General features: G+C 42.0%; 9 protein-coding genes across 14 annotated transcripts; 6 read left to right on the forward strand and 3 right to left on the reverse strand.

The window, feature by feature from the left end:
- Positions 1-1,787: 1,787 nt before the first annotated feature.
- rwdd3 (RWD domain containing 3) lies at positions 1,788-5,321 on the reverse strand. Of its 2 annotated transcripts, XM_084008551.1 has the most exons (6): positions 4,984-5,125; positions 4,757-4,786; positions 4,554-4,721; positions 2,616-2,840; positions 2,036-2,154; positions 1,788-1,926 (listed from the first exon to the last, which is right to left on the reverse strand). In XM_084008551.1, exons 1-6 carry the CDS (start codon positions 4,984-4,986, stop codon positions 1,812-1,814), a joined length of 660 nt encoding a protein of 219 aa, XP_083864677.1. In that variant the 5' UTR covers positions 4,987-5,125; the 3' UTR covers positions 1,788-1,811. The 2 variants fall into 2 exon arrangements, with proteins under 2 accessions (XP_083864677.1, XP_083864676.1); XM_084008550.1 differs by having other exon boundaries at positions 4,554-4,786; positions 5,069-5,321.
- A 3,299-nt stretch (positions 5,322-8,620) lies between these two features.
- On the forward strand, positions 8,621-31,938 carry plekho2 (pleckstrin homology domain containing, family O member 2). The gene is made up of 7 exons (XM_084009759.1): positions 8,621-9,283; positions 21,182-21,331; positions 21,547-21,669; positions 26,550-26,654; positions 26,735-26,833; positions 27,132-27,401; positions 27,509-31,938. Exons 1-7 carry the CDS (start codon positions 9,275-9,277, stop codon positions 28,856-28,858), a joined length of 2,106 nt encoding a protein of 701 aa, XP_083865885.1. The 5' UTR covers positions 8,621-9,274; the 3' UTR covers positions 28,859-31,938.
- Positions 31,939-32,805: 867 nt separating this feature from the next.
- On the forward strand, positions 32,806-46,405 carry ankdd1a (ankyrin repeat and death domain containing 1A). Of its 5 annotated transcripts, XM_084015361.1 has the most exons (16): positions 32,806-32,908; positions 33,487-33,590; positions 34,335-34,433; positions 34,593-34,691; positions 34,779-34,883; positions 35,146-35,244; positions 37,074-37,172; positions 38,073-38,171; positions 38,296-38,394; positions 39,460-39,558; positions 39,688-39,786; positions 42,025-42,120; positions 42,934-43,135; positions 43,938-44,069; positions 44,960-45,029; positions 45,140-46,405. In XM_084015361.1, exons 1-15 carry the CDS (start codon positions 32,872-32,874, stop codon positions 45,019-45,021), a joined length of 1,530 nt encoding a protein of 509 aa, XP_083871487.1. In that variant the 5' UTR covers positions 32,806-32,871; the 3' UTR covers positions 45,022-45,029; positions 45,140-46,405. The 5 variants fall into 5 exon arrangements, with proteins under 5 accessions (XP_083871487.1, XP_083871486.1, XP_083871489.1 ...); XM_084015360.1 differs by having other exon boundaries at positions 44,960-46,405; XM_084015363.1 differs by having other exon boundaries at positions 42,028-42,120; positions 44,960-46,405.
- A 2,250-nt stretch (positions 46,406-48,655) lies between these two features.
- znf414 (zinc finger protein 414) lies at positions 48,656-52,472 on the forward strand. Its single transcript, XM_084015264.1, has 5 exons — positions 48,656-48,792; positions 48,988-49,098; positions 49,186-49,291; positions 49,398-49,915; positions 51,468-52,472. The coding sequence occupies exons 1-5, from the start codon at positions 48,741-48,743 to the stop codon at positions 51,635-51,637; spliced, it is 957 nt and encodes a 318-aa protein (XP_083871390.1). The 5' UTR covers positions 48,656-48,740; the 3' UTR covers positions 51,638-52,472.
- On the reverse strand, positions 52,170-61,466 carry mtch2 (mitochondrial carrier homolog 2). Its single transcript, XM_084015272.1, has 13 exons — positions 61,317-61,466; positions 58,518-58,602; positions 57,467-57,573; positions 56,942-56,968; positions 56,793-56,849; positions 55,950-56,007; positions 55,726-55,777; positions 55,580-55,639; positions 54,956-55,049; positions 53,495-53,542; positions 53,343-53,410; positions 53,184-53,259; positions 52,170-52,990 (listed from the first exon to the last, which is right to left on the reverse strand). The coding sequence occupies exons 1-13, from the start codon at positions 61,401-61,403 to the stop codon at positions 52,904-52,906; spliced, it is 906 nt and encodes a 301-aa protein (XP_083871398.1). The 5' UTR covers positions 61,404-61,466; the 3' UTR covers positions 52,170-52,903.
- Positions 61,467-63,095: 1,629 nt separating this feature from the next.
- On the reverse strand, positions 63,096-66,228 carry LOC311010980 (hatching enzyme 1.2-like; the record flags this gene model as incomplete). The annotated part of the gene is made up of 9 exons (XM_084005658.1): positions 63,096-63,161; positions 63,272-63,396; positions 63,493-63,574; positions 64,485-64,663; positions 64,750-64,870; positions 65,701-65,856; positions 65,956-66,027; positions 66,122-66,125; positions 66,220-66,228. Coding segments are annotated over 9 exons (750 nt in total). The 3' UTR covers positions 63,096-63,159.
- An 8,002-nt stretch (positions 66,229-74,230) lies between these two features.
- LOC311011428 (low choriolytic enzyme-like) lies at positions 74,231-79,550 on the forward strand. The gene is made up of 10 exons (XM_084006368.1): positions 74,231-74,338; positions 74,854-74,884; positions 75,004-75,069; positions 75,298-75,450; positions 76,441-76,558; positions 76,666-76,844; positions 77,238-77,319; positions 77,457-77,581; positions 77,797-77,891; positions 79,391-79,550. Exons 1-9 carry the CDS (start codon positions 74,285-74,287, stop codon positions 77,847-77,849), a joined length of 861 nt encoding a protein of 286 aa, XP_083862494.1. The 5' UTR covers positions 74,231-74,284; the 3' UTR covers positions 77,850-77,891; positions 79,391-79,550.
- Positions 79,551-97,596: 18,046 nt separating this feature from the next.
- LOC311010990 (hatching enzyme 1.2-like) lies at positions 97,597-130,360 on the forward strand (the record flags this gene model as incomplete). Its single annotated transcript, XM_084005670.1, has 8 exons — positions 97,597-97,706; positions 98,221-98,251; positions 98,369-98,434; positions 98,657-98,809; positions 99,853-99,970; positions 129,109-129,287; positions 130,026-130,107; positions 130,204-130,360. Exons 1-8 carry the CDS (start codon positions 97,653-97,655, stop codon positions 130,358-130,360), a joined length of 840 nt encoding a protein of 279 aa, XP_083861796.1. The 5' UTR covers positions 97,597-97,652.
- On the forward strand, positions 117,652-124,921 carry LOC311013306 (high choriolytic enzyme 1-like). Its single transcript, XM_084009353.1, has 10 exons — positions 117,652-117,727; positions 118,193-118,223; positions 118,323-118,388; positions 121,562-121,714; positions 122,713-122,830; positions 122,996-123,174; positions 123,569-123,650; positions 123,790-123,914; positions 124,086-124,177; positions 124,720-124,921. The coding sequence occupies exons 1-9, from the start codon at positions 117,674-117,676 to the stop codon at positions 124,133-124,135; spliced, it is 858 nt and encodes a 285-aa protein (XP_083865479.1). The 5' UTR covers positions 117,652-117,673; the 3' UTR covers positions 124,136-124,177; positions 124,720-124,921.
- Positions 130,361-144,179: the final 13,819 nt, after the last annotated feature.

The raw sequence follows: 144,179 nt of genomic DNA on the forward strand, positions 1-144,179 counted from the left end.
ATAAACTATCATCCGTTTTGAGCAAGTGAATGAGAAAGAACTCTGCATGAGGCATGGGCGGTGGATTATCCTGACCAAAATAATTACAATTTATAATATTATCAGCTGGGATCGGCTCCAGCCCCCCGCGACCCTGAATACAGGATAAGCGGTAGACGATGGATGTAAAATATTATCCCGATAATCATCAGAATTAGCTTTAAACTCTTAAAATGGCACTTAAACACACCGGAATCACTAAACATGTAGAAGAAAGAAATATTTATCCTTTATCTACTGAAAACCAATCAAATAATCTTTAAGTTGGGCAGCACTGTCGCCTCACAGCGAGAGGGTCTCAGGTTCGGTTTGCATGTTCTTCGTGGGTTCTCTCCGGGTCCTCCGTCTTCCTCCCACAAAGACATGCATGGATGGGGACCTGTCTGTCTCTACATGTAGTCCAGGGTGAACCCTGCCTTCACTCAATGTCAGTTGGATATATAGCTTATGGCTTTATGGCTGCATAAATAAATGATCTATATAAATTTGTGTCCTAATGCTAGATAAATACTGTGAAATAATTGAAACCCTCAGTCCATGGAGAAATAGGCTAGGTTTCAGAAACAGTGTCTTGAAACAAGCTTCATTGTGATGTCACAACTATTCAATAAATAGACCATGTTGGGAAAAAAAAGTCTCACAACTGTGCAATCACAGAGGGACAAGTGAGGACAGTTAACAGACACATTTGTCCTGGGCAGTGCATATACAGTATGTCAACAAGGACAACCGATTCAAATAACATGAGATTAAAGATGTGCCTGTGATGTAATTCAGACGGATGGTTGATTTAATAGCTACATGTTGAGCTGTAAATGTTACAAAATATCACTGTTTACATGAACATAATTCTAAATTCAGACAGAACTGCTCGATTATTTAATAAGGGGGAAATATCATTTTTAGAGTTGTTGACCCACATTTCTGATAATGGTGCATCCTAGTCAGTGTTAAAAGGTCAAGAAAGTGTTGAGCTCTGTAGGCTACTATGAGTCAAATACTGCAAGAAACACCACTGCCCTCTGCAGGCACACTTAGGAAGTGTATTTACACCTCTGCACAGCATTTTTGAACTTGATAACCACTCACAGAGGTGTCTGATTTAATCCACCTCAGTACAAACATGGTGGGAAAGCTCAAAGACACACAAGTTGCAATCTGTCAGTCATTCATCTCCCTGTTCAGGGACCAGCTAGTTAACCAGCTAGTGTCACGCCAGGAGCATGAGAGTTGGCAACCCTGGTTAACTGGGCTAGTAGGCAGGCTAATGTGGCTAGCTATAGAGCTAACTGAGTATGCGCTAGTTAGCTCTGATCGAGGGGTCCGACCGAGTGTCCAGCCCAGATGGCTTCAGTAGATGGTTCCTGTTTTGTTGTATCATTAGTGGATGGGTCAAAATGAACCACAGAGCTGGAGGTTCAGTTCTCAGAGAAGCGGCTCCAATGTCGGGTCCCTCACACTCGTGTTGATCAGCACCAAATTGCTCGCTGCTTCCCAGAAGCCTCGATTTAATGGATTAGCCCCGCCCACTACCAGTCACCTTGACGGTCCAAATAGTGTCCACATAGGCTACAGACAAAACAGCCAGTCCACCACTCAGAATCGAATAAAGCATCAAAATACACATAATGAAACTGTGTTTCTTCTGCGTTATGACCATCAGTCCCTCTGTGTGTGTTGTTGAGCCGAGGCCACAGCACAGTTGTAGCATTGTGTTGGAGGAGGCTTAAGCCCTTCCTGCGTTCCTACAGCGAAGCTCAACCAGTGTGCCGTCAGTCACTTAATGATGGCAGGATCTGCTCATAAACCTCAGTCATGTTGATTTCCTGAAAGGCCGCGGTCAGCTCTGGTAACGATTCATAGTTCTTCACCACGAAACCCTGGAGACTGACAGAAAGACAGGAGAGAAACCATATGAGAGCTGCAAGAATAGTGCAGTGTGATCCAACACTGATCACGTGGCCCCAGAAGTCTTGCCCTTATTAGTGATCCATACCCTTGTCCGCAGGAGGAAGACAAGGGGCTTTCACTGAGAACCTTCATCATCCTCTCTTTGCATTTCTTGCCTGAAGAATCCACATCCACCTTCACCGTCTTCAGGAGGCGACAGAACTCCTGAAGAGACATGATTAGAGAGAGGCATGTCAAGTCACTGTAGCAGTAGAACGTTATTGGAAGTCACGATGTAACACACAAACTGTCTACATCTTCCAGCTATTTGATTTATAGTTTTCTTTACATTCATAGCATTTAATTTTTCGGTTTTTCAATCAATCGGTTGTTAAAATTATCTTTAAATACAGTGCAATTTTTAACTGTGTTTATATTGAGGAAGATGGCACCGTTCATCAAATTTAGCGCAAATGTCTTGATGATTCTGGTGTGAGCCAGAGGATACTAATCAATCATACCATAATTAATTTTTTCTCCAGTGTAAATGTACCTCAGTACCACAGTATCACCATCAGTTTGTCCAGTGTGAACTGTATGAACAGGCTGTGTCCAAGACATGGACGGACAGAAAGTACCGTCTCGAAGACTCAGTGTGTTGGTGTGCTGATCATGCAGGGCGGTACCTTGATGTTGGGTCTGGCTCCCTGCAGAATGACCAGTATACTCCGTCCCAGTAACAACCTCCCAGTGAGCTGCAGCTGCCGTGTCCAGCGCTCCAGCAGACTGATGTAACGATTTCGAGATCGGATGTGGTCCAACGACAGCACAGCCATCCACTCTTCCTCTTTTTCTCCCTCTTCCACCCCCTCCTCACCACCTCTGCAGTTCTCTGTCACCTCCACACACTCCTGTTTATGAACACAGATCAGATTATTATTTGGGGAGTGTTCCTTAACCCTGTGAGCAGGCTCGCTCTTTAAGCCTAAAACCTAAGGAGCCGCTTGGTAAGAACAACCATGTCATGCCAGCTTGTTAGGAAGAGGGCGGAAGAGTTAGACTGAATTTGAGCGAGGGAAACTAACTGGCATGTGGGTGGTCATAGGGCTCCCTTGACCTCTGACCTCAACATATGTGAATGAAGATGGGTCTTTAGGGGTTGGCATGTCTGTAAAGAGGAGACTCTTGGGTGCCAATAAAAGCCATTTTCCTGCAGTTTTGTGCAAAAACTAGAAGATTGAATAGGCTGATATTAGCAGATATATCAGTATGATGCACTGGCAAATAAGCACAGATATAAAACATACATGTTTAAAGCCTCTTCTATGGAATATGCTGCGTGAATAACTCAGAAGTGGTGTCGTTACATAGTTTGCTCAGCAGAGTATGCTAATGTTCATCTGCCATACAAACCTCATAAAAACAGAGCAGCTAACACTGATGTCAACAAGTTAGAGGAGTGCCAATTGGTTGAATGAATCTCAAAGCTCCGCCCTCAGTGAAACAAAGGAGGAGAGAAACTAGTAAACGGAGAAGACTCCTCACAACAAGCTGAAATAAAACAAGTACACATAAATTGGGGAAAAAACAATACTTAGCTTCTTTTGGGCAATAGATGGGGAAACACAGAAGTTCATCGTGTAAACTTTAAAACATCGGGCCTCATTATATATCTTAGTTACAAGGTTGTATTTGAATACGATGTAGGAGAGATCATCATGTATATCGACTAATAGAAGAGGGGGAACCATCAGGGAAGGACAAGCCCCTGCATGTACCACAGACAGATGAAAGGGGTGGCTGATATGAAGAAATCGTACCAGTGTCTAGAGAAGGCTGGTCTGAAGGACAGCATAGACGCACTTATCATGGCAGCACAAGAACAGGTGCTGAGGGTTGAAGATGCAGAAGGTACGGCATACATGGAGCACTAGGCGGCTGGCATAGTGGACAGGAACATCTGTGCTGAGTTTGGGCCCCGAGGTTAAGATGGCAGACACCTCTTAAGGTGGTTTAGAATGACCAAGCTAAGATCCCTCGGGACTTCCAAATCCAGACTGATAAACTGGTGATGGCTAACCAATGTAGATATAACCAGAGACAGCAACATCAGGAAGAAGGAACATGAGAACCTTGAAGAATACCAAGGGCTGAAAAGAAGATGGAAAAGATGTGGAGAGTAAAAGCATCAGTGTTGCCGCTGGTAATAAGAGCACTCGGTGCTGCAACCCCCAAGTCCATGGACTTGGGGGTTCTGCAGAATCAAGATCCCACTCTAGAGATTGACAATAAGAGGGTTTCTGAGCAGTTCACAGAAATGATTGCCATCCATTCGCAAAAAAAAAAGCAATTATTGTGTCAAAATCTCTAAATGTCAAAATGTTTACACCAAATCACAATCTGACTTCTTCTATGGTGTTCCTCAAGGTCTTCGTGTCTCAATGTGGGATTTTGTAACATTTTGATAAATTTTCGAGTTTTTAAATTTAGCACTAAATCTGTGTATTAAATTGCATCAACCCCAACAAATGCTGCAACAACTAATGAGACATGGGGATGGCATCATATACTTCTCGTGGGCTATGTGTTCGTTGTTCATCGATGGAGTCAGTGAGTCCATTTACCTGCAGCGACTCCACCAGCTGATGGACCATCGGTTCTGGAGGCAACGCTGCAGCTCGATCCAGCAGCTTCTGTCTGATGCTGTGACAGCGAGTCCTAGTAAGACCAGTGGAGGAGACGGAGATGGCGGGGGGACAGGAAGGGTAGCCGGGGTGCAGATGGAAGACCAGTCTCACGTCCGGCCCTCTTTCTCCTCCAACCGTGCTGTTGATTTGGACCGTGAGCCCGTCCTGAGCTAGAAGGGGTGATCAAGTAAAATATTAATATCATAGACAAGTCAGCGAACGACACGTGTTGTTGTCAATGCCAGTTTAATACAAGCTGACAATGTTTGTTAAGTCTGTAACAGTCTTGCTCCTCTTCCATTAGGTATGAAAGATTTTTGACACTTGTATTAAGGAAATGCAACAATTATATCTGTGTCATTATTACCATATATTTAGCAATGCTCGCATAGCAGCGGAGATGTTGGCCACTGAGGTTAGACGGGACAACCGCTGTCTGCAGACGAACCTACCGGACCGCTGCAGCAGCCGGAACTCTCCTTCTCCGCAGTAAATAGACGACAACACGGACACTTCCTCCTCGGCGGCGGCGGCGTCACACATCACGTCTCCTCCACAACAGCGTCACACAGGCGACATGTTAGTTACACAACCTTTATGTGTCATGTACTGTCATATTTCAGGGAATCAGCAGAGCGGAAGCGATCGTCCTAAACACGTCCGCATCTCTTCGTCGTCCGGGTAGTTTCGCTGCCACGTCCAACAGTTCCGCGTTCCGCGGAGAATCTCCGGCGGAGATCACTGTTCACTTTCACAAGCTGGAGCACCAGAAAACAGACATGCAGGATGGGGATAGGTTCATTGATTACTCTAAATTGCCCGTAGGTGTGAATGTGAGCGTGAATGGTTGTTTGTCTCTACATGTCAGCCCTGCGATAGACTGGCGACCTGTCCAGGTGAACCCTGCCTTCGCCCAATGACAGCTGGGATCGGCTCCAGCCCCCCCCCGCGACCCTGAATACAGGATAAGCGGTAGACGATGGATGGATGGATGGATTTTTAGCAAAATATTTCATACTAAATGGTAGTTTCATGACACAAACGAGATTATATTACACAAATGATGTGTAAAATGATGTAAAGCTCAAAACTCTTGTTTTCTTTATGAATATACTTTAATTCCTGATTGGCCACTTGTGTTTGGTTTTGTTTTGTTATTTTTCTGGCCCTGTAATTTCCTTTTCCTGTTTTGTTGTTGTTTGGTCAGTTGTTCTGTATTTATCACCCTGGTGTTCGCAGACATGGTAGTCTACTTGGAGTTCTGCCTGAAGAGTAAAATTTTTGTCTCATCAGACCAGATCATATTTGTCCTGATGCTCTCAGATTCCTTTAAATGCTGTTTGGCAAACTCCAAGCCGGCTGTCACATGCCTTTTACTCTCTAAAGGCCTGATCTGTCCTCACATCTCTGCAGAGGATTTCCAAAGGTCTCTTCCAGTGACCGCTGGGTTCTGGAAACGTGACATTAAACCAAATCACTAATCAGATCAACAACAACAAATAATGCAATTGTGTAGTGGGGCAGATTTTAACTTAAAAAGGCCCTTGAACAATGCCTAAAAATTCTATTGATATATTTCTAAAATATCAACGCATAGCCACCGCTGCACGTCAATAGACCAGGCCAGGAGCGACTATATCGTCATATAGCGACTTTATGAGATTTAAAAAACTCACAAGAAGAAGTTTCAAGTTATGATGCGCAATAGCTTCACTTGCGCTTGAATGGTCGCGTTGTGCACAACGACGAGCAAAAGAAACTCAACTCTGAGTTCACCTTCCATTGTTGTGTTGGTGTGCTCGTATTTATGATGCTCATTTAATACGTCACGCTACCTCCAACGCCGTTGTGTTACACGTCACTCTCTCTCTCTGATCATGCTTGTGTAAAAGGAGACACAATCAGTTCACGCTAAACAGTGCGGCATATTGCGTTGTCTTCTTCCTGTGATTTTGGTGAGATTTCTCTGTAAAAACGCCTACAGATTGCTGTGCACTTAGGTGGTTGCTCGGAAATGTATTCATAATTATTCTGCTTTACACAGCGGCTCAAGGACACTTCATCTATTAGAGAAATGGAAATATTGTGTTTGCATGAACCCAAAAGAGTAGAAATACTTTCAGAGAATAGAATGGATTTAAGAGAATGGGTCACATTACCCTGCACCCTGTCTGACTGAGATGTTACAATATTATTGAAAGACCATTTATGTAATCTTGTAAACTGCTCCCTTCCCCCCGTTTCATGGACTTTAACACATAGGAGAATTGTTTATGGCCAACCGTGTCTCACCAGTTTGATCCAAGTCCTATATAAACTGAGGTTTGTCATGTAGGCATATGTCATGTCTTGTATTTTCATATAATTCAGAGAATGTTTGTAATGCCTCGGGTGTTGCCACATGGCCCCTTGCCTGACGATGACATCATCATCCCCCGCCCTCACTGTGGTGGTTGATTCCACTCAATGGGAGATGGAAATACTGATAATTCTTCCCCTTTCCTCTGCAGGTACCGCGGCCTTGTGGGAGACCCCTCAGTGGAGAAGACGGTGTGAAGTGTGCACCTATTTCTAAAGTCAAAGCAGAGGAAAAGAATGATGCTCCTCCTCCTCCTATTCCTCTCTCTGACGGGGTAGAAACACAAACCAGAGATTCATCATTAGATTTGGGTGATAAAGCCATCCAGCCATCTTGGGCTGGGACGGGTAATTAACTATTTCCCCCATGGGAGATTACGCAGAGAGGCAGGGCAGGGTGCACTTTGCCAGTTGGATGTGAGTTGGATGATGAGCTTGTAAAGATCAGGCACCGCCTTCCAGTCATTCACCTCAACTGAGAAAGAGAAACAATGCCAACCCCTCCCATGACACACACTGCTGAGTACCTGAGCGGCCTGCTGCATCTAGAGAATGGCTGTATATTAATACGTCAGCTGGTTTCTCACCATGTCACAAGATCAGGGGGAGAGAGAGAGATAGAGTTTAAAGTCTGCAGCTCCAGTTGAAAGTTATTGTTAGAACTATAATGGTATTATTAAGTATCAGTAAGTACTGTATTTGTACTCAGTCTGTTAAATAGTGGTATCGTTGTAGAGGCATTCTGGTGCATATTATCTTTCCATTCCCACAACAATATATAGAGAAAATGGGAATTTTCCATATATATTTATGGTGATTAATCATGATTAATGCACAGCTACCTTGTGATTAATCTGATTAAAAGTTTTAATCGATTGACAGCCCTATAGTATACTTTCAGTATATTTCCAGATAGTACACGTATTTGTAGGTATATAATACTCTATTGAAAATATAAATATAATTGAAATACACTAAAGTATAAATATTTTTTACCTGGGAATTAAGCCATCAGTATGGAGGGCTATTTACGCCACTGTCGAGAAAAAACTGAAACTTTCTCAAAATAATGACGTAGAATCTCAAAATAATGACGCAGAATCTCAAAATAATGACTTAGAGTCTCAAAATAATGACTTAGCATCTCAAAATAATGACTTAGCATCTCAAAATAATGACTTAGAATCTCAAAATAATGACTAAGAGTCTCAAAATAATGACTTAGAGTCTCAAATAAATGACTTTGAATATCAAAATAATGACTTTGAATCTCAAAATAATGACTTAGAGTCTCAAAATAATGACTTAAAATCTCATTTAATGACTTAGAATCTCAAAATAATGACGTAGAATCTCAAAATAATGACGCAGAATCTCAAAATAATGACTTAGCATCTCAAAATAATGACTTTGAATCTCAAAATAATGACTGAGTCTCAAAATAATGACTTAGAATCTCATTTAATGACTTAGAATCTCAAAATAATGACGTAGCCTTTCAAAAATAATGACTTGGAATCTCAAAAAATGTCGTAGCATCTCAAAATAAGGACTTAGAAATGGGCTTCTTCCACAGTTATAAACTCGTTATAATCCGCACCTTGTTAGAGAGTGTTGCCATCACTTTCCCTGATTTCGTTCTTTATTTGAGAAAAGGCCCAGAGACAGCCACACCTACCAGGAAGTGTGGAGTTTAATGTTCACTATCCAGCATGTCCTGACAAAAGGAAGCTCAAAGCAGCATAAAAGTATCTCGTCACACAACAAGCCAGAAAAACGCCTCCTCCTGAAGTTTGGACACCGCTGGGAGTGTCGTCTCCCTCCGCGGGGAGCGTTTCGATCAGAGGATTTCGGAGGATGCTGCAGCTGCACAAGTTTGGGGTTTCTGCGTGTATGTGATCATCCAGCTGCGACAGGCGACGCTGCGATGCACGAGTTTGAGTCGGGATGCCGCAGATGATGCACAGATGATCCGCAGATGATGCACAGACGCCGCTGGTCGCGTTGCTCCTCCTCGACAGACCTTTCGATTCAAGAGTGTCAAGAGACAGACTTCAACCGGAAACCAAACTTTTTCTCCGCGAACTTTCTCTACCCTCTGAAGCAAAAGAGGAAAAGCAGACGAGCCTCGGTGTCATAAAGCGCTGGGTTCCGTGTTTTCTCCACTTCACGGTGCGGGACATGTGTCAGCTGCCGATCGACAGGGGAGAAGAAGTAAACGCTTTCTGGCGAGGGTAAGGGGCGACGTCGAGGGATTTCAGACGAGTCGACACTCACATAACGGATCTCGTTCCTCTATCATGGAAGATGTGAGTAGTCCCGCCGCCACTGCCTCTTCTCCGGACCACTTTAAACACCGTGTCCGCGGCGTCGGCCTGGGACTTTCGGGGTACTTAGTGAGAGGGATCACTTTGTTGTTGCGATGCGAGGGCGCGACCAACTTATCACAGCGGAGTTGGGGCCCGCGGAAGAGGTGGCGGTGCGAAGACGAGCCGCTGTTCCCGTGATACACGCGGTGTTCACCGGCGAAAGACGCTCCGCTGCGTCCGCTGCAGTCAGAAGAAGTCAGCGGTATTTGGCACTTGAAGCACCTGCACACCTGTCAATCTGTTTCAACGGCTTGGTTGGACAGAGTCCATTAGAAACTCGAGGGACGACAATTGGAAACATACTCGACTTTATTGTAGCGCTATCAAATGTAGAAACGTGGAGTTTAACCTTTAAAACACAACTTGTCTGGTTAAGATGTGTGCTTCGGTCAATTCGGCGTTATGACCATCTCCGTTTAATCACACGTGAATTACATTTGGACATTTAGTGTCCGGTAACGGTTCATTCCGGCATCTAAAAGTTGATATTTCACTAATGAGATGTAACTGGTCGATTGTACCTTTGCCGAATCCCCCGTGATAGGCAAATATGTCAGAAAAAGTGTTAGTATACGCTTAATAACGTTTCCTGTTTTTATAATAGGCAAGTGAATTGTGATTAGCCATATTTATGAACAACGCTTGGCTTCCACTTTTCAACAGATAAAAAAAAAAAACAGGCACAAAACATAACATTAAGATTTTGATCATTTATACAAGTTTATCCTCAATCATAGCCTACTTTAATGTAGCATTTGATTTGCTGCATGCCTCAATGCAAATGTGGCTTTTTGAGGAAGCCAGCTCTCTAGAAAAAGGAAGTCAAATAGAGATAGGCTACAGTGTTATACACTATGCAGTGAACTTGTTGCAAACGTTTTCATGCATGCTTGAGCCCGCCCTGTGATTGTAACACAGAAAAACAGTTACTCTCTGCTGCCTTCCCTTCACCATCCACAATCCGATAATTGAATGCAGATTGCGTTTTACTTTTAATTGCCTACTTTCCTAGAATCACTCTCCAGTGCAGGCTGTAAAGCAGCTACAACCCACATTCAAACTAGATGCAACATTCTTCCTTATTCTTATTCTTGTTGTGTGTTGGCAACAAGTAGCCTTGTGGACACTAATATTCAAATGAAATGTTGAAGTCAAATTGAGGCTACAGGTTACAAATAGAGCACACGTTGGAATTGTTTCTACGAGGAATGCAAATGAGTATACCTGTCATATTTGATTTGTAAGTGATTCACCAGAATTTCTCCATTGTCATGGCGACTGACAGCTTTTTATCAGTTCAGTGTGGTTTGTGTGGATGTCATCAGAATGGAAACGTGAGTAGATGTTGAGCTGTGCAGCAGATGGCGACGGCACTTGAGTCCTGCAGTGCTTTTGCCTCTCAGTCAACATCCGTAGTGAGCCGTCAGATCAAATGAACACTCGATGACATTTGAAATAAACTTTGAACGTCATTAGAACATTATATCGTCAACAATATGTAGGAATTCTTCTGATGTAGCTCTGAAACATTTACATCATACAAAACTGCTTAGTTAGAGAATGTAACTTGCAGTTGATTTGTGCATGCAGGAAATTACATTATGAAAAAATGTTTTATGGCAGTAATTGGGATACCTGAAGGAGAGATTCATTCATTTGCTTTATAACATAGCCAAAATAATTTATGGACATTGTATGATGTCAGAATATGACGTCCAGTGTGGCTGGAGATTCCCAGTGTGCAGATGGGCAAAGGCCAGTAGGACTTAAGCCTGACAAGGATCCAGACATGTATTCTGTTAATTGGAGTCTGCAGAGCTACATGTATATTTCACATGTAGGCCATGTGCTTAACGTCTGAAATTAAATTCTGGTATTAGTCCCAAATTGAAATCTACTGATTCGTGTACAGGGACATGACATTGATCTAACAGCACCCCCAGCTTTAGCAAAAACGTCATGGTTGGGCTTTAAATAAATATAGTTAGGTTCAGGCAACTAAAACAATGTTAGGTTCAGGTAACTTAAACAAGGTTCAGGCAACTAAAACAATGTTAGGTTCAGGTAACTTAAACAATGTTAGGTTCAGGTAACTTAAACCATGTTAGGTTCAGGCAATTAAAACAATGTTAGGTTCAGGTACCTAAAACAATATTAGGTTTAGGCTAGGGCTGCCGCTATCAAATCTTTTTGTAATCGAGAAATCTACCGATTATTCCATCGATTAATCGAGTAATCGGATACAAAATTAACATTGTATATCGTTCCCACACTGATCATTTCTTAACACATTCGGTCAATGACTATAAACAGGAATAAAGAGAAGGAAAAAAGAAAGGAAAAAAAAGATACATGTTTTTTCTTTATTTAAATCTCAACACAAACAAGAAATCAAAATAACCTAAATTGGTTCAAAATAGAGACAGTGAGACAGGACCAGTATCGTACGGTGCGAGGGGAGACAGGTGTTACGGGCACAGCAACTTTCTGTACAAAAATAATGATCAACAGTTGTCTTCATTTTTGACGCTCAAGTCACTCTGCCTGATTACTTTTGCTCACAAACATTCCAATCAGAGACCTAGGCCCGCCCCTACTCAGCCTCTGATTGGCTCAGACAGTGGTGATTCATCTCTGTATGCTATGGGGGAAATAAAACATTACACTACACACATAAACACAACAGATACGGAACATATTTAGCCGCACTTCACTGATTTTTGGTTGCATGTGCGCTCAAAATGGTCGCACTCTGGCATCCTGGCTTTCTCAAAAACGGTCCGTGTGTAACAATGATCCATGCGCTGAGGCAGATTATTTGCCTCGAGCATTTTTTGTAATCGAGTTACTCGAGTAACTCGAGTAACTCGAGTAACTCGAGTAATCATTTCAGCCATAGTTCAGGCAACTAAAACAATATTAGGTTGAGGCAACTAAAACAATATTAGCTTCAGGCAACCAAAACTATATTAGGTTCAGGCCACTAAAACATGAACGTTATCCCATTTTTTTGCATTTCTTTGGGTCAATATTTAATACGGCATCTGATGGTTGCTTGGTCATGTGAATGCGTTTAATTTGTGTGTCCACGACCGAAATTACTTTCCACAGGTGATGTTTTTGTTCTGAGCGAATAATAGTAATAATAGTATTTCGGGCTATTTCATGACCTGCCAACCCAAAGTTTAAATGTTTTTTTGTGAAGAAATTTGGTCAAAAGAAAAAAAAGAGGAAATTAGAGTGTTATTTATTCTGTAGTGAGGATGTTTCCAGCTGAGGATATATCCGTGCTGAAATTTGTTTTGTGCAATAATTGTTAGGAGACGCACAAAAAAGGCTTCACCTCAACCGACAAATGACTACTTTGCAGACAGGCAGTGTAATGAAGGGCACAGAGGTCTTAAATCGCTAACTGTTTATAACTAACACTGCGTGGGCTTGGGAGCCTCTATCCATAATTATTATACAGGTTATACAGAAGTACGACGTGCTACAGTCAATAATGTACTGTGCTGGGATGTTAATGTGTCCTAAAATCGTTTTTTGTCAATATTGAGGTGTATAAAACATATAGTTGAACTGAAACTATGGGTTGTTTATGACTGGAAAGGTTGTTAGTATGAACAACACCCACTGCTTGGCTGGCTGCCCTCTGACAGCTGTTTGGCTCTCATCTGTTTCTTTATATCTCATTTGCCGTTTCCCTCCTCTCTACTGCACATTCAGCCCTTTCTTCTTTATCTTTCACCCCTAAACCGCGGTGTCCCTTCCATGGAGGTCATTTGCCTGAGCTCCGTGAGTCATCCTCTTCTTGCCATCCCACTGACCTGGATTGCATAGTGTGACGTGTCTGCCTGACCCATTCAGCAGAGAGGAAACAGACTGCCACATTATGTGTCAGGCAGAAAACAATTAACCCTCTCTCATGATCGTCCCGCTATCCAGGCCTCCGCCGCACAATGGATGTGTGTGTGCGCATCGTCTTACTGGGGCGCTGCTGAATATTTCTGGGAAAGTGCCTTTATGAAAAAGAAAGTCCTCAATAGTGAATGCATGTGTGTGTTGTTGAATTTGTGGGACAAAAAGTCCTCAAAAGATGGAAAGATGAGGAAAACGTTCTTTTGGGCTAAGCCACGCCCCTTCTAGAGTCCCCCGGAGGACCTTATTTCAGAATTTATGTTTAAATGTACCATGAATTACATGTGATGTTTGTCGATCTCAAAGATAATTTTGCATGTCAAGACAATTTGTCGTAGTATAATTTAGTTTTGTGTACGGAACCGCGTCGCGACCTCTCATCTTGCACAATGTGCATCACCAACACGCTGTTAGCTTGACTTGCTAGCTAGCTAACTTAGCTATTCCATGATATCCAGCAACTCTTTTTTTATCAGCAGGAGGAAAAAGAAGGAGACCTGTTGTTAGTGTGAGTAACGTTACATCCTGGTACCGAACCTACAGAGAGACCTGAAATAATTAACCTGAAATACAACAGTGAATGTGTTCACCGCGCTGTACACCTGCATGGATGTGATTGGACGTGACACGTCTGCTGACCGCGACACCACTGGTGTCGGAGCCAGTGACGAATTGGTCAACCTGTATTTACTGGTATCTATTTATAAATGTTTGCATTCTCAGAGAATTTGGTGCTCAAGTCCTAAAAGAAGAAGTGAGTCATCATGGTCATGATCGGGTTTTGTGTTGTCAGTCTACTGTTGGTGAGTTGCCTTCATGTTGCAGTCGGTTCACAAGGCTGCTTCTTCAAATGCTCTCCTCTTCACCGACTATAGAAAATAGAACTTACACAACTGGGCAATTCATTGGTTGAGTAACAGAAAATGAATCGGAAAGCATTTTGATTCATCTCTTTATAATTCATGTGTCGTAAAAAGAATTGATTACTGTTAGGTTCCAGCTTCTCCATTGTGTGGATTTGCTCCTTTTCTCTTTCCATATTGTTGTTGACTGCAGAGGAAGGTTAAAGCTGTTGAACTTCTCGCTGAAGGACTGTAAATATATCACTTTATAGTTTGTTAAAAACCGTTTTCTCAATATAACGTCTGTTTCAAAATGTTCTCATGTTTATAGAGATAGTTTAATCTAGTGAGAAATGAACACAAATATTTTTCTCAAAAATAAACACTTACTAGTAAATAACATGACAAGGATTACAAACAATAGTGGTGTTTTTTTGTTTGAAACAGGATGTATATGTAGTTCCTCTGTTCAGCTGACTTTTAATGTTTGGTAACTTGACTCAGCCAGTTAAGAAAGTGCATTATTTTGTCACTATTCCTGCAGTGTTTCATTGATAAATAACACAACTTTCTCACATAACCTTTCGATCATCATCGTGAAGTCGTTAATGGATGCTAGACTCATCGTTCTATGTGCAACATCTCACAAATTAGCAAAAAGGCAACAAGGTGTTAATTCTTGAGGCCAGAAAGGGGTGAAGTGGGTCAGGGAAAATGTCCAGCCCCTGGTCCCTTAGCTTTCTGAATATGTGGCCCCCTGAACGATACGTTTGAATAGCCCTGACTTGATCGTGGCAAAAATGTGGTGTGTTCAACGATATGGGATTTTATTGGGATTTGCAATAAAAAAAAAAAACACTCACAAGAAGTTGCTGTGAATTTCCATTATAGGGATAATCGTAAATATCTGCTGTCTAGCTCACTATTATGAGAGAGCAATCAAAAACAGAGATATTTTTACATTTATGCGTTATTTTTACATTCGTCCCACCCATAAAACAGAGTTCGGCCTTTTTAAGAGTTTTAAGCATATTTTGATGATTGGAAGAAAGTATCGTTACGCAATTATTTTGGCAGGATAATACTGACACGAAATTTTCATATCGTCTGATGCTTTTGCTGATATTTGTGTAGTGTGTAGTAGGGCTGGGTATTGTTTAGAATCTCACGATTCGATTCGATTTCGATTCGTTGGGTCACGATTCGATTCAATATCGATTCGATTCGATATTGATTGAAATGCTTCGATATCGATTCAGTATCAAGTAGAAATACACAAGTAAGAGTACCAAATCATTTTTTCAAATAATTTATTTAGTTTCATGCCTTATGAACAGCCGTGGTTTAACTCATAGCATGATAAAACAGGACACTGCTTAAACACTGAACTACAGTGCATGTAACGGGTTCACACCGGCCACGGAAGCTATGGTAGTAGACAGTAGTAGTGCAGATATACCGTTGAAATGCACATATTTGTTTATCTACGCTTCACATTTATTAAATGTATTTTCTCTTCCTGTTTCCCAGTGCGAGTTGAGATACACAACAATGATCGCATTTGTCAATCGCGGTATTTTATTTTGAAAATTGCTTTTATTTTGAAAATTGGCCAGATTGTCTCGTGTTTCTTTAGCTGTGGCTGCAGATCCTGAATTGGGACACAGCTACTGTGTGATTTACTGCCAGAACTGACGCGTTCGCTCGCGGGACGCGCAAAAAATAGAGCAGACGCCGAAACGATCGCTTCACGGCACGGGACGGCCGCGCCTATTCGCGGCGCTCCATGTCTGGTGTGAACGACACTATCGCTTAACAAGGGCGCCGAAAGGAAGCGGGCTCCGCTACGCGCCTATTCGCGGCGCTTCCACGGCCGGTGTGTACTCACTCCAGTCGCCATATTGTAATGGTTTGGTCTAGTGCGGCCCGCGTCCGTACAGCGCGAATCACACGAGGGTGTCGGTCACAGCGCCCCCACTGGCCAGGGGCTTGAATCGATTCAGAAGATTGCTGAATCGATATTGAATTGCGGGGAAAAGAATCGCAATGCATTGCTGAATCGATATTTTTACCCATCCCTAGTAGTTATTTTCACATTATTTGCATGTGCCACCTCAGAATAATTTGATTGTATCATATGTGAAACCATTAGAGTTCAGTGACAACAGACTGTGTTTTTGTAATCGGAAGAACGTGGGTGTTATGTGTGTATAAATGTTCATATTTGGCCATGACACCATTCTAAAAATAGATTTCCTCCCTGCATGAGTAGTTAATGTGTGGAAAAAAAAACCCTGAGCAACACTGCAGCTCCATTCTTGCACCATCATCAGATGAGGTTCCTGTTAAGGCCTGTAAGGTGAACACTTTGACACAATGAGCTGTTTGTCCGGGTCAAGATGAGTCCAAATATTTTAATCTGGCCAGTTTTAGTCAATAACTTCAGTCCGGCAGAAAGTTGATCTATTCTCCACCGTGTAAGTGAAAGGAAGCTTAGGAGTGTCTTTTTAATGACTATTTATAAATATTCACATACTAACAGTAAAATTTCATTTGTGAGATTATCCTGTCAAAATAAATGTGATTCACAGTATTATCCAGAGAATCATGAAAATATCCTTAAAGAGACAGTGTGTAGGAATTACTCCCATCTAATGGTGAAATTGTTTTTTTGCATTCAGAGGAATAGTGCTCTCTAGCGCATCGCTTTGTTGCAACTACGGTAGCTGTTAGGTACCAAGAAGCTATGACAACATGTCATCCAATACCACTTCACCAGTATTCTGTCAGGTGATGTGTGAGCATGTATAAGTAATTACTCCTTGAGCAAGGTTTTTATTGGTTTATTTTTGTTAGCCTTCCGTTACTATGTCGTAGCCTATAGCATAAACTAACAACTAGACACACAACGAACACAAACGAATGTGACTAAAGTGCTTATATTGCTCTACAACACTGACTATAAAAGCAAGAAGTCGTGTCCGGGACATCCATCACGGGTGGATAACAAAGCTCAGTAAAAGTCGCTCCCCGGGAGCTCCAGGGGGAACAGCATGACGTGGGCGCACCGTTGTCCGGGAATGGCTGCATAATGGGTGGATGAAAAAGTCGGTAAAAGTCGCTGTCCGCCCTGGGGGAGAGTCGGTCCTTTGCGCACCCTGCGTGTCCAGAAGCGCCTCTAGCTGATGTGATCTCCTTTCATTCACGCTGGATCTGAACAAAATCAAGTTAATGTCCCACCTCGGTGGTTATAGTCTTCAAAATGGCGGAACGATATGGAAGCCTCCTGAGGACTTACCCATCCAATTTAAATACAAATAATAAATTCTTTGCTTACGAGGATAAATCAGATTATTGGCAGGTAATTATACACTTATGAGGACCTGTTTATGAATGAGGGTATTGATTTTAGGTAATAAATTACTTAAAATGTTACACACTGTCCCTTTGAAACTCTGAAAATGGCGCCAAAACATACTGAAATCACTTTGCATTTTGTTAAGGATCAAATACTTTTTTTAGTGAACATCTTTTTCAGTAAAAAACAATCAAATAATCTTGAATAAGATGATCGTGAATCATAAGGTCTCCCTGCATAAACTTAGTAAATACATTTATTTTTGTGTCCTGCATGTTTTAAATGAGGCGTACTCTCGACGATATTTGTGATTATCTCGATAATGGATATTAACCACCATCAATTTACTGTGAGACTGCCTTTGTGATCCGTTATAAAATCCCATATCGTCCCATTCCTAGAACACAATTAATATGTCAGTGCATTTATCCTATCGTCAACCAAGTTTCAATGTGAACCTTGCTAGAATGCATAGATTGTGTACAGTGATGGGCTTGAATCTCAATGGCTCATTAAGGCTAATAGGGGGTTTATCATACCACCAAAACAGCAGGTCTGTCCAGCTCCACTGTCTCTTCCCAGCTCCAGCAGTAAAGGGTTAGTGGGGGTGAAGTGTGAGCTCCAGTGAGGCTTGTGGTGACTTCATGCTGGTCAGCATGAAAATCAATGAATGCCAGATGCTCCCTGACCTAAAACTTCATCAGAAACACATGTCTGCTAAGGTGCGCCTCTTCCACCAAACCCATGGCTCTGTTTTCTCTTCCTCCTTTCAGACCCAGCCCATGTGAGATACCTAACCTTTCGCATATTGTAATGCTATAACTGTCTGCGTATTACTTACCAACATTTCAATGTTCAGTTCACACCACTGCAAATAGGACAGCTAATACACAAACAGTGTGGGCAGTTTTGGGTAGGTCTGTGTTTTAGTGCAGAGCACACTTCCTGTGTGAGTCCAAAATTGGAGCCTGCTTAACCTACTGTCATATATTGCAGCGCTGTCGCAGTCAGCTGAGCCCTGAGTAATGGAAACCTCACACTGCTGTTCTGCCCCCCCCCCCCCCTCCACATGTTCACCCCTGTCAGGCATGCCAAGGCCACTCTGCTCTTCTGGATTTTACAGTGAGGCTGCTTTGTCTTTATGTTTGTGGTGAACGCTGCACCATCAATCTATCTAAGTGGTTTTACAAAGTAGCGTTTTCTATTTTGCCTCTCTCTCTCTCTCTCTCTCTCTCTCTCTCTCTCTCTCTCTCTCTCTCTCTCTCTCTCTCTCTCTCTCTCTCTCTCTCTGGCACTTCTTTCCTCACTGCTTGGCGGTCCTTTTCGTGCAGCTGCACTGCAGTTGAGACACACTTGCAGTTACAGTGAAAGTGGAAAAACAGTTTGATGACCTCCCACCTAATCCCCCACCCACTCCAAAAAAAAGAAGAAGATATCCTGTGGAAGTTCCTCCAACAAAAACAAAGGCTGGGAATTTTGCAGACACCTGCATGAAAAGGGACCTCTGTGGTTTACACAGTGCTTACTCCACAAGTATATATGTAGACACAAGTCTATATTTGATGGAGGCTGGCAGCCACAGTGCAGTCTGCTTGGATTCACAGCACTTACAATAGGTAACAATAGTGACAAACGTTCACCGATCCAAAGGTTCATAGAAACAGCTCAAGCCACCACTTCTCATATACACACGCGTTTTACATCTAGAGTGCCTTCAATCAATTACTTCAAATTCAGCACAAAAGTCCATTTGGACCCAAGAATAAAGACTTTGGTGGTCAAAGGTCACGGTCACTGTGACCTCACATTCATCTCATTCTTGTGAACGCGATATCTCGGGAATGCCTGGAGGACACTTCTTCAGATTTGGCAGGATAGGATGATCAGAATTTAGTGATCTCACAACACAAAACACAATTCTGGCCAACTCAAAATGTATATGCTAATTGTTTAAGTATTTAAATTGTTAAATTATTTCACGTAGGTGTCCAATAGGGTGAAATGATCAAGTGAAGACATTTTGGACAGACATGGACACATGTCTGTCCAGACATGGACAAATAGCAGCAGATTCAGTGCTGAAATGTTCTCCTGTAGGGTCGGGATAATTAAACATCCCAAAACAAAATTTGGAATAACAGCAATACTGTTTGCCAGCTGGTTTTGCTGGAGAGAAGTGATTGATTGTTTAGATTATTGAACTGTAGTTATATAATTGGCTAAGCATACGGAGGACAGTGTAGAAGTGGTTATGCTTCTTTTCTTTTAAATGTCCTTCCTTCATTCCCAAAAGACGCTGGCATTGTTTTCCAAGTATGCAGCATGTACTGATTGAACTCAGCAGTCCGTGCCATTTCCATTATGAATCTAAAGTTCCCTTACATTTCACTCACAGTTTAATTGAGTGTGCTTTCGTGTCGCTTGGCATCTGCTGCTGTCATGCTCTTTATTTTCACCCAACTGGTTTTGCAATAACACCACATTGTTAGCAGAACTTTTCCTCACCCGCTGCACAACCACACTCTGAGCTTGGAGTGATCGCACAGGCACATTTCCTCACCATGTCTTACATCATAGAAGTGGGAGTGATTGGAAAAGTAGGAGCAGATCTTATTTCATGTGAAACATGTAAATACTTTCCTGATTCTTTTGTGGATATCACTTCAACTCAAGTGCAAACAGGAAGAAGAACATATTATCGTCTGATGTCCTTCTAATAAGTCATTTCGACTGCATCACACATCTTCACTCACCTGTTACACTTTTCACTGCTGTCAGCATGAAGTGCAACACACTGGTGGATATAACACCCATTGTGTTCAGGTGATGCATATTCCTCAATACATTTTAGGAAGTCAGTCGTATGGGACCTAAAAGAAAATGTTTTGGTCCAACGTGTCCACACACGGATCCTTGTGTCAGGATACACTTCTATTTCTCTTGCAATAATGGTCATTCATTCATTTCATTCACTTACTTACTTACTTACTTACTAGAGGTGTAACGATTCATTCGATTAATCGATGAATCGATTGTCAGTCCTATAGATTCTACTAAATCGATCTGCTAAAATAAATAAATAGAATGAATCGTTCTGGCTTCACCAATAATCGATATAAATGCATTTAATCGGATGAATCGTGATTCTTACTTATGATTAATGTTTTAATACATTTAAGACACACTCTCCCCTACCAGCATGTAGTCTACTGAAAATGTTAAAAATAACTGAGCAATGTTTAATTACATTTTTCTATTCAGCATAAAATATTATGCAGGACTACTTTTTTCTAGAATAAATATGTTATTTTCTCACCTTTCAGTAGAATACCGATAGTCTCACTTGCATTATTGCATGTTTATTTCATGGATATAGAATTTTGGTTACAAGTTACTGAATCGAATCGTGGTTTACAGAATCGAATCGAATCGAATCGAATCGTTACAACAACAACAACAAAAATCGTCCTTGAATCAAAATCGCCAACTACTGTATCGTTAATCGAATCGAATCGCTGTGAAGCCAAAGATTCACACTCCTATTACTTACCCTTATTTAATAATGAATATCATGGCATTCCATACTTTTCTAGTACAGGTATACTATGTAATGCCAATTACAACCAAAGACAAACTGAAAGTGATAATGTATGAGGGTCTGCACTGTGCTTCTACTGAAGTGTGTGTTTGGAGTGTGACTTCCTTCCTCTATCATTGCAGGGTACAAAGGAGGATCCTGCCCAGAGTAAAGAGCCAAAGTTCCTGGGTAAGGCCGGCTGGGTGAAGAAGGCTCCCGGCAGACTGCTGGCAAGCTATAAGGACCGCTACATCCACGTGGAGAAGACGGAGATCCTGGTGTATGAAACTGAGGTACACTACCATTTTATGTCTCACTACTCAGCATTTCACTCATTTGCACCATATTACCAAACAGTGTAACTGTTGGAATCTCATATTCTAACCTGCTTTCATAAATCACAGAAAGCTCTCAGGGTAATACAGTTGCAGACACAGTACTTGTTAATGGGTTGTTGTAATGGTTGTATGGCACATTGCAGATTATTTCCCGTGATCTTGTGTTGCAGGACCTGCAGAACTGCTTAGAGAGGCTTGACCTGGAAAACTATGATCAATGCCATGAATTAAGGAGCCCCTTCAAGAAGAAGCACAGACTGATACTGATTCGATCAAACAAGCCTGGAAATAAGGTGAGATGAGAGATGCTTTGGCTGGGAATACAACTTGCCCTGGGAAGAGAGTACTTTCAACAGAACCAGCTATCAGGTTTAAAGGATTGGACAAAAGGGTGGACCCAAATGCAGACACCGACAAACTCGGTCAGTAAAAGCAGGAAGAGGTTTATTGGAATGAGGCACTGGGTTGTGGGGGTTCGGGGGTCCCTAGGTCTCCGAGATGGCAGCGGCAAGTGAGTGAGTCCCTGGCTGGTCTACTGGAGACAGGTGTATTTTGTTTCTCTTGCATGCCTCCACAGGGAACGAAGACTCAAACAACAAAGTAAAGACCAGTTTACAAACTTTCACACAGCTTGCGCAGGTTCAAGGGTGCATCTGTTATTAGAATAGACAGTTAATCAGGAAAAAATATATATAAAACTTAGTGGTTTTGTTGACTTTAATCAGTTATCTGTCTTTACAGTATGAAACTCTGTGTTGTTGAGACAAATCAGTCTGATCAGCTGCAGCGTCCAATCAATTACTGATATCCAATGAGGAGGCTGCATCTCCTGACAGAACACCACAGTTAAATTTCAGCCTGCATGTACATTTTTTCCGGCTAACAGCAGCTAATATCGGTAGCCACAAACACAAGGTGAAACACAGGAGAGAAATAGAGTAATAAACTGTAAAGACTCCTCACAATGTGCTGAAACAAACGGAGTGCATGTAAATTAGGTCAATAAAATATTAAAATTTGTTCAGGAAAACACACTGAAGTTTATGGCTAAACTGTAAAATATCCTGCCCCTATTACATTGCAGCATATGTATGTGTGTATATATATATATGTTGGGGTTGTAGCAGGAGCAGATTTGGTTATCAACAGTTAATTATTAATATCAATATGATTATCGGTATTAATAATTATATTTAATATATTATCATGATATAATCATGAATAAACGGGGCACCACCCTGGGATCAGGGAAAAGATAACCTAAAACTGTATTCAGTCTCAATATAAAGGTTTTATACTCACATGCCAATCATCGTGATCTTTGGCATAGAAGCATAAAAACAATCTAACAATTAAAAAGGCGTGAAATTCAAGCACTAGCCTTCACAACCTGCTGTTATCCAGTGACATATACACAACAAGCACAAGAGACCGCTAGTTATAATATAATAAGATTGATTAAAATCAGTAATAATGATCACAATCAATAACACTGCAATTAACAAAGCCTTATTACCTAACTACCAAACACAAAACTAAGCTAAACAGAAGGAGAGACACACGTGGAGTGTGTGTGTGTGCGTATGTGTGTGTGTGTGTGCGTGCGTGCGTGTGTGTGTGTGTCGAGAGAGAGAGAGAGAGAGAGAGAGAGGGATGGCTATGTGCGGCCACCAGATGGAGTTATTCCTCGCAGCGTTCAGGGGCGGAGCCACTGACGTCCGATGGAGTAGCGAGAGAGAGAGAGAGAGAGAGAGAGAGAGAGATAGCCGTATGTAGCCACCAGATGTAGCTATGTCCCTAGCGTCCGCCGGGAACAGCTGGCTTAGGACTCGTGTGTGCGGCGTATGTGTGTGTGTGTTAGCGGGACACAAACAAAGAGAGGGAGAATGCGCGAGCGATATTCTGAGGCTCAGAAGGCGTGCCGCTATCACACGGTGGCAGGAAGACGACGGAATGTTTACAGGCTGGTTGCCATGCCAACCCGCGGAAAATCTCGCGTGACTTAGAAAACTCGCGCGAATTTGTAGTTTTCACCAAAGTCCGTTCTTTTGATGGAAACACACATGATTCGAATTTCTTTTAATGCGCATTTCCCAGTAATTCGAATCACTTTGGATGGAAACATGGCTACTGTTACAGAAATCAACCCAGCTGCGTGGGTACACGATCAGCATTTAAATACAGCAGCACATGAACAAACGGACTCGGCGGTCCGCGATCAGAACTTAAAACACATTAACAAGAATTACAAGCATGTCCTACACTATCGAATCTCTGCTTCTGCCCAGACAAATAGCCTCTTACTTTTGTCGATGTGAGATGCGTCGATGTGAGGGTTTCGTCCCGTGCGGTGATGGCGTTCCTTGACGCCGGCAACGGACAGTAGTTCGTGGGCGCTCGTTCAGCGCCGGATCCAATTGGTTGAAGAAAACCGTTAGTTATTCTTCCTTCTGCAGGGAACGAGGAACAATCGCTCGGCGATTTAGTCAGCTGATTTCAGACAAAGACGGGTCGAGTTATCCGTTCTGCTGGCAGCTGGGACGAAGAAAGTTTTTCTTCTTACCGCGGGGAACAGGAGAGTCGCGCTGTCGCGGCGGTCTCCTCAGGATCCAAAATGATAAACAAAAGAAAAATAAAACGAGTAGAGGAAAAGAGGGGTAAAACAGTCTGTTGCTCGTCCAGCGAGTTTGGGGGAAAGACTGCGGCCTAGGACAAAGGAAAACGCTGCAGACGTAATCTTCACCTCCTGTTGTAACGCGAGTTACGATGGAAAGAGAGCGTTCCTCCGGCGGCGCCGGATTATATAGCTTAGGCCGCTCCAGGGGACCCCCCGGGGTTCCCTGAAGATGGTCAGCCAATAGGGCACCAGTTGTGTGACGTCACATTTCTCACCTGGGTGAGATGTGAAACTAAAATGGCGGTGTAGTTTTTAATCCCCTTTGTCCCTTTGTCCTGGCCGCATGTGTAGGCTTTCATAGGCCGCATTGTGTAGTCCTTCTAGTGAGGTCCCAACATATATATATATATATATATATATATATATATATATATACTGTAAAATGTGCAATGAAAGAAGTGAAACTGACTAAGGAACACATGCAGAGCAACAAACAAATCCAAAACAGCGTGTTAAAAATAACCCTTAAATCCTTGTTTCAGTTTGAACACAGCCTCTTCACAAATTCAAGAAATGCACACTTAGTAACGGGATGTGTGATATCTGAAAACAGAAGTTGGAAATCATGCAGTTTAATCATGGTTTAACAAGCTTGTGGTGAAGAGTCATAATTATCATCTTGAGCCAGGAGAATCACACGATGGCTCATGTGTGAATGTGTCTGTCCACCACCTCTTGTGCTTATGTTCCACACTGACTCTCACTCACTACTAACACAGCCGAGTGCATCACTGTTGTGCCTGTTGTAGGTTGCATTCATTCAATCACACAACACAGCAGCGGTGGTCGTAGATCTACCTGGAGGAGATCTTCACCTCACTGAGTGCAACTTTCTAGTTTCTAGAAAACTGGAACAGCATTCGTCTCGAGGAAAAAGGAAGTGATCCCAGGAGTGTTAGAATCCATTTGTAGCGCAACTTGCTGCAACTTTCCAACAATTTGTCAATGCACACAAACCATTTTTTTAATCTTTTACACAATTAACACAAAGTCTGCCCAGCTCGCGTTCCCACCATGGATGTAGTATATTCTCATATAGCATTATATTACAGCTCGCAAGTAGCTGGCGTCTGCAGCACTTCCCCCCATATTGGATCAGTTTCAGAAATGGTTTTCGCTATTAGTCAGTTTGACACAAACACATGGGAAAGTGTTGCTAACCTTGAATCTCAATGCCCCTGGTCTGAGTTCAGGTGGGAATCTCTGTCCCCTGAAAATGGCACAAAATACCAACATGAAAAAATGTAACACCCAAGTAGTGAATGTGGTTGTAGTGGAGCAAAGCAGACTGATCTCATGAATTGGCGTATGTATGACACGCCAACTCGTATGCCATTATGGTGTGTTATCACTACGCACAATCGCCTTTTCGTGTGTTTATCAACGCCGAACCCTAACCCTAACCCTAACCTTAAAGGGCGTTTATATGCACGCGGATGTGATGGGTCGTTTCGCTAGAGGGCGCTGACAAACAAGCGGATGTGATGGGTCATTTCCCTCAGAACGTACACATACACGCGGATAGCTCGAATTGCGTACAGATAACACGCGACAGGCAGTGGCGTGTATATTTACGAAAAGTCATAATGCCACGTTGGGCAAAGAGACAACTCCAGGGATGGCTTACTATGCTACTATGCTACAGTGTGAACAGCTCATTTTGGTGAGAGACAGAGAGAGAGAGGTTCACTTTAAAAACACAGTATTGGCAAGCGGTTGGCGGAGTGGTTGGAGCGCATGCCATGTGGGAACGTGCATGCGCAGCGGACCCCGGTTCGGGTCCCGGCCTGGGGTCCTTTCCTGCATGTCACACCCCCCTCTCTCTCCTGTGTTTCCTATCTGTCCACTGCTAGTAAAGGCGTCTATGCCTAAATAAAAAAAATCTTAAAATAAAAAAAATAAAAACACAGTATTGCTCTCTTGTGCAAGTGTGTAACCCCACCACAAGTTGTGCTGTGGAGCTACTACTACTTTTTATGGCAGGCCTATTAGAAACCAAACCAAATGTTTTGGTATCAATTTTCATTATAATTTTCTGAATAAAGGGAAGAAGAAAAAAAAGGAAATATTGTTTTGCAAAGTGAAATCCCATCATTCAACATTTAGGGCATTTAAAACAATGCCCTACTTGTCAAACTACACCGGGTTCCTGAAGCTGTTGGTAGTCTACGATGGTGGTTCAGTGAATGAAGTGAGTGGGTCTGTCCAGGATGTGAACAGCTACTTGGCCACCACTTGGGTTCTCCGGGGTAACGCTCCACAGCTCTGGCTCTGCATGGCTCAATGATGTCGAAAAGGTTTTTTTTAAAGTAGGGCCACCAGCCAGAGGCCAATTTTCCATAGTAAGGGTACTTAAAGTTCCATTTTTATAGTTAAGGTAGTCAGAAATGTTTGAAAAGGAGTATGTGAAATGTTGTTCTTCTGACTGTGTATAATAGATGCTTCCTAACACCTAACTTTGATCATCAACCTGATTCTGAAATGGAAACACTACAGGTCCATGATGTGAAGTTTCAAGCTCAGACTGCCGAGGAGAAGGAGGCTTGGATTAAAGCTCTAATCGATGGCATCAATCGAGCGAAGAACAAAATCTTTGACGAGGTAAACATCTCTGAGTTTTTGGACGTGCTAAACGAATCAAATGGATTCAGGCGAAATTAATGAGCGTAATGATTTCACAGGTGATGGTTGATGAAGGGAGTAATTTAGAGCATGTTACTCGATCGAGGCCCAAAGGGAACCGTAACCGACGGCCACCAACCAGGATACACATGAAAGAGGTTTGTGTGTGTGTGTGTGTGTGTGTGTGTGTGAATGTGAGAATCCATACATGTGTGTGTGTAAGGATACACTGTGAGGTTAGCTCTGTCGCTATGTAAAGTAATTCTGCAGTTGAACACTAGGTATGAATGCGTGAAGTCAGTCAGAATAAGAGCGCCAGCTAAAGGGCTAAACTAAACTAAATCATTCCTGTTGAGCAACCAGACCCTCATGTTTGCTTTTATTTGATAATTTGTGAAATATTGGCCTTTAATTGAATTAAATGTCTTCCCTGCGTGATATCTTTTTGCCCTTTAGGTAGCTGTTGTGTCGTCGGATGGTATCCTGCGTTTGGATCTTGATCTTGAGAATGCCATGATGCCTAATGGGAACCATTATTGCAATGTTGATGGCACTGAAACCCCCAAAGAGGCTATCAAAGTCCCAAGTGCTGGGGAGGAGGAGGCTCAGACTGAGCCAGAGGTCAGTCCTCAGAAAAAGGTCATTAAGCCTCCCATGCCCCCTACGAAAGAGGCTAAACCCAGTCCACTGGATGAAACTGATAAGGAAGAAGGACCAGAGAAAAAGGTCTTTATAATGATATATAACTTTTATCATACAATACAGAAATATTTGTGTATGTATTGTATATGTATTGTGAAAATGGCCTGTAAAATATGATTTCATGCTTTAAGGTCCTGAAGCCACCTATGCCTCCGTCTAAAGAAGCCAAGCCCTGTGCTTCACCTGGTGAAGAAGCTACAGAAGAGGCCAAAGCTGAGAATATGTCTGAAAAGAGTCCTGACGTGAGCAAGAAGACAGGACCACCGCCAGCCCCTCCCAACAAACCCAACTCCAGCAACTCCATGAGCAACCTTGCAGAGGCCTCACAGTCAGAGCCAAACTCCCACCCTCCTACCCCTCCCACCCCTCCATCAAAAGAGAATAAACCCTCCCATCCTGCTGTGGAGCCAGACCAAGAGGCTCAAGGCACGACTGATGAGAATAAGGAGAAGGAAGAAAGCAATGACGAGGAGGCAGCAGGAACGACTGTGGAAACAGATGAGGAGCACCAGCCGATTTCTGAAGAAGCTCTACCTAGTGTCAGAGATGATAAAACCATGAGTCCCGGAGCAGGAGGACAGCTTTCCCAAGACGAATCAGAGGTGACAATAAGTAGTGGCAAAGAATCCAATAATGAGCCACAAGTAGCCACAGAGTCGCTCGACAGACAACACACAGGTGACGACACAATTACACTGCAGACTAATGAAGGACCAGACCCGACCGCATTACTGCAAACAGCCTCAGATACCTCAGCCAGTTCTCACCAAGAAGAAGAGGCCCTACCCAAGAGTGAAGCCCCCTCAGTAGTTGCCTCTTTGGATGAGCCGGTACCTGACAGCCTCAGCCTGAGTCCACTGCTCTGTCACTTGCCCGGGGAGAAGAAAAAGAAGGCGGAGGAGAAGTCTGTAGACAGCGGTCAGCACTCAGACGATGATAGCGAAGCCTCTGGGAATGAAGACACACTGGGGGCTTCCACGGCTGCGCTGAGAGGAAGTCACCCCGGTCTGGAAGTGTTCGACATCAGCAAGGAGGACATTAAAATCCCTGTTAGTTTAAACTTGATCCAGACCCGACCCAAACCTCAGGTAAGACCTAAGGGTTTACCCTGTCGGCGCTCAGAGCCCACTCCTCCTCTCAAGCCCTCAACCAAGGCAAAGTCAGCCTCCATTGGAGATCTACTCTCTAACTCTTCAGTCTGCATTGAGGTGAAAAAGCATGCCATTCCTGCTGGGGCTGGAGACGACAGGGCCCCACATGATGATGTCATGAAACTTGAGACTGAAGTGGCGCTGCAGATGGAAAAGACGAGGGAGCTTCTCAGCGAAGTGTCCCAGTCCCAGGCGGGGGGTAACAGGGACGGCAAGCCAGAGGATCTGTTGACCAAGGCCATGGAGAAGCTGAAGAAGGCTGACCACGTCCTGAGGGAAGTCAATAAATTGAAACTGGCAAAGAACTCCAGCAACAGGAAGAGCTGGTAAATATCAGTCATAGCAGATTGAATTTACCTTTCGCTTAACCCCTCTCCTGAACGGGGATTGTCCAATCATAGCTTAGCAACCTTAAATAGGCACAGGAAGCCTGTCGAGCTTTGGAGTTCTCCACTACTGTACGGTTTGCATGAGGCTGTAGGGAAAGTAATATTCGGTATAAAGAGACATTAGAGGGTAGTGTCTTTTTTTTGCCTTTCCAGAACTAAAAACATGAGCAAACAGGTAAGGAATAAATTAAACTGTGTGTTTGCAATCATTAGCATGTCTGGTTAACTAGCTTACTACCTACAGTTACTGCCAACGTCTTTCAAGAAAGCGATCATCAGCTAACGTTAGTTCCGTTAGTTTGAGAGGTTACAGGTTACAAAAGAAGCACAATTTACAACCAGCACATCCACCATGGACTATCTCATCACTGTGTGGAGGCTGGTCCAGGATGCTATCAGAGTGTAGACCAACGTCAGCGGCTCTGTCCGCCTCTTTACTGAATTTGGGTACGTTTACATTTCAGCAACCCCAACCAACATTTCATTATGAGATTGTGTTCCATTTGCCAAATATATCCTCAAAGCCATTTCCCTTGTAATGTTAAGAGCATACTGTTTAAAGCTAAAGCGAAGGACTTCTACATATAATGAATGTCCGTTACATTCGAGCCCTTGACGAATGGGTTCACACAATGCTGATCAAGCCTATCGCTGCCAAGGGAAAGCTCCCTGTATCTAGCAGTAAACCGCAGCTGTGGTGATTCACTTCATACTTAAATCTAAAGGGGGCAAGACGTTGGAGAGACCAACGCGACCAGCTCGGAGAATGGTGGAAACTATGAGAGGAAATCCTAAAACGCGTCCAAGAAAGGTTTCTGGAGAAGCATTCAGAGGAAAAGTTTAAGTCCCAGGGAAACGGAAGTTAGAGCGTCTTAAGCTCCTGTACTGTGATGAATTCCCAAGTGAAAAAGAAGATCGAGTGTTTACGAGAGATTTAAATCAAATCCTTCACATTTGATTGGACCACTGAATAGTGGGCTGGCTTAGAATGTAGCGTGATACGGAGCTATGGAGGACCGTGGCTCCACACACACCTCCCATGTCTCTGAAAGTTGCAATTTCATAGATGGATGAATGTCATATTATTGGTTGGTACTAGCTTGCGGAAGCACTCTTTATATGTTGTTTTACAGGAAGAAGAGATTTTCATAGAAATATGAAGAAATTTATTTTCTTGCATTGTTTTGCATATATTCTTTAAGGTGCACAATATGGGAAGGGTTGTGATCTAACAACATTTGAAAGGCATTTTTCATTTAATCTCAATTTAGAATTTAAAAAAAATGCAAACCTCATAAGCAGTGTTGACAGTGTTTGAGAAATTGATCTCACTGCTAGAGGGAGGAGACACAAATTCAAACAGCTTGTGGTGTTAATGTTAGCATGTCAACTAGCTGATCAAATCTGCCTGCGACAGTTGAAATTTCAGCGGGAGAAATCTACAGTTAGAAATGAGAAGCTGCTTTTGTCTTCCTCTGACTGAAATCAAAGATTACAGGTTCACTGTGACTAAATGATACCGAGTGAAGAGAATAGAAAGCCTGAGGTGCAACAGTGGCTAAGGGGGTGAGGCGGTCCAGGTTTGGTAAACATTCAATACAGGGCAGCAGGGATGACATATTTTTGTAAACCAACCCAGAAGTTGGCTTCGCCCTGGGTTCCTGCAACAAAATGAGATTTTCCATTGGATTGTTGCAGAAAATAAGCTCTGGGACAAACACAAGTTTGTGATACTGTTGTGCGCGTTTTGTTCAGCAGGATGTGAAAAGTCATGAGTGAAGACCAATTTTATGTTTTTGAAGCATGAATGCAATCTGCAGAAGTAAAAAGCTGACATTGGGCTATAAACAAACTGTTTACACAAGGCACAAAGATTGCAGAAGTGCAAGTGTACACAGCGAGACTGTGAAGGCGGACTCGTCACCATGGTTTTGTTTAGTCGTCACATTTTGCCACACGTGCCTTCAAAATTCACAAGAAGGGTATTACTGACACATCTTGTATTGTAGAACAAAATGTTAAATTCTCTTTAGCATTGGTTAACTACAGACCTTATTTCAGGCTTCAAACCAGAAACCCATTTAAAAAAATGACTTCTTGACGAGGGATAAGAAGTGCAAAACCACTGATAGGATTTATTCCTGCAGCACTCCAATGATTGAGACTTTGGCAGAATGATATAAATCTCTCCTTTTTGATAGGTATGCAGCTGCTTGCTCATAATTAACTAAGTGCAATTATTTCTAGTTTAACTTTCTCTGCAGCTGAAGGTAATGCTTAATGTTCTACTGTGTACTGTGTATTATACATGAAATATTGGACATTTTCAAGAACAATTACTTGAAAGTTAGAGAATTAATAATATAACGACAAAGCAGTACTGTCAACTCATTGAGAACATGCAACATTCACTAAAAAGTGTTAATACCAAATTATACAATTGTTTTATAGTGTACCTATTTTCAGATATCATGTTTTTGCTGGCAGTTTATGTGAGGGAATTTATATTGTACATACTTTATAGTGTTACTATAGCATATGCTGTTTATCGTTGATGAGGGAAGATGTGCCAACCTAGCTCAGGAGTTCTCTGAAATGACTCGTTTCAGACAAATTATGTGATGAATCAAAATGGAGAAGTGCTACTCCATGTAGAATAATTCCAGTTTTGTTATAGATGATTTTTTTTTTCATACTGATATTGTATGTAACACAAAACAAGGAGCTTGTAGCAGCCCCTTTGGCTCTCATTAATCCCTCTTACAGTCTAACCTTACATCCATACATTACTTTGATTACATGCGCTTCTCTGTTATGTTTCTCTCCATTTGAAACATAAACTCAGAATTTCCCCTATCTTTGCCCAATGCTTTGTTATTAAAAGATGGTAGTGTTTAAGACTTTTTTAAATGTCATGCCATGTAAAGTATGCAAAAATATTTTCTAACTTTAGAAATCATTTTGTACTCTTTTGATTACACATGCTATTGCCCAAATAAACAAAGGGAAACTACCTGTTTACGGGTTGTTGTTTTTTTGTCTTCAATGCAGTTGTACGTCAAGAAAGCATGGCCAAGATTTATCTGAGAAATGTATTTTCAATTCAAGTTAGAGAGAATATCGAGGTACCCTATGTCAAAATTGGATTAATGACCATTACTTGAGGTAAGGAAGGTGATGTTTAAACCTTATTGTTGTCACATGTAGTAAAACCATGTAAATGACATGCATCGATATTTCATCATCAAAGATGATTCAAATGGTCTGCTGTAGAAATACTGGAGTGTTTCCCTCTGGTGGGATCTCTTCACCCCCACCCTTTTGTGTTGTTCTTTGACCCAGAACAGCACAGAACCTTGCAGCAATTAAATGACCTCTGGTGACCTTTAACCGGCAGCTCTTTAAAGAAAGAGTGGACCGTCATGCTACTCATTTCTGCTGACATGATTTCTGAGACAACACAGTGCAGGATCACCAAACAACACGTTTCTTTCTTAACTTTCATCTTACATCTCAAGCTGTGCACACACACTGTTTTTTCATTTTTTGAATTTTATAATTCGTAACAGATTTCTTCGCTCAGACACAAGAGATTAATCTTTGCAGGATTTATTAAGCAAGTATTTCTTAAATGCGTTTGAAACAGAATACAAATTACAATTTTAGATAACAGCCAGATCTTCTTTTAAGTCTCGTATTATTATTATTATTATTATTATTATTATTATTATTATTATTATTATTATTATAAGTAGTGACGTTAACAAAGTTTCAACTTTAAAAAATATATATACTGGACTTATTTTGAAAGTCGTGGCCGGAAGTGATTATTACAGCTTTATTCCGAGTGGCTTGACAGAAATACATGTTAGACCAGCATCCGTTAATCTGCTGAGAATCGTACTTACAGCGCTACAACGAAGGAGATGACGGCGGCGCGTTAACGCGGGGGAGATGGAGGACAGTCTGGTGTCGGAGGAGGAGGACGTGTGTGAGTATGGACGCCCGGGACCGGATCCCAGCTGTGCGCCTCGGCAGCGAGCTGTCATCCGCCAGCAGCAGCCAGGAGCGTTATCAAGGCGCAGTATGGAGGCTGTAGCCCGGTGGGGGTTTACACCACGAGACCCCTATGCGTTTTCTCTTTTCAATGTGAATATAGATGGGGACATGGTTGTTCATCATCTTGAAGTAAAGACGACTTGTTGTTGTTATTGTTATAATTTTTCGGTGAATTACCAGGAAACGTCGTTGAGATGTTCAGCCTGTCCATGAACACATAGTGGAGCATTTTGTTAAGTCGCCCACTGGACTTCTTTTTTTTTTTTTTTAGGGTTTTCCAACAAAAACACAGACCAAAGACACACAAAAAAACAGACAACAACAGCAAAAAAAAAAAAAAGGACTGGACTTCTTTTTCTTATAATCAGGAGCTTGTAGTAGCCTTCATCTTTAGGCTAATAAATCCTTCTGTATCCATTTGTCCAGTGCTTCTTCATGCTACTATGTGTACAGGGTTAACACCATGAGATCTTAGTGTTGCTGCTTTGTGCTGTCCTTCATCCCTGACAGTGCTGGGGTTAGAAAAGGAGTTCCACGATGCTGCGAAGAGGAACGACCCAGAGAGGATGCAGGACCTGATCAGGAAGGGCGTGAACGTCAAGGCCAAAAACAAAGTAGGGCTTACTGAGGGACAAACGTGGACGCTATGGTGGGGGCGCACCAGTCACTGCTTTTTAAATGCACAGTTCTCACACACAGCAAGAGAAGCAGAGGTGAACCCAATAAGGTCATGCAAGGCTGCACACACATACACATGGGATGCAGACACATGCCTAACAGAAAGTGAGGCATGTTCATGTATGTTTTGCTATGTCTGACCCAGGTGGCAACCTCTGGTTCTGTAAAGTGAAGCCAACACCCAAGAGCCTTAAAGTTGCATTCTCTCTGCTGGTCATTAGGGGGCGAGCAGAGAGAAGGCATGCAAAAAGAAGTCTGATTGCATCAAAGTCTATGATAAAATTATCCTACTTCTTTCATGATTTATTATCTCAGTAAACATTGTAAATGTGAGTTTATGGTCTCGATGTCTAGTTTCAAGTCTTCTTCAATCCAGCATGATATTAATTTAGTAGATTATGGTCTATTTAGAGTCAAACAGACCTGGTTGCAAAATGATGGTGAATGTCTTCCAAATGACAGCTTCCAAACCATAGTCCACAAACCAAGGGGGGCTGTCACTTTGACGAAGTCCACTTCTTATACATGTTCTAATGATCTAACCACCATTTGTGTTACAAACTCGAGCCAAAGTGTTATTGATCAGCTGCCGATTAGTGCAATCTCCTCGTTGAATAGTCACTTAGAGACTGTCGCTGTGCGTAGCACTCGGTCACGTATCTGTCCGTCTCTCTGCACAGGCCGAGCGTAAAGCGCTGCACTGGGCAGCGGGAGCTGGGAACGAACAGGCCCTGCGTCTCCTACTGGACCACGACACTGACGTGGACGAGAGGGACGGTGTACGTACACGTGTTGGTAGTGAGATCCCAATGAACTGATTCATTCATTCAGTCATATTAGATCAAACAAGGCCAGTATGGAGCAAACTGCTGGACATACTTGAACTGTCAGAGCTTCACTGTTCACTTCTAAACGTTTGTCTGAATGTTTGTCTACAGTTTGGTATGAACGCTCTGCTTCTTGCTTCCTGGTTCGGTCACCTGAAAGTCCTGCAGATCCTGGTGTCCTGTGGGGCAAAGCTCAACTGTGAGAACAAAGTAAGAACTGCTTCATTTCATCATCAAAAGATCAGATCCTTGTCTGACTGATATATCTCTCTCTCTCTGTGTGTGTGTGTGTGTTAGGATGGTCTGAGAATGCTGCACTGTGCTGCCCAGCGAGGCCACATCAGAGTACTGGAGTTCATCATGGAGGACCTGGAAGACATCAGTCTCGACACAGTTGACAAGGTGACTCTTTGCTTGGCACTAATTTACACTTAAAAATAGATGAACAGATGGTGAGAAAAGATCTGTCTTTTTTTTCTGTCACATAAGTCCTATATCCTCCCTTTCCTTCCACATCTTTACTTTGACAAACGTTTTTCGGTTTGATATCAGAATATCAGAAATATGCCAATAAATGAGACTGAATGGAAGATGAGCTGTCAGGTAAACGCTGAATATGAACCGGCATCTCTTGTGTGTGACCTGCTGATGTCTCTCCCACCAGTCAGGGAAGACAGCACTTCACCTGGCAGCTGAACATGGACGCTCTGAGGTGGTGGAGTTTCTGATCGGAATGGGCTGCACACATGGTTTGAAAGACAAGGTAGTGACACACGCACACACACACACACATTCAGCTAATAAGCAGACACAATAGGCTGTTGTACATGACGAAAAGGAAATAGCTACAATTTAATACTTAAATATTTGATTAGTTGGGCTGCTATAACCACACCTCGGCCAAGCGGATGAAATTCATCCATCATTCCAGAATTTAAACAAGAAAACAAATAGCGTGAAACAGGATGTGTTCTGACTGTAAATCTTGTGCAGACTGAGTGGGGATGTAGTCCATGTAGTGCCACAGTTGGTGGGTATCTGTGTCCCACAGGAGCGTTCCATCACAGTTACAGCCTTCACACTCTGAGTCCATTTTTTTTTGGCCCAAATCATTGCTTGTTAAAAAAATACATATCAATAACGTTGTGTCAGTAACGCTACGTCCCGTCAAAAAGCGTTTCCAGAGTTGTTTGACCGCTCAGAGCCACCGCAGAGCTACAAACATCCAATATGTCTACAGATGAGCTCTGTACGCCAAACAGTCTGAAGATGATGAAGATGCAGAGATGAAGGACGGAGTGTAAACAAACAATGTATGGAAAAGTTTGCAGTAATTACATCTCCATAGCCACCGATACTAATCAGCAGGGGAAACTCTCCTTGTTCTTGACAAAGTGAATTGCTGGATTTGTTTCGTATTCTGAATTTTTCACAACTAATAGGATTTTTAGTGGATGATGGATCAAAAAAACATGCGAAAAAACGGACTCAGTGTGCATAGGCCTTTAGTTAGAGTCATATTTATATTGAACTCTTTTTTTTTTTGGTCATATTTTAACTTTTTAAGGTGACATGAAAGAAATTCAACTGACAATTGCGCAAGTCAGTCTATGTGTTAATTTATGTCTATATACCTAATTGAGCTATTCAGACAGCACTGCAGCAGTCTCCATGGCGACACATATAGACAGATGCTCCGTGGTGCTGAGCTCTGCGGTGGGCAGCTTCATCCACACTGGGCTCGACATCACGGAGCTCGCCACACTGTTGCTCTCAGAGCTGTGCAACTCCCAGAATAAATTAAAGAGCCTGCTTGAAAGCAGACAAATGAGAATTAAAAATATTCTGATACAACTTTACAGAGACCACCAATCAAATTATTTAGATGAATATCAGCTAATTGGCAACAACTATCAGCTGATCGCAGGCTGCATCTGCACCATTAACCAGATCAAAATGTGGCATTCAACTTCAGCAAAGTCAACAGAAAATAAAATAAAAAACATGTGCAAGCCTTCAAAATGGAAAGCCCATTGAGCCAGTCGAGCGCATCTTGTATGTCACATCAATTCAAATCAAATAAAAACCAAACTGGCATCCCTACTATAAACTATCAGCTCTTTTAAGGCAACAAAAGATGGCAACACTGAGTTTCCATCTTTCTGAGCTCAGCTGCCTGTTATAAAGACGACCTCTAGTGGTGTGCGCTGTGCATTACAACACATTGCATCAATACAGCATCATAAACAGTGCAGCGTCTGTAAGACGTTATTGAAAAATAAATACTGTGGTATACCATAATACCACTCAAGCCTACAGGATGCATATATAGTGTGTGTTAGCAAGTTATGTAAAGGTTGGTCTTAAAAGGTTTGGCATTATTGATTTATGTGACAATTTCAACCCCAGCCAACACCCTGACCAGACTGGTGTTTAATGAAACTGTTCACTCCTACACTTTGGGTCAAGACCACAACAGCAGGAAGGTGTTAACAGCTCCTCTTGACATATTTTGGTGGATATTTTGATTGTAGAGGAAGTTGTCTCAGAATTGGCTTCTGGCTCTTATGTGCTGTTATGTCTGGACGACAGGAAGAGAACACAGCCATGCATCTAGCAGCCAAGTGTGGGCACACCGAGGTCCTGCAGAAGGTGGTGGAGACGGGAGTGGATGTCGATGATAGAAATACAGTGAGTGGACTGCACTGGGCTGCACACTTCAAGGCCCAATTTTTGTTTCTTACTTAAAAGGACTGTGGTGTGTAATGGGCAGCCTTTCGACATTTTTCCATGTTCATTTTAATTGTACAGAAGCATTTTTTTTCCAGTTGTACTCAACATGTTTTCTTCCACTATCGAATACATACATTTTTGTCTTGGTGGAGAAATAAAATGCAGGTCAAAATCTACCTTCAGAGAAAATAGTCAAACCAAAATGTTTCACCTAAAGAAGGCAAGAATACAATGGGTGTTTTAGGAGTGTAATCCCCTGTGGGACTAAAATTAGCAGTAACAGGTTAGACTCTTTTAAAAACCTGTTGTAAACATACAACCTTAATAGAGATGACTTTAGTAAAGACATTAAGCCCTGTGTATCTCTTTAAAAAAAGTTGCTCTAATATCCTTAGAGGACAAAAATATCTGGGTCAAAAAACTGCCATTAAAATTTTATATTAACACTAACCATTCCACTTTCACCGAGTTAGATCTTCTGACTAACATCTGTCCTGAACATAACTACTAAATATTCATTCATGTTCAGAATGTTCATCCTTTAAATACCAGTTTGTTTACATGATGACACTGATTTTTTATGAAAAGATCATCTAACCTAAATGCTTGGGTGGATTTTTTCACAGTCTGTCTTAATTAAATAATTTGCATTGAATTTGATGCATTTTTTTTCAACAACAACCAAAAAAAACTCCCAATTGGTACCTTGTAGGGCAAAGTGTCTCCTTCCTAAAACATGAGAAATTAAATCGCTACTTCTGATGAAAAATAGCAAAACTACACTTTTGCAGCCAGGGCTCTAGATTGAAAGCCTGATATAAAATAATTAATTCATCATTTATACCCTGTTGTTTTCAGGAGGGTCTTACAGCGTTGCACCTGGCAGCTGATGGGGGTCACTATGAATGTGTCAAACTGCTGCTGGATACCGGCTGCAATGCCAACGCACAAACTAACGTACGGTTTGTTCATCCAATGTCACATATCATATGCAACAAACGATATTAGAAGAAAAAAAAAATTCAATCTTACGGCACTCTCAAGACCCCAAGTTTAAATTATTGTTTTCTTCTGTCTCCAGAAGAATATGAATGCTCTCCATTACGTGGCTCAGCGTGGCTTTGACAGAGAAGCCAGTTTGCTGCTGGAGGTGGGAATCAACAGAGATGCTGTAGACAATGTAAGTCAAGCTGCAACCTTGCTGCACACTGAGGGGCCCGGAGCAAATCAAGCAGGATAATTAACCTCCCGTGGTAATGTTATTAGCACATTTTGGAAGAAAGTACTGCATGCTGCTACCTCCTTCCCCTCCTCCCACACATATGACTGAGAAACAGTAGATGGATCATGGACGACCTTATGAGACACGCATTCATAGTATTTCAGTGGATGGCCATGGACAGCAAGACATATTTTAGAAAGCGGAAACAAAGAAAGAAAAGCAAAGAAGAAGAAAAAACAGTGTGTTCATCATGTGAGTTGGGTGAAACTAATGTACCCTTAAACATACCGATTGAGACAGCAGTAGACCAGCAACTCCCCAGGTCTTCGAGGGAGTTGGAGTCTGGTGTCTTTGAAGACATCATAGTAATACAGTGGCTCCAGACAGCAAGCTGGAGCAGTTAAAATATTCTAAATACAGCGTACAGTAAAACTGTTTTTTATTTTTTTGGCGTCTAAAATATATATTTCTGCAGCCTCCGTCCACATCAGTACACTGCTTTGCTCCAGAGCTGGTTCTCCTGTCTGTTTCTCCAACTCCATCTACTGTACACCGACTATTTATAAGGATCTCATACAATTCCACTTCAACAATCAATAATTCAGAAGTTCCCAAAACATTCAAACTGGATTTAAATGTATGAATTTAGATGAATAACTATTTGCCTCTGTAGACTGAAACAAAATGATTATCAGGCATTTCAAATGGGCCTCCAGATCTGAAAACTGTCTGCCATCGAACTCAAGGAAATGTTAGCATTTGAGTCCAACATCTCCAAATCAAAGTGTTTAGTTATAAGGTCTGCTTCTCAAATCTCCACATGACTGAAGAATTATTTGTACATCTGAAACTAAAAAGCCCCGATACATCTGAAAGTACGTTCAGCATAAACAGGAACACATTTTAGTAGGTAAAACAACAGAGAGCATCACATTAGATTTACTCACTAACTTGCTAACGTACTTTTATTATCAGGACCATTAACGTGTCACATGTTCTCCTCGTTGTTTGTGTTTGTTACAGCAACACAACACAGCGCTCCACCTAGCCGTGTTCAACAACCACGCGGAGGTTTTACGGCTGCTTATAGATGCCGACTGCGACCTGGACATCACTGACAGTGTGAGTCCAAACCTCGACAGCAGGTGGCGCTGCAGGGCCCTCGCCTCCATTGTAATCCATCTAAGAATGCGTATTGCACAATGGTGACAGTGCTGTGCAATAATCCGGTTTCTCTCCGGTGGTTCACAGAGACAGCAGACTGCTTTGCACATCGCAGCAGAGCATGGCGTGCAGGACATGGCCGAGATGATGCTGATCTCTGGCGTTAACCTCAATCTGACCGACAAGGTACCACACAGCACACAATACAGCTCCCTGCTTTCCTCTCATTAACAGACGTTGTCCTCTTTGTGTGCAACGGTGGAAGAAGTCAGATAATTTACTTTGGAAGCCAGGACAGTATTTTCAGGACCCTAGATTTTTGCAACAGCGCCACCTAGTGAAGGGATAACCGAGCACCGTATTTCATGGTCATCATGGATGCCAATCAGCCCTACAAACAATCACCTGTTAGCTTGTGATAGCTTGCTGCTAAACAAATTAGCCTTCATGTTATTTTTTTTAATTCACTAATGGCACGATAAAACGATTTTGGCAAGCCCGCTCATCCGGCGGATTTTCGCTGCTCCCAGACCTGCAAAAGGTCCCTGGCTGGATTGAATGTTTACCTTTCACGACTATAATAATGAATTCTCGCAGTTAATTTATTAAACTTCAAAGATGATAAAGGCATATAAATATGATCTGTGTCTGAAAGCTCCATTATCAGCAGTATATTAGCCTATCTTCAGTTTAAATACTCATTGAATACTCATTATTTGACCATTTTATTCAATTTAAATAGTAATAGATAATTAAACTGTATATGCCTGTTTACTCTGCAATATGTGGTAGTATATTGTGAACAGCAAGTGTCTTTATTTTCTCAGTGTTTTGTAATGTTGGAAGTCAGTTATGATATCCTTCAACACCACATGTACTGTAATTACTACATGTACTAAATATAGTGTAGCTTTTATGAAGTGATTTAAGAAGCCTGCTAGACATGGCATGTTATGTAAAACAATAAGTATTAAACAACCATTTACACTGAAGATTTTAAGAGTTGAAATGTGTTCTGGAAACTGCAGCTTCCTCATTGTGGTCATCCATGTTGCTCGGTGGCATGGATACAAAAACACAAACAAACTAGAGTCCTGAAACTTCAGCTTCCTCTATTACAGGAACACAATATTGCCAGATACCATTTTATATGCACATGTGCTAGTTTCCTGGTTTCCTCTAGCTGCTGTATGATGGAGCGCTGCAGTGTTTTATGCAATGCATCAAAATCAATGCTGTTACTCATCACTGACATATCAAGAAAACAAAAATCATTGGCTTTATGCAAAACATTTTTTTTACAAATGCGTCATAGTGAATATTGTTGCTAATCACTGACATATCCCAGACTGACCAAAGTATTTAGTATACAGAAGATTATAAAATGTTTGTTTTTTTTAGTAAAAGTGGAAATATAATCATAATTTAAAAATTTTAAGGACGTTTTCTTAACTTAAACATTTTTGTATTCTAAGGATATCAGATTTTTTTAAAGTAAACAATACAATGTATTAACTTCTTATACTGTACTGTAATTTATATTCCTTTGATATTCTTTTTTCTTTTATTTATGATTTTTTATTTCATTTCATTGGCTTGTTTTATGTTTTTTCTCCAATGCTTTAAATGTTTTATGTAAAGCAAATAGTTGCTTTGCCTTAAAGGGATCGACAAGCGTTAGGTAAAAGTACAGAAGTATAATCAGCAAAATATACTTTAAATCAAAAGTAAATGTAATCATGCAGAAAAAATTGCTCTCCGTGTCATAATAGCATCACCTTTTCTATTATTACTGATGCATTAACTTTAAGCAGCGTTTCATTTTGAGTTTGAGTAAGCTTTAAGTGTCAATATACTTAATATACTTACTACTTGCATAGTAGCATAAAATGGAAATACTTAAGTAAAGTGTGAGTAGCCCAAATGTTTAACTTTAATATAGTACTTGAGTAATTGTACTTAAATTCCATTAAAACAATTAAATGATGGGGAAAAAATGAAATTATTTATTGATAATGAAAATAATTATACACTACAGTAATGCTAGCCATAATTATGCTAGTAATAAATGAAAAAGAAACATTGCCTGATGTTTGTAAACTTCAAAAAAGGTCAACCTCATAACAGGACGTGCCGTGGAGGGCAAACTACTTTTTTCTTATCATGTTATATATCATAGTAGTGTACATGTACGAGTACGAGTGTAGAGTCAGGATGGGAGAATGAATGGATATTTGACTAAAGTGATGTATGGATATACAGAACAGCTGTATTATAATGGTTGACCTTTGTTTTTTTTTATCTTATTCTTTTTATTCTAATGTTGAATTGGTTATATTTACCTGCTAATACTGTTGTATTTATGTATCTAGCAGACTAAAGACAACCTATTCACTGCGTCGTACTGACTTATAATCCTCTCAGCAGGGGAAAACGTGTCTGGAGGTGGCAGCCAGAGGAAACCATGTCATCCTGGTCGACATGATCATCAAAGCGGATCGTTTCTACAAATGGGAAAAAGTGAGTTTATCCTGATAACTTCTGAAATCTGCAGCTGCTGGTTTCTCTTCTACAGATGGATTTGTTTGATGTTTTATTTTGGTTTAACTAGTCATCGTATGTAGAACACTGCTATAAGGTGAGGTCTTTGATTTATTTTTGTAATTTGCATTTTAAGGATCGCATTCTGAGTTTCAAATGAAAATGGAGGGATGTGCAGCTCGCTGTTCAGTTGGAAATTCACCACGATCAACTTCATTTTTTTTTGCGCAATCTGCAGTAAGATCCTATATCGTCCCATCCCATCCTACATTCCATTGTGATGTTTAAGTTTGTCGCTGAATGTGTCCTGATTCCTCTGTTGCCTTCACTGCTGTGGGATTCGTGCTTTGACAAAGCAACTATATGGGTTTGTTGTTGTCATGGAGTTGTTGACACTGTTGTATCTATCCTTGAGGCAACCTTTTGACCTTCGATGGACATTTCACTTGCACTTTATTTTCGCTTGATCTCAATAAGTGGAGAAACTTCACTAGTTTTTAACAAAATGTTTTTAATAACTATTCATCCGAGTTGTATGGTCTGTTCAAGAGATTTTAGGACATAGAATTCGGTTTTAATCATTGAGGTTAAATCATGGTGGTACGCTATAGGTTTTGTACCGGTGAAGCTTGGAAGCAGCCGGTCGATCCAGAGTTTTTAGTACTGCTACTGCTGCCATCTTGGCCATCTGCAAGAGAGTTGCTGCTTTTGATGGTTATTTCATGTTTTGTGTTGACGTCAGATGCTTTGCGAATGTATACCTATATGAACACTTTGTATGAAAAACTTCAGGATCAGATGGGCAGTGTGCAGGACTCGTGGCTGGGGAGACCTCTTAGCTTCAAGCAGGACCACCAGCCAGAGACACAGCACCTCCGGTCTGTCCTGTGGAGGCTGGCCACCAAGCACCTTTGCCGCGGGGAGTGGAAGATCCTGGCACAACACTGGGACTTCAGCGACGCACATGTACGAGCTCTAGAACAACAGTGGACTGGTGAGCTATGCTGACCTCTTGAAAATGGTTTTAAACCCAACTTAGATAGAGAAACGCGTTAAAACAACTCAAACTGGCTCCAGCAGGGAGATATGTTTGTATACATTACATTGGAACATAATATATATTGCAAAATGAAAACTACAGTCTGTCCCAGTTGACAGTCCATCTTCATTCACGCCTCAGATCATTAATGAGAAATACTGGATTAGTCATGAAAAAGACAATCATGGGAGTTTTCCTTTATATCAAGCAAGCGTGACGTGTTTGACTTCATTTGCCAGCATCACACTTGTGATGTGACTATTCTGCACACATCGCAGTGTTGATGCCAAAACAACATACCGTGCTGGCCTGGTGGAAGCCATTCTCACGTCTGGATACAGGTGGAGCTGCAATCTAATTCTCGTAACAAGTGAAAAACATAACCATATTCCCCAGATTTTGACCTTTACTCTTAATGATAAACCATGTCCTCACCTAAACAGATATTATTTTTATATGTATATTGATGAAAAAACATTTTAACATGCAGTTTACAGAAAGTAAGGATCATGATTTTTTAAATATTCATAACATTTTAAAACATCAAATAGTTGACTTTTAATCTTGTCTTGAAGCTTTTTCAGATAATGATCGAATAGTTCATTATTATTATTATATAAGCTACAGCAGTTTCCAGGCTAGGTACACTCAGGGACATTGTTAGATGGTTAGAGTTGTTTTACAATGGCACCTTGCACCTCAACTAGGACTTTACAAACATATTGATTTGTATTATAATTCTGAATTGAACCTCTAGGTATGAAAAGCTTCAAAGAGCATGGCCACCGGATGCTGTTAATCTGGCTCCATGGAGTCGTTATGGCGGGGGAGAACCCCATTAAAGGCCTCTACGAGGGGCTGGTGGCGATCTCACGGACAGACTTGGCGGGTGAGTCCATCACCATGTCAGTGTGATTATGGGATGGTGTTGTAGCTGTGATTGTCGTTAAACCAAATAACATCGGTCCTAATCAGTTTCCGACAAAATGTACCAGCTTTTGGTGCCAAATTCGGAACATTACAGTAGTTTGGTCATTGTCTTATATGTGAAGAAAACATGACATACATTCACCTGCAAGCAACATCTGAAAACGTTTCAACATGTATAGTTTCCCCTGTATTCATGCAGTGCTGCTCAGATATGCTCTGCTCTCATGTTCCAATGAGTGTGGTGGAGATTCTCACACACACACACACTCACACACACCAGTGAAGATGATGTAGCATTCACACACAGGCTCGGTAGTGAGCAACGGATAGGTAATTGATAAATATTGAAAGAAACTTTAAAGTGTTACATTTGAGAACAGTATCTGGTGGGGTGGTAGCTGATAGATAACTGTTTGATTGGGTCCTTGTCTTTTGATATTAACAGATGTTGGTTTTGCAGTGAACTAATAGTTCTTGTCATTCACAATGACATTAACATCATATCCCCCAATCTGGCAAAAAAATAACAAAAGTGAAAAAAATAAAAATAAATAAAAAATAATTTATAGAAACATAGTTGGTCTACTGATTCGGCTAGCAGGTTTTCATTCACACAAAAGGATCCAAAAAAGGATCGTTGTGGTATCCAATCCAATCAGAATGGGTATTTAAGATGGACTGGGGGGGTCAGGGGAAGGAAAAGATACTGTGAGGGAATGCACATTATTAAGTTGCTGAATAATGTTCTGACTGTTTGTGCTTGTCTGTTTCCTGTATGGTAGTCTATGATGTGGTGGGTGTGGAATGTGAAGGTTCCTGATGTCTCCTTGTTTTTTCTTAATCATCCAGAATGCATCCGGCAGAAGGCAAATGCAGAGACCAGCTCTCCCAAAATGTGCTCTGCAATGTGACGAACACTGTAAGTGCCTTGCGTAGTCAGAACCATCTACACAGTGCTGAGTCAGCGCTACAGACAGGTCTGGCTCCCACACATTATCATTCTATGATGTTTGTGTTTCTTTAAACCAGTCACAATCGTCTCAGGCGTCACCAAGCACATGATGCAGCCACAGAGCACTTGGATAATACAGCGGAAGGGGAGGAGAATGCAGCGTCAAATACGTGGCCAACAGCAGACTTATACACAGTCTACATCCGGTGAGTCAGACTGCTGCGAAGGCGACACAACAACTCCAAGGTTTCACTTCACTCGAGAACTCTAAATGCCCAGAACTGAGCCCACGAAAAGGCTTTGTATCGTGTCATGACCTGTCGTCACACATTAAATATACTGTGATAGTTCGCTGATAATTCATTTTGAGGTTAGGGAAAATGGCAGTTGTAAACCTGTGAAATATGAAAATGAAAATGATGAAAATGAAAATAAGCTTTCAACTGCAAGTTCCTCATACTCGGGGAGGAGGGGGGGTCAGTGACAATCATTTTGAACAAGCAGCTTAGGACCACTGTGTAGAGTTGCTTGATTTTACAACTCTTCTATTGTGTCTCTGACTGTTTTGTCTCTGACACCTTTGATTGTGAAGTACTCTGTATGTGTGCTGTCAGGTGGTGCTATATAGAATCAGCCTTAGCAGGGAGACTGGTGACACCAGCCACACACTGCAGCAGCTCTCACAGACATGAATACACTGTAGACCGCTACAATTGAATCATATAACCACAAAATCACGTGGAAATGTTCAGATAAACGTTACCAGCATCTTTATTCTTCTTGATGTCAAGGTTTAAGCTTTTGTGGCTCCACAGCAGCAATACTTTCTGTCTCCTTGGGGGGGCAGTCTTTGTGGCCTTAAAGGGGAAAAAAAGTGATTTTTATAACTTGAGTGTCATGTTTTGGCCATTATTTGCAGAGAAAACCACAACAACGTAATCACATTAGGACTAGCAACAGGAGCAGATTGGACGTAGTTTATTCCTAGTTTTAACCCAGGTATCTAGAGCACAATTAGGAGAACAGACAGCTCAATATTGGCATGACCGCTCAGATTGTCTGCTAACATCCATTTAATTGTGCTATGCTACGTCTGTCGTCAACCTTCTGTAATTTAAGGCCCCTTCTCATAGTTTTCTGAGGACCACCTTCCCAAATAAGTGAGGAAAAAGCAAAACATGACCAGACACAGGAGATGAGCAGCAACCATGTAGCTAAGTGGATTTACAATGAGTTGTTGATGTTGTGATGGCTTTCTGTTGTGCCTGAAACACAAAATATTATTTTGGCTTCCCCAACACACACACACACACACACACACACACACACACACACACACACACACACACACACACACACACACACACACACACACACACACACTCAAAGTGTGGAGTAACTGTGTAAGTGTCTCTGGGGCTTTAATGGTTTTAACGCCACATTTAACAGGATTTCACCCCATTTAACACAATGTTGTAGGCTCAGCATCACTGTTTGTCATTAAAATTAAAAATCAATATTTTCAGTCATATTTAGGCTACTCACCACATGTAATGGAGCTTTTTTTCGTTTCAAAAACTGTTCCATTTTGTGTCACCAGAGCCATGGAAAAGTTGGCTAACTTTAGCTAAATGGATTAATAGAACCAAAAACAATTTACATTTACATTAGAGTGTGAGTGTCTTAGATCAGTGGTTGTGACTTAAAGGAGTCACAAGATAAATGTGAGATTTTGTAAGACGATTAAAGCAGAACATTCATTGTATCCCACACCAAATTCTAGATATTTTTTCAGATGTTCATCTTCTTTCATTATTTTCTCTTGAATTCCTGGATGATTTTACTCATTAACAGCTGATGGGTCACATGTGGACACAAGTTTTATTTAGAGGGGTCACCAGCTAAAACATGGAAAGCACTGTTAGATAACTGGGTTAAACTGGAGTCAAATGCAAGAAATGGTAATGATAACCAGAAAATAAAAACCAGTTAATTATAAAACTTTTTACTTTGGGACACTCAAAAAGTAGTTTAATGCATTGTGTAAATAAAGTTAATGGTGTTTTACATTTTGCATGAAGTGATTAACTTCACAAGTACTTTGACAAAGTAATGGTCTCTGTTTTGTCATGATCTAACGGTATTGTGCTGGATTTCAACATGAATGCAGCTTTTCGAATGACCGTTCAAGAGGTGAGTTTGTTGAGAGTTTTGTTGTCAAGCAGCTGAGTTTTAAATCACATGTGGGCTATAAATATTAGTTTCACATCTTCTGTACAGACAGTCACCTTTATAAAAGCCTGACTGGTTCACAAACCCCTCGTGAGTAAATGGTTATTGTATTTTAGTCGTTTTTTTCTGCACCAATGTGAATTCCTTTTGTATGATGAATTGTGTTTATGCAACCATGTGACATGTTTGTAAGATCAATAAAACTCCTCTTTGAAAACACATATCCACATACAAATTTTTACCTCCAAATCTGGACCATCATTGACGAACGACAAACAGAAATAGTCTGATAGAAGAAGTCAAATATATACCAAACATATGAAGGTAGCTGGTCCAGTAATTCCAAGGTTGAGGGAAACATGTCATTGGTGTGTACAGTTTGAAGTTCCCTCTTGTACTCTTGTTTGACTGAAGTTGAAATAATTATGAATATCTGTACAACTCTGCGATGTCACCCATAACATAGCTAGGCATGGCTAAATTAATTTGCGATGAGGCTCCTGCTGTGTCCATATCGACCCAACTACTTGGCACCAGTCACTTGTGAATTCCCACCCAGTAGGCTACAGACACATGCACATGGCAGATTATTTGTTTAGAACCAACCAGTACTCCTGTTTAACCGTTAAGACCATTAATTTCCCTCTCCATTCACCAGTTTGATAATAAATAGTAATAATACATTTTATTTGTTGACGCCTGGTTTACTAATCTGATGCGTCGCTTAGGCTGTAAATACAAGATAGAGAAAATAATTAGATTGGAATCACCTCAACAAGCTTTTTTAGTTGTAAAGGCCAAAGTGTGATTGCTGTAAATATTAAAAGTATTATGGGTTCTTTAATATTATTTGTATAGGCCTACCTTGCTCAGTATTTCAGAGATATTGACCGAACTATATTTCCAATTAATATAACAAGGAAAGGTAAAATCAAAGCCTATTGTGGACAGTTTATAAAAGAACAAATGACAAATATAGTCAGTTTAAAATGTAAAAAAAAAAAGTTATATTGTCTACTAAATAAACGGAAATTGTGCTGCCTTCACGTGCTAGTCGGAATACCCATTTCCCACATGTGAAACCGGGGTTACATGACAAGTCGTGTTCTAGTGCTTTGTTGTCTGGGACTGTGGACAATTTAACGTCAGCTAATGTAATAACTGTGTACTCCATGTGCTATGGATAGAACGATACATTCGGGAACTCGGGTATCAAAATTATCTCTGCGTTTAAACTCTAAATGGTAATTTACCGGTGCAGTTCTAGGGTGCGTTCATGTGCAATTCCGTGCCGGGGACTCGTATTTACCATAATTCTGATATCACGTGAGGTTAGCATACGTTTCTACGTGTGCCGTGTTCGTCGCATTGCATTCTGGTTCCTGCTGTCCGTTTCGAATCTTCCTGTATTGTTGTCATCGCTGAGAGAGCTACTTCGGCGCCACTATGATGTCTCCGGGCGGTACAGTCATGGAGACGCCTGAAGCTGGAAGCGGAGGTTTGTCATTTAGCCCCAAACATCACAGGCAGATGCCAAACTCGCTACGTTGTTTTGTTATGCTTAAACGTGTGAGTAAGCTAGCCAGCCAGCTAGCATTAGCTAGCATGCTATCCCACTGGAGGTCTGTATCTACGTTACATACGTAATTAATACAATGAATGGAATTGTATGAAGTCTTGTTGTCCATTTCAGGAATCACAAGGACGCCGTGTCCGCTGTACGGCTGTAAGCGGGTCTACTCAGACCAGACCTCTCTGGAGAGCCACATAAAGGACCATGAGATCTCAGCTCAGTCACTACCAGGTGAGCTTGGTAAATGAGATCAGCTCTCTGCGGGTCGAAGACCTCGCAGCGAGTCGCAGCAGGTGAACTGTGTGTGTCCGTCCTCAGGAAAGGACCTGCTTTGCTCCACCGTGGGATGCAGCGGATCCTTCCCCAACATGCAGAAACTCATGGAGCACATGAGGCATCATCACAAACCCAACATCTTCTTCCTGTGAGTCGGTCTTTGCGTTATTCTGTTCACCAGTGAGAGTGTTGCATACAGTGTGTTCAGTGGTCCAAATGTTTTGAGTGATGTCAAGCTGCTTCTTCTGCCGAAGGTGTGAGAGCTGTCGCACAAAGTTGAGATCCTACCGTGGCCTCCTGACCCACCTGCACACCTGTTCCAAAGTGTCCCGGGGCAGACCGAAGCCGACGGAACCGATGGCCCCTCCGCCTGCTGCTGTGACCAGTCCAACCGTGACCCCCATGGACACGGACCAGAAGCCCCCACTGCTGGACTTTGTGTCTACACCCCAGCAACAGACCTCTCCGACCCCAAACCCAGAAGGTTCCTTCCTTGCTGCTGTTCTTAAGACAGAATCTGCTCCCCCCATTCTCATCAGCTCCTCCTACTCGATGAACCCAGAGTTATATGAGGCAGCACCCCAGTCTCAGATCAAGAGCGAACCCTCTGATTGGCCTTTAAACCTGGATGGCAAACCAGCAGTGCCTGACAACCCTGAGGCCCAGGGTCAGCACCTGACACTGACCAGGTCTCCTGAGCCCATCCATGCTGCTCCAGGAACAGCCCCATGCGCTCCTCCTGGGATCACAGCTGTCTGGAGGAAGAGTCAAGGTGAGCCCCTCTGCCTCGCACTGACATCTGTAAGCTGCCAGATGTGGCTTTTTGTGTATTTTTATTGATGCTTGTACACAGTATCCTGTTGTTTAAAAATAATAATAAATAAATAATTATATTTGAGTTAAGACAGTTAGAGGACCACCTAAACATGATTTAGTCAGACTGCTAATTTCAAGGTGACAAGTGAACTCTCGTACTTGGATATTCCATCATTGTACAATCCAGCTGTTATCAGCTACCAAGCAACAGAGCTTTAGGAAAGTGATGCCAGTCCATCATGCTTTGGTAACAATAATGAATGAATGCATTATCCTAAAATCTTTCATATAAAATGGTGAATTATTGGTGGCTTTAGTCTTATGTGCTCACACCCTTCACGTCACTTCATGGTGGATATTTAGGTAAAGGTAAATGTAACTTTATTTATACCCGAGGGTAGATTTGGTTGCGAGTAAAAAGAGTAAAAAGAGTGGGCTGCATACAGACATTACACAAAGGCAACATTGACGATTGACAGAAGACCGTGACATAGCAGAACATTGACAAAAGACAGTGACATAACAGCAAGGTGCTCCAGACATGAAGATATAGATAAAAATAATACAATATTAGTGTTAAAATACAGAATAAAAACCACCATGTAAAATTCAAGAAAGCTGGGTCAATAAATATATAAATAGATTAGGAAGGCTGTGCAGACCATAATTTAATATATTAGTCTGTAGTCTAAAAATAATTGTTGTTCAGGGTCTTAGTAACTGAAGGGACAAAACTGCCTCTATATCTTTTTGTTTTGCAGATAGGTATTTTGAACCTGCAGCCAGATGGGAGAGGCTGGAATTCACCATGTAGTGGGTGGATCCCACCCACTACATGGTGAATTCCAGCTGTAGCTGCCTATTGTAGAGGGTTTCTAGGTTGAGCTGTGGCTCTCCAATTAACCTACAGGCCCACCTCACAATCTCTTAAGCAATTTTTTTATTTCTTAGGGGTAGGTTGCTGAACCAGGACACTAGGCTAAAGGAAATTACAGACTCAGACTGAAACATCTGTAAAACATAATAAGCAGCTTTCTGTCAATATGGAAGGAGGACAGTTTCCTTAGACAGTGTAAACGCTGGTTTGCCTTTTTGTATGCAGTCTCACATGTTTGCCACAAAGCTTAGTTAATTGTCGATGGTGGTCCCGAGGTATTTATAGTTGTCTACACACTCCACTATCTGACCATTTATACTAATTGGTTCCTTAGCCCTGGGGAATCTCCTAAAGTCTATACACATATTTTCTATGTCACATTTCATAGGAAACGTGATGTTTGAGGAGTATTAAATTAGCTTATTATTTGCTATCAGGTGGAAATATTCTCCTACTTTATGATTGTCTATCTAGTGTACATATTTCTGAATAACTCTTGTTCTCTTCTTATCCAACTAAAGTGCCAGTCACAAAGTTTAGCTGCTAAACTGTCAAACCAAGTAAAACTCAATGATTATTTGTATTTCCAGTTCCTTTTGTGCAGACATTAATTTGGCCTTCCATCCACCAGGTATGACCTGCAGCAGGCGCATCCTCTGGGAGCACACTAAAGGACGCTACACGTGTGTGCAGTGTGGCCACACAGTGAGCAACCGTAAGGAAATGACTCAGCACATCAACTCTAAACACAGTGGAAACAAAGCTGCAGAAGACACGGGGAGCTCTACCACTAGTGCTTAGTGGAAGCAGGAGGACACGGCGACTCCTCGGCTGTTGATCGACGTCTCTCTGTATAATACAACTTGTATTCTGAGTGAAGAGCCTGCAGCTGTAAACCGATTATTTTGCCATCACAATTAATTTTCACAAAGCTGTTGCTTCCACACACATACTTAAATTATCATTAAATGTATTAAAACACGTGCAGACAGTTCAATACCAGTGTTACTGTTCCTTTAATGCCTTGGAGAGCAAATGCCATTGAATCCAGTTTCTCAAATCACTGTAAGCAACGAGTCGTTAAAATTAGATTCTTCCAGAAGTTTGAACTTTGGAATTTAGAAAACGATTTAATCTGTAAACACTGTTGTATATTCCAGGTGAAAACAGGGCACTTAATGCCGTTAGAGCCGTCCTATATATACACAAGTGGTTTTAGACGACACTACTTCTCTAGATGCATTCATTATTTGCTTTTGTGCTTGAGCCTCTCTCTCTTAGTTTTGATAGCATTTAGAAGTTCCGTCTACACCACACACCTCCACAAGAAAGACGAGGTCAAAAAAGTTATTTTTTATTGGGTCAGTCAGAACGAGTCGATACAAGCACTTGGCTGCTCAGAGAGCCAAGAGATATTAGTCAGCTACCCTCCATGCCTCTGTACATCCAAACATGCTCCTGAACAACCATCACCTGCGAGTCCTTTCCCTCCTTTTCACTAGCATTACACGCTCACCAAGCAGTGAGCTTTAGGATAATTAACACACCAAGACAATAGCACATGACAAGAGGTCCCACTTGATCATTAACGTGAATTATTAGACATTACCACATGCAGACTGAAGTGCTGTTTTTTTAACAAACAAATCCCATCACATACAAGAAGGGGAATCATCGTCCATAATTGAATAATAATAATAAAAAAGCAGTTGGGTGAGGGGGGCTTTCACATGGTCTGTCACAACATATTTCAGACAGGTTGGACACATCAGCTTTTATACATGTGGGTTTCAAAAGGAAGATTTATGTTCCATCTCATTATCTTACAGCCCTGCAGTTTCAATCTGTAAATTTCTGTTAACAAAACAAAACCTGCTGGAAATGAATGCGTTTTTATTTCACAAGATGGCAGATTGTCAAGAAAAAAAATATCTTCATTAGTAAACAAGTGCATACAAAAAAAAAAGATTAAGTGCCGACTGTCCATCCCTCAGGTCAGGCAATGTTTGTTTTTTTGTTGTTTTGTTTTATTATCACAACTATGTTCAGCTCAGTTCTCTTGAGGCTTTAAAAAAATCTCTTCTGATCAATTGCGTACATCTTTCCAGCCGGAAGCTTCCGGAAAAATAAACTGTTGCCTCTGCTCATGTTGCCCTGGAATGAAGAGAAGAACATGTTGTAATGGCTGCTGGAGCAGGTTTTTGTGTTCACACCGATTGAGCTACATGGACTCGTCATGTTGGACCCATGTGTATATTAATAAATGTATAAATCCTACCACTGAATGGGTCAGTATTTATCCAGGGTATGCAGTGTTATACAGGTGTTATATGTGTCATGTTTTTACCTCTCTGCTTAGATGCCTCCAGCAGTCCACCCAGGTGGGATATACTGATGCATAGGGAGGCAGGCCTCCAGCAAGCCTGTGAGGACAGTGGGAACGTTAAGTCTGCTTGATCTTTCACATATGAAGATTTAAAAAACACAAAATAATCTGCCAACTCACCCGCAGTTATTGACAGCCATGAGGTTTGACACCAAGACAAAAGGGTATGTAAGCATGCTGGCGAAGAACTGGAAGAACAAGAGCAAAGGATGAACGTGATCGAGCAACGAGCTGAAACAATATGTCCGTCTGCTGCTGTGTGTCACACTTACCCCGGTCACGGCCTGAGAGCAGTTCTTGATTTCTCCTGTGTGACTCATCTGTACAGAAGAACAGATATCACAACACTAGGTAAGGGCGAGGTAAGTAACATACTCATCACGTTATGTTTTCATTGTTGGATCATGTTATATGAGGTAATACAATTATGATTTAATTACAGCAAGTTTGGTCATTAAGCTTGTTGGGTGTTATCTCTAGGAGTCATTCAGGACATTTTATTAGCGTCGCCAAATTCATTTGTAAAATGTCTTCTATTGTATTTTATTTCACATTTCTATCTGAGCCTGAATGTTCAACTTCTTCTGATAATTGTAGCTACTGTACTTAGAACATTGAACGGCATTTATATAGCACTTCTCTAGCTTACTAGCTTCACTACACTACATTCAGTCACTTTTACCCAACCACACACTCACACACCGATGCACTAACTCATTCATACACATTCACACACCGATGCACTAACTCATTCATACACAGTCACACACCGATGCACAGCCTTCTGGGGCAGTTTGGGGATTCAGTATCTTGCCCATGGACACTTCAGCATGTAGGCTAGAGGAGCCGGGATTCAAACCGCCGATCTTCCGATTGGAGGACGACTCACTCTACTTCTGAGCTACAGCTGACGCGGAAATGGCTAATGCATCAAAACTGGTGCGGAAATGGCAGCAAAATTGTTCGGGCGCGTTCATTTACTCACACATTTGCGCTTAGGATTTATAGATTAGGCCTATTGTGAATTTTGTTGCAAATAAGATTACGGAAACTGATCTACAGTAATAATGTCTAAATGTAAAATTTCATACTTGTAGGTGAAAATATTGAATTTTGAGGGAGGAGTCATGAAGTTACCCCCAGAAACATGAAAAAGCCTTATACTGAGCACTGTGTGTGGTCCAGAGGTTGAATGCTTCCACCAGTTAAATAATTTAATAATAATTTTTTAATAGCAACAAAACTGCAGGGCAGCTTTAAGTGAAGGCATTACTTTCATTCATTACCATTCAAACTATCCCCATTTTATTTATTGCTCAAAAACCTACTTTACTTTTGGAGTGTGCTGTGATGAATGGGCAGTGCCAGTAATTTAAATATGCCGTTATTGTGGAAAACAATGTGCCTCAATTTTTAATGACTAACTGTCAACAAATAATTGTTGAAGGAAATAGCTTGAAATTTGCTTCCCAGCACTGAGCAGTTTAATCTGCATAGCACAGGAGTGTGTGGCAGGTTGGTCGTCTGTTTTGACAAGATACAAAAAGGTGCTGCCATGAGGATACGATGTTCCTGCTCAGAAACAACTTGCCATCCTAGAAGCTGCAGAAGGCCGTCAGTGTGAGCCCACTAACAGGTGTACAGTATGCATGCTGGATAAGTTAGCTCTTAAACCGAAGCCCTACACAGAAGACAGAAGCCATAACCGGACAAGGGTGTGAAAGACGGCTTACCGAGTCATCGATGGCGTACGTGTTGATGAGGTGAGCCAGCAGGTTACAAATCCACAGAGACAGGACGTCACCGAGCAGGCGAGGAATCAAACCACTGGAGAACAAAACGCAACATCACAGATTAATTCACACTGAATATGAGAAAAAATAATCAGCATGCTAGACATAAGACCACACCATTGTAAAAGAATAAGTCAAGGTTAGATTTGGTTTCCCGGACAAAAATTTAAAAAAATATTGCCATAAACGTATTGTATATTAATATGAATTCCCCACCGTCTCAGAGTTAACCTTTTCTTCTTTCAGTCCTGATCATAACCATCACCAAATATTTATTCATTTGTAGGATTTTAACCCCTTTAAATGTCAGCTTGTCGACATAATGCCACTTTTGTTGAGAATGAAAAAAATTAGAATAAAAAATAAATAAAAAAAATTTGGTCTACAAAATGCTTGGGGGATTTTCCCTCACAGTCAGGGATATGTGATTAGCATCAACTGTGATTTTGAATCATTGCATTGAACACTATACAACAATACAGCAGCAACAGCTGTCGTGGAAGCCAGGAAGAGCACACCTGGCACATTTCATAGAAAAAAGAAGAGGAGGAGAATGAAACTTACGCAAAGAAGCCCAGTAAGCCTTCTTCTCTGTACACCGTGACGATGGAGTCAAACACCCCACTGATAATAGAAAAAAATATATACTTTTAAGTTGAACTATTTTCTCTTCTTGCTGAAAGTTTGTGCTTAAAACATGAAAACTTTACCTGTATTTTGTTTCTCTCCCAATAAACTGGACCATACACCGCAAGGTAATCACTGAAATACAAGTGCACAGTAGGTTCTCATCACACACACATTTGCCAGAACCAGAACATTAAAATGTATGACAAGTGAAACCACTTCAGAGCTCTGACACAGCCTCTGGAGGCGTGACATGCATAATGCTGTAGTTATGCCAGTCGAAGCCTTCTGGAGGTGTGAGACGTACCATGAAAGGGATGTGTGACAATGGTGGCGCAGGAACGAGCTATCATCTCTTTGGTTGTCTGTGGAGACAGAGGAGGCATATACGTCAAACACGCATATCAAACATAATCAGACATTTGTTGGATACCATTACATACTGTACATAATTTGAAACTGCTTTCTACATATATGCCTAGTTTGATCCTCAAAAAACATGACAGTGCCTGTAGGCACTCCTGACAACATCTGGGCTTTCCTCCTTTCCTCCTCAACCTGGATCAGGGCATCGGTGAGCTCCTGGACACTGTGTGGCAGTACTTGGTGGCGTCTGATGCACCGATATCCCGTAGGTGCTCAATTGGATTAAGGTCATGGGAACGTGAAGGCCAGTCAATAGCATCAATCCTTTTTTTGGGGCTTGTCTTGATTTTGCCTCTCCATTGCTCCTGGTGTCACTTTCATTTGCACCAAAGCAGATGAAACCGATTCACAATCAGTTGTACTTCCTAAACGGACAGATTGATGCCCTTGAAGGCGAACTGACTAACTGACTCGTTGTTGTACTGTGATAAAAGCGTTTCCTTCATATTCTTTAAGGTTAAAGTTTATTTTTTCAGCATGAATAGAAATGAAGACTTCAAGCTAATTTTACATTTATTCACACATTTTATCTTGTTCGGTAAGGATACATTAGGTATAGAAATCCTCCATATTTTATCAATAATTATTTGATTGTGTGAAATTTTGGGAAGCTATCTAAGCTTCTAAGGTCAAAAAGGTGCCTGTGGAGTTTTCTTGTTTAAAACAAACAAACAAAAAAAAACATTTTAATTATTTTTCCAATACAAGTGTACATGTGTCTTACCTCATTAACAACGTGCTGTAGGGAGCCCTCCGCAGCCTTCTGCTGACCTCCCAGTACCTGGACACCAGAATCACACATCAGCATCATTCATCTTGAAACAATATATTTCTGTAATAGTTCAAATGATAAAGTCAGAAAAAAGCTCTTACCTGAAGTGGGCCGTGTTCCTGACATTTCTGTAAGAAACTAGAGGTTAACATGATATAACTGCATGTGTGAATCAATAATATGCACCCTGGTAAAGAAATTAGACAATTACACAACGTTTAACCAGGACCAGCTCCACATCCACAAAAACAGCATGAAAATGAAGAATATCCAAAACGTATTAGTAAAAAAAAGTGTTATAATACCAGCCAGTTTAATTCTATATATTTATGGAAGAAAAACTGGGCGTTGTTGTGGTCTCAAGATGTATAGCTTAGCATGACAAAATAGCTGAGAACGAAACAGCGCTTACACAAAATAAAATGTAAAAATCCCAATACATTTTTTTGCAGAGGGCACACATGTGTCCAACAACAGGAATATGTAATTAAATGACACAGTGCTAAAGGCAATCCTTTTACAACGATAATTGCACTTTATCTCTGTATATCAGCCTTCCTTTCATGCGTAGAACAAGCTGTAGATAAGTTTACATCCTTTTTAGTGGTGCACTTGATCAGGCTTACCTGCACAACACTGCTGTGCACAATGGTGCCGATGGAGCCGGCACAGAGCCTTGGACCAAGCCCTTTGAAGAGACCCGCTTTTCCATCAATCTTGATGATGTGTTTTGCTGAAACAGTCGGAAAACACAGCACTTAAAGTTATCAAAGGCCTTTTAAAAACAGCATGATATTTCTAAAAAGTGCATGCCTATAACTGTATGTTTTAAAAGACATGTACAACATGCAGCGGTCAAATACAAATAAATTCAGATTTGTGTGATATGGTGTTTGAGTTAACAGACTGCTGCATTGCTTCATATAATAGATAATATTTAGAATTTTGCATTCACTTCAGGACAGAAAAAATCAGTTAGTGTGGGGCTTGCTGTCAAATTTGCCAAAATCTGCAAGTCGGCCTTAAAAAAAATCTGAATCAGCCAAGAAAATTGCTATCAGTGCATCTCTTATTATCAAAGGACTGTTTTGAAAAGAATGAGTCGATGGTAACTACTTTGTTGAATTCAAAGCGGAATACACTAGCTACACAAGAGCACTTTAACGCATACAATATTCATCCATCCAGCCTCCATAACCAAAACCTGGTTAGCAATAATGGAACTTTATTGGAGCGAACAACAACAAAGAGAGGAAATGCAGGATTGTTAGAGCTCAGGGGTTCAAACAATCCATTTTGGTAGGAAGCACAGAGTGTAAATATACTTTGTTTGCTTACAGGAAAACTCAAAGGACACTTTTAAGGAAAATTATATCACTCAGGAGACTTTCCCTGCTTTTGCCATTATTGTTAAGTACAAAGACATTTACTATTGGAGGCCTCATATTCCTACTGACAAGATGAAAAACGGCCACCATCTGTCAGTCCAGTCTCATACTTTCAACAACTCTTCCAACTCTGGACAGACAGCTATCACATTAAAGTAAATGCTATGGCAACACAAGGTTAAATAACTGTAGAGAGACATTAAAGAGTGTTGCTTACTGCCTTCTTCACTATAATAAATGTTACAGATTCCATTTCTGAACAAGGGTTAATGTGGAGAGTCAGACTCACCATAAGCAAACAGTCCAGGCAGCTGGTAGACTTGTCTGCCAAACAAGTTCCTGCCCAGGGAGGGAGGGAGTGGCTCATGTCCTACCTAACAACACACAATAACAATAATAATTACAATAATCATTTAAAAAAAAAAAGTGATTCGCAATATGTACGTTTATTCACGAACTGTGACTCTTCTACACTTCTTGTCCATATAGCTAATTTACCAAATTCACCAGGTTTATTTCTGTTAGTCCGACTCATTTTCAGTTGATTTGGTTCCATGAAGCAAGTTCAACATTACTCCACCTCAATTACTATGGCAACATATGTTGGGAAACTAACCTGAGCCCTGTATGAGGAAGCACGATTTTTGGGTTAGCGAGGTAACTTCAGGTTTAACTCTGTTTTCAGTCCTAAGACGGTGGTTCACATCTTACCCGAGTAGATCACCATGGTAAGTAACTGATGCTGAACACCTAACGTTCTCCAGAGATAAGAGATCAACTTGTACAAAAGCACTGCCAACTAACCAATCAAAGAATGATGCACGGATTGTGAGAGAGAAAGTCAAAATCCAGACTAAAAGCAGCAAAGTTTAAACTGCCAAATTCAGGATGGACAGCTGCCGACTGTGTGAAAGCGTAAACGAATATAGGCTCCAATAAGCTACACATGTGTATTCTGTGAAGTAAATGTGTTGCTTGGATGTATTCTTATGGCGTTCAATTGTATGTGAAATAGAGTTGTAAAATCCAAAAGTTTAAAAATGTCAGAGGTAACTAAAAATGAAGAAATAAGTTTGGTCTCCTGCTTTCAACATGCATCTGTAGTCTATTAACAATGCAACAATCCAACAGCACCATAAGTCACATTTATACAACAATGAATCAGTATATATTCTCTTATCATATATTCATATCATATATTCACTTGTGTGTCAGCTTCTTGAGCCGTGAGTTAAGTCAGTTGTGCCTTACACTCCCACAGACTGTACACATCACCCTGCATTACTTTGCTCCCGGTACATTTAAGTATGCTCTGGGATAAATATTAAAGTATGTAAATGAACAGAATACACAAATGTTATTACAGTCAGATCTAGTCTTGCTCTAGATGGGGCAGTGATATTTTCAACCTATTCATTTACACATTCACACAGTAGAGCTGTCCTTCCTGCGTTTGATAGTTCAAACTGGTCTACTTTGAGCCTGGATTACGTATTTAAAGTCTTTTTATTTCTCTAATATTATAGCTTACTGTTTGTTGGTAAAATGTGCTCCGATGACAGTCCATTGTGATTGGTCATATGCTGCAAACATGTGTCACTGTGGTAGGAACGTTTAGTGGGATCACAGCTGTTAGGGTTGGTTAAGCCAGATAACCAAAAGAGATCCTGGGTATGATGAACCTGCTTTGTATTACAGGGTCCTGGTCCGAGGGCAGGCTAACTGTCAGCCTGACTTGCTGTTTAACCTGAGCTCTTTTACCACTGACCCAACAGGAAAGTAATGAGTTTACCTCTGAATTTCTGGACTGCTGCCATATTGATTTTATTAACCACTATCAGTCAAATAATTTAGGTTTGTAGAATATATTTTAAATAATGAATGAGATAAATAATACAATGATAAATACGTTTAAAAAAAAGACATACATATGTGCTCTATTATATGGTACGCGTTTACAGAGAGTCTGTGAATTTGGACTTGTTGGGTTCATTAGTGTCAGATTTTTTGAGACTTTGGGCCCATTTGAGCAACTTCGTGGAATGGCCCCTGGTTTATTTGACAAGTTCAATCAACGTAGTGTTTCATTCACTTCATCAGTTGAATTAATTCCGTCTCGACGTGATACAAACGTGTCTGCGTGCTACTTATCTAAACAACGGTGGCTGCACAGCTACAATAAGTTGGCTTACTGATTAACGTTGACTTTAGCCAGTTAGCAACAGCTAATGTTAGCTTACAAGCTATGTCAGTGGGCCAAAGGACACCAGTGGGTAAATAGCAAACAAGGTGCCAAAACACTGCATTGGCACTGCAGTCATACATGTTGCACACTTGTTATTCAAGTTAGCTAACTGAACATGCCGACGGCGAGCAAACAGCACAGCGTGAAGTAAAACAGACTACTGAACAGCACGATAACGAGGAGGAGTGTTAGCCCGTCGCTGACCTTTCACTGATAAACAATAACGCCGCCGTGTATCTCCAAGGGGAGACAACTAGAAAGCACTTCGTTTCTTTGGGGTGAACGTAGAGTCTGTGAGGTTGGAGAGCAGACCCGGTCGGCTAACTAGCTGCCATCTCTAGCAGTCCAACATATCGCAGCCTAACAACGTTAGCGTGTTAGAAACATCATGTATGTTTCAGGGAATATGTGACAGGACGAATACGTGTTCTTTAACAAGATGGATACGGGACCATTATCGAAGCAACGCTATCAACACAGTATGAACTTTAAGAAGGGATTCCCACATCCCACTTCCGCCTCCCACAGCATTTTGGAAACAGAAGGTCATAGGGACGACGGGCGGACCGATAACGGAGCTGTCAGTTGAAGCCGTTACCGGAACATTTGCTGATGTGTATATTAGAAACACGCTGAATCAAAGAGTCAGTGATGGGATTCACGGGAGGGCTTAAGTCATGCACATACATTTACTGATAAGCGATGTTATTTCCAAAGGAGTTTGACAGTTTCCTCTTCAGGCTACTAGCTGGTTGAGTACGTTATTTACGATACTGATGCTAGCTAACAGTGACCGAAGCAGCAGCGTCTTCCCCGCGTCCGCACCCAGACATTTCCCCTTACCTGGATCAGGACTTTAATGTACATCAGAGGGTGGGAGAGGACGGTGAGCCCTGATCCCAGTAATACTTGGCCACACGTGTCCGCCATTTTTAGAGAGACAGTGGAGCTAGGCGGAAGTGCTACTCTTTTTTTACTTCTTTTTTTCTTTTCTTGCGTCAGAGGAGGCGATAGCGTCCATTTTATAACGGTACCGCCATCTAGTGGCGATCTTCTCCTGTCGCTTTCTTCCTATCCCTACCTGACACATCCGGCCGGCCAAAGCGCATGCACGCGTCAGTTAATATATAATAAATCTGTAATAAATATCAACCCATTCAGCTCTTTAATATTTAACCTTTTTTTCTACATTTTAATATTGCTTTTTGCATTTTTTGTCTTTATGAAGCAACTCAATTGAGAGAATCTTCAAACAACAACCGACACCATTTAAAGTCAAAGTCAAAGTCAGCTTTATTGTCAATTCTGCAATATGTGCCAGACAAACAGAGGAATTGAAATTTCGTTTCTCTACGACCCACGGTGCAATATAACAAAACAAAATATATGTACAATAAATAAAATAAATTCCAAGTAGTGCAAGAGAAATTCAAAATCAAGAAAAAACTGAATAGTGCAAGTAAGTAGAAAAACAGGAGATGAAAATGTGCAATGTAATGCAATATATGAACTAAATAAATAGTTCATAGTTGAAATGAAAGAAATTGGCCTTTTAACCCGTTTACATCACATCCCTGGACATATTGTGCACCTATTTAACAATATGTTCCAAAAAAGTACCCCCAAAATGCCCCCCAGTTCAGCTTCCAACACGGTCAGCTCGTCACAGCAGGGTAAACACAGGTGTAATTGACAACATTTATTATGGGCTCATTCTAATTATAGTGTCACAGCCATTTAAGTGAGTCGCATGCACAAAACATATTGGTGGAGATTATCATGCTGAACAAAATGTGTTGGATCATAAACTTGTGTTTACCACAGAGCTTTTTTTTTTTTCAATAATCCAAAATCCAATGGAAACATCTTATTGGCATTTTGTCAAAATGACCAGTATCATACTAGTTTCCTGTTTGCCTACAGAAATAAGTCTCCCCTGCAGAAGTTAGTTTGACTCATTGACTCCAAAAACAAGACGTCTGATTCCTTCATTTCTATTGGTTGAAAGAAAGCAGTGAAGATGAGTAGACATCATTCTCTAGAAGTTTGCAGACTGGACATATAAATAACCAGTGGACCAAATATTCTTCCTCATGATTACAAAATGATCAATCTGACTTTAAATAGGTTGAGTAATGTGTGTGTGTGTGTGTGTGTGTGTGTGTGCGTGTGTGTGCGTGTGTTTCACAGATCATTTAATTGTATCATATATATCTTATATCTTTATTTAATCAACATGTGTTGGAAGAACTTTGTGCATTTATTATCATGTTTCTATCCAGAATATAATTAATGTTTGATTATGAGCCTTGAGGTCATAATAGAGGTCCCTTCAGTTAAATTTAAAAGTTGATCTGCAGTCTGCATCTGCTCGGTGACCCAGCCTCATTACCTGTAGGTACTTGTCCCACTCTCTGAAATATCATCCCAGTTTTTATTCATTCACTTTGGTTTCATTGATTATCAAGATTGTGGTTAAGAAGTAAAGATTGTAATAGGACTTATGAGCATCAACATTCAAGTTCCTCTGATTTTCTTTAAATATGAATATGCTGCGTTAACGTCTGTGTGATGGAAGAATGAAAGAGACAGCTGTGTTCCAGTTAAAGTAACTTTATATTAGGATCATGGATTGTTGTGCTGATCTTCCTTCTGATCCGTCTGTCAGGACTTCTGAACAGGCTTCTTCTGGAACAGAGAACAGCACAGAGGTGGATTAGGTCAAAGGTCAGACTGTAGACAGGCGCTGTGTGTAACAGACGTCACCATATTCACAATGTGTTCATGAGGACACTCACAGCAGCCATAGAGCCTGTTGAGCCTGGCGATGTCGGTGTGACTCATCTCCTTAGCATTGCCAAAGGAGACGTTGGAGTTGGGGATGGGGAGCATGGTGGGCTGGTTGTTCTTGGAGAAGGCGTACCTACAAGAGGAAACAGAGCAGTTAGACTGATCCACAGCACACCCTCCCACATATGAAGACACACTGCAGGGCTGAAGTGAAGCCAGATCTCCTCACTTGTGGTACTGCATGACAGAGTTGTAATCGTAGGCAGTTCCCTGGTTGAGGGTGGCAATCTTCCTGAAGTTGTGCTCCATTCCTAGAAGAACAAAACAACAACAAGACTCACATTAGTTAACATCAGAGTTGCATTTGTGTGGTTTGAATTCACTCTGTGGACAGAAAGGAGTCCAGCTGCTGCAGAAAGATCCCAATAAGCTGCAGAGCGTCACGGTTTGGTTTCATATTCAGAAAACTTCAGCGAGCTTCGTTTTCATGTCGGCTCTGTGTGATGTTCAGGCTCTTTTTGTCCACTAGGGGGCTCCAGAGACCAACTGTACTTAGACTGAAAACAAGAAGAGAAGAGCCACAACTTCCATCCATCCATTTTCTACCGCTTATCCTGTATTTAGGGTCACGGGGGGGCTGGAGCCGATCCCAGCTGTCATTGGGCGAAGGCAGGGTACACCCTGGACAGGACGCCAGTCTATCACAGGGCCAACATGTAGAGACAAACAACCATTCACACTCACATTGAGCCACAACTTTTCTTCCCAAATACAGTCATATGCTTGACATTTTCTTGTTGATGTAAACATGATCACTGATGGTCCTGATGAGAACAAGGATTTGGGGAACGTGGACCCGAGACGCTGTTAGATCGAGTGTCCATCTAAAGCACAGGACTACAAGCAAAGATGACAGGATTTAGCCTTTTCCTGATCTTTGGACAAACATGTTTTCAGTCTACTGGTAGTCTTCTTCAAGTAGATTCAGTGTTTGTGGTTAATGAGCAGAATCACAGCAGATGAGCTGAAAAGCACAAGTGTCTAAAATCAATATTCTTGCCTGTGTGTAAGGTTGTATTGTGTGTTTGTTCAATGAAATGTTAACCATTAGGCCTGCATGCTTTTTTAAGGGGGAAACACATAATATCAGTGTCTCTTGTCTGAATGGACGTGTCTACAGTTTAGTGGCTCTCCTCTCTGAATAATAACCAGCATCCTCACCAGACTGGACGTTCTGCAGCAGGACTTTGATGTGGTTGTCCCTGTCAGTGCGGGTCTGTTCATGGTTGAAGCCCAGAGCATGGAGCAGCTCGTGCTGGACGGTGCCGTGGTAAAGACATCCACGACGGGCCAGAGACACCACCTGCTTCCCACCACGACGGCCGACGAAGGAGTAGCAGCTGGACAGGATCAGAGACGAGTTGAACAACACTGAAGTGGGAGAAACGCTTCCAGCTCAAGCTGCTCCACAAGCTCACTTTCTTACCCCTCCTTGGACTCGATGCTCAGGTAGTCGCGGTCGCTGCTTCTGCTGGGCCTGAAGCGGATACAGGAGAAGGAAGAGAAGGACTCCAGTCCACGGGTGATGATGGCCTTCTCACGGGAGGCTGGTGGGACCACAACACACAACACTCAGCGTCCACCAGGAAGAACACGCTACCATACTGACCCCAATATTTCATAGCTTTTCTGGAAATGACCATTATGTATTCATAACATCAGATATTGTGTTTCAATGGAATGAAAGGACAGCTCCTATGGTTATTGCATTTGTTAGTTGTAATGTTGCTATTAATAGTGATTTAGGGTCATTGAGCCCTGGAAGTGTTTAGCGAGTCTTCGAGGAGTTTCATGGCTCTTAACATGTTTTGTTGCTGCAGAGGAAGAAATAAATAACTGATGAGGTCAAACTAATTATTTGGTTTCATGAGTCTTTACTGTGTTTCACCCAGAGACTGAACATAAGACGTGAACATCAGTTCTGAAGCCTCGAGTTCTGCATTTTGACCATCGCCATCTTGTTTATTGCAACCAGAAGTGACATGAGAGGGTGGAGCTAAGTCACATGTCCTGTTGCATCTTGTCTGTTGTTGTTAGTGTGTCTGTCTGCCCCTCAAATTTAATATGAAGGTGTTGTATGTATGTTACTTTGTTTTTCTGTTTTCTGTTATCTGCCTCGGGACAATAGACGAAAACTAGCAATTGTGCTAACTCTAGCGTTCATAAATGTACTTTCCCTATTAAATAAACAAATAAATAAAAAAAGAATGCTGATTTTTACTCAATGAAAATGTTACAATTAACTTTGATGAGCTGAAAACACACTGTGAAAGGGTTAAAGAGTTTTAAGACAAAAACTCAGACAACAGGAGTCATGAGTTGACTACTGAGTCTGGACAGAGTATATGTGGGTTCCAGACCTCTGTGTGACACTTACAGAAGTGATTGGTGATGTAATAAGGAACGTAGACCTTCCCATCAGTGAACTTTCCCCACTTGCAGCCTCGGCTGGTGCAGGGGTCGGCGTTCCTCTCGGCCTCACTGTCGATGGCGATGTCTCCTCCAATCAGGATGGGGCCATCGTTGGAACGGACTGAAACACATTATGCAGCCACTCAAACACCTGCTGAACTGCTACTAATAGAAGAGGAAAGTCTAAATGTCAAGACGGTGAGTGCAGCAGCTCACTCACTCAGATTCCTGTTGGCTCTCTCCAGCAGCTCAGAGACAGAAAGCTCCCCTGAGTCCTCCTTGGAAATGTCCTCTGCACAGGGACATCAACAACAAGTGCACTTAGTGTGAGTCTCAATACTGTGCATGTGGTACGATAGGTCTGATCATTAGAATAGAAGACATACCTGCCTGCAGGTTCAGTGTGGGATGAAAGGAGGAAAAACAAACACATTAGAAATAAAACCATGTGACTAGAAATTACAGTTATAACTGTTAGAAGTACAAAAAGCATCATCGAAGCTGAAGCTTTGGAGATAAACTTCACTGTGTGACACCATATCATCTTCTGGTAGGAATTGCAACTCAAAAATAGCTGCTCAGAAACTCAACCGAGGTTTAACTAAACGCTCAAAAGAACCTCCCAACCGAGTCTGAAAGTGGAGGAGATGAGCAGCTTCATAGGAGAGACAGGAGCAGAGTTTCAACATGCTCCTTGATATCCTCTACAAATGCTGAGATGCAACACGACCAATGAGCAGAGGCCGTCGTCTGTTCCTCTTTCACTGTGATCCTACCTTGTTGTCGGCCCAGCAGCAGGCAGACAGCAGCAGCAGAGCCACAGCTGAGAAGCCGAATACAGATATGCGAGCCATCCTAGCAGACCTGCAGGACACAGACAGGAATTACAGACAACCTCCAGTCAGAGGACAAGATAGACAACAGACAATCTTCACACACTGAAAGAAAGTGCACACTCCTCCATTGCTTGGTGCTGCAGATATTTGCAGCTGAACTCACCTTGGATCCTCTGTGTGGACTTGTGCAGCTGAGGTTTCACTCCAGCTTTTTATACATGTTCAACTGTGTCTGCAAGTTCAGATATGGACTCAGAAAGCCATCAGCTGAACTCACAGGCTTATCAGTCACATAAGGTTCAGACACATATGCAGCCTGTAACTTTTCAATACTGCGGTTGGTGGGAAAAAGGACAGTTGTAAAAATAAATAAATAAATAAAAGACTTGTCAGCACCCAGTGACATGTCTCACATGAGAATTTCCGAAACATGCAGGGATCCTTGTAAAGTGTTTTTTTGAAGCAAGTGCAGCGGTGGCAGCCAGGCCGAGCACGACAGTTTGAAGTCCCTTTTTGACACATAAATAAAACACAAAAAGCAATGATGGACGATGACTTGAGGAGTCTCACAGCCTGAAGAAATACTGCTTTGAAGTCTGATGGTAGAGCAGCTCATACATCTGTTTAATAAGAAAATATAATTATATATAGACAATATTTCACAGATGAATTCTATTCTTAGTTTTTGAATAGTTTTTCTATTTAAAATAATCCAAAAGTATTTATATCTATATTAGTCTCAGGAATATCCTCCATAGGAAGCTATACCTGAAGTATTGCAGGAAATTCATATGCAACTATTCTTCATTAGCAGTTCTGTTCTGAATGTAAAAAAATAAATGTTCTAATCAGCTAATTGTTATTGCAGCATATTATTTAATAGCAGAGTTGGATAGAGCTGCATGATATATTGGTACATTCCCAGAATCTCCCTGCAAAAATCTGCTTTATCTGCTGTCTGTTGGAAACATCTGGAGATTTACAGAAAGTATGCATTAGGGCTCAAAATGTCAGCATAAAGCCCTCAAGCACTCAAGAATGCGGCAGTGGGACAGCCCTAAGCCATCACACATTTTGCAGTGGTTGAGCCTCTGAATCCCACTGCTTTTGTTGGTGGGACCCATCCCTCTTCTTCATCACTGTGTGCTTGATTCTCTCAAAAGATGAGCTCTAAAGCCCTCTGACAGCTAAATCTGTTGGTCACACTGAGGGTGGAAGATTCTGTACTGTGATGCAGAGGTATTAGTCTCTTTTGTTCCACCATCTTGATGTGCTGGTGTGAGGCATAAAGTGGGACAAAGTATTTGATGTTTAGAACGTTATGGAATAACATTATGGAATAACATTATGGAATAACATTCTAAAAAGTGGTTTGCAGGTGGACACATGCCAGAGGATAAAGAGTGCAGGAAAGTGAGAGCAACACAACTTCTCTGTGCTTTTTATAATTATATATAATGTATTATTATAATAATGTAATATGGTTAAGGCGATAGAGTTACAGGTGGAAAACATTTATACATTTTTCTTCTTTTAAAAATCTGAAACGGGTCAATTTGACCCGAATACCAAGGGTTAAGACAAAGGAAACATTTGACTTGAAGACGCCGATTGTGGCTCAGAGGTAGAGCGAGTCAGGGGTTCGATCACCAGCTCCGGTCCGCATGCTGAAGTGTCCTTGGGCAAGATACTGAACCCTAAATTGCCCCTTAAGGCTGTGTGGCCTTTGTGTGAATGTGCATGAATGTTAGTTAGATCCTGAGGTTATGGCAGCCTCTGCCATCAGTGTCTCAGACGCACAACACAAACTTTAGAAATAGGCATTTTGTGTAGATTATAGAAGAAATATAAGACAGCAAATATCAAGCAGTTGTAGATTTTTTTTACTTGACAAACATTTTTTTTGCAAAGGACACAAGGAAATTGTAGTACTGCTGGCCTCCTACACATTTCTTAAAACTATCGTCTGATTACGTGACTTGTTTGTAAATGCAATGCTGCAAACCACTGACCATTCATATAAAAGCTGCATAACGATTAATTTAACATATTTTTCTTTTACTGGGGAAATCAGACAAATCCATATAACATTTCAGAGAAAAAAACATGCAACCCTGAGAGCTCTTCCTCACCAGTTCTTACAGCAATCCATGTCACAAGACGAAGCCACATCACGTCTCTTTAGAAATGTCTTCGTTGCAGCACAACGTCCACAACTGAAACAATTAATTGTCAGAATTTAATTATATTAAAAGTGTTTATTATTTTTCCACAAGAAGTCACCTGTTATAAGCACAAAGTATTCTACAATATTTCATTTTCTGTCTGTCTTTCTGTCTTTTTTTAGTTAGTTTTAGTTAGTTTTTTAGTTAGTTTTTTGCAGAATTTAATCCATGTGATGTGTATGTTTAGTTAAATCAAATATTGCATATTGATTTACATTTGTACCGATTGTCGTGTCATCTTTCATTTTTTTATCACACGCTGCTTTACTGACAACATTGATGTTGTCATTAAAGCAGCGTCAGACGATGTGTGTCTTCTTTACATTCAATCCTTTTTCCCTCATTGCATTTGCTTTATTCAAGTTTGTGTATGATTTTACAAGACTGTGTGGAAACCACACACATATTGCAACTGTGCCCACAATTTGGAGAAGTCGTGTTAACACAAAAACGCTTCTGCAACTCTGCACCTCTGATTTTAACCACAGAGGTGTTGTGTTAGCCAAGGTTGAGAGGCATTCTCCTCTGACCTCTAACTCTGACCTCTAAAGTCTCAGTACATGATTTGCTTCTTGTATTCTACTCACAGCCCTAAATATCACCAATATTCTATCTCCATCCTACCAATAGCTGAATGGCAGGACCACATCAGACTGGCCCCTGGAGATAAGGGGGGCTAGTTGGAACAGCTTGGCATCAGAGGACCTGATCCCCCACTAAACCACAAAATCATCCTCGGGTGGGGTCTAAAATAACCAAGAGGAAGTTAATGTTACATAACTAAAGGTAAATAAGTGTAATGATGAAGTAAATGTAACAAAAGCAAACAGGGTTGAAACCAGTGGGGAGAGAGACTGGTTGACCGATATCAGTTTATATACAGTTTTGCAGCCAGGTGCTGAAACTCAACCCACCAGGCTCCTGGAGGGAGCGGCTGCTCAAAGAGGGTCACACATCAACTAATTCATGATGATGTAACATTGTGGATGAAGCCAGTGGCGCCGCCAGCCGGAATCCAGTAGGCCTACGCACTGTGCGTACTTTTTTTGAAGGTGAATTTTTTTTTTGGATGGTGCTGAACCGGGGCCGGATTGGAAGATTCAGCGGGCTAGATATTTAAATTATGCAAATCAGCGGGTGACACCAAACAACGTCTGCCCAAGCAAGTCAGAGCTTTTCTTTCGCTCACACAGTGACCTGGAGAGACGCAGCCGCATTTGAGAGGACGATCGCGCGTGTGTGCGCAATAGCGCATAGCGTGTGTTGGCCCTCTCCACTACACAATACAGCTCGGCTCTAGTCTCGTCACCTCTCTGCTGCTGAGCACTGTGGGCCGAGCCGATGCATGTCTCTCTCCCCGGGCCGGGAGAGTTATCATACCGTACTGTGCGTGTGTGTCCAAGCCTTTGTGTGCGTGCGTGGAGTGCTCACAAGCGTGCGCTTGTGTTTAGTTCGGGGATGGAGGGCACAAAAAAAGATTTGCACCGGGGCCTATCACCATGATATACACTACTGATTTCACTGATACTGAAAACATTAGATTCTGTCTTAAAAAAGTATTTTTCCATTTGTTGTTGTATTTGCCGTTTCTGTGCGTACATTGAAATTGAATCCTGGCGGCGCCACTGGATGAAGCTACCCAGAAAGACGCTCAAATCAGCTTTACATTCACCAGCTGCAACATTAAACTGATAAAAAACACATATTAAACACATATTCGCAACAATGATTCACACAATTCTGAAATGAGTATGTTTTTGGCACTTTAAGTATATTTTAATGACTTTAACTTGTAACAGTTTTTTTAATATTCAGTATTGCTTCTTTTACTCAAATAAATGATTTGAGTACTTCTTCCACCACTGAAGACTATTAAATGTAAATATGCTAGATGTCTTGAGTATCGTTTTCTACCAATTTCCCCAAATATAATGAATATAGTTTCAATGAAACATTACGATAGTTGTATCATCATGTAGCATTTTTAAGTCAACAACACCTCAATAACACTTTTATCATCATCATGATTTATTTTAGGTTTTTGATGCCACAAAATTTCTTTATGGGGAAGATATTTTTGTTTTGAGCTTTAACTGAGATTGGGGATTGGGGTAATAAAAATAATCCTTTCTGCTATTAATGTTGTGATATTCAAATTGAGGGTTAGAAACTACAGGTGAATAGGGTAAAACCTTCGACTAATAGGAATCACCTTGAATGTGGCCCCGTTGATTACTTGCATTCAAACAATGTGTTTTGTATTACAAGTTTTCTGTAAATGTATGATTAAATATGGTGTATTATCTTAATACATATGTGCTCATTTGCACATATTTCCAGAAAAGAAATCTGAACATTGGTAATAGTTCAAAATTTTTGTTTTAATTTTGTTGACATATAAGTCAAAGGTTTTCACAAAGGGGAAATTTGAATATATATATATATGATATATTCAAAATCAGAAAAAGAAAAACAGCCATAAAAAAGGAATGAAAGTTTAAGGTTTGCTGGATGTATGTGTAATAAGTGATGATTTACGGCTCAGAGTCTGAGAAAAAAACCCATTTAAAGAAAACGGCCTTTAAATATCCATCCACCCATCCATCGTCTACCGCTTATCCTGTATTCAGGGTTGTGGGGGGGCTGGAGCCGATCCCAGCTGTCATTGGGCGAAGGCAGGGAACACCCTGGACAGGTCGCCAGTCTATCACAGGGCCGCCATGTAGAGACAGACAGGTAACCAGTCTATCACAGGGCCGACATGTAGAGACAGACAGGTAACCAGTCTATCACAGGGCCGACATGTAGAGACAGACAGGTAACCAGTCTATCACAGGGCCGACATGTAGAGACAGACAGGTAACCAGTCTATCACAGGGCTGACATGTAGAGACAGACAGGTAACCAGTCTATCACAGGGCTGACATGTAGAGACAGACAGGTAATCGGTCTATCACAGGACCGACATGTAAAGACAGACAGGTAACCAGTCTATCACAGGGCTGACATATAGACAGACAGGTAACCAGTCTATCACAGGGCCGACATGTAGAGACAGACAGGTAACCAGTCTATCAGGGCTCACATATAGACAGACAGGTAACCAGTCTATCACAGGGCTGACATGTAGAGACAGACAGGTAACCAGTCTGTCACAGGGCTGACATGTAGAGACAGACAGGTAACCAGTCTATCACAGGGCCGACATGTAGAGACAGACAGGTAACCAGTCTATCAAGGGCCGACATGTAGAGACAGACAGGTAACCAGTCTAATACAGGGCTGACATGTAGAGACAGACAGGTAACCAGTTTATCACTGGGCGGACATGTAGAGACAGACAGGTAACCAGTCTATCACAGGGCTGACACGTAGAGACAGACAGGTAACCAGTCTATCATAGGGCTGACATGTAGAGACAGACAGGTAACCAGTCTATCACAGGGCTGACATGTAGAGACAGACAGGTAACCAGTCTATCACAGGGCCGACATGTAGAGACAGACAGGTAACCAGTCTATCACAGGGCTGACATGTAGAGACAGACAGGAAACCAGTCTATCACAGGCCCGACATGTAGAGACAGACAGGTAACCAATCTATCACAGGGCCGACATGTAGAGACAGACAGGTAACCAGTCTATCACAGGGCAGACATGTAGAGACAGACAGGTAACCAGTCTATCACAGGGCTGACATGTAGAGACAGACAGGTAACCAGTCTATCACAGGGCTGACATGTAGAGACAGACAGGTAATCGGTCTATCACAAGACCGACATGTAAAGACAGACAGGTAACCAGTCTATCACAGGGCTGACATGTAGAGACAGACAGGTAACCAGTCTATCACAGGGCCGACATGTAGAGACAGACAGGTAACCAGTCTATCACAGGGCTGACATGTAGAGACAGACAGGTAACCAGTCTATCACAGGGCTGACATGTAGAGACAGACAGGTAATCGGTCTATCACAGGACCGACATGTAAAGACAGACAGGTAACCAGTCTATCACAGGGCTGACATATAGACAGACAGGTAACCAGTCTATCACAGGGCCGACATGTAGAGACAGACAGGTAACCAGTCTATCAGGGCTCACATATAGACAGACAGGTAACCAGTCTATCACAGGGCTGACATGTAGAGACAGACAGGTAACCAGTCTATCACAGGGCTGACATGTAGAGACAGACAGGTAACCAGTCTGTCACAGGGCTGACATGTAGAGACAGACAGGTAACCAGTCTATCACAGGGCCGACATGTAGAGACAGACAGGTAACCAGTCTATCAAGGGCCGACATGTAGAGACAGACAGGTAACCAGTCTAATACAGGGCTGACATGTAGAGACAGACAGGTAACCAGTTTATCACAGGGAGACATGTAGAGACAGACAGGTAACCAGTCTATCACAGGGCTGACATGTAGAGACAGACAGGTAACCAGTCTATCATAGGGCTGACATGTAGAGACAGACAGGTAACCAGTCTATCACAGGGCTGACATGTAGAGACAGACAGGTAACCAGTCTATCACAGGGCCGACATGTAGAGACAGACAGGTAACCAGTCTATCACAGGGCTGACATGTAGAGACAGACAGGAAACCAGTCTATCACAGGCCCGACATGTAGAGACAGACATGTAACCAATCTATCACAGGGCTGACATGTAGAGACAGACAGGTAACCAGTCTATCACAGGGCAGACATGTAGAGACAGACAGGTAACCAGTCTATCACAGGGCTGACATGTAGAGACAGACAGGTAACCAGTCTATCACAGGGCTGACATGTAGAGACAGACAGGTAATCGGTCTATCACAGGACCGACATGTAAAGACAGACAGGTAACCAGTCTATCACAGGGCTGACATATAGACAGACAGGTAACCAGTCTATCACAGGGCTCACATATAGACAGACAGGTAACCAGTCTATCACAGGGCTGACATGTAGAGACAGACAGGTAACCAGTCTATCACAGGGCTGACATGTAGAGACAAACAACCATTTACACTTTCATTCACACCTATGGGACATTTGGAGTCATCAATGAACCTATCCCCATCCCCCATGTCTTTGGACTGTGGGAGGAAACCGGAGAACCCAGATAGAACCAACGCTTACACAGGGAGATTCCGACCTGGGAATCAAATCCGGGACCCTCTCGCTGTGAGGCGACAGTGCTCCCCACTACACCACCAATTTTTTTTCATTAATTTTAATTCCACTATTCTGAAAGAAGACTTGTTACGAAAGCAAAATAACCCAAACTGCTAAAATGTGTAATCTGTTCCTGCCAACCAACAGGAGAAAACAAAAATCTTACACAAACCACGGTGGGTTTTATGTAATAACTGCCAGTTCCAGTTGGACTGAATTTGTCAACAATTCTCGGCTGTCGTTTCTGTCTATATAAGTTGAAACACTTCTCTTCCCCCTTGCATTCTCTTGGTCTGCTGCTGCCGGTGTATCTCCAGCCATGATCCTCCTGGCCGCTGTGCTGTTCTGCTCACTCCCCAGTTTTACTCTTCAGGTAAGCATCAGCAGATCAATACACAACATTGTCTGTAACTCAATTTGAAATGAATTGTGATACATTCTGAAATATTACAGTTCCAAAGTCAGTGTTTTGTCCATGATATACACAAATCAGCAGAATATTGACTTACTAGTCAACGTACAGCGTAGGGCAACTTTTATATTTAATTGTGGGGAATTAACATGAAAACTATACAAAGATAATTTGGTTGACTGCAAAAAGCCAAAATGGAATTTTGGCTTTCATTTTATACTTTGGACTTGTATTGGATTGCATTACCTTCTAATACAATGTGGAAATCCACACATTTTGGTTTTTGCTGCCTTGAAAGATCATGCCCCTCTTTACCTTACATGCTATTTCTATTGGACCTTCACCGCCCACAGTAGTCTCAAATTGAAGTAAAATATCTGCTCGAACTAAACTGTGTGTGAATTTACATGGAAACAACTTTAATTCAGTGGCTCCATATCCATTCAACTTTATGTTGACTCTGTGTCTTATCACAGGCTTCTTTGGAGAAGAGTGAGGAGTACTCTGGTAAGATGTGGCTACTTCTCAGACAATGACATTCTTTAAAGATATATATATATATATATATATATATATATATATATATATATATCATGTAACTGATACCAACTGTTTCCATGCCACAGGCAACACTGATGAGGATGAAGATTACAGCATCTCCACGCTGCTACAGAAGGCCAACGTCAACGTTGGTATGTTTAACGCTGCGACTGCTTTATAATTTGGAATTATCATTCCAGCAGCAAATGTACATTACTAATAATTTTACATTGAACGCAAGAATATTCATTAACATTTCATTGGAAATATTAATGTTTTCAGACCCAGATTTGCCCTGCCTTATACACAGTGGTTAAATCAAGACAATTAAATGCAGCACCATTAAAAACAATGAAAACATTTTCTTAATCGTTTTGCAGGAAAGAACTTCGATGATCCTCTGGTTCTCTTCGGTGACGTAGCAGTGCCAACAGGTCTACAGAACGCTGATCGCTGCACAGCACGAGGCTGCCTGTGGCCTAAAGCCACGGATGGCAACGTCTACATCCCCTTCCGCATCGCCCAAACATACAGTAAATACCGAAGGCTGTGAAGCCCACACCTGGGGCTGGTTTCACATGTGAGCCTGTGGGGGCGTCATCATGTGACTACAGGGCAGGCGACAACCTCTGCTTCTGAAATGTGTTTTAAACCTGCATTCTCTCTACTGATCATAGGGGGGCGACTTCTCTGGGTGCAAAAAGAAGTCTGATTGCATGGAAGTCTAAGGCTGCGGTCGAATAGTAAAAAAATTAGGTCCTAACTCCTTTTCCTAACACCTTTTCCTTCACCTCGGGGGAAAACATCACAGGGTTAAGGAAAGTTCGAAGGAAAACTCAGAAGGATTTAGGAAAAGACGTCCGCGGTGCTCAGAGAATCCGACCGGACTTTAGCTACGTCATTGCCGTGGGTCTGCGGTGGAGAAACTACAATAATGGACAACAAAAAGCACATCGTCCACTTCTCCCCATTGGTTCTATAAACAGCTGGTTCACTGACCGGCTTCAGGTCCAGCAGCTCCTCCTTCCTGTTTGACCGTTTGCTGTATTTACATTTCATTTGTGGTTTTAGTTTAGTTTTTGTCAAACATTTGTAACATGATTGAAATAAATAAAAAATACCATTCGATTATGATCACTGTCCACACACATTAATCAACACAATTCCAATTGCTATACTGTATGTCTGCATGAAAGTAATTGTTCAAAGAATTGTGGGTTGGCATGATCTCCTTTCCTTTCTTAAAGGAAGGTCCGTTGTATGCTATGCTAAAGGAGAGGAAGCATTGGAGCTCCTTTCCTTTGCATTTAGAGAATTTGAACGAATTTGAACTTGTTTTCTTCCAGGTCACTTCTTCAGTTAGGAACCTTCCTAAGAAAAATAGACAATTCGACCGCAGCCTAACTGTTTCCATTATCTAAAAAAGGGTAGTAAAATAACTTTTAATACGACGGCAGAGTGAAGATGAAAGCAATAGAACCTAAACTTATAATCTATGTTTCTCTGTTTTTTTTCCTGTCAAGGCACGAGAGAGAGAGATGTCATCACCCGAGGTCTGCAGTCATTCGCTGAGTCCACCTGCATCCGATTCACCCCTTTAAACAGACAACGCGACTTTGTGGACATCCAGTCACGCTCAGGGTATGGACCCCACAATGCTAACATAGGCATGAATACACTATAGACCAGTATTTACAGCTCGGCTCTTACACCTGACTTCAGTACTTTTATTTACTGCTCTCTTTCAGGTGCTTCTCGTTTATTGGGCGTCGTGGTCGAGGCCAGGTAGTGTCTTTGAGTCGCCGGGGCTGTGTTTTCCCACAGATCGTCCAACACGAGATGCTGCATGCCCTGGGCTTCAACCATGAACAGACCCGATCCGACAGGGACCAGAATGTTCGCATCTTGCTGGAGAACGTTATGCCTGGTGGGTCACGTTACAGACTTGCATTATGAAGAATATAGATGGAACTTTACTGATAATTTTTTTATAAAATATATCAACAAGTAAAATGGGGGTTGATATTAATGTTTTGTTCCGTGATATCAAATATGGCAGTATGTACCCCTCTTGTGAATTTTGAAGCTTTGAAGTAGCCAGTGGTGAATAGATCAAAATTTGATTTGACTTCATCATATCATTGCAGCAGGTATGCAGGAGCTGTGGGTGTGATTTATGTGCTCATCAAGATTATGTGTACAAAAAAGGGACATGAAGTTTCCAGACCATTCACTCTGTGCACTTACTGCAATTTTCAGCCATTTTGACAGTAATAAAACAGAGACATTGAATCTGATTGAGCTGTGTGATCCTCTGCAGGACTAGAGTTCAATTTCAGGAAGCTCGACACAATCAACCTCAACACTCCCTATGACTACAGCTCTGTCATGCACTATGGAAGGTAATGTGTCAGTATAAGACGACGATACAGCGTATGAATTACTGTTTTATATGTATTATTTATATATGGAGGGGTTAATATATATATTATAATTTCAGTGGCACAGTTTAAATCACTACTGTGTATTTGCACCATAGGTTTGACTTCTCTAGGAACCGGCAGCCGACTATCATTCCCATCCCCAACCCGAATGTCGCCATTGGTAGGGCCACCCGGATGAGTCGTATTGACATCCTTCGGGTGAACCGCCTTTATCGCTGCAGTACGTATCTATTTAAACACATGACTTTATTATCCCAACAATTCTACATCTTACTTGTTTCTATGTGCAGTGTGTTCCTTCTTGCTCCCTGGCTACCCATCTACCAACAGTACTGACAGACATAGGAAGATTCAAATGTGCACGTGCTTTGTAACAATACGTAAAGAACTGAAGTGGCTTTGACAGATTTTGATCTCTTTTTTAATCCATGGCAGATTCGACCAGTCCTAACCTGAAACACGTGCAGAGAAATCATTTTCTCTCATAATGAAAGTTTGCTATGTGCATGCTGTCATCAGTGCGATATAACGTAAGTGTACTATTTAGATGTGCTTAGCTGTACATTCTGTCCTCAGATGGAACTTTCCCTCTCAGTACATTTGAGAGATTATCAATCTTGTTTTTTTGGCATTGTTCTAAGATAGTGACAGATAGAGACAGGAACCATATATGTATAATAATGTGCATACATGTTTCCAGGGATATAGTGTGAAATGTAATGGGATGATATTACAATTGGCTCGTGGCACTCAAAGTGCCAAAAACAAATAGTTATAGCAATGTTGCTTTCCAAAAATCACATTAAAGGAAAAGTTCGGAATTTTGGACATAGGACCTCATTTCCAACTTACCCAAGGTGATATAGGTCGGTGGAGACCGTTTTCAGCACAATTGGTCCAGTCCTTATAGTTGCACAAGTCACTGTTGCTAAACTGGTGTTGAGCTAGCGTACGTCAACGGTAACATCCAGCCTGTCTCTAAAAACAGCTTTAACTGCTCCGCAGAACACCCGAGACAAATGTATTATGACGTCGGACTATCGATGTACATGTCAGTGTTGGTAGAATAATTAAAAAAATTAAACCAACCTTGCATGGCATTGGAATAGCTTATACTTTGTTCCCTGTTGTTGCTAAGGCTACATCAGCGGCGGATTTATATTATCTCCGGGCTAGTGAGGCTACAGAGGAAGACGGTTTCGGTTTCGCTGACAATCACGCGAGTTTATTCAGCTACTGTCAGTCCTATGCTAGCGGGAAGGAATCAGGATAACAGGAGACTATGGCCACTGCCAGCTATGCTGAGTAGCACACTGAAGCACCATTTTTATAACGCTGCTACGAGTACTAGCTGTCACGACTGTAGGGCGCTTAGGTTTTGTTTTTACACACTACTACTAACACGCAAAGTAAAATTCCGCTGCTGCTGAGAAACTAGTCCCTCAAAATGTTTTATCATTGAAAATGCAAGGTTGGTTTAATTTCTAAAATTATTCTACCAACACTGACATGTACATCGATAGTCCGACGTTATAATACATTTGTCTCGTGTGTTCTGCGGAGCAGTTAAAGCTGTTTTTAGTGACAGGCTGGATGTTACCGTTGACGTGCGCTAGCTCAACACCAGTTTAGCAACAGTGACTTGTGCAACTATAAGGACTGGACCAATTGTGCTGAAAACGGTCTCCACCGACCTATATCACCTCGGGTAAGTTGGAAATTAGGTCCTATGTCCAAAATTCCGAACTTTTCCTTTAAGACCTGGATAAGAGGAGAGTCGATTATCTGTTGAATCTTTCAAATTCATTTTTTTGGCATTTTGGGCACCATAAGATCCGTGATCTATCCAGCCGATATCTCCATACTAGGCAACTCACACCAAACAATATAGATTAATCAGCACGTCAGCACGTAGTTTTCCATTTTGGGGTCAACTGACCCTTAAAGTACTTAAAGAGTCTTGTACATGTGTGTGGTAGTGTGCGCATTCACATATATTCATTCAATAGTTAAATTTCTTTTCCAACAGGAAATCAAGAAGAGAAGAGGAAAATCATTTAATCTACAAACATAACAAGAAATCTTGTGAATGCCTTTTAAACAGAATCTGATTAAATTAGCTTGTGCTGCCCTAATGAGAAATTAAGTGTCCAATGACATTATCACCAATGTAATCTAATGAATTACAGTGTGTGAGCTTGATTGAATACAAATAAATGAATGAAAATGTTTCTTCCTGCATGTGTCTGTTTGCTCCATTTATCAACCTGTAAATTCTTGCACCAACATTCACCATGACTGTATGAGCCATATTAAATGTGCTTTATTTTGGTGTAATTTTACCCCGTGCCACTAGGGGGCGGTGTGGTTCAGTTGACCTCGGGTCAGCAGAGGGAGGCCATTTTAACCTGTTTGAACCTGATCACAGGTGTTGTTGATTTGGGGAGCAAACAGTTTTTCGACTGTGCCCGTGTGCCCGTGTCCCCGTGTATTAATGTATCTTACTTTAGTGAGGAATTCGGTTTATTGTTTTGTTACATGTATTTTGAGTTAGAATTATTGCGGCTGTGTGTTATTGGAAGGAAAATAAACCAGCAAAATAAACTGAACTCTCTTCGTTTTTGCGGTAATTGGAGCGCGCTGGGCGCACGTCGGAAACTATAAAGCAATCAACAACCAGTACTACTAAGTTTAGGGCTTAGTCAGTACACTTAGGTCGAAAAACTGCTTCGATTTGGAGAACGTTCACCAAGAGGACGCCGACTTCATTGACTTCATCAACGATTCACGTCTTCTTTGGAAACCACGGATGTGAGGTGGGCAAATGTTTGGAGTTGCCGATCGCTAAAGGAGCTGGAGCCTACCGGAGTGAGCTACGGGCCAGCGACAGCATCATCTCACCGGGACATCATTCATCAAAGCCGGCCAACGCACGATTGGGGTATGTGTGGATCAGCGCTGATGTTATGAATGGCCATGGAACTTTGTGTGCACACATTCGCGTAAACCCAATGCATTGGTAGCAGACTCGCAACCGACTAAAAATAACTTTCTCGTCGAGACGAGTTGTTTGCGCAACACAAACTATTTTGCGGACTAATAAAGCCAACTGACTTTGTCGTCATTATGGCTGAAGAGGGAACAGGCCAACTGGGCCTTGAGACTGAACTTGCGGGTGCAGAGGTAAAATCTGTAACTGAAAAACGTGTGGGTAAATTAACACTTAAAGCTTTGTTGGAAAAAATAAGCATTTTAGAAAAGGAAAGAAAGTCTAACTTTGGTAAACTGTCTAAAGTAAAACAATCTATTCTTAAATTCATGGGTGATAAAGAACATGTGAATAAGGTTGAAAATTAGTTAACCGTTTTTAATGAGTTGTGTAACACAGTACAGCAGGTGCATGAATCTTTATTGGGTTTATTGCCTGCTGAGGAAGCAAGCAAACATGAAACATGGTACCAAGCTAAAATGTTGAATGTAAAGGAGTTTCTTGTGGGTACAAATCAATGGTTGTCTGACACTGCCGCTTGTCCAGCTACTAAAGTGGGTGATCACCATGATGAGGAGGTTAATGACAACAATGGAGCTGCTGTTGGAAAGGATGAGGAAGAGGAAGAGGAGGAGGAGGATCAGATTGGACCTCAAGACAGCATTTCAAATGTGCAATCAAGGCACCATGGCTCAAACAGATCGTCAAGTAGCAGATCCTCCACTTCATCAGCCAGACGCAGGACAGAGGCGGAACAGGCCGCACTCTTGGCCCGAGCTGCTGCTTTAAAGGCTAAACATGCTTTGGAGGAGCAGGAACTTCTCTTGAGGAGAAAAAGGGAGAAGCTTGAGCTGGACACTGAGATAGCTGCCACTTCTGCTAAGCTAGCAGTGCTACAGATGGGGAGCAGCATCCATTCAAGGCAATCTGATGGAATGGCTTCCTACTTCAGAAAAGGGGCTAGATCTAAGCTCACCTCTCTCAATCCACAGGCCTCAATATATGTGGCTCCACCCGCACAGCAGCATGAATCTTTACCACAACAATGCAATGCTTCACCATCGGTAATGCCAACTAGCATACCAAATTTGGGGAAAAAACAAGTTGCCGTTTCAGCATCTTTGTCCACGCATTTTTCATTACAACCACAGCCAACTGTCAGTCATGGCTCTCAACTGCCTCACTTGCAATCAATGCCAACATTCAGTCAAAGCTTTCAACCCACTCTATGCCAACAAGTGCAGCAACCCCTGCAAGACCAAAATCAGACAGCAGGTCTTTACAATCTGCTGCAACAACAGAATGACATAACGGCTCTCCTTGTTCAAATGCAAACATCACATCTGCTGCCGCGCAGAGAAATTCCAACTTATGATGGAGAGCCTTTGCAGTTCAACACATTTATGAGGGCATTTGAGCACTGCGTGGAAGCAAAGACTGGCTGTAAAGGAGACTGTTTGTACTATCTCGAACAATTCACTAGGGGGCAGCCTAGAGATATTGTACGCAGCTGCCTTCACATGACTGCAGACAAAGGATTTGCTGTTGCTAAAAGGTTACTAAAGGAGCACTTTGGAAATGAGTTCAAAATAACAGCGGCCTACATGGAAAAGGTCACAGGATGGCCAAGCATCAAAGCTGAAGACACCAAAGCGCTCAAAGCTTATGGGCTTTTCCTCCGTGAGTGTTCCAACGCTATGGAAGATCTTCAATACTTGGAGGAACTTAACATGCCAGCGAACATGAAGATTCTTAGTCAGAAGCTTCCATATAAACTAAGAGACAAGTGGAGAGCAAAGGCATGTGACATACTGGAGAAAACTTGTCAAAGGGCACGATTCTCAGACCTTGTCAAGTTCATTGAGCGCCAGGTCAGAATCATTTCAGATCCAGTCTTTGGTGACATACAGGACACTTCACCTGTTCTCAAAGGAGCTACAAAAGTGAGCAAGTTACAGGTGAAGCCACAGCTGAGAAGACACAGCTTTGCAACACAGGTGGTCATTGAAGATGGATGTAAAGCAGACACTCACAAGAATGAGGATGGATGCAGCAGACAAGATGGTGACCAGAAGGAAAAGGCTCTCAGCAAAGTGACCGCCTTCACTAAAACTACACTTGTCTTCTGCCAGTATTGTGCTGCTGGTGGTCATGTTTTAGATCAATGTTTTAAACTGGGAAGAAAACCACACAGGGAGAAACTCGACTATCTAAAGGAGAAAGGTCTGTGTTTCAGTTGTTTGTGCACAGGACACTTGAGCAGGAATTGCGACAGGCGCATCACTTGCAAAAAGTGCAACCGAACGCACCCCAGTGTTTTGCACATTGAAGAGAAAGAAAGGGTTTCTTCGAAGGATGAGAAGAATAGTGAGCGGTCAAAAACATCTGAGAGCTGCAGAACATCCTCCGCTTGTGGTCTTACAGGGGCTGGCCACTGCAATGGAATTCTTCCCATTTTGCCTGTTAAGGTGAAGTGCGCAAAGGGAAACAGGGTTATTGAAACCTACGCTTTTCTGGACCCAGGGAGTACAGGAACTTTCTGCACCAGGAAGCTTGTTGACAGGTTGAACATGGAAGGATGCAAATCCAAAATTCATATCCGCACCTTGGGCCATAACAACTCAATAGAAAGTTCTATCGTTGACAGTCTGGAGATTTCCGGATTGTCTGGTGAGAGCTTCTATCCACTTCCCAAAGTGTTTACCCAGAAAGAAATGCCCGTCTCTACAGCCAACATAATCAGTGAAAGGGAGCTGAGAAAATGGCATTATTTAGACAACGTAAACATTCAACACATAAACGCTGACGTGGATCTGTTAATTGGCACAAACGCCTCCAAGTTGATGGAGCCTTGGGAGGTCATTAACAGTCGTGAAGGTGAAGATGGACTCTACGCGATCAGAACCCTACTGGGGTGGGTAATAAATGGCCCGTTACGGGGAAGTGACGACTGTGGAAGTGACCACCCTTCATTTTATGCAAATAGAATTGCCATTGACCATATTGAAGAACTGTTAATTAGCCAATATAACTATGACTTCAATGACCGAGCTTCTGCAGAACAGGAAGAAATGTCAAGAGAAGAAAAGAAGTTTATGGAGATAATGGAAAGCTCTGCTCAGCTCCAGAACGGACACTACACATTTCAATTGCCTTTCAAAGGGAAAGATGTTTTGATGCCGAACAACCTCAGGGTTGCCGTGCAACGTGTCCGTGGTCTGAGGAGAAGACTTCAGAAAGACGTAAGCTTTCACGAGGAGTACAAAAACTTTCTTGCTGATGTCATTAGCAATGGCTACGCCGAAGAAGTGCCGCAGCATCAGTTAGAAGCACCAACAGGGAAGGTGTGGTATATCCCGCACCATGGTGTGTACCATCCACGGAAGGGAAAGTTACGAGTGGTGTTTGACTGTGGAGCAGAGTACAAAGGGATCTGTCTCAACAGTCAGCTCTTGCAAGGACCGAACCTCACCAGCTCGTTAGTTGGAGTTCTTATGAGATTCAGACAGGAACAAGTGGCGATAATGGCAGACATAAAGGCTATGTTCCACCAAGTTAAGGTGGCAGAGGAACACCGAGACTTCTTAAGATTCTTATGGTGGCCTCAAGGTAACCTGGAACAAGATCTTGTAGAGCATCGAATGACTGTCCATTTATTTGGAGCAGTTTCATCACCCAGTGTTGCCTGCCTTGCTCTTAGAAAGACTGCTGAAGACAACCAGGCCCACTTTCCTTTAGAAGTGATCGAAACGGTCAACCGAAACTTCTACATGGATGATTTGCTGAAGAGTCTGCCCTCTGAGGAAAACGCAGTCACCATGGTTAAGAACCTTACAACCGTTTGCAGAAAAGGAGGTTTTACCCTCACTCAGTGGATTAGTAATAGTCGAGAAGTGCTTCAAAGCCTCCCAGAGGATCTCAAGTCCAAGAACCTGCATGAGCTTGATCTGGACAGGGATAAGCTGCCGTTGGACAGAGCTTTGGGTTTGCAGTGGTGTATCGAGACGGACACTTTCAAATTCAAGCTGAAAGTCAAGGAGAAGCCGCCAACCAAGCGAGGCATGCTATCCATCATCAGTTCCGTCTACGATCCATTGGGATTCCTAGCACCTTTTGTACTCCCCGCCAAGCTGCTGTTGCAGGAGTTATGCAGGATGAAGTGTGATTGGGACGATCCAATACCTCCAGCTTTCCAGCAGAAGTGGAAAAAATGGCTGATGGATCTTGAGAAGGTGGCATATTTCAAGATCCACAGATGTGTTAAGCCTGAAGGATTTGGGAGGACTGTCAGCGCACAACTACATCACTTCGCCGACGCAAGCGAGAACGGATATGGGACGGCTACTTACCTGAGGATGCAGAACATGGATGAACGGGTTCATGTTGCTTTCCTATTTGGCAAAGCCAGAGTAGCTCCCCTGAAGCCGGTCACAATTCCCCGTTTAGAACTCACCGCTGCCGTTGTTGCAGTAAGAGTGGACAAGATGCTTCAAGCAGAGCTCCAGCTTCCACTGAAGAGGGCCTGCTTTTGGACTGACAGCACATCAGTTCTTAAGTATATAAGAAACGAGGACCGACGATTTCAAACTTTCGTCGCAAACAGGGTAACCACCATCAGGGACAACTCTGAAGTTGAACAGTGGAGATACATTCCCACATCCCTGAACCCTGCTGATGATGCTTCACGTGGATTGAAAGCAGAAGATCTTGTGAAGCAAAGATGGATGGAAGGCCCAGAATTCCTACGGGAACCTGAAGAAACGTGGCCAACATTTCCTGTGGATACAAGTGTCGCTGTCGATGACCCAGAAGTAAAGAGAAATCTGACGGTCAATGCAGTACTTGTTGACACCAATGCCACATCAGAACTGATGACCCATTTCTCTGATTGGCAAAGATTAAAGGTTGCAGTTGTATGGCTTATAAAGCTGAAAGGAACTTTGCTCAAACTGAGTAAGAAGAGAAAGGAGTTGGAGCTTGCAAGCACCAGTGCTACTAGAGCAGCAAGGTTGGATGTGCAAAAGGAGATGCAAGCTTTCTCAACATCACTTGGGAATCAGAAAGTGACGCTGGAAGATCTCTTGGAGGCTGAGGCCTCCATAATCGCTTTTTGCCAGCAAGAGAGATTCCCAACCGAATTTGCTGCACTAACCTCTGGCAAGCCACAAGTGCCAAGAAGTAGCAGCATCTTCAGATTGGATCCAGTTTTAGATGGAGGACTTCTACGAGTTGGGGGACGGCTGAATAAGGCAGCAATCCCTGAGGACATTAAACATCCCCTCATCTTGTCAAAAGACCAACACATCTCCGACCTTATCCTCCGTCATATCCATTTACAGCTCGGACATGGAGCCAGAAATCATGTTCTTTCTGCTACAAGGAGAAAATACTGGATAACGAGCGGACCTACTGCAGTGAGGAGGATCATATCCAGATGCCTCATCTGTAAGCTCCATGGTGGAAAGACCGGTGAGCAAAAAATGGCAGACCTGCCAGAAGAGAGAGTGGTTCCTGATCTACCACCATTTACTAACGTTGGCGTGGATTACTTTGGGCCAGTTGACGTGAGAAGAGGCCGTAGCATCGTGAAAAGATATGGAGTGGTTTTCACTTCTATGACGAGCAGGGCTGTGCACCTGGAAGTGGCATATTCTCTCGACACAGACTCGTGCATCAACGCATTGCGTAGATTCATCTGTCGAAGAGGACAAGTCTCGCACTTAAGATCCGACAATGGCACCAACTTTGTCAGTGCAGAAAGAGAGCTGCGAGAAGCCTTAGCCTCTTTGAATCATGACCGCATTGAAAGAGCCTTGTCCAAGAGAGGAATCAAGTGGAGCTTTAACCCTCCAGCTGGGTCGCATCACGGTGGCGCTTGGGAGCGCATGATCCGGATGATCAGGAAGATTTTGTGCTCGGTGCTCCGTCAGCAAACCCTGGATGACGAAGGGTTCCATACTGTGCTCTGTGAGGCTGAAGCTATGCTCAACGATCGCCCCATCACAAGGCTATCTGAGGACCCTAACGACCTTGAGGCATTGACGCCAAACCATCTGCTGCTACTCAAAGGAAAACCAGTTCTCCCACCGGGACTGTTCGACAAAAGGGATGTTTATGCAAGGAGAAGGTGGAAACAAACCCAGTACATCTCGGATCTCTTTTGGAAGAGGTGGATCCGTGAGTACCTCCCGCTTTTACAGGAGCGTCAAAAATGGAACCAGGAGAAGAGGAGTTTTGTTCCTGGAGACCTAGTCATGGTTGCAGACTCCACAGCACCACGTGGGTCATGGATGCTAGGAAGAGTTCTGGAAACCTTCCCTGATAAAAGAGGTCTAGTACGTGTGGTTCGTTTAAAAACCAAAACAAATATCATTGAACGACCCATAACCAAAATATGCTTGCTTAATGAAGCTAAGGAATAATTGGTTCCCATTTAAAAATGAGCTTTATATACACGTATATATTTTTATTTTTATTTAATTTTTTTTTTTTTTTGGTATTCATGGCTCATTTAAAATTGTTGGTGTAATTGCTCTGGCAGACGCAATTAGGGGCTGGTGTGTATGAGCCATATTAAATGTGCTTTATTTTGGTGTAATTTTACCCCGTGCCACTAGGGGGCGGTGTGGTTCAGTTGACCTCGGGTCAGCAGAGGGAGGCCATTTTAACCTGTTTGAACCTGATCACAGGTGTTGTTGATTTGGGGAGCAAACAGTTTTTCGACTGTGCCCGTGTCCCCGTGTATTAATGTATCTTACTTTAGTGAGGAATTCGGTTTATTGTTTTGTTACATGTATTTTGAGTTAGAATTATTGCGGCTGTGTGTTATTGGAAGGAAAATAAACCAGCAAAATAAACTGAACTCTCTTCGTTTTTGCGGTAATTGGAGCGCGCTGGGCGCACGTCGGAAACTATAAAGCAATCAACAACCAGTACTACTAAGTTTAGGGCTTAGTCAGTACAATGACAACGGTGACCAGCTGAACATCAGCAGTGTCACTTTTATTTTATCTAAAGATGGAGGGTATGCTTCATGATATATTTCAGACTGAGAGAGTTTATTCTGCTGCATTTCCCTCTGATCTGCTTGTAGACACCATGTTGATTGAAATCTTCCAATCTGTAAATTGGACCATGAAGGAGCCATCGGTTGGATCCTCTGAATTTGGTAAAAGAAGGGCACATTTGAAGGAGTCTTTGAAATGGGACATGATCTTCAAATGCAGATCTTCACTGAATTGGGACACCACTTCTGATTGTATAGTGCTTCTGTGGCCAGGCCGTCTCCACAGCACGCTTTAGCTAGTAGTTTTGGACTAACATGCCCTTTTTATTTCACATGACTATGAAATTACTACCACTCAGCTAAAACCATGCAGATTAAATTTCGGATACAATTGGCGATTACAAAAGGCAGAGACAAGGAGTTTCACCCAAGAGTACAAGATTTATTGTTTACACAATACTTAACACAATTACGCTAGAATACAACACTTTATTTTAGACATATTAGTTACTAAAATACTATGGTACATATCAGCGCTGGCCGTTGGGGGAGGGAAAGGTAGAAAGAGGGGTTACTCACCACACTCACACACACACACACACACGTGCCTGTGTCTTGCACCCAGGGTTATCAAATTATAATAAAGTGCAAAAATAACTGCAGAAAATAACTAGAAAAAGGCTTTTTCTAGTTTGCACTTTATTATAATTTGATCCCCCTTTTAAGGGTTATCAAATTATAATAAAGTGCAAAAATAACCGCACACACACACACACACACACACAATTATGGGACAGTGAAGTGCAGGTGAGGGCCTAACCACCGCTGAATCCCCCACTCCTAGAACGGCCGCTGTGCCACTTGCTCCCGTGATCTCATAAGACAGAAAAGAGAGATTGTGTTCAATTCACAGCATCCATACAAATTCACAACCAAAACTTTAAGCAATACAACTCTTGGGCGAAGAAGATAAAAACAAACAAACAAAGAATATAAATTTACCTAACAAAATGACGTAAATAAAACAAAGTAAAACAAAACAGCAGTGGCAGTCTGTCTACAAGAAAGACAGAATAAACAGATTAACATACTGCCAACCAAATGCATCCATAAACGTAACGTCAGCGTTTACCTCTGTACACTCTTAGAAATAAGGGTTCCAATAGGGTTCTTCTACAAGGGCTGAGGTTCTACCTGGAACCATTTGCTTCTGAAAAACCCTTTCCCGAAGAAAGGGTTTTTCAAGGGTTCTTGGTAACACTAATGGTTCCAGTAAGAACTATTTTGATCCAGAGAACCGTTTTTGGAAGAAAGAGTTCTTCAGGGATTGTTGAAAGCATGGGTATAAGATCCTGTTTCACCAGGGACATACTTCCTGATAACACTTACCAATAATGGCACAAAATACAATTCCTTTTGACTACTGATACAAATACTTTTCATATCCATTTTTTCTGTTTATTTGTTTTTTCTTCTTCTCCAGATCCTGTTGATCAAACTGTAACATAATCGCCCATCTTGGGATTTGAACACCTGCCACCCAGTCTAAAGTCAGTGGCACTAGTGACAGAGCTAACCAGCTAGCTGTACTGAGTCATCAGGTCCCCACACTAGTCTATTACCTTACACCTTCTGATCAGACATACAAATAATGGCAGTCCTATAACTGAAATGTTCTGTTACCGATTTATTTTCACAAACATTAATTATAAGAAAGCAACAAATCTTGTTGACCCAGGCAAAGATTAGCTGTGACTGGGATTTTAACCCCCACCCTGCTAATCTAAAGTCTGTACCATCACCCACTGAGCAATCCAGCAGAATGTGTAGATCAGGGACTCCTCTTACTCGCCACACTCACTCGCACAGCCAGGTTGACAGCTCCTTCATGTCAGTGGTCAGACAGAGAGAGCTCATCATGTGTCTGTTTCGCTCTGTCTGTATAGTGTGTGACTTCTGCTTTTAGGTCACAGGTTCAATTCCCATGTTGAGAGATATCATACGTTACTAGTTGTCCTTCCAGGCAATTAGCTCAGTTGGCTAGGAGGTGGTTCTTGGTGCAAGACGATGTGGGTTCAAGCCCCAGCAAGGGTGATAATGGTAATACATAAAAATACCTGGTAGTCTTTGTGTAACAAATGTACAAATTTTTAGAGTCATGGTAGATGATGTTTGACAAAAACATATCAGAATTTTACCTCAAAAACTGATTTTTCTACAATTCCCTGGGGAATTGAACCCAGGGTCCCTGCAGCAAGGACATAACCCCTCTTTCTGGGGCATCTAAGTGAGCTATACTACTCACTGGACAAAGGCTTTTGAAAGTCACTTGATCTAGAGATACAGTTTGAGGTTGTGAGTTCAAGGCCTGGTTGATGCAGAGTGACCATGTTAATGCCTACTGAGGTGATGTGTGGATTAGTGACAGATAATTTGAAAAATATTAAACAATTATTTTACAGACAATTTTACTCATGTATTTGTCTCCTCCTCATACTTTTCCATGATCGGCCTCATCCGATGGCTGCTGTACCCTGCTTACTGGCTTAGTCAAGTTGTGAAGCTGCACAAAAGTTCAGTGATAAAGGAAGGTCTTTGATGTCAGAGGCCAATCCTTAACTGATGCAAAAATCATATTGTAACACTGACTTTGGGGCTACTGCATCAGGGTTTGTTGATGCCGGGAACTGAAACTTAATCTCCCAGGGGAAAGGGCGAGGTTTGGTGTGTTGGGCCGGGGAACTGGCCCATGGTGGCTGTCATGTGTGAGTTAAGAGCTGGTTGCCCCATGGATTGTGCCATATAGTCTGGTCTTCCCCCTCTACAAACCAGGTGTGACATACCAATAGTGATTACTGTGAACAGAACAGAACAGAACAAAGAAGAACAGAAGAGAGAGAACAGAACAGAAGAAACTTCAGAGAATCAAGGTGAACTAAATATAATATCTTATTTCAGCATGCTCGACCCTAGCTAGGACTTTTATGGTGAAAGTTGGACTAAGCATTTGTTTCTTGTTATGTTTTGTTCGTTTGCTTGTTTGTTTTCTTGTAGAAATGACTTACACAGCTTGGACGAAAGCCGAAGTGTGCCATTGGCTTGAAAAAGAGGGTTTTGCAGAGATTTCCATTATTGTTACAATACGTAACATTTTGAGTACTTGTTACATAACACTGAAAAGTATTTGAACATTATTTAAATCAATGTGAAAACTTTGTGGGGTTCCCTCACTTTCTCATGATTCTGTTCCACAGTCACAACTAGTACGTACAGTATGTACTCTGATTCCTTTCATTGGACCATGCATTATTTTATTGTTTGTAGATTAAGGCATACAAGATGGTGCAGTTAATGCAGTAAGTGCACCTTGGATTGATGGAACTAACACTTTTTTGTCTCCCCTTTCTGCCAGGTCACCGTTGCTGGAGATTACACAAATTCACCGACTGAGGACAGCATGATGTGTCTGGCCTGTCATGTTGCTGATTCCACTGGACCATGGGTGCCCAACTCCGGTCCTGCAGAGCCACTGTCCTGCATGTTTTAGGTTTCTCCCTGTTCTTACACACCTGATTCTAATGATGTGCTCGTTATCAAGCAACTGAAGCTTGTCACAGGTTTGAAAATCATTCGAATCAGGGATCGATTGCTTCTCCCTGGTGACCCGGATGTTGTTTCTGGTTCTTTTGACACTTAATTTTTTGACGTTGAATTTTTTGACATTGAATTTTTTGACGTTGAATTTTTTGAGATGTTGAATTTTTTGAGATGTTGAAAAATTTTTAGACTGAATTTTTTGACATTTAATTTTTTTACACTGAATTTTTTTCAAATTCAGAGACAAAAAAAATTCATTGCTAGAAATTTGATGGTTTTTAAAATTCAAAGTCTGATTTTGATACTGAAAAAAATCAATATTAGAAATTCATATTCAAACTCTGATGGTACAGAATTACTTCCATATGTCTTCCCTAATTTGTACCAACTGACTAAGACATTTTTAAGTGTCCCTGCAATAAGTGTACCCTGTGAAAGGATTTTTTTTTAAAGCAGGAGAAGAAACAGACTCAGCTCAAAAAGAGCTGACCAAATATTATTTTTGAATAAAAATCTTTGATTATTGTATTGCATATAACAATGTGTCATTTATTTATTTTTAATAATGTTTCTTTAATTCAACCTGTATTCTACTTAAATTAAGGAAACCTAAGACCGGCTCATTTCATAGTGGCACATTATTAGGAGTTTTCTTTGGCCAGAGCATGTAGTTCACAGAAGTGGCCACTAGATGCCACTGTAGAGTCAGGTTTCATATTCGTTTCAAGGCTTCAACACATACTGAAAGATCGCTTCAAACTGTTTCTAAGCTTCCCTTTGCCCATCACTAACAACAAGAGCAGCATAATGCCGACTTGTCGGTACGACTGGTATATATATTTCCCCAAACAAATTAGCACCGCGGAAGTAGGAGGAGCCACCTCTGCATGGATGTGTTGCCAGCTTAACCAACATACCGGTACATACTTAGAGAGACTCCATCCATCCATTGTCTACCGCTTATCCTGTATTCAGGGTCGCGGGGGGGCTGGAGCCGATCCCAGCTGTCATTGGGCGAAGGCAGGGTACACCCTGGACAGGACGCCAGTCTATCGCAGGGCCGACATTACTTAGAGAGACTGTGCATAATAATCATTTCATTCATAATTTCCAGGCAGACTGCCATAGCAACCCAGTCTTAAATTAGTACAATCCACGGAAATATAGCAAGTGATGAGAACCAATCGACGCAGCAGTGAATTTTCTTCTGTGTTTTGTGTAGTATGATAGTAAATGCAACACATGTCCTTTTTCACACCCACAGCATTATTGAAATGTTACAGGCTGCCTATGTGTCTGAACCATATGTGACTGATAAGCCTGTGAGTTCAGCTGATGGCGTTCTGAGTCCATATCTGAACTTGCAGACACAGTTGAACATGTATAAAAAAGCTGGAGTGAAACCTCAGCTGCACAAGTCCACACAGAGAATCCAAGGTGAGTTCAGCTGCAAATATCTGCAGCACCAAGCAATGGAGGAGTGTGCACTTTCTTTCAGTGTGTGAAGATTGTCTGTTGTCTATCTTGTCCTCTGACTGGAGGCTGTCTGTAATTCCTGTCTGTGTCCTGCAGGTCTGCTGTGATGGCTTGCATTTCTGTATTCAGCTTCTCAGCTGTGGCTCTGCTGCTGCTGTCTGCCTGCTGCTGGGCCGACAACGAGGTAGGATCACAGTGAAAGAGGAACAGCCGACGGCCTCTGCTCATTGGTCGTGTTGCATCTCAGCATTTGCAGAGGATATCCAGGTGCATGTTGAAACTCTGCTCCTGTCTCTCCGATGAAGCTGCTCATCTCCTCCACATTCACAGAGACTCGGTTGGGAGGTTCATTTGAGCGTTTAGTTAAACCTCGGTTGAGTCTCTTCGTTGCAGCACAACGTCCACAACTGAAACAATTAATTGTCAGAATTTAATTATAATAAAAGTGTTTATTATTTTTCCACAATAAGTCACCTGTTATAAGCACATACTATTCTACAATATTTCATTTTCTGTCTCTCACTGATTTTTTAAAGTTAGTTTTAGTTGTTTTTTCTTTAGTTAGTTGTTTTCAGAATTTAATTTGTGTGATGTGTATGTTTTGTTCAATCAAATATTGCATATATTGATTTACATTTGTACCGATTGTCATTTTGTCATCTTTCATTTTTTATCACACGCTGCTTTACTGACAACATTGAATGTGTGTCTTCTTTACATTCAATCCTTTTTCCCTCATTGCATTTGCTTTATTCAAGTTTGTGTATGATTTTACAAGACTGTGTGGAAACCACACACATATTGCAACTGTGCCCACACTTTGGAGAAGTCGTGTTAACACAAAAACGCTTCTGCAACTCTGCACCTCTGATTTTAACCACAGAGGTGTTGTGTAAGCCAAGGTTGAGAGGCATTCTCCTCTGACCTCTAACTCTGACCTCTAAAGTCTCAGTACATGATTTGCTTCTTGTATTCTACTCACAGCCCTAAATATCACCAATATTCTATCTCCATCCTACCAATAGCTGAATGGCAGGACCACATCAGACTGGCCCCTGGAGATAAGGGGGGCTAGTTGGAACAGCTTGGCATCAGAGGACCTGATCCCCCACTAAACCACAAAATCATCCTCGGGTGGGGTCTAAAATAACCAAGAGGAAGTTAATGTTACATAACTAAAGGTAAATAAGTGTAATGATGAAGTAAATGTAACAAAAGCAAACAGGGTTGAAACCAGTGGGGAGAGAGACTGGTTGACCGATACCAGTTTATATACAGTTTTGCAGCCAGGTGCTGAAACTCAACCCACCAGGCTCCTGGAGGGAGCAGCTGCTCAAAGAGGGTCACACATCAACTAATTCATGATGATGTAACATTGTGGGTGAAGCTACCCAGAAAGATGCTCAAATCAGCTTCACATTCACCAGCTGCAACATTAAACTGATGAAAAACACATATTAAACACATATTTGCAACAGTGATTCACACAATTCTGAAATTAGTATGTTTTTGGCACTTTAAGTATTCCACCACTGAATACTATTAAATGTAAATATGCTAGATGTCTTGAGTATCGTTTTCTACCAATTTCCCCAAATATAATGAATATAGTTTCAATGAAACATTACGATAGTTGTATCATCATGTAACATTTTTAAGTCAACAACACACAATAACACTTTTATCATCATCATGATTTATTTTAGTTTTTTGATGCCACAAAATGTCTTTATTGGGAAGATATTTTTGTTTTTGAGCTTTAACTGAGATAAAACCATTCTTAGTAATAAAGTAATAAAAATAATCCTTTCTGCTATTAATGTTGTGATATTCAAATTGAGGGTTAGAAACTACAGGTATTTAGGGTAAAACCTTCAACTAATATCACCTTGAATGTGGCCCCATTAATTACTTGCATTCAGACAATTATGTTTTGTATTACAAGTTTTCTGTAAATGTATGATTACAGTTTTTCTCAGTCGCTTTGGTGCTTTTCTCACATCACTATTAACATTTGCACAACAGTTAGTGCATTTCTCAAAACAATTAGTGCAAACTGCAAAACCTAGTGGATGACCTGCAAAAGCATGCCACTTGCTCAAAATGGATAGTCCATTCCTCAAAAGCAAGTATTCATGTCAATGAAACTGCCAGTGTCATCAAAATGAGAAGTCTTGACACCATCGGTTATGAACAAGATAGTCAAATGGCTTTGTCATGTTTTCATTATGACAGTTTATTCTCTCAGTGTTTTCCAATACAAAAAAAGGTCAGAACTCGGAGACACAACCTGAAAATGCTCAAGACAGCACTATACACTACTGGTACAGCCATTTGAAAACTACAGTAAAGTTACACATCGCTGTAGTTAGGGGAGTAAGGGAGTACAAGACACTGAATACGTATGTTTCACATTTTTACTGTATATGCTCGCTGCAACTCTACAGCATTGTGCAAAAGAAAAATACACTACAGTCACTTATTTAGAACAAACATAAGAAACACCCTTTTGGTAGAGCTTCAATTCACAGTGGTTCTTACAACATTTTGTTGCACCCTCCGACCAGCCTCAGCCGTGAGGCCGTGATTGACAACATGGTCCACAACTGTAACCCTCATTTCATTAGGAATCTGCCATGTATTTGGCCTCTTCTCCCTCTTCCTCTGTTTTGTAGAAATGGTACACGGTATGTCCTGCTCAGTTCATATACGCTTGCCAAGTGAGGGTTCATGGGATTCATCCCTGAGTGACTGTGAACAAGTGGCTTGTCATTGGTTACAACTAATACTTCACACACCTCCTTGTGATTGAAAGCTGAAGTTCACCTGAGAGCAACTGTTCAATTTAGGAGACATTTCCAGGAAAAAATGGTAAAGAAAGGTATAAAATTAGCTTGACAGAATTTGATAACTAGTTCAACAATTTTGTATGTAATGACTCAAGCAATGAAATGAAGACCATTAGTTGTATTGGGAATGACTATTCAGCATCCATAAGTATAGTTCATTTTGACTGACATGACATAAGCAAATGATAATGCCATAAAACAGCAGATAATTGTATGAAAGCAACTGATACATGTCTAAAAGCATTTGCAATTTGTTCAGAGGAAGGAGAAATTGCTACTATGATGTGCACAAATGGCTAAATGTTGTGGAGGTTGAACTAATAGTTATGAGAATTTTCATTCTGATTTGAGAAAAGCACCGAAGCGAATGAGAAAAAGTGTAAATATGCAAATGGCATATTATCTTAATACATCTGTGCTCATTTGCACATTCCAGAACAGAAATCTAAACATTGGTAATAGCCAGGTTCAAAATTTTTGTTTAATTTTGTTGACATATAAGTCAAAGGTTTTCACAAAGGGGAAATTTGAAGAAGAAAAACAGCCATTAAAAAGGAATTAAAGTTTAAGGTTTGCTGGATGTATGTGTAATAAGTGACGATTTACGGCTCAGAGTCTGAGAAAAAAACCCATTTAAAGAAAACGGCCTTTAAAGATCCATCCATCAATCCATCGTCTATCGCTTATCTTGTATTCAGGGTCGCGGGTGGGCTGTAGCCGATCCCAGCTGTCATTGGGCGAAGGCAAGGTACACCCTGAACGATAAACCAGTCTATCACAGGGCCGACATGTAGAGACAGACAGGTCACCAGTCTATCACAGGGCCGACATGTAGAGACAGACAGGTCACCAGTCTATCACAGGGCTGACATGTAGAGACAGACAGGTCACCAGTTTATCACAGGCCCGACATGTAGAGACAGACAGGTCACCAGTCTATCACAGGGCCAACATGTAGAGACAGACAGGTAACCAGTCTATCACAGGGCCGACATGTAGAGACAGACAGGCCACCAGTCTATCACAGGGCTGACATGTAGAGACAGACAGGTCACCAGTCTATCACAGGGCTGACATGTAGAGACAGACAGGTCACCAGTTTATCACAGACCCGACATGTAGAGACAGACAGGTCACCAATCTATCACAGGGCCGACATGTAGAGACAGACAGGTAACCAGTCTATCACAGGGCCGACATGTAGAGACAGACAGGTAACCAGTCTATCACAGGGCTGACATGTAGAGACAGACAGGTCACCAGTCTATCACAGGCCCGACATGTAGAGACAGACAGGATGCTGGTCTATCACAGGACTGACATGTAGAGACAGACAGGTAACAGGACGCCAGTCTATCACAGGGCTGACATGTAGAGACAGACAGGTCACCAGTCTATCACAGGGCCGACATGTAGAGACAGACAGGTAACCAGTCTATCACAGGGCTGACATGTAGAGACAGACAGGTAACCAGTCTATCACAGGGCCGACATGTAGAGACAGACAGGTAACCAGTCTATCACAGGGCTGACATGTAGAGACAGACAGGTAACCAGTCTATCACAGGGCTGACATGTAGAGACAGACAGGTAACCAGTCTATCACAGGGCTGACATGTAGAGACAGGTAACCAGTCTATCACAGGGCTGACATGTAGAGACAGGTAACCAGTCTATCACAGGGCTGACATGTAGAGACAGACAGGTAACCAGTCTATCACAGGGCCGACATGTAGAGACAGACAGGTAACCAGTCTATCACAGGGCTGACATGTAGAGACAGGTAACCAGTCTATCACAGGGCTGACATGTAGAGACAGGTAACCAGTCTATCACAGGGCTGACATGTAGAGACAGACAGGTCACCAGTCTATCACAGAGCTGACATGTAGAGACAGACAGGTAACCAGTCTATCACAAGGCTGACATGTAGAGACAGACAGGTAACCAGTCTATCACAGGACCGACATGTAGAGACAGACAGGTAACAGGACGCCAGTCTATCACAGGGCTGACATGTAGAGACAGACAGGTCACCAGTCTATCACAGGGCCAACATGTAGAGACAGACAGGTAACCAGTCTATTTTTCAGATTTTTTTTTTCATTATTTTTTCTTTCCACTATTCTGAAAGAAGACTTGTTACGAAAGCAAAATAACCCAAACTGCTAAAATGTGTAATCTGTTCCTGCCAACCAACAGGAGAAAACTAAAATCTTACACAAACCACGGTGGGTTTTATGTAATAACTGCCAGTTCCAGTTGGACTGAATTTGTCAACAAGTCTTGGCTGTCGTTTCTGTCTATATAAGTTGAAACACTTCTCTTCCCCCTTGCATTCTCTTGGTCTGCTGCTGCCGGTGTATCTCCAGCCATGATCCTCCTGGCCGCTGTGCTGTTCTGCTCACTCCCCAGTTTTACTCTTCAGGTAAGCATCAGCAGATCAATACACAACATTGTCTGTAACTCAATTTGAAATGAATTGTGATACATTCCGAAATATTACAGTTCCAAAGTCAGTGTTTTGTCCATGATATACACAAATCAGCAGAATATTGACTTACTAATAGACGTACAGCGTAGGGCAACTTTTATATTTAATTGTGGGGAATTGACATGGAAACTATACAAAGATAATTTGGTTAACTGCAAAAAGCTTAATGGAATTTTGGCTTTCATTTTATACTTTGTACTTGTATTGCATTGCATTACCTTCTAATACAATGTGGAAATGCACACATTTTGGTTTTTGCTGCCTTGAAAGATCATGCCCCTCTTTACCTTACATGCTATTTCTATTGGACCTTCACCGCTCACAGTAGTCTCAAATTGAAGTAAAATATCTGCTCGAACTAAAGTGTGTGTGAATTTACATGGAAACAACTTTAATTCAGTGGCTCCATATCCATTCAACTTTATTTTGACTCTGTGTCTTATCACAGGCTTCTTTGGAGAAGAGTGAGGAGTACTCTGGTAAGATGTGGCTACTTCTCAGACAATTACATTCTGTAAAGATATATATATATATATATATATATATATATATATATATATATCATGCAACTGATACCAACTGTTTCCATGCCACAGGCAACACTGATGAGGATGAAGATTACAGCATCTCCACGCTGCTACAGAAGGCCAACGTCAACGTTGGTATGTTTAACGCTGCGACTGCTTTATAATTTGGAATTATCATTCCAGCAGCAAATGTACATTACTAATAATTTTACATTGAACTTAAGAATATTCATTAACATTTCATGAGAAATGTTTTCAGACCCAGATTTGCCCTGCCTTATACACAGTGGTTAAATCAAGACAATTAAATGCAGCACCATTAAAAACAATGAAAACATTTTCTTAATTGTTTTGCAGGAAAGAACTTCGATGATCCTCTGGTTCTCTTCGGTGACGTAGCAGTGCCAACAGGTCTACAGAACGCTGATCGCTGCACAGCACGAGGCTGCCTGTGGCCTAAAGCCACGGATGGCAACGTCTACATCCCCTTCCGCATCGCCCAAACATACAGTAAGTACCGAAGGCTGTGAAGCCCACACCTGGGGCTGGTTTCACATGTGAGCCTGTGGGGGCGTCATCATGTGACTACAGGGCAGGCGACAACCTCTGCTTCTGAAATGTGTTTTAAACCTACATTCTCTCTACTGATCATTGGGGGGTGACTTCTCTGGTTGCAAAAAGAAGTCTGATTGCGTGGAAGTCTAAGGCTGCGGTCGAATAGTCAAAAAATTAGGTCCTAACTCCTTTTCCTAACACCTTTTCCTTCACCTCGGGGGAAAACATCAAAGGGTTAAGGAAAGTTCGAAGGAAAACTCAGAAGGATTTAGGAAAAGACGTCCGCGGTGCTCAGAGAATCCGACCGGACTTTAGCTACGTCATTGCTGTGGGTCTGCGGTGGAGAAACTACAATAATGGACAACAAAAAGCGCATCGTCCACTTCTCCCCATTGGTTCTATAAACAGCTGGTTCACTGACCGGCTTCAAGTCCAGCAGCTCCTCCTTCCTGTTTGACCGTTTGCTGTATTTACATTTCATTTGTGGTTTTAGTTTAGTTTTTGTCAAACATTTGTTACATGATTGAATTAAATAAAAACTGTCCACACACATTTATCAACACAATTCCAATTACTATATGTCTGCATGAAAGTAATTGTTAAATATGCAAATAGGCGTATTGTTTCTTTTCATGAATGGCCGAGGTGTGCAGAACTTTAAATGGTGCTTTCGCAAAGAATTGTGGGTTGGCGTGATCTCCTTTCCTTTCTTAAAGGAAGGTCCGTTGTATCCTATGTTAAAGGAGAGGAAACATTGGAGCTCCTTTCCTTTGCATTTAGAGAATTTGAACGGCTCTTATCACAGCGGCCACTTGTTTTCTTCATCTTTTTCTTAGAAACCTTCCTAAGAAAAATAGACAATTCGACCGCAGTGTAACTGTTTCCATTATCTAAAAAAAATGGTAGTAAAACAACTTTTAATACGACGGCAGAGCGAAGATGAAAGCAATAGAACCTAAACTTATAATCTATGTTTGTTTGTTTTTTTTCCTGTAAAGGCACGAGACAGAGAGATGTCATCATCCGAGCTCTGCGGTCATTTGCTGAGTCCACCTGCATCCGATTCACCCCTTTAAACAGACAACGCGACTTTGTGGACATCCAGTCACGCTCAGGGTATGTACCCCACAATGCTAACATAGGCATGAATACACTATAGACCAGTATTTACAGCTCGGCTCTTACACCTGACTTCAGTACTTTTATTTACTGCTCTCTTTCAGGTGCTTCTCGTTTATTGGGCGTCGTGGTCGAGGCCAGGTAGTGTCTTTGAGTCGCCAGGGCTGTGTTTTCCCACAGATCGTCCAACACGAGATGCTGCATGCCCTGGGCTTCAACCATGAACAGACCCGATCCGACAGGGACCAGAATGTTCGCATCTTGCTGGAGAACGTTATGCCTGGTGGGTCACGTTACAGACTTGCATTATGAAGAATATAGATGGAACTTTACTGATAATTTTTTTATAAAATATATCAACAAGTAAAATGGGGGTTGATATTTATGTTTTGTTCCGTGATATAAAATATGGCAGTATATACCCCTCTTGTGAATTTTGAAGCTTTGAAGTTGCCAGTGGTGAATAGATCAAAATTTGATTTGACTTCATCATATCATTGCAGCAGGTATGCAGGAGCTGTGGGTGTGATTTATGTGCTCATCAAGATTATGTGTACAAAAAAGGGACATGAAGTTTCCAGACCATTCACTCTGTGCACTTACTGCAATTTTCAGCCATTTTGACAGTAATAAAACAGAGACATTGAATCTGATTGAGCTGTGTGATCCTCTGCAGGACTAGAGTTCAATTTCAGGAAGCTCGACACAATCAACCTCAACACTCCCTATGACTACAGCTCTGTCATGCACTATGGAAGGTAATGTGTCAGTATAAGACGACGATACAGCGTATGAATTACTGTTTTATATGTATTATTTATATATATGGAGGGGTTTATATATATATTATAATTTCAGTGGCACAGTTTAAATCACTACTGTGTATTTGCACCATAGGTTTGACTTCTCCAGGAACCGGCAGCCGACTATCATTCCCATCCCCAACCCGAATGTCGCCATTGGTAGGGCCACCCGGATGAGTCGTATTGACATCCTTCGGGTGAACCGCCTTTATCGCTGCAGTACGTATCTATTTAAACACATGACTTTATTATCCCAACAATTCTACATCTTACTTGTTTCTATGTGCAGTGTGTTCCTTCTTGCTCCCTGGCTACCCATCTACCAACAGTACTGACAGACATAGGAAGATTCAAATGTGCACGTGCTTTGTAACAATACGTAAAGAACTGAAGTGGCTTTGACAGATTTTGATCTCTTTTTTAATCCATGGCAGATTCGACCAGTCCTAACCTGAAACACGTGCAGAGAAATCATTTTCTCTCATAATGAAAGTTTGCTATGTGCATGCTGTCATCAGTGCGATATAACGTAAGTGTACTATTTAGATGTGCTTAGCTGTACATTCTGTCCTCAGATGGAACTTTCCCTCTCAGTACATTTGAGAGATTATCAATCTTGTTTTTTTGGCATTGTTCTAAGATAGTGACAGATAGAGACAGGAACCATATATGTATAATAATGTGCATACATGTTTCCAGGGATATAGTGTGAAATGTAATGGGATGATATTACAATTGGCTCGTGGCACTCAAAGTGCCAAAAACAAATAGTTATAGCAATGTTGCTTTCCAAAAATCACATTAAAGGAAAAGTTCGGAATTTTGGACATAGGACCTCATTTCCAACTTACCCAAGGTGATATAGGTCGGTGGAGACCGTTTTCAGCACAATTGGTCCAGTCCTTATAGTTGCACAAGTCACTGTTGCTAAACTGGTGTTGAGCTAGCGCACGTCCACGGTAACATCCAGCCTGTCTCTAAAAACAGCTTTAACTGCTCCGCAGAACACCCGAGACAAATGTATTATGACGTCGGACTATCGATGTACATGTCAGTGTTGGTAGAATAATTAAAAAAATTAAACCAACCTTGCATGGCATTGGAATAGCTTATACTTTGTTCCCTGTTGTTGCTAAGGCTACATCAGCGGCGGATTGATATTATCTCCGGGCTAGTGAGGCTACAGAGGAAGACAGTTTCGGTTTCGCTGACAATCACGCAAGTTTATTCAGCTGCTGTCAGTCCTATGCTAGCGGGAAGGAATCAGGATAACAGGAGACTATGGCCACTGCCAGCTATGCTGAGTAGCACACTGAAGCACCATTTTATAACGCTGCTACGAGTACTAGCTGTCACGACTGTAGGGCGCTTAGGTTTTGTTTTTACGCACTACTACTAACACGCAAAGTAAAATTCCGCTGCTGCTGAGAAACTAGTCCCTCAAAATGTTTTATCATTGAAAATGCAAGGTTGGTTTAATTTCTAAAATTATTCTACCAACGCTGACATGTACATCGATAGTCCGACGTTATAATACATTTGTCTCGTGTGTTCTGCGGAGCAGTTAAAGCTGTTTTTAGTGACAGGCTGGATGTTACCGTTGACGTGCGCTAGCTCAACACCAGTTTAGCAACAGTGACTTGTGCAACTATAAGGACTGGACCAATTGTGCTGAAAACGGTCTCCACCGACCTATATCACCTCGGGTAAGTTGGAAATTAGGTCCTATGTCCAAAATTCCGAACTTTTCCTTTAAGACCTGGATAAGAGGAGAGTCGATTATCTGTTGAATCTTTCAAATTCATTTTTTTGGCATTTTGGGCACCATAAGATCCGTGATCTATCCAGCCGATATCTCCATACTAGGCAACTCACACCAAACAATATAGATTAATCAGCACGTCAGCACGTAGTTTTCCATTTTGGGGTCAACTGACCCTTAAAGTACTTAAAGAGTCTTGTACATGTGTGTGGTAGTGTGCGCATTCACATATATTCATTCAATAGTTAAATTTCTTTTCCAACAGGAAATCAAGAAGAGAAGAGGAAAATCATTTAATCTACAAACATAACTAGAAATCTTGTGAATGCCTTTTAAACAGAATCTGATGAAATTAGCTTGTGCTGCCCTAATGAGAAATTAAGTGTCCAATGACATTATCACCAATGTAATCTAATGAATTACAGTGTGTGAGCTTGATTGAATACAAATAAATGAATGAAAATGTTTCTTCCTGCATGTGTCTGTTTGCTCCATTTATCAACCTGTAAATTCTTGCACGAACATTCACCATGACAACGGCGACCAGCTGAACATCAGCAGTGTCACTTTTATTTTATATAAAGATGGAGGATATGCTTCATGATATATTTCAGACTGAGAGAGTTTATTCTGCTGCATTTCCCTCTGATCTGCTTGTAGACACCATGTTGATTGAAATCTTCCAATCTGTAAATTGGACCATGAAGGAGCCATCGGTTGGATCCTCTGAATTTGGTAAAAGAAGGGCACATTTGAAGGAGTCTTTGAAATGGGACATGATCTTCAAATGCAGATCTTCACTGAATTGGGACACCACTTCTGATTGTATAGTGCTTCTGTGGCCAGGCCGTCTCCACGGCACGCTTTAGCTAGTAGTTTTGGACTAACATGCCCTTTTTATTTCACATGACTATGAAATTACTACCACTCAGCTAAAACCATGCAGATTAAATTTCGGATACAATTGGCGATTACAAAAGGCAGAGACAAGGAGTTTCACCCAAGAGTACAAGATTTATTGTTTACACAATACTTAACACAATTACGCTAGAATACAACACTTTATTTTAGACACATTAGTTACTAAAATACTATGGTACATATCAGCGCTGGCCGTTGGGGGAGGGAAAGGTAGAAAGAGGGGTTACTCACCACACTCACACACACACACACACACACACACACACACACACACACACACACACACACACACACACACACACACGTGCCTGTGTCTTGCACCCAGGGTTATCAAATTATAATAAAGTGCAAAAATAACTGCAGAAAATAACTAGAAAAAGGCTTTTTCTAGTTTGCACTTTATTATAATTTGATACCCCTTATAAGGGTTATCAAATTATAATAAAGTGCAAAAATAACCGCACACACACACACACACACACACACACACAATTATGGGACAGTGAAGTGCAGGTGAGGGCCTAACCACCGCTGAATCCCCCACTCCTAGAACGGCCGCTGTGCCACTTGCTCCCGTGATTTCATAAGACAGAAAAGAGAGATTATGTTCAATTCACAGCATCCATACAAATTCACAACCAAAACTTTAAGCAATACAACTCTTGGGCGAAGAAGATAAAAACAAACAAACAAAGAATATAAATTTACCTAACAAAATGACGTAAATAAAACAAAGTAAAACAAAACAGCAGTGGCAGTCTGTCTACAAGAAAGACAGAATAAACAGATTAACATACTGCCAACCAAATGCATCCATAAACGTAACGTCAGCGTTTACCTCTGTACACTCTTAGAAATAAGGGTTCCAATAGGGTTCTTCTACAAGGGCTGAGGTTCTACCTGGAACCATTTGCTTCTGAAAAACCCTTTCCCGAAGAAAGGGTTTTTCAAGGGTTCTTGGTAACACTAATGGTTCCAGTAAGAACCATTTTGATCCAGAGAACCGTTTTTGGAAGAAAGAGTTCTTCAGGGATTGTTGAAAGCATGGGTATAAGATCCTGTTTCACCAGGGACATACTTCCTGATAACACTTACCAATAATGGCACAAAATACAATTCCTTTTGACTACTGATACAAATACTTTTCATATCCATTTTTTCTGTTTATTTGTTTTTTCTTCTTCTCCAGATCCTGTTGATCAAACTGTAACATAATTGCCCATCTTGGGATTTGAACACCTGCCACCCAGTCTAAAGTGAGTGGCACTAGTGACAGAGCTACCCAGCTAGCTGTACTGAGTCATCAGGTCCCCACACTAGTCTATTACCTTACACCTTCTGATCAGACATACAAATAATGGCAGTCCTATAACTGAAATGTTCTGTTACAAATCTTGTTGACCCAGGCAAAGATTAGCTGTGACTGGGATTTTAACCCCCACCCTGCTAATCTAAAGTCTGTACCATTACCCACTGAGCAATCCAGCAGAATGTGTAGATCAGGGACTCCTCTTACTCGCCACACTCACTCGCACAGCCAGGTTGACAGCTCCTTCATGTCAGTGGTCAGACAGAGAGAGCTGATCATGTGTCTGTTTCGCTCTGTCTGTATAATGTGTGACTTCTGCTTTTAGGTCACAGGTTCAATTCCCATGTTGAGAGATATCATACGTTACTAGTTGTCCTTCCAGGCAATTAGCTCAGTTGGCTAGGAGGTGGTTCTTGGTGCAAGACGATGTGGGTTCAAGCCCCAGCAAGGGTGATAATGGTAATACATCAAAATACCTGGTAGTCTTTGTGTAACAAATGTACAAATTTTTAGAGTCACGGTAGATGATGTTTGACAAAAACATATCAGAATTTTACCTCAAAAAATGATTTTTTCTACAGTGGTTTCAAATCTGCCTGCACCACAGTGAATGGCTTACTCAATTTCTGAAGCCACAGTTGAGTTGGCACTTGTCAATTCGCTCAGATCGATAGACAATGGTCTTTGGTTCCAGAAATTGTGGATTTCAGCCTCAACGGGTGCAAAATGAACATTATAATGTCAACTGTCTTGCCTTCTTATTCTCCTGCTTGTTGCTCAGAATTGCCTAAATTTGCCAAAAATAGCCCGACCCATCGCTGTGCAGCAGTTAAAGTTTAGTTACACTACTCCCTTCTTCAGGAGGAAATGACTCACAGCAAAGAAGTATAACCTGGGGAATTGAACCCAGGGTCCCTGCAGCAAGGACATAACCCCTCTTTCTGGGGCATCTAAGTGAGCTATACTACTCACTGGACAAAGGCTTTTGAAAGTCACTTGATCTAGAGATACAGTTTGAGGTTGTGAGTTCAAGGCCTGGTTGATGCAGAGTGACCATGTTAATGCCTACTGAGGTGATGTGTGGATAGGTGACAGATAATTTGAAAAATATTAAACAATTATTTTACAGACAATTTTACTCATGTATTTGTCTCCTCCTCATACTTTTCCATGATCGGCTTCATCACATGGCTGCTGTACCCTGCTTACTGGCTTTGTCAAGTTGTGAAGCTGCACAAAAGTTCAGTGATAAAGGAAGGTCTTTGATGTCAGAGGCCAAGCCTTAACTGATGCAAAAATCATATTGTAACACTGACTTTGGGGCTACTGCATCAGGGTTTGTTGATGCCGGGAATTGAACCTTAATCTCCCAGGGGAAAGGGCGAGGTTTGGTGTGTTGGGCCGGGGAACTGGCCCATGGTGGCTGTCATGTGTGAGTTAAGAGCTGGTTGCCCCATGGATTGTGCCATATAGTCTGGTCTTCCCCCTCTACAAACCAGGTGTGACATACCAATAGTGATTACTGTGAACAGAACAGAACAAAGAAGAACAGAAGAGAGAGAACAGAACAAAAGAAACTTCAGAGAATCAAGGTGAACTAAATATAATATCTTATTTCGGCATGCTCAACCCTAGCTAGGACTTTTATGGTGAAAGTTGGACTAAGCATTTGTTTATTGTTATGTTTTGTTCGTTTGCTTGTTTGTTTGTTTTCTTGTAGAAATGACTTACACAGCTTGGACGAAAGCTGAAGTGTGCCATTGGCTTGAAAAAGAGGGTTTTGCAGAGATTTCCATTATTGTTACAATACGTAACATTTTGAGTACTTGTTACATAACACTGAAAAGTATTTTAACATTATTTAAATCAATGTGAAAACTTTGTGGGGTTCCCTCACTTTCTCATGATTCTGTTCCACAGTCACAATTAGTACGTACAGTATGTAGGCTACTCTGATTCCTTTCATTGGACCATGCATTATTTTATTGTTTGTAGATAGGGCATACAATAAGGTGCAGTTAATGCAGTAAGTGCACCTTGGATTGATGGAACTAACACTTTTTTGTCTCCCCTTTTTGCCAGGTCACCGTTGCTGGAGATTACACAAATTCACCGACTGAGGACAGCATGATGTGTCTGGCCTGTCATGTTGTTGATTCCACTGGACCATGGGTGCCCAACTCCGGTCCTGCAGAGCCACTGTCCTGCATGTTTTAGGTTTCTCCCTGCTCTTACACACCTGATTCTAATGATGTGCTCGTTATCAAGCAACTGAAGCTTGTCACAGGTTTGAAAATCATTCGAATCAGGGAGAAACCTAAAACATGCAGGACAGTGGCTCTCCAGGACCGGAGTTGGGCACCCCTGCACTGGACCGATGCTGACTTTTGACCTGTTCTCCCCTGGGACCTACACAGCCTGTTCTGTTGGACTATCTTTAAATAAATGTTTTTCTCATTAAAATGTTTTGAATCTTTGTTAAATATCAACATGATAAATGACCACACTATAATATGAACTAAACTGATCTGTAGAATAAAATATGGTTCTTCATAGAACCCTCAGAAGACAAGACGGTTATTTGTGAAAACCTTTGAAAAGGGATGTTTTTAGAACCCCTTGTGTGAGGTCTAGATGAAACCCTTGAAACATGAAAGGGTTCGTGGTGGACTCCTTTTGTAGGTTCTAGATAAAACCCTTGAAATATGAAAGGGTTCTTGGTGGAACTCCTTTTGTAGGTTCTAGATGAAACCCTTGAAAAACGAAAGGGTTTTTAGTGGAACTCCCTGTGTGGGTTCTAGATGAAACCCTTGAAATATGAAAGAGTTCTTAGTGGAACTCCTTGTGTGGGTTCAAGCTGTAACTAGGGTTGCAAAATTCCGGGAATTTTCAAAAGTGGAAACTTTCCATGGGAATTTATGGGAATTAATGGGAATTTATGGGAATTAATGGGAATTTATGGGAATATACGGGAATAAACTGGGAATTTTTAAAATTGATGGTTGGCTCTTCAAAGGGGACTTAAATATAGCTGAGGAAAGTTATTTTGTAGCATAATCTTGACTAAAACAAACAGATGCCATTCAAATACACTTGAATATCCATGCCATTCCTAAACCACATGCACAGAGCACTGCTTAGTGCATGGCTATTGAGACCACACCCTCTACTGGCACTGTGCATGCCTCCATCACATGTACAGGAGATCACTAGAAGACTGGACCACACTTTTGAGCCTGAAGCACAAAGACTATTGAAGGCACACATTTGAGCTTCTGGACTAAACAAAGTGAAGTAAGTTTTGATGCTATTATGGGGAAATATATTTATTACAGCTCTAGTCTACGATTTGAAAGGTTTGAAAAAAGCATCCCCCCCCCCCCCACACACACACACACACCCCTCCCCTCTGTGCTCTGTGCCCCTCCGAGCTCGTATCGTTCTCCCCTCCCTCTTATTTTATAAACCTCCCACCTCCCTCTTATTTTACAAAAATAGTTCACTAAAATGTGTTTCTGAAAACATTTTAGGAAAGAAATAAGCTATGCAGTTGCTGAATCTGTCTTTATTTTAGATCGACATCGGTCAGTTTAAAAGATTTTCGCAAGCTTGCGGGCGGCGGCGCTCCGTCTCTCGAAATTCGCTGCTCCGCGACGGCATCGCACGGCTTCTTACATAGACAATGAACGGGAACATTCCATTCCATTTTTGAATGAGTGGGGTTGGGAGTATTGAACCTAACATTCCTGTTTTTGACTTCACCCATGAAACAACTAATTAAAACATGTTCTGTTCTACTTTCAAATAAATCTGTTGAAATATCTGTTGAAAACATTTTGTATGGATGTTTCTTATGACTTCTGTTCATATTTATGCTTGGATATAATATATTCCCAGTTAGTTCCCCTAAATTCCCATTAATTCCCATAATTCCCATTATTCCCATGGAGAGTTTCCAAATATGGAATATTTCCAAAATTCCCAAGCTTAAGTTCCCGTGGAAATTTACCGGAAACTTTCTGGAAATTTACCGGGAATTTTCCACCCCTTTGCAACCCTAGCTGTAACCCTTGAAATATGAGAGGGTTCTTAGTGGAACTCCCTGTGTGGGTTCTAGATAAAACCCTTGAAAAACGAAAGGGTTCTTAGTGGAACTCCCTGTGCGGGTTCTAGATGACACCCTTGAAATATAAAAGGGTTCTTAATGGAACTCCCTGCGTGGGTTCTTTGTAGAACCTCTAATGAGGGGTTCTGGATGGAACTCCCTGTTTGGGTTCAAGATGAAACCCTTGAAATATAAAAGGGTTCTTGGTGGAACCCCCAGTATGGGTTCTTTGTAGAACCTCTCATGGGGGGTTCTGGGTGGAACCTTACACACACAGTTCTAGGTATAACCCTTTAAGTGGGGTTCTCGGTAGAACCCTCCAAAAGGGTTCCAGGTGGAACCTTTATAAAAGGTTCTACCTGGAGCCAAAAAGGGTTCTCCTATGAGGACAAGCCGAAGAACCTTATATGGTTCGACTCACTTTTATTTCTAAGAGTGTATGCGTATTGCACAATACACAGCGGATGCTCAACACATGGGCGAGGGGGCCGCTATAAAGCAGGACCTAGTACACATAAGACACGGATAAAACACTGTTGCTACATCAACATTAAAAAAAGCAAACACTATCACCTACTAGTGATGTGACTTCCGAAATGGGCGTGTCGGCGCTTCTCTGAGGTCCCGGATCAAAACGTTTCGAAACGTTGTGCCGAAAAGCGGTTCTGAAACGCCCATGTCACGTGACTGTAGTTCAGTGATTGAAGGAACGCCTCTGTGTTTCGAAACGGCTATCGCTGATTGGCAGATCCTTTGAAATACTGGCAAGAGCTACGAGTATGGAAATAAATCTGTGCCATCAGAGTTTGAATATGAATTTCTAAGATTTAATTTTTTTAGTATCAAAATCAGACTTTGAATTTTAAAAACCATCAAATTTCTAGCGCAGAATTTTTTTTTTCTCTGAATTTGAAAAAAATTCAGTATAAAAAATTAAATGTCAAAAAATTCAGTCTAAAAAAATTCAACATCTCAAAAAATTCAACGTCAAAAAATTCAGTGTCAAAAGAACCAGAATCAACATCCGGGTCACCAGGGAGAAGCAATCAATCCCTGTCTCAATTCAGCCAACATCCACCCAATCATGTTACGCTCCATTGGTCATGTGACACCCAACCAGGTTGGCCATGGCCACAAACGCAGGTGATGGTGCATGTGTTCGAAATGCCGTACTAACGTACTGCCTACTACATACTCAACATGTGTACTGCATACTGCCTACTAAATGAACGTTTGAGTATGCTGTTACCCTCAGATTGTTCACATGGAAGTATAAATATCTCATACTACATTTTTTTTTAACTTTATTGACATCTCATCCTCATCCTCTCTCACAGCGGTTCTGGCTCCCATTTAATGGAAATTACTAATCAAAATATAAAACATGTTTACTATTACACTTAATAAATATTTCTAAATATTTATTAAGTCAAACTACCATTGTCAAATGTTTTCTAGTTTATTATATATGCGCGCTCCCACGCTTTCCCTTTCTTCATCTTACCTGAGTAGCTGCTTTCACTCACCATGAATTGCAACTATTAAGCAGCTTTTATCGATCATTAATCGTCCGTTCATAGATCGTATTATACCTCTGACCACGGAACACCAGCACCTTCACCGCAGAGACGACGGAGGCAATCGGCCCGTCGGAGGAGGTACATTACATCCCTCTTAAGTAAGTAATATGACTTATCTGGTTTAAATAAGTTCCTTTATTATTTGATTATCAATAGATGTGCATATGCATGCATAAACAAAATCAACAGACATGTAGGCTAATATAGGTCATTTAGTAATATCATGTATGAGTTTGGTGGGATAAATAAAACAAGTAGTCGCCGATTAGTGAATAATTTATTAGACAAATAATCCATGTTATATATACAGGTTGCAATATGTGTATGATAAGAAGAAATAAGTAGTATATCAACAAATTTATATGAAAACATTATTAAACATTAAACATTATTTATAAGAAAGACAACTTCATCTGGTTTCTTTTATGCTGTAGAGTTCAACACTTTAAACTGCTTACAATTCACCTTGTATTTCTGCATCAGGGTCTCCCACTTCTTTGACCATCAGGGGTCCATCTTCCCTCCATCCCATGTTCTTTAATAAACATCCTATATGAAGATCAGCACGTAGAAATGTGTTACAGCCCGACTAAAATAACTGTTCAACAGAACCTTTCAGGTAGACATCTCAGGAGAGCAGTACATGTCCCATCTATGTACGCTGGTGTTCAACCTTATATCATTGAGTAGCTAAATATGCAACAGCAGAACTTAAATGGAGCCCTGCTTATGAGAATTACAACATTAAAATACATGTTCTTATGTGAAGCCTCTCACAGCAGCATTCCTCCTGCCGGTGAACGTCTCCTCATCGTTCCCTCCACCCTTTAACGAACGATGCGCAGCGTTATTAATCACTGTTAGTAAATATATAACCACGTTTTAAGATAAGCACTATCTTCTTAGTTAACGTCGGTAAAAACGGCACATTTGCCGCTTCGCTTACGCTCGCTATACTCTATGGTAAATTACCCTCTGTAGGCTAACCGGCAAGCAGGACCTTCGATTCGTAACGTTGACGTACAATTCCAACAACAATAAAGTAACGTTCATTATGAATACGATTTAAAAGTCAGCTGAAAACATAAAAATCGTGTTACAGTATACTTACATGTGTACGCGGTTTGTTGCTGGCTGTCGCCAGAATCACCGCATTCGTCCGCCATTATCCAAAAAATTTCAGAAGTCAGACGACCAAGCGTAACATGATTGGCTGGACGTTTGCTGAATTGAGACAGGGATCGATTGCTTCTCCCTGGTGACCCGGATGTTGATTCTGGTTCTTTTGACACTTAATTTTTTGACGTTGAATTTTTTGAGATGTTGAATTTTTTGAGATGTTGAATTTTTTGAGATGTTGAATTTTTTGAGATGTTGAATTTTTTTAGACTGAATTTTTTGACATTGAATTTTTTTACACTGAATTTTTTTCAAATTCAGAGACAAAAAAAAAATTCATTGCTAGAAATTTGATGGTTTTTAAAATTCAAAGTCTGATTTTGATACTGAAAAAATTCAATCTTAGAAATTCATATTCAAACTCTGATGGTACAGAATTACTTCCATATGTCTTCCCTAATTTGTACCAACTGACTAAGACATTTTTAAGTGTCCCTGCAATAAGTGTACCCTGTGAAAGGATTTTTTTTTAAAGCAGGAGAAGAAACAGACTCAGCTCAAAAAGAGCTGACCAAATATTATTCTTTGATTATTGTATTGCATATAACAATGTGTCATTTATGTATTTTTAATAATGTTTCTTTAATTCAACCTGTATTCTACTTAAATTAAGGAAACCTAAGACCGGCTCATTTCATAGTGGCACATTATTAGGAGTTTTCTTTGGCCAGAGCATGTAGTTCACAGAAGTGGCCACTAGATGCCACTGTAGAGTCAGGTTTCATATTCGTTTCAAGGCTTCAACACATACTGAAAGCGCTTCAAACTGTTTCTAAGCTTCCCTTTGCCCATCACTAACAACAAGAGCAGCATAAAGCCGACTTGTCGGTACGACTGGTATATATATTTCCCCAAACAAATTAGCACCGCGGAAGTAGGAGGAGCCACCTCTGCATGGATGTGTTGCCAGCTTAACCAACATACATACTTAGAGAGACTGTGCATAATAATAATTTCATTCATAATTTCCAGGCAGACTGCCATAGCAACCCAGTCTTAAATTAATACAATCCACGGAAATATAGCAAGTGATGAGAACCAATCGACGCAGCAGTGAATTTTCTTCTGTGTTTTGTGTAGTATGATAGTAAATGCAACACATGTCCTTTTTCACACCCACAGCATTATTGAAATGTTACAGGCTGCCTATGTGTCTGAACCATATGTGACTGATAAGCCTGTGAGTTCAGCTTATGGCGTTCTGAGTCCATATCTGAACTTGCAGACACAGTTGAACATGTATAAAAAAGCTGGAGTGAAACCTCAGCTGCACAAGTCCACACAGAGAATCCAAGGTGAGTTCAGCTGCAAATATCTGCAGCACCAAGCAATGGAGATGCGTGCACTTTCTTTCAGTGTGTGAAGATTGTCTGTTGTGTATCTTGTCCTCTGACTGGAGGCTGTCTGTAATTCCTGTCTGTGTCCTGCAGGTCTGCTAGGATGGCTCGCATATCTGTATTCAGCTTCTCAGCTGTGGCTCTGCTGCTGCTGTCTGCCTGCTGCTGGGCCGACAACGAGGTAGGATCACAGTGAAAGAGGAACAGCCGACGGCCTCTGCTCATTGGTCGTGTTGCATCTCAGCATTTGCAGAGGATATCAAGGTGCATGTTGAAACTCTGCTCCTGTCTCTCCGATGAAGCTGCTTATCTTCTCCACATTCACAGAGACTCGGTTGGGAGGTTCATTTGAGCGTTTAGTTAAACCTCGGTTGAGTCTCTTTAGAAATGTCTTCGTTGCAGCACAACGTCCACAACTGAAACAATTAATTGTCAGAATTTAATTATAATAAAAGTGTTTATTATTTTTCCACAATAAGTCACCTGTTATAAGCTCATACTATTCTACAATATTTCATTTTCTGTCTCTCACTGATTTTTTAAAGTTAGTTTTAGTTGTTTTTTCTTTAGTTAGTTGTTTTCAGAATTTAATTTGTGTGATGTGTATGTTTAGTTCAATCAAATATTGCATATATTGATTTACATTTGTACCGAATGTCATTTTGTCATCTTTCATTTTTTATCACACGCTGCTTTACTGACAACATTGAATGTGTGTCTTCTTTACATTCAATCCTTTTTCCCTCATTGCATTGCTTTATTCAAGTTTTTGTACGATTTTACAAGACTGTGTGGAAACCACAGACATATTGCAACTGTGCCCACACTTTGGAGAAGTCTTGTTAACACAAAAACGCTTCTGCAACTCTGCAACTCTGATATTAACCACAGAGGTGTTGTGTAAGCCAAGGTTGAGAGGCATTCTCCTCTGACCTCTAACTCTGACCTCTAAAGTCTCAGTACATGATTTGCTTCTTGTATTCTACTCACAGCCCTAAATATCACCAATATACTTCCTTTGTGTCTGTCTGTCTGTCTGTCTGTCTGTCTGCCTGCCTGCCTGCTTGCCTGCCTGCCTGCCTGCCTATCTATCCCCATCCTACCAATAGCTGAATGGCAGGACCACATCAGACTGGCCCCTGGAGATAAGGGGGGCTAGTTGGACCAGCTTGGCATCAGAGGACCCGATCCCCCAATAAACCACAAAATCATCCTCGGGTGGGGTCTAAAATAACCAAGAGGAAGTTAATGTTATATAACAAAACGTAAATGAGTGTAATGATGAAGTAAATGTAACAAAAGCAAACAGGGTTGAAACCAGTGGGGAGAGAGACTGGTTGACCGATATCAGTTTATATACAGTTTTGCAGCCAGGTGCTGCCTTTCTGCTATTAATGTTGTGATATTCAAATTGAGGGTTAGAAACTACAGGTATTTAGGGTAAAACCTTCAACTAATATCACCTTGAATGTGGCCCCATTAATTACTTGCATTCAGACAATTATGTTTTGTATTACAAGTTTTCTGTAAATGTATGATTACAGTTTTTCGCAGTCGCTTTGGTGCTTTTCTCACATCACCTGTAACATTTGCGCAGCAGTTAGTGCATTTCTCAAAACAATTAGTGCAAACTGCAAAACCTAGTGGATAACCTGCAAAAGCATGCCACTTGCTCAAAATGGATAGTCCATTCCTCAAAAGCAAGTATTCATGTCAATGAAACTGCCAGTGTCATCAAAATGAGAAGTCTTGACACCATCGGTTATGAACAAGATAGTCAAATGGCTTTGTCATGTTTTCATTATGACAGTTTATTCTCTTAGTGTTTTCCAATACAAAAAAAGGTCAGAACTCGGAGACACAACCTGAAAATGCTCAAGACAGCACTATACACTACTGGTACAGCCATTTGAAAACTACAGTAAAGTTACACATCGCTGTAGTTAGGGGAGTAAGGGAGTACAAGACACTGAATACGTACATTTCACATTTTTACTATATGCTCGCTGCAATTCTACAGCATTGTGCAAAAGAAAAAATACACTACAGTCACTTATTTAGAACAAACATAAGAAACACCCTTTTGGTAGAGCTTCAATTCACAGTGGTTCTTCCAACATTTGGTTGCACCCTCCGACCAGAGGCCGTGATTGACAACATGGTCCACAACTGTAACCCTCATTTCATTAGGAATCTGCCATATATTTGGCCTCTTCTCCCTCTTCCTCTGTTTTGTAGAAATGGTACACGGTATGTCCTGCTCAGTTCATATACGCTTGCCAAGTGAGGGTTCATGGGATTCATCCCTGAGTGACTGTGAACAAGTGGCTTGTCATTGGTTACAACAAATACTTCACACACCTCCTTGTGATTGAAAGCTGAAGTTCACCTGAGAGCAATTGTTCAATTTAGGAGACATTTCCAGGAAAAAATGGTAAAGAAAGGTATAAAATTTGCTTGACAGAATTTGATAACTAGTTCAACAATTTTGTATGTAATGACTCAAGCAATGAAATGAAGACCATTAGTTGTATTGGGAATGACTATTCAGCATCCATAAGTATAGTTCATTTTGACTGACATGACACAAGCAAATGACAATGTTATAAAACAGCAGAGAATTGTATGAAAGCAACTGATACATGTCTAAAAGCATTTGCAATTTGTTCAGAGGAAGGAGAAATTGCTACTATGATGTGCACAAATGGCTAAATGTTGTGGAGGTTGAACTAATAGTTATGAGAATTTTCATTCTGATTTGAGAAAAGCACCGAAGCGAATGAGAAAAAGTGTAAATATGCAAATGGATAATTATCTTAATACATCTGTGCTCATTTGCACATTCCAGAACAGAAATCTGAACATTGGTAATAGCCAGGTTCAAAATTTTTGTTTAATTTTGTTGACATATAAGTCAAAGGTTTTCACAAAGGGGAAATTTGAAGAAGAAAAACAGCCATTAAAAAGGAATGAAAGTTTAAGGTTTGCTGGATGTATGTGTAATAAGTGACGATTTACGGCTCAGAGTCTGAGAAAAAAACCCATTTAAAGAAAACGGCCTTTAAAGATCCATCCATCAATCCATCGTCTATCGCTTATCCTATATTCAGGGTCGCGGGTGGGCTGTAGCCAATCCCAGCTGTCATTGGGCGAAGGCAAGGTACACCCTGAACGATAAACCAGTCTATCACAGGGCCGACATGTAGAGACAGACAGGTCATCAGTCTGTCACAGGGCTGACATGTAGAGACAGACAGGTCACCAGTCTATCACAGGGCTGACATGTAGAGACAGACAGGTCACCAGTTTATCACAGGCCCGACATGTAGAGACAGACAGGTAAGCAGTCTATCACAGGGCTGACATGTAGATACAGACAGGTAACCAGTCTATCACAGGGCTGACATGTAGAGACAGACAGGTAACCAGTCTATCACAGGGCTGACATGTAGAGACAGACAGGTCGCCAGTCTATCACAGGCCCGACATGTAGAGACAGACAGGATGCCGGTCTATCACAGGACTGACATGTAGAGACAGACAGGTAACAGGATGCCAGTCTATCACAGGGCTGACATGTACAGACAGGTCACCAGTCTATCACAGGGCCGACATGTAGAGACAGACAGGTAACCAGTCCATCACAGGGCCGACATGTAGAGACAGACAGGTAACCAGTCTATCACAGGGCCGACATGTAGAGACAGACAGGTAACCAGTCTATCACAGGGCCGACATGTAGAGACAGACAGGTAACCAGTCTATCACAGGGCTGACATGTAGAGACAGACAGGTAACCAGTCTATCACAGGGCCGACATGTAGAGACAGACAGGTAACCAGTCTATCACAGGGCCGACATGTAGAGACAGACAGGTAACCAGTCTATCAAAGGGCCGACATGTAGAGACAGACAGGTAACCAGTCTATCACAGGGCCGACATGTAGAGACAGACAGGTAACCAGTCTATCACAGGGCTGACATGTAGAGACAGACAGGTAACCAGTCTATCACAGGGCCGACATGTAGAGACAGACAGGTAACCAGTCTATCACAGGGCCGACATGTAGAGACAGACAGGTAACCAGTCTATCACAGGGCCGACATGTAGAGACAGACAGGTAACCAGTCTATCACAGGGCCGACATGTAGAGACAGACAGGTAACCAGTCTATCACAGGGCCGACATGTAGAGACAGACAGGTAACCAGTCTATCACAGGGCCGACATCTAGAGACAGACAGGTAACCAGTCTATCACAGGGCTGACATGTAGAGACAGACAGGTAACCAGTCTATCACAGGGCCGACATCTAGAGACAGACAGGTAACCAGTCTATCACAGGGCCGACATGTAGAGACAGACAGGTAACCAGTCTATCACAGGGCTGACATGTAGAGACAGACAGGTAACCAGTCTATCACAGGGCTGACATGTAGAGACAGACAGGTAACCAGTCTATCACAGGGCTGACATGTAGAGACAGACAGGTAACTGCTAAAATGTGTAATCTGTTCCTAGCCAACCAACAGGAGAAAACTAAAATCTTACACAAACCACAATGGGTTTTATGTAATAACTGCCAGTTCCAGTTGGACTGAATTTGTCAACAAGTCTTGGCTGTCGTTTCTGTCTATATAAATTGAAACACTTCTCTTCCCCCTTGCATTCTCTTGGTCTGCTGCTGCCGGTGTATCTCCAGCCATGATCCTCCTGGCCGCTGTGCTGTTCTGCTCACTCCCCAGGTTTACTCTTCAGGTAAGCATCAGCAGATCAATACACAACATTTTCTGTAACTCAATTTGAAATGAAATGTGATACATTCTGAAATATTACAGTTCCAAAGTCAGTGTTTTGTCCATGATATACACAAATCAGCAGAATATTGACTTACTAGTCAACGTACAGCGTAGGGCAACTTTTATATTTAATTGTGGGGAATTGACATGAAAACTATACAAAGATAAATTGGTTAACTGCAAAAAGCTAAATGGAATTTTGGCTTTCATTTTATACTTTGTACTTGTATTGGATTGCATTACCTTCTAATACAATGTGCCCCTCTTTACCTTACATGCTATTTCTATTGGAACTTCACCGCCCACAGTAGTCTCAAATTGAAGTAAAATATCTGCTCGAACTGTGTGTGAATTTACATGGAAACAACTTTAATTCAGTGGCTCCATATCCATTCAACTTTATTTTGACTGTGTATTATCACAGGCTTCTTTGGAGAAGAGTGAGGAGTACTCTGGTAAGATATGGCTACTTCTCAGACAATTACATTCTGTAAAGATATATATATATATATATATATATCATGCAACTGATACCAACTGTTTCCATGCCACAGGCAACACTGATGAGGATGAAGATTACAGCATCTCCACGCTGTTACAGAAGGCCAACGTCAACGTTGGTATGTTTAACACTGCGACTGCTTTATAATTTGGAATTATCATTCCAGCAGCAAATGTACATTACTAATAATTTTACATTTTCTTTTTTTCTTTAACCTTTATTTAACCAGGAATAATCCCATTGAGATTCAGAATCTCTTTTGCAAGGGGGTCTTGGCCAAGAATGCAGCACAGTACATCCACATTTAGACAACATCAACAAAACAAACATAAAAACAGCTAAAACAATAACAGCAAATCGCATCAATACATTATAATCACCAGCTGCGTTCGGTGAGAGAACATGTGCATTCAGTAGTCAGATAGTCCTTGATCCTAGCTATAGCGGCCCTTTGTCACTATCGACGCACGCTGCGGTTTAAAGGGCTTTACGCGTGCCAATGTAAGTGTAGGTGTATGCAGGTGTAGCCAAAGTGCATGACACAGCAACTGTCCAGTCAAAGCTTCTCTTTTTGTTGCAAATTTATTTATACAGCCGACTCGAATACTCACTAAACACAACAACACATTCTCTCTGTGGCATAACACGGCATGGCACGCTCAAAACCGTATGAGTTCCTCAGCGTGCGCACCTGCACTGATTACCCACCTACATTTATCACTTCAGGCCAATTACCTGAACAGAAATCTCCACCTACTGGCACAAAATGTGTACAACATTACAAAACAAAGAAAATGACCGATTTGGCTCCTACACTAGCTTTAAAATTTTCCATACTTGGGAGATAATCCAATTTAAGATGACTCTGTAATTTATACCAGGACGAGGGTGCGAATGCTTTGAAGGCACTTTCCCCAAAGACAGTCCGTGTACGAGGAATAGTATACATTATCAATCTATCGTGCCTGAGAAGACAGCTTCTGGTGTTGACTTTAGGAACCAAGAGAGAACACAAATAAGGAGGCAAGTCACACAGGACGGCCTTATAAAGAAAACAATACCAGTGTTCCCATCTACGATTGTACAAAGAAGGCCAGCCAACACTCTCATAAAGACTACAGTGATGAGTACGAAAACCTAAATCTGTTACAAATCTTAATGCTGCATGATACACCGAATCCAGCATTTTCAGAGAGGAGAGATTTGCATGCATGTATAAGATATCACCATAGTCAAGTATTGATACAAAAGTTTCCTGAATCAGTCTTTTTCTCGCATTAAAGGAGAAACAACTTTTGTTTCTATAATAGAAACCAAGTTTAACCCTGAGTTTCTTTGTAAGACACTCAATATGATATTTAAAAGACAGATTTTCATCCAAGTAAAATCCCAAGTACTTGTACACTGAAACTCGTTCAATCACTTTTTCATTTTGTATAACAATCTGACAAGCATCATCTGTCTTCCCTGATTTTGAAAAGCACATCAATTTAGTTTTGTCAGAATTGAGCACAAGTCTTAATTGATTAAGATTACTCTGAACGACATTAAAAGCAGATTGTAGCTTTTGTATGGCACTTGTTAATGATGAAGCAGAACAGTACAAAATAGTGTCATCTGCATAAAAGTGAAATTTGGCATCATTTACATTTTGACACAAGACATTTATATAAATAGTAAATAAAATGGGACCCAATATGGACCCCTGGGGGACACCATTTTGAGTCAACAAAGGTTTGGAGGATACACCATCAACCTGAACACTTTGTGTTCTGCCGCTCAAGTAGTTTCCAAACCACATGACAGCTTTTGAAGACATTCCAATATCTCGCAGTCTCTGGCACAGGACCAAGTGGTCAACTGTGTCAAAAGCCTTTGACAGATCTAAAAACAATGCAGCACAGTATTCTTTAGAATCAATAGCACTTATGAGATCGTTTAAGACTTTCATAGTGGCAGTGACAGTACTGTGCTTTTTTCTGAAACCAGACTGCAGTTCATTTAAAATGCTATTTGTTGTCAGAAAATCTTTCAACTGGTCACTTATAAGCCCTTCTAAAACGTTGGCTAAAGCAGACAGTTTTGATATCGGCCTATAATTATTAGGATTTGATCGGTCACCACCCTTCAATAAAGGAGTGACATATGCTGACTTCCAGACACTAGGAATTATTCCAGTTTCTATAGTCAAGTTGAAAATATATGTCAAAGGTTCTGCAATATGTTCAGCAGCAATTTTCAAGAAGTATGGGTCCAACCCATCAGGACCAGAGGATTTCTTGGTATTTAACTTAATGAGAGCATTGTATACCTCCTCTTTAGTAATGAGAGCAAGATCAAAATCACAAAGTACATTTTCACCAGACAGAGAGTAATCCACTTGACTCATATCTTGTTTCATTTCCTGCTCAAACAACAAACCAGAAGATATAAAATGCTGGTTTAAGGAATCTAACATACTTTTCTTTTCTGTAATGATCTCATCATTCAACTTTAAAGTATTCGGAAGTACAGTGTCCCTTGTGCCTGAAGACAATGATTTAATCATCTTCCAGAATTTAGAAGGGTTGTTTGTGCTATCACATATTTCATTAACATAAAAATCTGCTTTAGCTTTACGTATTTGGGAGACACACTTGTTTCTCAGGTACCTAAAATGTTGCCAGTCTGACTTATTTTTGGATTTTCTTGCAGTTGCCCAAGCAAGGTCTCGTTCATGAATTAGTTCAGACAGTTGCTGTGAGAACCACGGGTTATCACGTCCTTTAATCTTGTGTTTTCTAAGAGGAGCATGTTTATTTATAATGTCTAACAATAATGATTTAAAATACTGCAATGCTATCTCGGGCTCTGGGATCAAATTTATTTTGGTCCAATCACAGAGATAAAGGTCATTTAAAAAAGCTTGTTCACAGAACAATTTAAAATTTCTCTTTAGTATAATACGTGGTTTACACTTTGGCAACTTTGTGTCTCTCACACAAGCAATTATGCAGTGATCGCTAACATCATTTGCAAATACAGCAATGGCTTTATATTTCTGCGGAACATTTGTTAAAATCAAATCAAGGAGCGTTGACTTCTCAGGATGTTTATTATTTGGCCTGGTTGGTGAGTCTATAATTTGGGTCAAAAGTGCTGAATCACAGAAGCGCAAGAATATTCATTAACATTTCATGAGAAATGTTTTCAGACCCAGATTTGCCCTGCGTTATACACAGTGGTTAAATCAAGACAATTAAATGCAGCACCATTAAAAACAATGAAAACATTTTCTTAATCATTTTGCAGGAAAGAACTTCGATGATCCTCTGGTTCTCTTCGGTGACATAGCAGTGCCAACAGGTCTACAGAACGCTGATCGCTGCACAGCACGAGGCTGCCTGTGGCCTAAAGCCACGGATGGCAACGTCTACATCCCCTTCCGCATCGCCCGAACATACAGTAAGTACCGAAGGCTGTGAAGCCCACACCTGGGGCTGGTTTCACATGTGAGCCTGTGGGGGCGTCATCATGTGACTACAGGGCAGGCGACAACCTCTGCTTCTGAAATGTGTTTTAAACCTGCATTCTCTCTACTGATCATTGGGGGGCGACTTCTCTGGTTGCAAAAAGAAGTCTGATTGCGTGGAAGTCTAAGGCTGCGGTCGAATTGTCAAAAAATTAGGTCCTAACCTTTTCCTAACACCTTTTCCTTCACCTCGGGGGAAAACATCACAGGGTTAAGGAAAGTTGGAAGGAAAACTCAGAAGGATTTAGGAAAAGACGTCCGCGGTGCTCAGAGAATCCGACCGAACTTTAGCTACGTCATTGCCGTGGGTCTGCGGTGGACAAACTCCAATAATGGACAACAAAAAGCGCGTCGTCCACTTCTCCCCATTGGTTCTATAAACAGCTGGTTCACTGACCGGCTTCAGTTCCAGCAGCTCCTCCTTCCTGTTTGACCGTTTGCTGTATTTACATTTCATTTGTGGTTTTAGTTAGTTTTTGTCAAACATTTGCAACATGATTAAAATAAATAAAAAATACCATTCAATTATGATCACTGTCCACACACATTTATCAACACAATTCCAATTGCTATACTGTATGTCTGCATGAAAGTATTTGTTCAAAGAATTGTGGGTTGGCGTGATCTCCTTTCCTTTCTTAAAGGAAGGTCCGTTGTATCCTATGTTTAAGGAGAGGAAGCATTGGAGCTCCTTCCCTTTGCATTTAGAGAATTTAAACGGCTCTTATCACAGCGGCCACTTGTTTTCTTCCGGGTTACTTCTTCAGTTAGGAACCTTCCTAAGAAAAATAGACAATTCGACCGCAGTGTAACTGTTTCCATTATCTAAAAAAGGGTAGTAAAATAACTTTTAATACGACGGCAGAGCGAAGATGAAAGCAATAGAACCTATACTTATAATCTATGTTTGTTTGTTTTTTTTCCTGTCAAGGCACGAGAGAGAGAAATGTCATCATCCAAGGTCTGCGGTCATTCGCTGAGTCCACCTGCATCCGATTCACCCCTTTAAACAGACAATGCGACTTTGTGGACATCCAGTCACGCTCAGGGTATGGACCCCACAATGCTAACATAGGCATGAATACACTATAGACCAGTATTTACAGCTCGGCTCTTACACCTGACTCATCAAACACGGTGTGTCTCAGGTCAAGGGAAGCAATGTGGCATATTCTTCATCTGTTTCAGTACTTTTATTTACTGCTCTCTTTCAGGTGCTTCTCGTTTATTGGGCGTCGTGGTCGAGGCCAGGTAGTGTCTTTGAGACGCCAGAGCTGTGTTTTCCCACAGATCGTCCAACACGAGATGCTGCATGCCCTGGGCTTCAACCATGAACAGACCCGATCCGACAGGGACCAGAATGTTCGCATCTTGCTGGAGAACGTTATGCCTGGTGGGTCACGTTACAGACTTGCATTATGAAGAATATAGATGGAACTTTACTGATCATTTTTTTTATAAAATATATCAACAAGTAAAATGGGGGTTGATATTAATGTTTTGTTCCGTGATATAAAATATGGCAGTATATACCCCTCTTGTGAATTTTGAAGCTTTGAAGTTGCTAGTGGTGAATAGATCAAAATTTGATTTGACTTCATCATATCATTGCAGCAGGTATGCAGGAGCTGTGGGTGTGATTAGTGTGCTCATCAGGATTATGTGTACAAAAAAGGGACATGGAGTTTCCAGACTATTCACTCTGTGCACTTACTGCAATTTTCAGACATTTTGACAGTAATAAAACAGAGACATTGAATCTGATTGAGCCGTGTGATCCTCTGCAGGACGAGAGCACAATTTCAGGAAGCGCGACACAATCAACCTCAACACTCCCTATGACTACAGCTCTGTCATGCACTATGGAAGGTAATGTGTCAGTATAAGACGACGATACAGCCTATGAATTACTGTTTTATATGTATTATTTATATATATGGAGGGGTTTATATATATATAATAATTTCAGTGGCACAGTTTAAATCACTACTGTGTATTTGCACCATAGGTATGCTTTCAGTAGGAACGAGCAGCCGACTATCATTCCCATCCCCAACCCGAATGTCGCCATTGGTAGGGCCACCCGGATGAGTCGCATTGACATCCTTCGGGTGAACCGCCTTTATCGCTGCAGTACGTATCTATTTAAACACATGACTTTATTATCTCAAAAATTCAACATCTTACTTGTTTCTATGTGCAGTGTGTTCCTTCTTGCTCCCTGGCTACCCATCTACCAACAGTACTGACAGAAATAGGAAGATTCAAATGTGCACGTGCTTTGTAACAATACGTAAAGAACAGATTCGACCAGTCCTTACCTGAAACCTGTGCAGAGAAATCATCTCTCATAATGAAAGTTTGCTATGTGCATGCTATCCTCAGTGCGATATAACGTAAGTATACTATTTTGATGAACTTAGCTGTACATTCTGTCTTCAGATGGAACTTTCCCTCTCAGTACATTTGAGAGATTATCAATCTTGGTTTTTTTGGGGCATTTTTCTAAGACAGTGACAGATAGAGACCGCAACCATATATGTATAATAATGTGCATACATGTTTCCAGGGATATAGTGTGAAATGTAATGGGACGATATTGGCTCGTGGCACTTAAAGTGCCAAAAACAAATAGTAATAGCAATGTTGCTTTTCAAAAATCACATTAAGACCTGGATAAGAGGAGAGTGGATTATCTGTTATCTGTTAAATTATTTATTTTGGCACTTTTGGCACCATAAGATGAGTGATCCATCCAGCCGATATCTCCATACTAGGCAACTCACACCAAACAATATAGATTAATCAGCACGTCAGCACGTAGTTTTCCATTTTGGGGTCAACTGACCCTTAAAGTACTTAAAGAGTCTTGTACATGTGTGTGTTTGTGTGCGCATTCACATATATTCATTCAATAGTTAAATTTCTTTTCCAACAGGAAATCAAGAAGAGAAGAGGAAAATCATTTAATCTACAAACATAACTAGAAATCTTGTGAATGTCTTTTAAACAGAATCTGATGAAATTAGCTTGTGCTGCCCTAATGAGAAATTAAGTGTCCAATGACATTATCACCAATGTAATCTAATGAATTACAGTGTGTGAGCTTGATTGAATACAAATAAATGAATGAAAATGTTTCTTCCTGCATGTGTCTGTTTGCTCCATTTATCAACCTGTAAATTCTTGCACCAACATTCACCATGACAACGGCGACCAGCTGAACATCAGCAGTGTCACTTTCTGCTGTTCTCACGTCGGTGGCCTTCATGAACAGGGCTGAGTGAAGCTGTTTGATAAACACACACAGGTGATCATACGTACCTTACTGTTCTGGTTGTGAAAGCATGTAGCGTGGACAAATATAACCCTGAGAGTTCACGCCACCATATGGCAAATTGTAGTCATTCTGTAATTGAGATTAGATAAGTTGTTTCCCAATTCAGCGTCTGCATCCTTCAGAGGAGGCAGCCTTTGAAATGAGACGATCTGGTCCACAGAACATTTCCTGTTTGCATCACCAGCTGTCCCATAGCCACTCCCGTTGTCTAGCAACCAGCAGTGGTTGACAAGAAAGAGCATAGAAGAGGTAACTAACATTATGTGATTATATATATATATTATCTGAGATCATATTTTATCCTTTTTATTTTATCTAAAGACGGAGGGTATGCTTCATGATATATTTCAGACTGAGAGAGTTTATTCTGCTGCATTTCCCTCTGATCTGCTTGTAGACACCATGTTGATTGAAATCTTCCAATCTGTAAATTGGACCATGAAGGATCCATTGGTTGGATCCTCTGAATTCGGTAAAAGAAGGCCACATTTGAAGGAGTCTTTGAAATGGGACATGATCTTCAAATGCAGATCTTCACTGAATGGGACATCACTTCTGATTGTATAGTGCTTCTTTTATTTTGTCCATCCTCTTTATGTCCATGAGGTGGACACATTTTATTTTTTACCTCTGCATGGTTGTGCTGCCAGCTTAACCAACATACATACTTAGAGAGACGGTACATCATTTCATTCATAATTTCCAGGTAGACTGCAATAGCAGCAGTGAATTTTCTTCTGTGTTTTGTGTCGTATGATAGTAAATGCAACACATGTGCTTTTTCACACCCACAGCAGTATTGAAAAGTTACAGGCTGCATATGTGTCTGAACCTTATGTGACTGATAAGCCTGTGAGTTCAGCTGATGGCATTCTGAGTCCATATCTGAACTTGCAGACACAGTTGAACATGTATAAAAAGCTGGAGTGAAACCTCAGCTGCACAAGTCCACACAGAGGATCCAAGGTGAGTTCAGCTTCAAATATCTGCAGCACCAAGCAATGGAGGAGTGTGCACTTTCTTTCAGTGTGTGAAGATTGTCTGTTGTCTATCTTGTCCTCTGACTGGAGGCTGTCTGTGATTCCTGTCTGTGTCCTGCAGGTCTGCTAGGATGGCTCGAATTTCTGTATTCAGCTTCTCAGCTGTGGCTCTGCTGCTGCTGTCTGCCTGCTGCTGGGCCGACAACGAGGTAGGATCACAGTGAAAGAGGAACAGTCGACGACCTCTGCTCATTGGTCGTGTTGGTCGTAGGATATCAAGTTGCATGTTGAAACTCATCTCCTGTCTCTCTCTCCTGTGAAGCTGCTCATCTCCTCCACTTTCAGACTCGGTTGGGAGGTTCATTTGAGCGTTTAGTTAAACCTCGGTTGAGTTTCTGAGCAGCTAATTTTGAGTTGCAATTCCTAACAGAAGATGATATGGTGTCACACAGTGAAGTTTATCTCCAAAGCTTCAGCTTCGATGATGCTTTTTGTACTTCTAACAGTTATAACTGTAATTTCTAGTCACATGGTTTTATTTCTAATTTTTTTTTTTTTCCCTCCTTTCATCCCACACTGAACCTGCAGGCAGGTATGTCTTCTATTCTAATGATCAGACCTATCGTACCACATGCACAGTATTGAGACTCACACTAAGTGCACTTGTTGTTGATGTCCCTGTGCAGAGGACATTTCCAAGGAGGACTCAGGGGAGCTTTCTGTCTCTGAGCTGCTGGAGAGAGCCAACAGGAATCTGAGTGAGTGAGCTGCTGCACTCACCGTCTTGACATTTAGACTTTCCTCTTCTATTAGTAGCAGTTCAGCAGGTGTTTGAGTGGCTGCATAATGTGTTTCAGTCCGTTCCAACGATGGCCCCATCCTGATTGAAGGAGACATCGCCATCAACAGTGAGGCCGAGAGGAACGCCGACCCCTGCACCAGCCGAGGCTGCAAGTGGGGAAAGTTCACTGATGGGAAGGTCTACGTTCCTTATTACATCACCAATCACTTCTGTAAGTGTCACACAGAGGTCTGGAACCCACATATACTCTGTCCAGACTCAGCAGGCTTTCACTGTCAACGCAGCAACTAGACTGAAGGTTTGAGAGTGAGACTGAGCAGAGAACTGTTCATGTACCAGAATCAAACAGACAGTTTGCTGCTTATTAACAGGGAGCTCATTGATAATAATTGCATTCGAGTCTCCTAGAGTCATGACATGAATGTCTCAAAACTTCAAAAGCACATGAACAACCAAAACAACATACAGCCAAAGAAAAAGCAGGTGGCAAACTCTGTTAGAGATGACGGTCTGACCGAGGAGTTTGTTGACTGAGTCGGTTTTCCAACCTCTAACCTCCGTGTCTGAAGAGTGACGCAGAAGCTGAAATACCTTAAACTTGCATTCTCTCTGTTGGCCATCGGGGGGCCGACTCCTCCCAGTCAGGATGTTGTCTGAGTTTTTGTCTTAAAACTCTTTAACCCTTTCACAGTGTGTTTTCAGCTCATCAAAGTTAATTGTAACATTTTCGTCGAGCTTTCGGTTGGACTAACTTTTAATTTATTTGTTTATTTAATAGGGAAAGTATTTTTGAATGCTAGAGTTAGCACAATGGCTAGTTTTCGTCTATTGTCCCTAGGCAGATAACAGAAAACATAAAAACAAATTAACATACATACAACACCTTCATATTAAATTTGAGGGGCAGACAGACACACTAAAGCCCAAGTTATGTTTCCGCGTCGACACAACGCAAGGGGGCTTGCGGACCCCTTACGTCCTTGCGGACCCCCCTTACGTCCAACGCAAGGGCCTGACGTGCACCTCCCAAAAATCCTAGACGCGCGTCGAGGCGACGCAACACCAACGCAACGCAACACCAACGCAGCGGCATTGGCTGTGATTGGTCCGCTAACTACATCCGCTGGAGACCGCTATCCGGTTTCCACTCATAAACACCGCCATTTAAACTTTTAAAAGGCTACTTTTATTGTTTGCACCTCGTTTTATTGTTTTCACCTTGTCGCTTTTGCACAAAGAAATAAAACACCAAGTTCTGAAAAATAGTGGATGTTTAAAGCCAGAAAGTAAACAAATAGGCTATAACGAGGCTAACGACGATATATACGTCAAGAGTCTCAGTCGGTCGGTCAGTCTTTACAAAAAACATAGCGCCCTTTACCGGTGTGGCATTGAATTGCATTTCGACACGTAAACCCAATGCAGAACCATCACGGTCTCCCAGCAACTGCGTGGCCGTTGCGTGGCCGTTGCGTGATCACTACACGGAAGCATAATCAGGCCTTAACAACAACAGACAAGATGCAACAGGCCATGTGACTTAGCTCCACCCTCTCATGTCACTTCTGGTTGCAAGACCAGGAACAAGATGGCGCCGGTCAAAATGCAGAACTCGAGGCTTCAGAACTGATGTTCACGTCTTATGTTCAGTCTCTGGGTCAAACACAGTAAAGACTCATGAAACCAAATAATTAGTTTGAACTCATCAGTTATTTATTTCTTCCTCTGCAGTAACAAAACATGTTAAGAGCCATGAAACTCCTCGAAGACTTGCTAAACACTTCCAGGGCTCAATGACCCTAAATCAATATAAATAGCAACATTACAACTAACAAATGCAACAACCATAGGAGCTGTCCTTTCATTCCATTGAAACACAATATCTGATGTTATGAATACATAATGGTCATTTCCAGAAAAGCTATGAAATATTGGGGTCAGTATGGTAGCGTGTTCTTCCTGGTGAACGCTGAGTGTTGTGTGTTGTGGTCCCACCAGCCTCCCGTGAGAAGGCCATTATCACCCGTGGACTGGAGTCCTTCTCTTCCTTCTCCTGTATCCGCTTCAGGCCCAGCAGAAGCAGCGACCGCGACTACCTGAGCATCGAGTCCAAGGAGGGGTAAGAAAGTGAGCTTGTGGAGCAGCTTGAGCTGGAAGCGTTTCTCCCACTTCAGTGTTGTTCAACTCGTCTCTGATCCTGTCCAGCTGCTACTCCTTCGTCGGCCGTCGTGGTGGGAAGCAGGTGGTGTCTCTGGCCCGTCGTGGATGTCTTTACCACGGCACCGTCCAGCATGAGCTGCTCCACGCTCTGGGCTTCAACCATGAACAGACCCGCACTGACAGGGACAACCACATCAAAGTCCTGCTGCAGAACGTCCAGTCTGGTGAGGATGCTGGTTATTATTCAGAGAGGAGAGCCACTAAACTGTAGACACGTCCATTCAGACAAGAGACACTGATATTATGTGTTTCCCCCTTAAAAAAGCATGCAGGCCTAATGGTTAACATTTCATTGAACAAACACACAATACAACCTTACACACAGGCAGGAATATTGATTTTAGACACTTGTGCTTTTCAGCTCATCTGCCGTGATTCTGCTCATTAACCACAAACACTGAATCTACTTGAAGAAGACTACCAGTAGACTGAAAACATGTTTGTCCAAAGATCAGGAAAAGGCTAAATCCTGTCATCTTTGCTTGTAGTCCTGTGCTTTAGATGGACACTCGATCTAACAGCGTCTCGGGTCCACGTTCCCCAAATCCTTGTTCTCATCAGGACCATCAGTGATCATGTTTACATCAACAAGAAAATGTCAAGCATATGACTGTATTTGGGAAGAAAAGTTGTGGCTCTTCTCTTCTTGTTTTCAGTCTAAGTACAGTTGGTCTCTGGAGCCCCCTAGTGGACAAAAAGAGCCTGAACATCACACAGAGCCGACATGAAAACGAAGCTCGCTGAAGTTTTCTGACTATGAAACCAAACCGTGGCGCTCTGCAGCTTATTGGGATCTTTCTGCAGCAGCTGGACTCCTTTCTGTCCACAGAGTGAATTCAAACCACACAAATGCAACTCTGATGTTAACTAATGTGAGTCTTGTTGTTGTTTTGTTCTTCTAGGAATGGAGCACAACTTCAGGAAGATTGCCACCCTCAACCAGGGAACTGCCTACGATTACAACTCTGTTATGCAGTACCACAAGTGAGGAGATCTGGCTTCACTTCGGCCCTGCAGTGTGTCTTCATATGTGGGAGGGTGTGCTGTGGATCAGTCTAACTGCTCTGTTTCCTCTTGCAGGTACGCCTTCTCCAAGAACAACCAGCCCACCATGCTCCCCATCCCCAACTCCAACGTTTCCTTTGGCAATGCTAAGGAGATGAGTAGCACCGACATCGCCAGGCTCAACAGGCTCTATGGATGCTGTGAGTGTCCACATGAACACATTGGGCCCTAGTTTCGTGGCGCAGCACAGGGCGGCGCAGCACAGGACGGCGCAGGGTGGCGGAGCCGGCGTAATGCAAGTTTCGACCCGCGCAGCCTTACACACGGTCAGTTTGGCAGTTTGGTGGACCGCCTGCGCCAAGATGGGTGTGGCGGCGCAGCAGGGGGAGGCGTCACAGATTCAGCTTGGTGCAGCGGAAGTTTCGTGGCAAAAAACCTTGCCGAGACTTCGCCGAAAGCCCGCCAGCTCCAACCTAGTCTACTCTTGGCGTAAGGCACAAGGCGCAAATAAAGTCCATTCATTCAAGGCGAATTACAGCTGGCGGAGTGGAAGTTTGGCTGACCTGCGCGCAGTGCGCACACTTCACCGAGACCTCACAGGCAGGTTTCCACAGTTCCAGGCACATTTAAATGCAATAAATAATCACAACAAACACTATTTAATGCAACTAATTGAATCAACACGTGAATTTATATCTATATAGATTGTCCCGTCACATCTGACGTCAGATCAAAGGCGGATGGCACGCGTAACGGAAACTCATCCTCTCGGACCAAAACATCTCCCTCTCTCTCTCCTGTTTTTTATAATACCGGCATTGTTATTATTATGATACGCACGCACAGCGCGTGATGAGCATGGTGGGAGCAGCGGCGCTGCTTCTGTCATCGGGTTGTCAAGTGACTGAACCTCCCCTAACGTATTAAAGGTGAGGAGAGGAGCTCATTTGATTGGTGAAGATCTGAATCGGCTGTGTTAATCCCAGTCCACGCCTCGTCTCCTCCTCGTCTCCCACTCACGCCTTCTTCTCCTCCCTCTTTCCCACTTGCGCGGGTGGGAGTGACGGGAGGCATGCCTGCGTTAGCCTGCACGGTGCACGAAACTTGCAAAGTCCAGGCGGACACACCCCGTCGGCGTGGCGCAGGTGCACTGCGCGCTGACTACGCCTAGTCTACGAAACTAGGGCCCATTGTGAATATGGTGACGTCTGTTACACACAGCGCCTGTCTACAGTCTGACCTTTGACCTAATCCACCTCTGTGCTGTTCTCTGTTCCAGAAGAAGCCTGTTCAGAAGTCCTGACAGATGGATCAGAAGGAAGATCAGCACAACAATCCATGATCCTATTATAAAGTTACTTTAACTGGAACACAGCTGTCTCTTTCATTCTTCAATCACACAGATGTTAACGCAGCATATTCATTCAATCACTTGTTTATTTATGCATAACGATGCCACGTGTAATGAGGACATTAGAATGTCTCAAAGATATTTCATATTTAAAGGTCCCATATTATGAAAAACATGTTTCTCTGGTCTCTCCACCTATAAACTGGTCCTCCCTGAGCCTGTCAACTCCCAGAATGAGGAAAACAAGCGACTCCTGCATGGTCTCTGCAGCCCAACCACTGGTACAACGGCGCTCCTACAGGCTGTTCAGATTCAGCTCCCGTCGTTATGTAACGAAAGGAGTCATTTGCATAGGCCGAACTCCTCTCCCAGTGATGGGAGATATCCAAGAGGGGGCGTTTCGAAACACAGCGAGGAGAGTGCAGCTCGACTTACCGGTTGTGGCACTGGGTGATCCGGCTGGTGCTCCCTGAATAAATCATGGTGCGGGTGAAGCTGGAGACAATCCTCCCTCTGTCTCACGCACTCTGGTGCGTCTTCGCTGCTGCCTGGGGCGCGTGTCCAACAGAGCGCTGTGCACAACGGTCCGGGTCTGGTCTCTTGTGTTTCATTTTTAATGACAATGTGCCGCCTACTGTTTGTGTTAGCTTGTATGTGTGTGCTAACCACTTTACATCAGACTGCTTCAATAACGAGGTTCAGTAAAAAGCTGGCTTTGCCTCGACACTGACCCCCGTAAAAAGGATCTGTCCTAACCATACAGGACCCAGCAACTTCACCTGAGTCACATAGGCCAGCCATAGTGATACATCCACCGTAAACATTGTCGCATGGTGCTTGAAGGAACTGTAGGGTGATGGGGTTCGGGAGAGTGAGTGTGTGGTGAGCAAGCAGAGTCTCGGTCAGAAGACGTCAATAGTAAGGAGTGGGTTTTGGAAGTAGGCAAGGAGAAGGCAAGGTTTGATGCAACACCAGCAGCTTTATTTGTCTTTGCTTTTCCTTTGAGGTCTTTGTCTGTGGGTCTTTATTTTCACTGTTCATTTACATTTATATATGTGCTGCATCAAAAGGAGATAAAGAAAAGAACAATACAATTACAATTCAACGGAGTGGCCAATCAAATAATATACAACCCATAACTAAACAGTCAAACAACAAACAATCATCTCACATGGCTCTTGGCACATGTCTGGGAACAAAGGAATTAGGGCAGCGGAGCACATGTCAGCAAAGCTCCCACAAAAGGCATACAAATTAAACAATAAAAATGAATGAGTTGACCACTCACGTTAACGTGAAGACGCACACATAAGATGCGTGGATGCACAGGAGTGTTGGCACGGAGTGCAAAAAGGGCGAACTGAGGGGTGAACAAACAATTTATAGCCTCCGCCCCCTTACCCAGCAGGTAAGGTAGGCGTGGTCAGGTGACAGGTATCCTTTGGGTTCACTTTAGCAGATTCACCATATTTAGTGGGAAAGAGAATTAACTCAGAATGAGAATGATGATCCAGGGAGTCTTTTCACTGCTGCTAGCGTTAGCAATATTGTCTCCGTCCCTCTCCAAGTAGGTGATGACAGACGGAGCTCATTAGCATTTAAAGGTCCAGACACAGAAGCAGCCTGTTCTCAGGAGAGCTCAGCAGAGCTCATTTGAGCAACTTTTAGACAGCTGAAATTCAGGACCACGGATGGGGATTGGGGCAATGCATATCAAATACAGTGTTGTTGGACCTCTGACAGCTGTGTGAAATTGATGAAAAACAGTATAATATGGGACCTTTAAAGGTCCCATATTATATGTATAATATTATTATAATATAACTTATTATACATATTATTATACTATTATACTTACACCTTTAAATGCTAATGAGCTCCTTTCAAGTAAAAAAGAATCATAATCGGCAATACTGGCCCTGTAATTACTTGGTATCGGATCGATACCAAATTTTGCAGTATCACCCACCCCTTCTTCAAACACCTGACAAAATAGACCAAACTGGTCTGGTCAGCAGGTTGTGGTCGTGGTCCAGGAATCCATGATGCTGACGTCCGGTGTCATTTCTTTATCCACAACTGTATCAGTGTTTCCCCTACTGTATTAGTGTTTCCCCTACCATTGTACAAAAAAAAATCAATACGCCAAAAATAAGCCACCTATCAATTCATTCATAAATCAATAATCATTTACATTAGGAGCGCCTTCGCGCAGCACAGTAGACTTGCTCCGCAAGATGCGCGGCGAGGATTGTTGCGGCCACGCGTCTATGTTCTTCTTTGTGTGCTTTACGCGCTTGATGTTGCTCTGATGCCGCTCTGCCTCGTTAAACCACCACGATGTCGCTTTCTACTTTGAAAACACGGAAAGTTGACACTGTGTTTTGATAAGCTGTTGCACTCTTCAGACTGGTGGTGTGAGCGGAACCGGACCGGTACCGGAACTGGACCGGTACCGGAAAAATGCCGCTGTGTGTCTCCGTCCAAAATCCGCTTTCCTCGAGCTGCCTGCTGGCACAGATCCGCTCTTGCGCACATTCGCTGATGCAGGTCGAGTGTTGTCGAGAAATATATGCAGAGACGGCGCTCCTTAAAAACAACATCAAGCCATGCAGCTCCGTCTGACATTGCCCTACAACACTGCACTTGCAAAGCTCATTTTTGGGTGTCTTTTTATCTACTTTCTACCAGTTTTTGGTCAGGCTTGTGGCAGCTAACTTGTTTCATTCAAAATGAAAAATAATTTAGGCGAGGCAAAAAAATTGCAATTTCCACTATGTTTGAGCTGCAGTAACTCAGTGTCAGTAACACTTAGAGTAAATCTGACACTTGCAGAAGAAAATTCAAAGGGTTATCTTTCAGGAATGCTCAGCTTTGTGCCTGTAGTCATAGGGGTTCAAAAACAGTAACCATTTTACTTTGGGTATGTCGTTTTCAGCCTTTTCTTCAAAAATAGGACAGCAAAGTAACTTAAGGCCCTCCTTGAGCTTCCTGACATCCAGCAGAGATGCAGTGCTATAGTAACTTTTTTCCACCATAGCACAAATGCAACAGAGAAGCTCAAAGAAATCCAGAAACAACTTAAGTTTCCAGAACACAAGCTCATACAGTCAGTTGAAACTAGGTGGAACTCTATGTTCTACATGTTCGAGAGACTACATGAGCAAAAGGAAGCTGTGACTACTGCACTTTGCCTTCTTGGAAAGAGCTCACAATGCTTGAGTGAGGAAGATTGGTCCATGGTTGGTCTCTCACTTGATGCCTTGAGACCATTTGAAGAAGTAACAAGGGAGGTATCATCTGAAAAACATGTATTTGTTTCGAAAGTGATCCCCCTGGTTAGACTACTTCTGAGATCAGCTGCATCTTTTGAGGCCAAAGGTAGCGAATGTAGCAGCAGAGTGCTTTGGCATCTGGGCCACTAATTGAGCACCAATGGTAGCCACTCGCTGGAGGCGGAACGTAGTATAAATACGCCAGTTCTACCCGGCGCTTTCTCTTTGCGCGTCAGACAAGACGGTCCGGAAGTTTCGGCTTTCGGCAGGTAAGACTGCACGCTGCTCATTGTTTCCACGTCGCCAGGTGTTTTCATTCTTGGTTCTTATGGGACATGTATGTTGTACTGCAGAGCGGCTGAGCTGACGTGCCCCGCTGCTAGGTGTGCGCTGGTCCCGTTGGGTTGCGGCGGGGTAAGTGTCCTCTCTGTCTGCACGATCTTGATTGATACCTTAACGCTAACGCTAGCATGGTTGCAGGTAAACTGCCGGTAGCCGCGTAGGTCTCTCTCCTATTCAACGTGTGTGTGTATCTGACCCGCCCAAAAGGTATGTTGTGGTTTTATGGCGACATTCAAAACCGGTATTGTAGGCCCATTTTAATAGTTTTAATTTTGTTTCTTTAGATGAGATACAGCCATCGGGCCGAGCTAGCTGGGTGACCTAATAAACGTCACACAATCCGGACCGCTGCTGCTTTGTCTGCTGCTTTGTCTGCTGCTTAGTCTGCTGCTTAGTCTGCTGCGTAGTCTGCTGCGTAGTCTGCTGCTTTGTGGCCGCTCTGTCGCCGCTTTGCCGCTGCTCTGTCGGCTGCTGCGTTGCAGCTGTTGATGATCACTGTTATACTGTGAAGTGTCTATGAAGCGTGCCCATGGGTTTAGTTTCATTTTTGATATTTTAACTTGGTTTATTTGTTTTCGTGACCACGACGTCTTGACTTTAGATATATTTTTGGTGGTGGTGCTGGTGATCTGGGTGGTGGTGTCCCGTCCCTTCCTGTGTGCTGTGCTCCCCTGGGATTTTTGGTTATTCACAAGTGTGCTTGAGTGTGTGATTGTCACGTTCCCGGGTGACTTATATTTTGTTTGGGCCCCTTCCCTCACTAGCTTCCCCACACCAACGGGCCTCAGTTTGAATAGTCTTCTTTTATAATTTGTGTGGATGTTGTTTTAATAAATAATAAAGTGTATTTAATAGTGAACCACGTCTCATGCCTAATGGGTAACCTTACTTGCGTGTCCTGAAAGCAATTGATGAGTTAAATCTTTGGGTGAAAGTCCCACGGTGGCGTTGTCGCAGTCCATAGGCTACGAGTGGGATTCCGTTAGCCCTACTACCCTCCTGTACACAGGCAATTTGATATTGTTGTGTCTTGTGTCCTCCCTACGCTCGCCACACAAGCTAGCTGCGGTGTTGTCAGCACAGGGCCAGCACTGCTTCAGAGGTATTGAAAACTTTTATGGCCTTAGTATCGGCACCTACCTTGACACAAGATTAAAAAACTTTGGCTTTTCGGACATGGCAAATGTTGAAGCTTTGAAAAAACTCATCACTGAAATGCAATCAGTGAGCCAGACCTCAGTCCATTCAGTATCAGGCCCTGAACCAAGCACAAGCTCTGCCACCAGCAGGGGCTTCTCCATCTCCACCTGCAGCACAAGGTGGGATATGGGCAGAGTTTGACATCCAAATCCTTGAATCCCAGCAGCATCGCACAAGTGGCACTGATGCCATCATCGAAATGCGGCGGTACTCAGAAGAGAAGCCAAACCATGGGATGGAGACCCACTTCTTTGGTGGAAAATTTATGAACCAACATTCCCCTCTCTCAGCAAGGTTGCAAAGAAATACCTGGGAGTAATTCCAACCTCGGTGTCTGCAGAAAAGGCAGGACAGTTAGTGTGCCAGAGAAGAAGTACACTAAAAGGCTAAATGTTTCCAAACAAAAATATGTAGTTGTCAAGCAACTAGCCAGGTTCAGTAGTAGTTCATTTGCACTATTTACTTTATTGTTATTGATATTATTACATTGTTTTTGTAGTAATATATTGTTACATTCTTAACAAGCAAAATATTTTATATATAAATTTACATTTCTCAGTTCTCCAGTTTTGCAGTGTTCATGTTTGCAACTAAAATCTTTGTCCTGGGCTGCACGGTGGTGTAGTGGGTAGAACTGTCGCCTCACAGCGAGAGGATCCAGGGTTCGATTCCTGGGTCGGCCTTGGGTTCCTTCTGTGTGGAGTTTGCATGTTCTCCCTGTGTAAGCGTGGGTTCTCTCCGGGTTCTCCGGCTTCCTCCCACAGTCCAAAGACATGCAGGATGGGGATAGGTTCATTGATGACTTTAAATTGCCCGTAGGTGTGAATGTGAGTGTGAATGGTTGTTTGTCTCTACATGTCGGCCCTGCGATAGACTGGCGACCTGTCCGGGGTGTACCCTGCCTTCGCTCAATGACAGCTGGGATCGGCTCCAGCCCCCCCGTGACCCTGAATACAGGATAAGCGGTAGACAATGGATGGATCTTTGTCCTGTGTTATTATCATCATAATCAATTAATTAAAGGCAAAAGTACAAAGTCATTCAATGATCAGGAATTTTCAAGTAAAACGTATCGGTAACGGCATCGGCATCGGCAATGCTGGCCCTGTAATTGCTTGGTATCGGATCGAAACCAAAATTTGCAGTATCGCCCACCCCTAATCTGTAATAGGTCGGTAGCCTCTGTTGGGACCTAACCGTTAGGACTACACAATGCGGCCTACAAAGCCTACACAATGCGGCCAGACAATGGGACAAAGGAGATAAAAACTACAACCACCATTTTAGTGTCACCTCCACCTGGTCGCGAGACCTGACGTCACACAACTGGGGCCCTATTGGCTGGAAACTGCATGGGACTCCAGGGGGTCCCCCGGACCAGCCGTGAGCTATAAATCCCGCGGCCACCAGAAAAACTTTCTCTCTCCAAAGTAACTTGCGTTACGCCAGGAGGTGAAGATTACGTCTGCAGCGTTTCCCTTTGTCCTAGGCCGCAGTCTTTCCCCCAAACTCGCTGGACGAGCAACAGACTGTTTTACCCCTCTTTTTCTCTACTCGTTTTATTTTTCTTTTGTTTATCATTTTGGATCCCGAGGAGACCAGCGCGACTCTCCCGTTCCCCGCGGTAAGAAGAAAAACTTTCTTCGTCCCAGCTGCCAGCAGAACGAATAACTCGACCCGTCTTTGTCTGAAATCAGCTGACTAAATCCCTGAGCCCCGCGAGTGTTCATCATTTCCCTGCAGAAGGAAGAATAACTAACGGTTTTCTTCAACCAATTGGATCCGGCGCTGAACGAGCGCCCACGAACTACCGTCCGTTGCCTGCGTCAAGGAACGCCATCACCGCATGGGACGGAACCCTCACATCGACGCATCTCACATCGACAAAAGTAAGAGGCTATTTGTCTGGGCAGAAGCAGAGATTCGATAGTGTAGGACATGCTTGTAATTCTTGTTAATGTGTTTTAAGTTCTGATCGCGGATCGCCGAGTCCGTTTGTTCATGTGCTGCTGTATGTGAATGCTGATCGTGTACCCACGCAGCTGGGTTGATTTCTGTAACAGTGTTTTCGACTAACCTCCGCCATATTCACGAGCTCAGAAAGCCTCTACCATCAGTTAAAAGACCGGTCTCGCGGAATAAACGCCAGTTCATTCACGCGAGCCCGGGTGATAGCGGCACGGCTTCTGGGCCTCAGAATATCGCTCGCGCATTCTCTCTCTCTTTGTTTGTGTCCCGCTAACACACACACACACACATACGCCGCACACACGAGTCCTAAGCCAGCTGTTCCCGGCGGACGCTATCTCCACCGTTGCTGCACTGTACCTGCTGCACAAGTCCCAGAAACACCGGAAAACCACCTGCCGTTGTGTCTGGGTTCATGAAGTCCTCCGGAGACACACGGAGCTGGGGGAATTTCATTGTCTTCTCCAGGAGCTCCGTCTGGATGACGACCGGTTCCAGCGGTACCTCAGGCTGACCGGAGCCCAGTTCGAGGACCTGTTAACTCGGGTCGGTGCCAGGATCTCCCGCCTGGACACCAACTACAGGTGCTCCATCTCAGCTGCGGAGCGCCTGTCCATCTGTCTGAGGTGAGTTGTGGTTTCATACTAATTAGTAATTACAGTAGACTACTGCAAAATGAACATGTAAAAATATTATAGGCTACATTATATAAAGTATGCTACTAATTTTACCCACTGTACAGGAGCCTACGTTGTGTGATAAATGCATATCAACCTATAAACAATTAACTCTTTAATTGTTAATGTTATCAGTATTCCCTATTAAGATTTGAAAATGGTTCTTATTTCAGAATGAGATTACACAGATATACCTAATCTTTTACATATAAAATACATTGACTTTTTTTTAATAACAAAGCTTGCAGTTTCCAATAAATGAATAATAAAGTGTAAATGTTGTTAAATGTTTGGAGAATTTTTAAGTGATATTCCATGGGCTGTTTTTAAGGTTTTCAAGAAAATGAAAGCCTGACCCATTATCTATTTTATGTTGCAGGTTCCTGGCCACAGGAGACTCCTACAGGAGCATTAGCCAACAGTTTCCGTGTGGGAATATCTACAGTTTCTGCCATTGTTCCTGCTGTGGTCAGTGCCATCTGGGACTGCCTGGTCAAGGACTTCATGGCTGTGCCCACCACAGAAACCTGGAGGTCCATTGCAGAGCAGTTTGAGGAGAGGTGGAACTTTCCTCTCTGCTGTGGAGCTCTGGATGGAAAGCATGTGGTGTTGAAGGCCCCTCCCAGCTCTGGACCCCAGTTTTTTAACTACAAGGGACATTCTCCATTGTCCTCTTGGCCGTGGTCGATGCCAATTACCGGTTCAGGGTGATTGATGTCGGGGGCTTCGGGAGAACCAGTGACGGAGGTATCCTGGCTAACTCTGCCTTTGGCCGGGCACTTCATGCTGGAACCCTCCACTTGCCAGTGGACCAGCCTCTACCAGCCGCAGAATACAGAGGACCCCAGCCTCATTGTTTTGTGGCGAAGCGTTCCCACTCCGGAGGAACCTCATGAGGCCATTCCCTGGGCGCATCCTCCCCAGAGACAAGAGGATCTTCAATTACCGTCTGTCCCGGGCCCGGTTGGAGGGCCTTCGGCATTCTCCACCTCCAGCCGGAAGTGGCAGAGAAGTGCGTGAAGGCGACTTGTGTTCTTCACAACTTCCTGCGCATGACAGCCCAGACACCGGGAGTTGGAGGAAGCATCACAGGGAGTGAGGTGGAGCCACTGCCAGGTCTGGGAAGAGTTGGGGCGAACAACTCGGCGAGAGAGGCCATCAGGATTCGGGAGACCTTCTCAGCCTTCTTCTCCACGGAGGGAGTGGTCCCGTGGCAGCATAATGTTTAGTGCACAAGCACCCCAAAAACGGCTCTTTTAAGAGCCACCCAAATAAAAGTATTGAGCAATAATCCTGCAATATAACTACCACAATTCATGCCTACCATCATTTCATACAATACTGACCCCTCTGATATTACACCATTAAACTTTTTCTTTACTTTAATTATCATTTTGAAACTGGCCAGTCTACAATCTTATTGTACTTGAAAGAATGTGTGAAAGAATGACATGAGAAATAGAAGTCATTAAGATATACATCACTTTTTACTGAGGGTAAAAAATAACAATATAAATCTCTCTCTCAAAAAATAGATATAACACTTATGTATAAATATACATAAGGAAATATATATTTATATACATAAAAATACATTCAAAAATAAAATAACAAAAAACAAAGAGACAGAACAACAACAAACAGAACAACAAAAACCAGGCGTAAAGATTAAAAACAAATCACCAGCCTGGCTCGTTCCCAGCAGAGGCTGCCACCCCAGCTACTCCAGTATATCCATATTTAGTGTGACAATTGTGTTCTCATATATTAATTTGTGAATTTGGAATTTTATGTACTCCCTTTGCTGAGGTGGCAGCCTATGGAGGGAAGGAGCCAGGCTTGACAAAAATTGCTCCTCCTCTATCCATGCAGGTGGTGGTGCAGGTGGTGGTGTTGGTGGAAGGGGAGCAGGTGGTGTCTGCAGGCTTTGAATAAGGAGGTCTTCAATCATCTGCTCCCTTCCATCCTTGGCCGCATCAACCCCCCTCCCTCTCTTCCTCTTCCCTGTCCGTGCACCTGTATGAAATCAAAATCACAACATTCTGTTGGTGACATAGTCTGTAAACATTCATTTTCAATTTAGACTGGGGCCCTACAAATAAACACAATAATCACAATCCCGCTTCTGTACAGTACATACCACTGGTCGAAGCAGCAACAGGGGCAGCAGGAGGAGCAGGAGCAGCAGGAGCTGTGCCCTCGCTGTCACTCGAGGATTGATCTATAGAGAAATGAAATTATTATATGATCCAAACTTATTCTACAATAAGGGAACACATAATTTGAGATTTAATGGAAACAAATGTGAGAGAAACCAGACACATATAAACTGCTCTTTCGCCTACTGAATTTGAAAGTGTTTTTACATGTACTTTACTATGTGTATGTCTTCACTTAACCAACCATCACAAACTGGTCCTGATGATGGCCCTGCTTCTCCTGACCACAGTTCTCCTGACGGCCCTGCTGCTGCCTCATCATCACCCATGCTCTCTTCATCTGAGTTCTCTGCGGTCCAGTCTTCCTCGACCCCCTGACCCATGTTGCCCCCCCCCCCCCCCGCTGATCCACTCTTTTTCTGTCCTTCTCTCTTTTTTTAAAAATAGGTGTCCCTCAGCCCCTTCCATTTTTTTCGACACACCTCAACTGCAAACACACACGCACAGAAAGACATGCACATTGCATAAATTAGCTTCTAACCAAATTAAATATTAAGACAATAGCCTAAACATTCACACAAACTGGAAGTGGTTTCCTGCAAAAGGGGACAATGCTATGCAAGTGCTAACTGATGCTAACATTTCATATAGAAACACGGTCAGCAACGTAGTAAAACAAGCCACAGATAGCTTCACAGCTTACCGGGGAGTCCCACCTCCTCACCTACCTTCACCCACGCCTCCTCTTTTTTTATTTTGTCCCGGTAGAACACCGCTGTGGTGTCGTAGAGCACCGGGTGCCCACACACAGCAACGATGATCTTCTCCTCCATGTTGGTCTGAGTGTAAACAACGGGTACGTGAGGGAAGTGACGTCGTCGGCTTGAACCTGTCGCTGATTGGATTTCGCGGAGCAATGCAGCCTGAAAAGTTCGATATTTTCAACTTTATTCGTGTCGCTTCAGACGCTCGAGACGCTTCAGACGCTCAAGACGCTCCAGACGCTTCCGACGCTTCATTTGCGCCAATCGCGCCGCGTCTCATCGCGCCAGACGCTCCAGCCGCCGCCTGAATCACGCGTCATCGCGCCATTTACATTGATTTTAAATGTAGAGTTGCCGCTCAATTCGCGTCTATCGCGTCCGGTGTGAACGCCCCTTTATAGTGCAATGATCTATTTTAGACCACGAACATTTGACATGATCAGCCAGCAGAGGCTATATGCGATTAATTTGCAGTCTGGACGTGGAGGGGTGAATGTCATCTCCTGTTCCGACTGCAGATGGAAGAGACTGCTGCACGGCTAAAGGACTGGGCTGTCTGTGAGTGCTTTGGGATGGGGGAGGGGCCCACGGCACCAGCACCTGCTGCTTGTTGAGTAGAGTAAAAACGATACGCTTTCAAGCCAGAGAGTCTCCAAAAGTTGCTCGTCGCTTTTTTCAAAAAGAGTCGCTATATAAGAGTCTGAATACTCGCTAAATATATCGACAATGTTGCTCATTTGGCAACACTGCTTGCTCATGTTGGTGTCTATCACTGAGAAATCCCTTTCTTCATCTCCATTGACATTTCAACTCTGAGCCCTTCCAAAGTCTCCGGTATTTTCATTTCTGCGGTGCGTGGGAGGGACGAGCGTGCCTGGCGCTCTACTACTAATGTCTACGGGGTGATTTGAGGTGAGTAACTCTATACAAAAACACATATTTATGTAGTTTCACCACACTATTTGAGCTAAAGGAGCGCTGTCGTGTCTCGTAAGGCTATTTGGCCCAGGCTCCAGGAAGATGTAGCAGGCCCAAGCTAGTTAGCCCAGGATTACTAAACTAGAAGTCCACAATTCTCTAAACGCTTTTGAGGATATTTCAATAAAAGCAGCAAACTGCAACTTTTGCAAGGATAAAAGTGCAGACAAATTCATTAAAACAAACTTAAAAAGCAACTTAATCCGGAGAGACACTGAGCAGACGAGAGACAGACAAAAGACATGCTGCCATCTTGGATTGGATTTATTGTGTTTCAAAATGTAGAAAGCTTGCCCAAAGCTTGACAAATGTACTATTTTCCCTCAAATTTAATGGTCAAAAAACGCACAGGAGGACCAAAACAGCGAATCATCTGTGGATAGTGCTCAATGTAATGGTGTTTTGGGCGCAATTTGATGTTTGGAAACACTTTCTTTGAAATTCATCAAAATCTCCCAAGCTTCGTCTTCTGCAGGGAACACAGTGGCAATAATGATGGGAAGAAGCCTCATCAGTGTCATTTTTTTCTGACCAACACCTCCAATTGGTTTTGGGAATAGGCTTAGGACGATCAACTTTGTCAGCATTCTCAAAAGGAAACTGCAAGAAGAGTCAACTGTTCCAGGGAAAAGTACTTTTTTCTTATTAGCTCTTATGAATACAGAGCTAACTTTTTTAAACGTGAGTAGGGAAGAGGCATTTCGGATAACTGTGGGGAGAGCATTGAGGTGGAGACTGTCACACCGAACGCTCCGTCTCCGAAGTTACGGAGTCTGGTGTGGGCAGGCGCGCCAAAATGCTTCCTCGCTCAACATTTCTGGTATAACGTTAATGTTGCTCCTGAAATATCGGTCTAGTTATTGTTAAATGCAACTATGTAAGGAGGCAAGGAGTGTTTTTGCTTGCTAGCAACTTCTGACAACACATGATTGACTTTAGTCGTTTGTGTCAAATGGACTAATGTTAGTTTGTGGTAATCAATTTAAAACATAATTATTGTACATTGATGTACATCACACAACCTGACATCTGATTGATTTATACCTGATGTGTAGTGTGGCAGACCAAGCAAGTCATTCTCATCTAATTTGTGTCCTACAAAACAGACATGCAGTAAAATGTAAATGTAACAGAACATAACAACATAACACATGGTGCCTTATTATATGGTCAACTGCTCTTCCACTTCCACATCTTTCTCAAGGCAGTCCCAGATGTCTTTGAGTGACAGCTTCTTTGGTTGCTGTTATCAGCTGTTATCAGGACCAGGTTATCAAGTCCATCGAGAAAAGATACCAGAAGGTCTGTGGTGACGATACTCTTGAACTCTGCCCTTA

The sequence above is a fragment of the Eutrigla gurnardus genome, assembly GCF_963514095.1.
Source record: "Eutrigla gurnardus genome assembly, chromosome: 1".
In the NCBI taxonomy this organism is placed as follows: domain Eukaryota; kingdom Metazoa; phylum Chordata; class Actinopteri; order Perciformes; family Triglidae; genus Eutrigla; species Eutrigla gurnardus.

Coding starts and splice junctions, on each gene's coding strand:
- rwdd3 (XM_084008550.1), bottom strand. CDS start 5,159: ATGTGTGACGCCGCCGCCGCCGAGGAGGAAGTGTCCGTGTTGTCGTCT. Junction 4,787..5,068: donor CCGGCTGCTGCAGCGGTCCG/GTAGGTTCGTCT, acceptor CACCCCTTCTAG/CTCAGGACGGGCTCACGGTC. Junction 2,155..2,615: donor GAGCCAGACCCAACATCAAG/GTACCGCCCTGC, acceptor ATGTCTCTTCAG/GAGTTCTGTCGCCTCCTGAA.
- plekho2 (XM_084009759.1), top strand. Junction 21,670..26,549: donor CAAACAAGCCTGGAAATAAG/GTGAGATGAGAG, acceptor GAAACACTACAG/GTCCATGATGTGAAGTTTCA. Junction 26,655..26,734: donor AGAACAAAATCTTTGACGAG/GTAAACATCTCT, acceptor ATGATTTCACAG/GTGATGGTTGATGAAGGGAG.
- ankdd1a (XM_084015360.1), top strand. CDS start 32,872: ATGGAGGACAGTCTGGTGTCGGAGGAGGAGGACGTGT. Junction 32,909..33,486: donor GTCGGAGGAGGAGGACGTGT/GTGAGTATGGAC, acceptor CATCCCTGACAG/TGCTGGGGTTAGAAAAGGAG. Junction 38,172..38,295: donor ATGCCAACGCACAAACTAAC/GTACGGTTTGTT, acceptor TTCTGTCTCCAG/AAGAATATGAATGCTCTCCA.
- znf414 (XM_084015264.1), top strand. CDS start 48,741: ATGATGTCTCCGGGCGGTACAGTCATGGAGACGCCTGAAGCTGGAAGC. Junction 48,793..48,987: donor GCCTGAAGCTGGAAGCGGAG/GTTTGTCATTTA, acceptor TGTCCATTTCAG/GAATCACAAGGACGCCGTGT. Junction 49,292..49,397: donor AAACCCAACATCTTCTTCCT/GTGAGTCGGTCT, acceptor CTTCTGCCGAAG/GTGTGAGAGCTGTCGCACAA.
- mtch2 (XM_084015272.1), bottom strand. CDS start 61,403: ATGGCGGACACGTGTGGCCAAGTATTACTGGGATCAGGGCTCACCGTC. Junction 58,603..61,316: donor ACATTAAAGTCCTGATCCAG/GTAAGGGGAAAT, acceptor GTGTGTTGTTAG/GTAGGACATGAGCCACTCCC. Junction 57,574..58,517: donor GCCTGGACTGTTTGCTTATG/GTGAGTCTGACT, acceptor CGACTGTTTCAG/CAAAACACATCATCAAGATT.
- LOC311011428 (XM_084006368.1), top strand. CDS start 74,285: ATGATCCTCCTGGCCGCTGTGCTGTTCTGCTCACTCCCCAGTTTTACT. Junction 74,339..74,853: donor TCCCCAGTTTTACTCTTCAG/GTAAGCATCAGC, acceptor GTCTTATCACAG/GCTTCTTTGGAGAAGAGTGA. Junction 77,582..77,796: donor GAACCGCCTTTATCGCTGCA/GTACGTATCTAT, acceptor AATCCATGGCAG/ATTCGACCAGTCCTAACCTG.
- LOC311013306 (XM_084009353.1), top strand. CDS start 117,674: ATGATCCTCCTGGCCGCTGTGCTGTTCTGCTCACTCCCCAGGTTTACT. Junction 122,831..122,995: donor GACATCCAGTCACGCTCAGG/GTATGGACCCCA, acceptor GCTCTCTTTCAG/GTGCTTCTCGTTTATTGGGC. Junction 123,175..123,568: donor GCTGGAGAACGTTATGCCTG/GTGGGTCACGTT, acceptor GATCCTCTGCAG/GACGAGAGCACAATTTCAGG.